At 36.3% G+C, this 127550-nt stretch overlaps 1 protein-coding gene across 1 annotated transcript; it reads right to left on the reverse strand.

Moving 5' to 3' along the window:
* Nucleotides 1-39155: 39155 nt before the first annotated feature.
* Nucleotides 39156-120935, reverse strand: FRMD3 (FERM domain containing 3). Its single transcript, XM_070935626.1, is given in 15 exon segments — nucleotides 39156-39749; nucleotides 47563-47592; nucleotides 56027-56132; nucleotides 57792-57860; nucleotides 59388-59462; nucleotides 59834-59922; nucleotides 61298-61361; nucleotides 62093-62181; nucleotides 62801-62888; nucleotides 67937-68060; nucleotides 70113-70210; nucleotides 76196-76274; nucleotides 85382-85424; nucleotides 93651-93755; nucleotides 120786-120935. Coding segments are annotated over 15 exon segments (1800 nt in total). The 3' UTR covers nucleotides 39156-39158.
* Nucleotides 120936-127550: the final 6615 nt, after the last annotated feature.

The following is a 127550-nucleotide window of genomic DNA, read 5'->3' on the forward strand; positions in this document are numbered from 1 at the left end:
TGCTCCTCAAAGTGAGATCTACTCCCACCCTCTTCTCCTTTTGAAAGACCCTCAAACTGGCTCTGCTGATTGGTCTGGGCTCCTGATGAGAGCATCCCACATTGGAATTCATTAGTAGACTACAGAGAAGTTCCCACTCCCTACCCCATTGCATTCCAGTTTCTAACTCATCGAATTTATGTTAATTTTAATATTTAATATTTAATATTTTGCTTTTATGATGTTGTAAGCCATCCAAAGTCACTTGACAGTAAGATGGGCGGCATATAAATTTAACAAATGAATAAATATAGTGGCAGGTTGGCCTCCTCTGCATCCAGTCTGTGTTTTAGCATCAGAAGAGGGGATACCAGGCTGGGAGAAAACTCATTTAGGACTTAAAAAAAAAAATCATTAGTATATTTTAGTCAATAAGCCTATTAAGTGTAAAAGATTTATTTCTTCCAGGGATTACTGAAGCTTCCCCTAAAGAAGGAAGTTTGAAAGTGGAAAATAATTGCCTAAGACTGTGGGGCCCAAGAATGACTTTTTAATTTCAGTGTATGAATTATAACATGTTTATACACAATTTGCACCTATTTCCATAATATTTTGTGAATAGTATGAATATTCACTTTAGTGTTCAGTTTCCAAACTTATATCCAGAAGACTGATTTATTTTTTTAAAAAAGCAACATAAAATCTCAGTATTTTTCTACACTGAGAAACCTATAAAGCCTTCAGTGGTTTACATTTTTAAGTTGTCAACCTTTGACATATGATAAATTGAACACAAGCAAAAAAGAAATAATTAACAGAGGGAAATGGGTGAAATAAATAAACAACTCTTACCATTTCAAGGCCTGTAACATTGAGGCTAGTAAGCTTTTGCAATGAATTTACCATTTGCACTAAACAGTCCTGCGAGATTCTATGAACTCTGCCAATATTCAGAACCTCTAGACCTGGACATTTAGTAGAAATTGATTTCAAGCATTTGTCCGTAATGGCTTGACAGCCAAACATTTCCAGTTTCTTAAGGCTAGAAAAGAACATAAGGAAGTTAGTTAATATCCTTCAAATTAGCCATTCAAGTGTCATTCATTTTTTTTTAAGATAAGTGCTTATAGATAACATCACTCCCCAATTTTAACATGAGAAGCATATGAAAACGAAATATGAAATTACTGATATTATAATATCTTGGTCTAAGTCTGAACATGTTATTGATAAATTAATTGATAAATTAAGCATGTAGGATTAACTATATTTTTGTATTGTAGCTGATTTCAGAAAGCACACGCTTCTTATATGATTTGATATAGCACACATGGGATTATTTATTTGGCAATTTGAAATTACCTACATGAAAAGAAAATAAGAACATATGTAAGAATTCTAGTAAATTGCAGGAATCCTGTTAACCACAAACAATTCATAAAAATGCCCTCCCCTTCAAAATAGGCCTCTCTGTGGAATTTCTCCAGTGAGTGATAAAAGTTGAATTGGCCATATCCAACAGACAAAATGAGACAGAAAAAAAGAACAATTTTGCAGTCTTTGGTTAGGTGATACATTTAACATAGAAAATAAATAGTTTTTAGGGCCTTGAAGCATCAGCATATAATTGTTGAAATCTTGGGCTTGGCACAAGATAAAGCCAGCGTCATTCGATCAAGGAACAAAAAAGTGGCTTGCCAGGATATTCTTGGGCTAAAATAAACCGCAAGTGACAAATTAGCCTTAGAAATTTGGGAACTGTTATTCAACTCAGACCCATTAAATAGCCTCAGCCTAGTAACTGTCTCTCAGCCTCAGTTCATTTTCCTGCCAGATCATATATTGATCTATCTTACAAGGTTGCACAGTAAGTTCTAAGAAACACCTAGGAAAAATGATACAGACACTTTTCTACCATTATTAAAAATTCTCCCCTGTGTTTTCAGCCCAGATGCTAGTTATTCCTGCTTCTTCTCTTCACTGTTTTTTAGAGCTTTCAACAGACATTTATTCTGCTCAAAGGTGGGCTCTGAACAGTATGAAGAGTTGTCCACTAGAGAAGAATAAAAAAAAATTCTAAAGGGCAGTTCATCATAACTAGAAAAGAAAAAAAGATTGTATACAGTTTGTAGGAAACGAAAAGTCATATTGGGAGACTCTGGTTACAATCTGTTAGGTAACCAAATGGAAATATAAACATTTGGTAAAGTTTGCACTGTATTTGGTTTTATATAAATATTTTTATTCAAGTAGATAACATATTATATAGTTCAAATTAACCATAAAGACTAACTGTAATTAAATGTTTTGTTTGTTTGTGTGTAGATAAAGATAACTTGTACAGGGCGAAAGAAGTTAACTGTCTATCTCAGGCAAAGATGCAAATCTTATGTAGGTGAATACACATGAAAATAAATAATGAAATAACATACAGTCATTTGCCTTCAGCTTCATAAAGTTTAAATCAAGAATGAGATATGATTTTGTTTTCAAAAATAATAAACCAGAGTCTATATATCAACAAGTTATCACATCAACTTGTGATTTGTTCCAAAAAACAAACTATAATTTTAATCTTGAAGTGAATATGCGTACAGTACTATGTTAAGACAAGAAATCAAGGAGAAGGAATTGTGGCCTTTTTTTTTTTTTTGGTGAACCCTGCATATCTGTTGTACTTATTACAAGACCTAAATTCTTAAGGCATTCCGCGATAAAAATGCAAAATAATAAATAAGGCATTCATAAGGTTTTGTTTTCTCTTCTGAGACCAGAATTTATTTAAAGTACTGCAAGCTACAACCTTTTCTTACAGTATATTAAACAATATAATACATTACAAACAATATAATACATTACACAGAAATACTTGCGGGACCGCCTACTACCACCAATAGCCTCCCACCGGCCGGTACGCTCCCATAGAGAGGGGCTCCTCCGGGTGCCGTCAGCCAAACAATGCCGACTGGCGGCCCCCAGGGGGAGAGCCTTCTCTGTGGGGGCACCTACTATCTGGAACGAGCTCCCCCCAGAGATACGGAGGATCCCGGATCTGCGCACCTTCCGCCGCGCCTTAAAGACCTTACTATTTCACCAGGCCGGCCTGGCCTAAATTTCCCCCTCTTTTATAAAAGATTTTTAAAATTTTAAATATCTTTTAGTATTTATATATTCAATTTTAAATTGGTTTTAAAAGTTTGGGGTTTTAAATTTGTCGGGGCCAAAATTATTTAATTTGATTTTATTCTATTTTTAAATTTTGTATTGTATGTGTTTTTATTGTTTGGCTGTGCACCGCCCTGAGTCCTTCGGGAGTAGGGCGGTATAGAAATCTAATAAAATGAAATGAAATGAAATGAAAAATAATGTAGTATTGAAGCTTTTTTTGTCATTAAGCAGGCCAAACAACCAATACATACAAGTTCAAATTACTACAAAGTGCTTGAATGATGGCAACATGATTAACTTAAAATAAGATTTCCAACATTTGCCATCATTACTTGTAGTGTTTGTGGCATATTTATATTTCTTCCTGGAAAACAATTTGCAGTATGCAAATGTTAGTGGTATACAGCTAAAAAGTGAGATGACTGGAGCAATCATTGGTTGTACATCAGCTGATGACAGCAGTGAAGATGTTTATGATTAAATGAAAGAAGGGCTTACCAAAGTTGCTGACAATGGAGGCAACTATCTACAAAGAAGACAATTAAAAATGCAGGAGAGAATCAGAAACAAAAGACAGGACATTCTCTATTGTTGGAGCTCAGATAAAGCTTTCTGAGAAGATTCTACATCTGAGCCTTCAAGAAAAGAGGCACTGTAGAACAAAAGATAGGATATAGATTTTTGAAAGGCAGAGAGGATGCAGTAGCACTTCTCAAGAAAATAAGGAAAAAAACTGATGGTGTTACCTGGTTGGATAAGGAAATATCTTCAAGAAAACAAACGAGCTTTAGAGAGCACCAGGGACCCCACAGTTCAACCCTGAGTTACAAGTACTCTTCTACCATAAAAAGCATTCTTCTATCATAGAAAAAAGTTATAACTGATCTGTTGTTATAAAGAACTGAAACAAGCATACTATATGTTAACAGGATCAGTGAGCTTGTGAAGTACTGTATGTTAAGTACCAGGAGTAAGAATCAGGAATCTGAAAGAACTTCCGAGATTTAGCGAGTTCACAAACAATTGTTATTTCTCCCAAGCTGTACATACAGGGACATTTGTACAGCTATAATCGTATCATAATTTAAAAGATAAGGAAGGGATTTCAGTAATCTAGTCTTTTCATTTATTCATTTATATCCTTATTTATTCAAAAGGAATCCACAGAAAACACTTCAAAAAAGATATGTGAATGACATGGTGTCCAAGAGAGAAAGGTTTGTGGGATCACCATCTGAATTATCTAGATAATGGACTATTGAAACACTATGCACTGTTATCCACAAAGATTAATAAAAGTAGTTTAAGCATAGTAAGCTATGTTTTTCTGTTGCAATAGCAGGGCCTTTGAAACTACTTAATAAAAAAATCAGAAAGTTGTTTTATAAAATTTGTGACCTAGGTCTAAGCACTAATGTTCAGATTACGGGAAATAAAATAAGATGAATGTAGTAAAAGAAAGCATAGTAAGAATAACTGAAACTTGGGTCATATGACTTCTATAACTAGAACAGAACTGAAAAACATAATTTATTCAAAAGGAATTAATAGAAATATTAAAAGACAGTTGTAGGTTAAAAAATCCATATCTCCTCAGAAACCCAAGGAGTGAATTTAGTGATACTACCCTATACTGGATTAAAATATATGGAGGAATGAACAAAAGTAATACTATTACTGATGATCACTATCACAACACAAGCACAACGAAAAGATGTCTGTGATATAAAAATAAACTCTAGAATTTTCAAAGATACATAGAATAATTGTGATGGGGGATTTTTAATTACCCTAATTTATGCTGGTCAAACATGGTCTACAAAATTTGTAACTGACCTTGTTGACGATTTAATTATTAAAAGCTGGGAATAGGCACAAAAGCACAGTATTGGGTATTCTTGATACTTAGCCATGACAGGATTTCTTTGCTTGGATGTATTAAAACGAAAGCTAACCAGTCATTGGTCAAGGATGGTTTTCTTTAGCATCCTGCAAAAGTCTGGACTCAATTAGAAAGATCTGTGTGTTCTGGGTTTAAATTCATGGATTTGACTTTTGTCCTACAGTACAATTGCCAAGCATAGTTAACCACGGCCACACATTGGAAAAGGTTATTTTTATAATTATTGTGGTTTTGGCAGCAAAAATATAAGTCCAATTTTATAGAAATTAGGAAATGTCTTGTGCACCCTTCTAAATGAAAGCAATGATGATGCAACCACCTTGTACTGAATTTTGATTCACAATTTTAGTTGGCATATACCTTACCTTTTTCCATGCTTTCCAATCAAGGCCATTACTGATTCATTCGTAATCTGGCATCCATTAGCAGAAAAACACTGTAAACTAAAGGAACAGTAGCAATTGCAATTGCAAGCAATTACTTGCATTTATAATATATTAAAGTATTGTACAATTTAGTTGATTTGAGCCTGCTTCTTATATTGCAGATGTTGACTTTCTGATGTGCAGGAAAAGCTGAGGAGCAAATTTCACACATCTATCTATATATAAGAATTATTTTCCTGTCAATCCTCTTAACTCTCTTTAGTTACTTTTATACAAGTATCTTCTTCTATAACGTATCAGATTTTCTTACAATGAGTATGTTCTGATTAGGAAACTATAATATAAGATGTGGTTTTAAATATAGGCTCCTGTACTGATCTCATTTATTTTTCATAGTAAATGAAACAATATGAATACTGACCTTAGAATATTGCAGATATTCATCATGCTAAATTATAATGTGACTTGTTTTCATCTTAGCAGATTTAGGGAATCATACATTACAATTTTATACCATGTGTGAATCAAGCCAAATAACTTTTCAAAAAGCAGGATTTTTAAAAATCTTGGCTTAAAGACCAATACATGAATTCAGTCAAGTTGAACCAAAATTTAGTTTCTATAAAATTAACCATGATGCAAGTATATCTAGTTAAAAGTCAGTCCCACCTTAATCAATAAGCTTCCTCTGAAGTAGATACTACAAGTAGCACAGCTTAAAATTCCATAATTTGATATTGTGCTTTAATGAAAAATAAACAATTATCTTTTACTGGATTAACTACATTTAGGAAAATCAGTATGGATGCTTGTAATTTTTGCCAAACCTATTAACATTAGAGACTAAACACCTTTCAATTTAAATCCTAACTTTCCCTCATTTCAGATGATGAATGCCAATGGAGAGATGTCCAACATTGGATATTGAAGGGGGAGGGGAAAGGAAGCTTGCACCAACAGATATTTTTATTGTTGTTTATTTATTGCATTCCTGGTTATAAATAAATACAAATCAAAACAATTTTAAAATGGCAGACCACATTGAGGAGTAAAGATGGCAAAAATGACCAAAAGAAGAAAAAACCCTGGCAGGAACAGGAAGAAATAAATTGCCAAAGGGGACTTCGCTCATCTTTGCAAAAGATCAGGGCAGAGACAGGTTTTTAAGGCCTTTCGAAACACCAGCTAAGTGGGGCTGTCCAGAATTTGGGAATGACCTCATCCCAAAGGGCAGGCACTGAGAAACCACATTTATAGGGTTTCAATACATAGTATGGTTTAACTTAAGGAGTGTGCCAATCCTGCCAGATCAAATTGGCGAAGCAGATAATGTGGAAGACAAGTGGCCCCTCAAGTAACCAAGCCCTATTTCATGTCAGCTTTTATAGGTAATAACTAGCACTTGGAAACAAACTGGCTTGTACAGCTCACAAAACAGATATGTTAAGATATGCCCAATTCTGCCTGCCCTGCTGCATTTTAGACCATCTTAAGCTTCCTGATGTCTTCAAGAGAAGATCTCATGCAGAGAGTGTTGCAGTAGTCAAGCCATGAGGTCATCATGACATGAGTGAATGGAATCCTCAGGGAAAACACCCCAATTAACAGAAATAATAAAAGGGCAAGGAAAAACAGAGGAAAATTGAAACAACAATAAATTGCCATAAATTACTAATGTCTTATGGAGAGAACAGAACAATGTGATGAGTGAAGCAGAAGTATTCTAATAAAAAGCAGGGCAGGGCATTCCAAACTGCAAGAAAATCCTATGTAATCTTAGATATGTAATTGGCCTTTCCCATTGTTTTACAACTGATTGTACAAAATGGTGGTAAAAGTATTTGGAGACAAAGACATTTTCAGGAATTTATTTTTTTAGGTACCTTCTAGAACCTTTGACTAGGGCATTGAGTCCAAAATCAGTAGCTCCTGTCCAACTTATATCTATAATTGCCAAGTTATGGCAAAAGGTGCTTGCATGAAGCAGAATCCTGTCCCCTTTATATCCAGAACCACTGCAGTTTTTTATATTCAGTTCCTAAGTACAAAACAAGAGGGGGAGGGGGGGAAGAAATTGCAATGAATTGAATGAAACAATAATTTTTATTAGTATTCCTTATACATCAATCAGAATCATTTATTGTTTATTTTAGGGCAGTGCCACACTTCAGTTGTAAAGCAAAAAGGGTACTTGGCAGTTGTAAGCTTAAAGCAGCTGCTTCTTTTCCTGGAATCTTACAACTGTAATGTGACCCTGGGAAAAATGTGTTTGGTTTAAGAAATTGCTGTAAGATGCTCCATGCAAACCTATGTATTCTCTAAATCATCCCTTGAATCTAAAACATCCACCCAATCCCTATTGTTTATGTTTACAACAGGTTAGAAAAAAACAATGTTTATTATAATAAGCTTCCTTTCAAATTAAATTCTAGACAGTTTTTTGTAATAATCAAATCAAAGAATTGAAAATTCATAAAGATTATTCAGATTACATTACTATTGCTTTAACTTCATGTTCTGTGTCTTACGGCAACATTTCAACTCTACATAGTTTATGAGAGACAAAAAGAAAGGAGGGAAAGGTGGGACAGATACTGTATCTGCAGTTTTTAATATGTTTTTGTTCTTTCCATTTTTTCTGTCAGCTTCCATCATCATTTCTCAGAATGTTTCTACTGCAGGGATAAACAAAAGCCCCCTCTTGATCTCAGTAGCGCTATCAATATATAATTTTGGAATGAGTCAGGAAGACACTGTCTTGCAAAAATTTAACAATAAACCAAACATTGCTTTTCTTTTCTTTTTAATTTGTATTTATTCTATTTATAATGTTATTAATTTCTAAGCTTCCATTTTGCAGTTTGATAAATGTACCGTCTGTTATAATCTTTTAATAAGAAAATAGCCTCTCCTGGACTTTTCTCATCTTAAAATGCCATCTGAACATTAACAAATCTGACTGGGATACTGATACTAGATGGGAGATGACAAATGACTCATGTAAAAAAACATTTCTTGAAATAGAAACAGGGTTAACATCTTGGATTGATTGGATTTCATTTTCCAATCTCAAAGAAAAAAACTCTATTTTTTGGATAGGTACCACCACTACCTGCTAGATCTTTCCAATTCTGGATCAGGCAGTGGGGCATGTTAGAAGAACTACATGTTGTACTACCAACATACTTCCAGCATGAAGATAAAATAAGGTCATACCTGGAGATAATTAAATTAATTTACTCTTTTTGCAAGAGAAAAGCATGGAGAAAGAACAAATACTGCCTTACTCCATATACATGACCTCTTGGGATGACCTCAACAGAAAATTAGGTCAACATCTAGCTCTCATTTCTAATACCACATTCTAAAATTATATTGCTTATAGCAGACAGCCAGTTTGTTATCATAACATCCTGAATTACAATTTTTACAAGTAGGTTACTCATTATTGTTCAGGATCTACAGTCATAAAAATTGAAATCAGCCGTTCTGGTCTTATTGTGAAATATCGAAGCGTTACTACAAGCGTTACTACAGAATTACCTTTTTATCTATCAAGATGTCTTATGAGCTTGTCATAGATGTCCTTTTGTTTTTAATTTGATTTTGGAACCATTTGTTTGCCTTATTAAACAAAGGGAAGATATGCTCAGTATAACAAGTGGACTGAATGCAAGCTGTTATTAATGCAGATGGCATACTATGTCTTATTGATAATTACACTGTACATTGTACAAAAATTACTTATATTATACAATGCTAGTAATTTATCAGGTTATTCAATACACTGGGAGAAATTTCATATCTCCTATGGGCAGTATGTGTATGAAAATTTGTAAAAAGTAGAGTTCTTGCTTTTTGCTTGAGTATTTTAAACCTCTGGGAATAATAATTCCAAGGAACTTGTAGAAGAGCAGGTAGAACTGGGGCAGAGTTAAGCACATCATCCGCTTAGAGTCACTGCGTTCCCACAAGCGCTCTAAGTCCAACCGCTCTCAAATTCCATTGATCTTTATCTGGCACCAATTTAGAGTGGAACTTTAGTTGACCAGATTAATGTCAGGAGCAAAGAATCGGGACCATTCACAAGGTTGCAGCACAGAAGATGTATTCAAGGCTATACACAAGAATCTGGTGTGGTCAGCTTTATATTTAGGTCAAATCTAACATGTATGAGTGAACTTCTGTGCATATTTCGCTCTTCCTTATAGTCCTTGGAGCTTTAAAATTTTTACATAAGGTACACTGTAGTACCTCTTTGAGAACTTAAGAATTAAATAAGATCTCATCCCCAGCTCTTGAATGGAAGAGATTCTATAAGAGGAGAAACCAAGTGCATAAAAATATCCAATTTACTCTTATTCATGTTGCATTGAGCCTTGGTGGTGCAGTACTGCAGGCTATTTAGAGTGCAGTACTGCAGGCTACTTCTGCTGACTGCCAGCTGTCTGCAATTTGGCAGTTCAAATCTCACCAGGCTCAAGGTTGACTCAGCCTTTCATCCTTCCGAGGTCAGTAATATGAGGAGCCAGATAGTTGGGGGTAATATGCTGACTCTGTAAACCACTTAGAGTAAAGCACTGTGAAGCGGTATATGTCCAAGTGCTATTGCAAATCAGAATTAATATAAATATGGAAACCATACTGAAATGAGTAGAGCTTGGTTTTCAATAGAATATATTTTTAATTTTGTGAAATCAATATTACTTATATGATATTAAACTAGAATGAATATGGCCCACTGTAAGCATCAGGATCGAGTAGTGTGTATAGAAATTTTATTTCTTTATATTATACTATGTTCACATACCGTGTTTCCCCGAAAATAAGACCCTGTCTTATATTTTTTGAACCCTGAAATAAGCGCTTGGCCTTATTGCCATGCGCTCAAGAGTCCGATTGGGCTTATTATCAGAGGATGTCTTATTTTGGGGAAAACAGGATAGAATCGTATAATTTAAAATCTACATAAATTATAATGAAAATTAATAAATATTTCCCAACCTGCTATAATTACAAAAACAAAACCAAGCTTTATATTTAAAGTGGACATTACCTTGAGATATCCTTCACAGTACTGGAAGAATTGTTTAAGCCCAACTTCAGAAATTCTCTGATCTTTATCATGGCAATGATCAAGAGTGAAACGCTCAGGGTGGTGTTTTCCTAAACCAATCAACCAATCATCATTTAAGCAGTGGCAATCTTTAAGCTGAATCTTCTTCCCTGGAGAAAAATAACCTAGTTTATTGATGCAGGAGGATGTTTATTCATTAACTAAAGACTTTTTACAATATTTCTTTTACAATGAAAATAAAACATTACTATTAATAGAATAGAATTCCTCATTGGCCAAGTGTGGTTGGACACACAAGGAATTTGTCTCCGGTGCATAAGCTCTCAATGTATATACAAACAACAAAGTGATAAGCCATAGATCATAAATCATAAGATACAACAATTGATAAATCATAATATACCAATAGGAGAAGGTAGTAGTAAAGATGAGTGGTGAGAAAGATGAGAGGGACAAGATGACAAGGATAATAGCAACACAGCCTACTACATGGGTAAATATCTTTGGGTAGAAGACAGTGCTGTAGGAGTTAGGTATTTAGCTGAGTGATGGCATGGGGGAAGAAGCTGTCTTTGTGTTTAGTTCTTTTGGCATGCAATGCTCTATAGTGGCATCTTGAAGGGAGAAGTTGAAACAGTTTATGTCCATTTATTAAGGCAAAATGTATGATTTTCTTTTCCTTGGAGATGTATTGTGGCAATTGCTCACCACAATCATTCACTGAATCTGAACAAGTAAAGATTTGAAATTAGATTTTCTCAAGCCCCATTTTACATTACAACCACTATATCTGATATTTCAATAGCATGGAAGAAGACTCGGGATACCAAGAACAAAAGCTGCAGTGTTAATTGGGTGACCCAGGGAAACGTCAGTGTTAATTGTAATAAAAATTTTCATGCTAGCCAGGGCTTATTAGTATATTACTCTGACTACTGTACAGCCATCTAGAGAAAGCAAACCACCTTGGGTGCGCTAATGGAAAAATACATAATGTCACGGGAGTCACATTTTAGGAGTCAATCTGCTGAGGCAGTCTCTAATGATAATTATTCATTTACTGAATAAATACTAAAGATTCCAATGACTGAGGCACTTAGCCTCCTCTAAAATAGCTCTTTGGATCACAAACTTTATGTATCAAATAAACACTAGACGATATCAAAGCAAGCAAATTAAATGGTATGAACTAGAACTGAAAAGTACCTCTCCTAATTCAATTAAACTCTTTGTTATAGAATAATGAGGGGAAAAGGAAATAACTGTTTTTCTTAAAATTGTGTGCAATTTCTTCCAGAGGCAATGACAACTGTTTTGAGAACAAAGGTGCGCTGATTCTTAAAAGTGTTTGAAAAGCAGAGCTGGCTGATTTCTTCTATTAATGATTCTTCAGATCCAGTCTTATATTTTCCATTATGCCTCACAAATTATTAGTTCATGCATGTTTACACAGGTGCAAACTCTAGCAGAATTAGTGAAGTTTATTCCACTTGAAGAATACGATATGAAGGACTGACTACAGCTATAAAATAAATGATATAATATTCATCACATAGAACTATTATAAAAAATATCATTGTAATCTTGAAATATAGACCAGAGTAATGAAAGTGGCATTTGACCAAATTGAGAACTCAAGGTATTTGTAATTTGCCAGCAGTTGCTATTTATAAATTGGCAATTATCTAAAGCGAGATAATAACCAAGGAGTCTAGGGCAAGCAGTGTACAAGACTGAAGCACAAATCAGAATCAGAAGTTAAAAGCTAAAAGCTAAAAGGCAATAATGAGAAACAAACTGTAAATCACAGCAAATTTGAGAAAAACCATAAACCTCACAAGGGCCTTGATATTCAAACAAGGCTCAACTCAGACAGGAAGTAGCATTGCAATGCTTTCCAAGAGGATCCAGTACAGATAGTCTTTGATTTACAACTCCAATTGGGACTAAAATTTCTATTGCTAAGCAATGCGGTTGTAAAGTGAGATGCCATTTAAATAATAAATAAATAAATAATTTTATTTCTATACCGCCCTTCTCCTGAAGGACTCAGGGCGGTGTACAGCCTATTTAAAAACACAGAAACAAAACAATAATTAAAATTTAAAAACATTAAATAGTTAGGCTCCAATTAAAAATCCCAGAAATTTAAAATACCCCAATTTAAAACGTTATGTTAATAGCCCGGCCTGGCGGAACAACAGGGTCTTCAGAGCGCAGCGAAACACCCGGAGGTCGGAGATCTTACGTATACTTCATATCTTACGTATATGATCACATCACTTAGCAACCGCAATCTTGGTGATCCCCGTTGCTTTCTTTATGTGCCCCTGCCTTGAGGAACATCAAGAAGCCCCCAAACTGTGCAGCTCTGTGGCTGCTTGGCATGATATGGCAAGCCAGTTTGACATAGAAGAAAGAATAAGAGGTTGGTTTCATATATTTGATTTTCAGATGTCCCAACAGGAGCCTTGAACTTTGCTCTTGAGCCCCACCCAAGAAATCCACAATGCATCCAAGCCAGTTTAACACACTTTATTTGCAACTGAAGTACAGGTAATCCTCACTTGACAATGGTAATGGGACCAACAACACAACTACAGTGTGGTTGTAAAGTGCACTGTTACATAACCATGCTGACTTACATTGACAGTTGCAGCAGTCCCAGTTGCCAAAGTTCAGAAAATTCTGTGTGGTCATAGCATCCCATTAGTCAAGGAGGACTAACTGAAATACATAGCACCATCTAAACAGATTCCTCTTGAATCTAATATGTTTAGAGCTTAACTTTATCTTATCCCTGTCCAAGAGCTGGGCAGAACTTCACTATAAACTGTTTCCAACTCTAGAAGTCTCAGTAACTCTTTTCTCACTCTATTTCTCACACCAACCTACCTTCTATATATTCATACTTCTCTAAACAACTTAATTTAAATACAGAAGAGAGCAATTAGCTTGGCCCAAAGAGAATGAATTACAAAATATCAGAGAACTAGCTAAATTTGTTTTCTACAGTGAACAATAAATATACCCACTTAACATAATAATATAAATAATTTTTAAAGAAATATTTTTTAAAGAAAAACCACCTCCAAAATATAAAGCATTCATAACATTACATTCATAAGAATCAGAGCAGAGGTGGCATTCAGCAGTTCTGACCAGTTCTGGAGAACCGGTAGCGGAAATTTTGATTACTTCGGAGAACCGGTAAATACCACCTCTGACTGGCCCAGCCCACATCTACTCTCTGCCTCCTGAATCCCACCTGATAGGGAAGAAATGGGGATTTTGCAGTAACCTTTCCCTGGAATGGGATGGGAATAGAGATTTTACAGTATCCTTCCCTTGCCATGCCCACCAAGCCATGCCCAAGCCATGCCACGCCACGCCCACCAACCCACGCCCACAGAAGCGGTAGTAATTTTTTTTTTAATCCCACCACTGAATCAGAGCTATTTTTATAGCTAAAATTATAATTTGTTATCTCTTTGCATTTAAAATGTTAGATTTGGTGGAGTTTTGCTTGGTATTAAGTGCTCAAAGCTCAAATGTTCTTACAGAACACAATTGCCTGATAATGCTATGCAAGAAAATTGTTACTAACTTAATCTTTAACTTTTTCCAAATAAGCCTACTCCACCCAACCCACCCCCAACACATAAACTTTTTTTTAAAAAAAAGATGCTTGGAGGGAGATGTTATCTGCAGACAGCTTTGCAAGTTTACATATTTATTATTGCACTTCTGAGAAAGAATGTTCACATATGTCAATATCAGGGTTTTTTTACTTGTGCCAATTATATTATTGATCAATAATCACTTTCTTGTGAAATTTTAGAACATTCAAGTTTACATCACATGTGAAGAAAGCATTTGCTTTTTTAAAAAGTCAAAATTGCTCTAAAAGAATGAGAACAGAAAAGATGTCTTCTAACCTAAATCTAAAGGTCCAGTAAACCAAACTCATTCAGAACTATTTAATTAGTAGACTTCTTACATCCTTGACTCCACAGGTGCAACTTATACTGAAACTTTTGATAAAGTGTATTTCTCCTTGTCTTTTAGCGAAGTATTTCAGCCACTTTTTTGAGGGATGGGGGAGGGGGGAGTGTTATGATGCAAAGATCATGCACCTTACAAAAGCAAGCCTAAAATATATACACAACTTACGGAACATATACACATTATTAAAAGACAGATCTTGGCTGCATCTAATTGGTTGTCTTTCTTTATTAAAGGTGCCAAGTGTTTGCTTTGGAATTTACTGTGGGAACTAACACAAGCCTAGAACTACTAACATAGAGCAAATGACCTTCAATTTGTTTTCTTTTATAGCAATTATCCGAAGCATTTTCCATTTCTTAGAAGTTTATCAGCAAATCTTGTGTTGCACAACTCAGTTTTCTTTAATAATATCTAAGATAGACGAAAAATGTTGGAAATATCATGAAACAGGAATGTTTTCTCATATGTGGTGGACATTTTTTTAAAAAACCAAATTATTGGAAAGATACATAGCACAATGCAGAAATTCTTGCAGTTTAAATCTGAAATGAAGCCACAATTTTTCCTACAAGGCAAAATTTCAGAAAAAAAACAATAACCATTGTAATTTAATGAGATATACGCTTACTTCAATGAGAAGAAATTTTGTTCAACATTGGAAGAAAGACACAACGTTGACTGCATCTGATTGGGAACTTAAAACTTGGAGAATATGCAATGATGGTAAAACTAGCAGTATATATACACAACAGAAATTTAACTAAATGTAAGCAAGAATTGTTCCCATAGATATAATGCATAGCAAATATAATCATTTACATTCTGGCTTCTTGGGGTGGGGGAGTAAATATCTACAAATATTGCAAATCAGATGTCTATGGCAATAGCACTTAGATTTATATACCGCTTCACAGTGCTTTACAGCACTGTCTAAGCGGTTTACAGAGTCAGCATATTGCCCCCAACAATCTGGGTCCTCAGTTTAGCAACCTCGGAAGGCTGAGTCAACCTGGAGCCTGGTGAGATCCGAATTGCCAAATTTCAGGCAGCTGGCAGTCAGCAGAAGTAGCCCAACGACTGCACCACCACAGCTCATGGGGGCTCTCTATAAATGAGGGACCCAACAGTTCTTTTTATTATGTTCCTTTTTCTTCCTTTTCTTTAGTTATTCTCATTAAATTTGCTTTATCTTTTCCTTTTATTAGTAGGTATTACACATGTACCTACCAGTGGTGGGTTGCTATTGGTTCTCCACGGTTTGGGAGAACCGGTAGCAGTGGGAGACTCTGCCCACCCACCCGGACGTCATCAAATACGCTCTGCACATGCGCAGAAGCAGTGCGTGAGTGAGAGAAGTGAGCGCACCAGGGGTGAGTTCTACTTACCTTTACTACCGGTTCACAGTGCAGCTGCTTGCGCGCGTGCTGTTCTGCACATGCGCAGAAGCGTTTTGATGACATTGGGGTCGGTGGGCAGAGCCTCTCGCTGGTTTTACTACCGGTTCTATAGAACCGGTGCAAACTGGGGGCAACCCACCACTGGAGCACACACACGCAAGGGAACCAGTAGCAAAGGTAAGTGAAACCCACCATAGATACCTACTAAGCAACAATACAAGGGGGACTTTAATAAGTGGTCAAATTAACATTGAAACCTTAATATATAACAATTATTTTTATATGAGTTGTAATGTTGTTTTTCAATGTTATGCTCAACTTTGGATGAAAAAGCTACATTTTATTCATATAATGTTGCTCTTAAACTAATTTAGATTGATGGAATTTTTTTCTTTTCTATACTCAATATTCTAAGCTGTTTACGTAATAAAATGTTAATAATTTTCAATATATTATATAAACATCAAAGTATCAACACAACGTACTAAAATTTACAATGTAATGAAAGTGAGGGGAAAACCTAGTTTGTCAGGTACTCCAGTACATTCCTAACCATTTTTTTAATTGGATGTAAATTTAAAAAAAAATAAAATGACCACCTCAGGCTTTCTTTTACTACGTTCATCTCTCCCTCTCTTCCCCCCTACCCCCCCACTCATTCTCTCTGCCATACCCATGCTCTGAATCAGCCCTATTTACTTTTTACAGGGTTTGTTGGCTGTATTATATAACTATCCGTGAATCATATCACGAGCAAATATATTGACAATATCCTACTTTAACAAATAGACTGACAGGAGTCAGCTCATGCCAGGCTTGGCAGATATTGATATGATTAAAGCTGCCATACAGTATCTAGATTGCAAAATTTAGATACCCACTAAATGGCAGCAAAAAGGTGCAGAAATCTATGACTGCTTGCTACCACCAAATGGTTATCTGAAATGCAGGCCTAATTTGGTAGTCATGATGATACTTACTGTCACTATTGTTACTACATTGCTCCTAACATAAATGCTGCTAACATAAATATTGGTGATCCATAGCTGATCAGAAGTCTCTTCTATGCTTGCCTATGAGTAGTGTATAGTCATCAGTATGTCTACTTATGTAAGATTCGCCTGACAAAAATTTCTTCTTCTTGTGCCATATCTGTCATCGGACGTTGGCGATCATTTTGGCGATCATGTTTTTATCAGCAGGCGCACGAAAAAGTGCTGCTGAGTTTTTTCCAAACCAGTCTCTTAGATTTTGAAGCCATGATGTTCTTCTTCTGCCTGGACCTTGTTTGCCTTCAATTTTCCCTGGAGGATTAAGTGAAGTATGCCGTATTTTTCCGGGTGTCGCATCACATGTCTAAAATATTCTAACTTTCGCTTTTTTATAGTTGACAAACAATTAGGAAAAATAAGACATTTCATTCTTTACCTCAGGCAGAAAAATGTCACGAGACAGCACAAAAGAGAGAAGTTAAGTCCTTGCTTCTACAGCTAACTTTCATCAAATGTTTCCTGAATAGGTTTCCACATACATGTAGTTCTGCCATTAGAATTAATACTCAAAGTCTGTTTACTATGGCATAGAGGTATAGTGTACAACTTATTATGAACCTCCCAGCTACTATCAGTCCAGGAGTGAAATCCAACAGGTTCTGACAGGTTCTGGAGAACCGGTGGCGGAAATTTTGAGTAGTTCAGAGAATCGGCATATACCACCTCTGGCTGGTCCCAGAGTGGGATGGGAATGGAGATTTTGCAATATCCTTCCCCCAGGAGTGGGGAGGAAATGGGGATTTTGCAGTATCCTTCCCCTGGAGTGGGGTCGGAATGGAGATTTTGCAGTAACCTTCCCCTGCCATGCCCACCAAGCCACACCATGCCCACCAAGCCACGCCCACAGAACCAGTAGTAAAAAAAATTTGATTTCACCACTGTATCAGTCTCATCATGTTTCAAAAGGATTGTTTTGCAGCACAGATGTGCAACACAGGAAAAGTGAAATGATGTTCTGTTGGTGCATTCTGAAGATAATGTTCAATCAAGTTCAAACCCTGATGATTACATTTGTGATATTAAGCCTCCATGGCTCATCCCAGTTACTCATCTGTCCGTGGCCCAGAAGAGTGAACCGCATCATTCAGCTAATCCTGACCAAGCATTTCCTTGAAATTCACTATTTTGCATTTAGGAAAAACATTCTGCCATTAAAAATATGCAAAAACCTTTTGGCGTAATTCAGTAGTGCATTCTTTAAAAATTACAAACTAGATAATAACCAGACAAAAGTGAAGCAAAGAACGTTTACAGCATGCACAAGTACTGTAAACAAGAAATACAAAAGCAGAATTAAAATCCAAAAGATTTCCAATGTCTGCATAAATGTGCAAACAAACATATATCTAAGTTATTTTAATTTAATGTCAGGGCATGAAAACTTGGCTCCAGTTGTCTCAACTAGATATAAATGTGCATACCTGTATGTGTTTAAACTTACAGGATTTTAAAATAACCATACAGGACTTTTATATTACTCCAACTTCTTAATATTTATTCATTTTAATGTACTTACAAAAGGACTTATCTCCAGCTAGTTGATAAAAGTGACGACAGACCTGGGAAATCCGGGAAATATCTTTATGAGTCAGCAAGGAAAAGATACAAAGCCACAATTCATCAGGAAGAAGCAGCCACAGTGTGGGACTGCAGTCACTTTTCTAAACAAAATGAAACAAGAAAGCAACTGAATCCCAAAACAACAACAGTAACAAGCATGGAAGTCAGATCAATACTGAATAAATGAGACACATGTGAGCAAGGCAGTAGCAGATCAAGGTTATGATTTAATTCACAAATTGTTATTTGTGTACTTTGCTCTCAGCTGGAAGATACCTTCTAGCTGGAAGATTCTTCTAACAATCTGGATGCTTTAAAAATATTGAATGCTTAAACTAAATTATTACTGTATTTTTTTTATAAAACAACAAAGGGCTACAGAATGGAACATGATTCCTATTATATACATACATATAACATACCGTGCATGTTCGTGAGACTGAAAGATAGACAACCACTACAATGACTCATTTAATACAAAAAGTTAATTTTGTTTGCAGTTTTAATGGGTAAAACCAAACAATCATAACTTAGAAAAATGTGTATAATCAAAGATAATAAAATCATTGCTCGTAAGTACAACACTGGAAAAAGATATGACCATTTTTCAGTTACAACCTTTGTAGCATCCCCATGATCATGTGATCAAAATTCAGTTGCTTGGCAACTGGTTCATTCTTATGACCATTGCTGTGTCCCAAGATCATTTTGCTACCTTCTGACATGCAAAGTCAATGGGAAGCCAGATTCACTTAACAATCATGTTACTAATTTAACATCTGCAGTGGTTCACTTAACAATTATGTTAAGAAAAGTCATAAAATGGGGCAAAACTCACTTAACAAATGTTCTCACTTAAAATTTGGGCTCAATTGTGGTTGTAAGTTGAGGCCTACCGGTACTAGACGAAATTTTAATTGAGTAGTCCATGATTTATTGTGTTGTGTAACTGCTAGTAATCAAATTAATTTAGTAAACTAAGGTTCGATTAAACATAGATTAGCATGTTATAGAAAGTGTCATAGTCATGACCTCCATTTTTTCTTACATACAATAAGTACAGTTATAGAACACAAAACCATACAATAGATAGCAATCATCATGAGGGTGGGTACTTTTAAAAGATTATTTTAATTAAAAGATTTGAAGGGAAGGGCTCCAGCTTCAAGATGCACTGTGTTTCCAACCATGTCACCCTGGCATTCTTAGAAAATAAACTTATGGTGGCTGCAACCCATGGCCACTAGTGAATATACACAGATAGTCCTCAATCTACAACTATAATGAAGCCTGCCCATGATGGTTGCAAGTCATGACAGTCATAAAGCAGATCACCATGTGACCAGAACATGTTTTTACTACCCTTTTTTGAGGGCATCATTAAACAGATGTCACAATCGTAAAGTGAATATTTTCTACGGGATGTTTTTCTGAAGACCAGAAGTAAATGCTGGTTTTCAGTAAAAACATTATAAAACACAGTTACATGGCGATGGGATGCTGCAAACAGACCAGGCCAGCTGCTTAAGTGTCCATGCAGCCACATAATTGTGGGGAGGAAACCATCAGAATTTCAAAACCAGGTCATAAACTACTTTGGGGGGGAGGGTCTGTTGGAACTTAAAATAATCTTTAATAAATGGTCGTAAATTGAGCACTACCTTTATTTCCTTGGGCACTTTAGCCCCAATTGCCTGTGGCTATTTAAATCAGATACTATCTTCAATGCTGGCAGATTAATATACCAGCCGGACATAGATTCTCAGGGTACCAATACTGATGATATCAGCATAAGCTTACAAAAAATCAAGGAAGGAATTTCTGACCAACAATCTGAGCCAGTTATGGTCTGGTTGATCATGAAAAGTTGGAATTGAGTGAACAACAACTACACCTATATTGAAAGAACTGTTACAATTAAATGGGACACTTAACAACATAGAAGCCTGTTTTGAACAGGTGCATTTCTTCTGAATATCCATTCAACAAATTAGATTAAAATGCTCGACAAGAATGTTGCTTACATAATGATTATTACAAGAAGCAGAGAACATCTTTTACCATACTGTGATATTTCTATGCAGTAATCCTTAAGAATTGTGCAAACATAACATAACCATCATCAACTGTATCAACTGTATCCCACAGACCCAGAAAACTATTTCAAAATCAGCCAATTTCGAAAGTCCCTCTGGTGAAGGGAAAACACCAGTGTCCTCATCCACAACTCCTGACTCTAATGGCCTGCAAGCTGAGGGCTGGCCAAGTTTAAAGGCTGCTTTGCCAAAAGGGGAGGTGGGGGCGGGGCGGGGAGGGAATTGGAGAAAAGTGTGGAGGAAGTCAGCAGATACCAGAGTATGACAACCAAGATAAGCCTGCAGATAAAGTGCTGGAAAATCCCTTATCATGGCCTATATAAACATACTCTCCCATCTGTCTATGCTGCCTGATTGGGACCCAGATCATTTGTCAGGTAATAAATAGATGTGCTTCCTCTATTGGAATTCTTTATGTAAAGAAAGTTAAGGGCCAGATTGTTCACAAGAAGTCATCGCCTGTTTGTGTAGCTGGGGCACCCTCCGTGTCTGCTGGTGTGAAGGATATCATTTCTCAAACTATTGCTGCCTATCCCATTCGATGTGTCCTTTGATTTGTGTATTTTGTTTGAGAAATTTTCTTTTGCATGCTTGGACTGCCGACACTGTTTCGTTTTCAATTCCTGACCCTGAATGCTTAAGGATATGAGAAGAATAAACTGCAACAGGTTTTCTACATCTTTGGAGTCCAGTGTTTGCTGCTAATCAAGAATCAGTTATGTAACTACAAGGAACTTTGCCACGGTCCTTTTAAAAAATGCTTTCTATATTGTGTCCAATTATGGCTGTTAGAGGTTTCAAAAATAATTCTCAAGTATTTCAGACTTCTCATGAACACAATATCTCACTTCTATTAAAGCAGTCCATCTTTTTTTTCACACTTCTGCACAAGCCTGAAAAAAAATATGGTGGCTTTAATAATCATATTAACTGTAATAAGTCAGTTCCTTAAAATAACTTCTCACCCAGAAGATTGGAAAAGGATTTGATTTATAACATCATCAAAGTTCTAAACCTTAACTATATAATGGTATACATACATTCTCCAAATGCTTCTGATGCTACTGTATATATATATAACTGTATAACTTAGAAGACAAACATATGCTTACCATGTTTAATTTGTTATAATCCTGAGAAGCGTTTTCATACTGCAGCCTACATTGTGTCCCTAGAAAAGAAATATGAACTATGAGTTTCCCAAATATGCAGTTATTTGGGACAATACAGCAAGCTTTTCAGAATCGTAGAAATTGACAATATTCATTGAAATTCCACTGCAGCTCAATATACATTCATCTTGAATATGTGTCAAACAATTTGAAATTTCATTGGCTCATACCAATTTCCTTTCATTGTAACTCAAGTTGCACAGCTATTGCACTAAAATATTAAAGTACTCTTTTTTTTACAAGAGTGTTTTGGAGTTTTTTGCTTGGCAGATGTGAGAATGGAAAAAATAATATATTTTGACATGCTGAATGCTAAAGTTATCATAGCTGGGTTGCAAAAGCTCAGACAGTCACAAGATCACAGCAAAGTGATATTTGCTCATATCTGTCTGCATTTTTCCAGCCCAAGCTTAGGAGTTCTGCTGAAGGGAGGTAATGCAAACAGTATCTTCTTCTACCAAGCAAAATGTATTCTGGCACAACTATAGTGCAGTTCAAATTGTGAAACCACCACTTGAATTCAGAGCTTTCTGGTGGCTAAATTTTCAACAAAATTTACTCTGATTGTCCCAGTCAGTTTCCTAGTGCCTTTTAAAAATGCCAATTATGATGTTCTGTGTTGTAAATGCAATGCATAAACAAATTCTTGCCTCGTTTTACCTTTCACACTTTGGGATCAAGGAAGCTTTCCTACGCATCCATATGTGCAGATGCTCTACATTACAATGTGATTCCAGCTGCTGGAAGAAGTCCCTGGCTACAAACCTATGACATCATGCATTTTCACAGATTTCTGTGGAATTTATATACAGAAAGAATATTTTGTTGCCCAGAAAATGTTCTCCAGATCAAATATTTTTTAGGAAATGGCCAAAGTCACATGGCCTGGCCTAAATATTCTCCCCTTTTAAATTTAAATTTTAAATACAAATTTTAATCTTTTAATTATGGGGTATTTTAAAATTCAGCCAAATTATTTAATTCGTTTTAATCTATTTTAAATTTTGTATCTCTGTGTTTTATCTTCTGGCTGTTCACCACCCTGAGTCCTTCAGGAGAAGGGCGGTATAGAAATTTAATAAAATAAAATAAATAAAATAAATAAATAAAAGATGGTGACAGTAGCAAATTATTTTTCTATTTCTATGTAGAGGGCAGGTATGCAGAATTTAGTTATTGTGAGAAAATGCTGTAATTCAGGAGCCAGGGCACCAACTTAATGTTAAATTCTGCATATTGTTGGTTAATGAAAAGAAGCACTGACTTCTGCCACAGATCAATAGAAGCGAGTGTGAACACATGGTTGTCTGCCAACACTTTGCAGGAATGAAACACTGTCAAACAGAAGAGCCAGCAGCAAATGATGGTTTCAAACTGTGTTTTATTTTTCTCTAAAACAAATAGTTGGGTCCATCACTCTTTTGGTAAATGATGTTAATTAAAAGACTGATGAGCCATTGGGTCAAGTCCGCCATAGTTTTAAGCAACCCTGTAGATATAGTTCCAATTTCAGAAACCAATTTTGTTGTGAATAAACCAAGAACCAGTCTCTGATTACTAGGATAGATGGATGGATAAATAATTCGTTTGCTTCTTTGTTTTTTAGAATACTTATATGGCCATCCTACTCCAATAACATGACAGCATACAAATCACTAAACAAAATACAAAAGGAAAACAGCCACTAAATGGTACTAAAACAAAACAAAGCATTTAAATGGCATTTAAAGCATTTAAATTTGTTGTATCCCATTAAATAGGAATTTTGATTGTCCTGACCTAAAAATCCAAGGAAAAATCTAATTTGAATCATGAAGAAGCAATGATGAGCTATCTGTCATAGCAATATTTAATTCAAGCATCTGAATGAATGCTAGAAATGTCCTAGGGGGAACACCGAAGGTGTAATACAAAGTTTTCTGTTTCAGTGAAGGTATATGTAAATTTCTTAGAGGAAAAAAAGGGTTAGTTTGCACATAAGAAAGAGTTCAGGAAGCATCAAAGTCATGAACGCACTGGTCTCTGGGCTGCTATTGGATAAAATAAAAAAAGAAGTGGAAATTTTCAAAATATTCCAAAAAGAATTGAGTGATACAAAGCTCCCACCTTTCAAAATGGAGACTCATCTTATTCAACTGGTTCCCAGAGAGGTTGATTCTTGTTTTAATTTAAACAATCTGCATTGATCTGTTCAGTGCAGATAACCCCATGACTGATAGCAGAGCCCCCACAAAAAATTAACATGGCAAAAAAAATATTGTGATGAAACAGGTTCCTTATGAAAACATGCTAATCTGATTTTAAAAGCTATTTTAGACAGAAGTGGACAATCCCTGCTCCACCCCATACAATTAGGTTAATTTTATTACTAAAATTACTACTGAAAAACAAGATCTGTTAGAAAAACAACATTTTAATATGTTTTATTTCTCATGAATTTAATTATAGTGGCAATGGGTACTTGCCACTGTCCTGAAGCAGTGGGTTGGGGACAGATTATCCTGGATCAAGAAATAGAAAGAAAAGAGAACAGAGTCCTTGAGGTGACAAGGATGTCACCTCAAATTCTACAAACCTGAAGATGGGCGGCTCTGACTGCTCTTCCTTATTAACTTATTGCCTGTTGCAGGTCTTTGGACACATCGTGATCTACTGCAGAGAAAAACATAGTGCAACATTAATAAAAACAATTACACAAGATGTTATGTGGACCAATATTTAGAATATCTGATTTACATGTGAAGAAAGTCAGCACCCACCCCTCCTAGAAGAATAAAATATTCTAGGAAATATTAAAAAGGCAGAATATTATATTTCCCTGGATGAGAAAAGGAGAAACATGGTTTTTAAAGACAAAGTAGCTCCCTGCAGCTCCCTCCCCCAGCAGATATTTGGTGCCCATTGAGAACTGGGCCAGCCTATTTACAAAACAAAAGCCCTCAGCTCCAGGGTGATGGGATTAAGACTTGACCCTCCAGGACATAATAGGTTTATCTAGCTCACCACATGGCACAACCAAGCCCCTTCATTATATCACCCAGCAAGGTTCAACCAAACTCGATTCAGACAAACATGACTCCACATGGGAGTCTGTAACCAATAGGATACATGCCCTTGCCACAGGAACCGGAAGCTCAAGGTCAAAGCCCAAGAGTGTATAAATAACACTCACTCTCCACTCCATGTGGTCAGCTACCCAGGACTTCAAAACCATGTGGTCCTGTTCACCATTAAACCATCCTTCCAAGCAGACTCCATGTTTCCAATGTCTTTCTCCCCACTTGGAACCGAACCCAGATGGACATTTCTTCCAACACATGTATAGTTCACATTTTTCTCAGCCTCAAAATCACTGGGCCAGTTGTTATCCATTCCACACTTTCACTTCATGATTAATATGAAGGAAAAATATGCATGTAGCAGAGGCAAGTGGGGTGGTACTGGATGACAGCACTCAAATTTCTTCTGCTTACATAGCTTAGCTTGTGTTGTTTTGCCGTCTTTAAGGGGAAAAATGGCCACCAGAGCTAATCCTCCTCCATATCTGAGCTGCTGTGATAAGTAAACAGATTGTTAGACTTTCTGGAGAATCAAGCATAGTACTAACCTGCCCATAAATAAACAGATTACAATTTTCTCCAAATAGTCAAAAGATGAAGGAATTTAAAAATCAAAATAAGCAAGAAGCAATTAAATTTGTTTTGCTTTTGTGCCTTTGAGTCAATTTTGACTTCTGGCAACTGCCTGGACTAGTTCCTGAAGTTTTGTTGGCAAGGTTTTTGCAAGTGGTTTGCCATTTCCTTCTTCCTAGGGCAGTGTGACCAGATCAGGGCTTTTGGTGCCTCCGGGTTTCTAGTCTAACACTTAACCACTACACCAAACAAGCTCTCTAATTTTAGTCTTAAAAAGTGCAAAGATCACCACTCTCATGAAATTCATGCATTTTGGTGATAACAAAGTCTATGCCAAGACCTATTGTTTTTATTTAGATCATTATACTCATGCATGCACTTCAATGTTATTCCCTTTATGGTAAGCAAAACTATGCAAAGCACAGAAGAATGTAAACGATGTTGAGAAAAAGAAACTGGAGACGATAAAAGGTAACATAACTAAATCAACTTTATACTAACAAGATTTACCATACTTCTATGTACTGTCTACTACCGCAGCCTGTCTTTGTTTTCATCTATGAATACACTGAAGATATTACTATAGAAATGTACACATAGGTGTAGAATATTACTTGTATTAGACTCAATATAATCCATCTCAAATTAGTATTTCATAATTAAATGAAAATAGTTGTGCAGGGAAAACATTAACAGAGGAAGCCAGTATTCTCTTTAAAATAGTAAAAGAGATAATACATAATAGTGTGATTGTAAAAGAACAGTGTTGATATCATGAGATATTTATAAAGTATAAAGCAATCTACCGGGAACCATTATAAATTCTGGGTTTAAAAAATAGAAACCAGAGCACAGAGGAGATATGCCTTTTGTAAATGCACTGCTTTGTTCACACAGTTGTATTAAATATTAAATAAGCAAACCTTGGCTTCAGTTCTCTCTGTGTGTAAGATGAGCATGAAATGTTGGCTCTTTCCCAATGTTTCTTAGGACTAGCCTGTTTGGGGCTTGATTTCCTGCTTTCAAAAACTTCCTGGTCTATAAAAAAATGATCCGCAGAATATATTAGCTGCAGTCATAGTTAATTCCAACAAGCAGTTAAAGAAGCTCCAGGGAATGACATAAACATCTAAAACACATCCTAGGCATTCATAAGGCATATTAATAGAATATAATGAGTCCAAAACCAGAAACAACAAATGGAGTCTGATTGGATTTCCCACTTTAATTACATTTGGATATAGAAGAGAAACTCTGAATATCAGCTGTGGAAATGTTGGTTTCAGTGGCCACAGAGATGCTGGACCAAATTACAACTTTTCTGCACCTGCTGAGAAGGAAAGGGAGAGATGTTGCCAGTAATTAATAGAATATACGTATAACAGAAGAATAAGCCTATTCCCAGAGGAATCACAGGAGCTAATGTTTTTGTTAAAATATTGGCAGTGAGGTTGCATCATTGTGCTGAAAACATTGCCTTTTTCTTATGTGCATGTGACATCACACATGGCTACCTCCAGGAGTTTGCCCTGCCCCAGTAGTGCTTGCACTATTACAGCAATGCCAAAAATGTCACTTCACGAGAGGGCAAAGACCAGCTCACACCTTTGATTTACTAAATCACTATGAAGTGGATTATTCTTGTTGCTAGAACTAAACAATCCTACCCTACTTGGGAGCAATCTCTTTCTGTTTTATGTAAAATGTACTTTGGAGATTTATCTCATTTATGTGGAGCAATAAAACCAAGAGCATACATAGCAGCTTTCTTCTTTAAGACCCAGTCTTAAAAAAATAAATACTATACCAAGGACTGGACATATCGTGAGATCAGAACACAGAAAAAACTTTGGATATACAGTATGAAAAGTCTCAAATGGAAGGTATGTTTATTCATAATTTCATGTATTTCTAAGTCTATTCTGAAAAATACCAACATTTATTAGTAAATAATGAAAATGAAGATAAAACTTAGGGGTCTCTGAAAACAGCTGGCTGTGGAGAAGGAAGTTGAGATGGAATAACAAATGCATGGACATGTTTTTAAACTGAGTAGCACCTTAACACTTCCTTTTTCTTCCAGAACTAGATATTTTCATCATGAAAGAGCCACTGCTATCACATACAAAGATTGCTGGAGAAAGGATTTATTTTTTATCACTTTCTTACCATAGCATATATTAGTTCAAAACTCTTATACATTTGTAATGGCTAGCTCTCTTTCATTATGGTGGTGGACAGGACATGTGGGAATCTAGAAGTTCCCAGCATCATTAGCACATCACACAGCACTCCAAAGGATATTTATAGCCTGCAAATTATTTTCCCCTCTCCTTAATACATAGAAGATAAATTTAAATTCTTCCTGAGTGACTGACATAAACCCTACAATGAAAGAATTAAATATGAAATCCTATAAATCCTGTTGTTTTCAAAGGAATTTATGGCTAATACAGTTCCTAGATTATGTCATTAAACCTGAGTCACTGCCATACCATGAAGTTGTAATTTTAAATTATCAATGAAGTAGGACAAGAATAAAAGAACATTTCCACTAAATATAGAAGCTTTCACTTATACTTTGTGTTTGTGAAAAAGTTACATGGGACTAGATGTCCTCCAAACAGTTTTGATTTCACCTGCTGATATTCGCAACCAAATGGCTAATATAATATAAGACATTCTGGAAACAATTGTCTAAAACATCCAAGTTTCCTACTCCTGCATGACATTTCACTAACTAGAAAACAACACTCCAGTTTTACCTTTAAAACTGCCTGTTCTCTCCATTTGTTTGGGGCCGCTGTTTGCAAACTGACGCTTCAACATCTGATCTTCAAAATGATTTTGCTGCTTGATGATCTCAATCCTTTTCTTGCCTTCAGAAGTTCCCAGATCATTGTTCAAATTTTCATCTGTCTGCTCCTCATACATGCTACCGTTCTTACAGTAGCAGGGTCCAGTATCATAATAGGCTTCTTTGAAAAAACCATGTTCTTGATAAAAAAAGAACTGATGGGCATTTTCATACTGAAGTCTTTTGGACTCATTGAGATAGTTCAAATAAAAATAATATTTAGCCAAAACGCCCTCCCTATGGCTGGAATCTAATGGGACTATATCGCTATAAAGTGGTTTCTCATGATCATCCCCTTTAACAGGTGCAGGGAGGAACTCTTTAGCACCATCTGCTGGTTTGAGATCAGTTGCAGAAATATTATAATTTATAGAGCCTTGCTCATTTTTGGAGATGATACAAGGTTTATGGATTACCTGGTCATCATCACTGATCTGGGGCGGCCCAACTAACATAACACAGTCACTATTGCTCTTATTCACGCTTTTAAGGCTGTGATTCAGAGAGTCTGAGCCCTCTTTATAAGTATTGTTTTCTGAAGGCTTCAGTAATGAACTCGCAGAACTGCTCTTAATTTGCATAACTGAAAAGTCCAATGGAGATGTTAATTCTGCACCTTTTTGATATGTATTGTTAAAATTGACATCCTGTTCTCTGATATATTTCCTCCCTTTAAAGATCTTGTCCATTTCCAGTGTTTGCTGTAATTTAGATTCATTTCTCTGATCTGAGGCTCTCTCTTGAGGTTGAATATCTGACATCTGATCCCTCAGCTTATCTTTTTCTACTGTAAACTTAGAATGAAAATGGGTATTTCCATTTTTAGAGTCTTTGTGGTTGCTTTTTATGAAATTCTGTGTTCCACTAAAATCTTTATATTTTGGGGTCTGTGTAAAATTCTTGCATTTATATTCTTGAATCTCCAAGGTTTCTATTCCTGGATTCCATGTTTCACAGCTGTCAGGCTTTATTTTGAAGCCCAATTCATCTTCCAGCATTGATGAACTGAAATATTTCATAACAGTTGGATTGTCAAAGTTAGCACTGTTACCAAGCTTTTTATAATTTTTGCTGTCCATAGTTGGCCACTTTAAATTATTTTTTGTCATATTTGTCCACTCTTCATCTGAACTGTCACTGAGTGGAGCCCAAAAATAGTTTTCATTTTTATGCTTGGCTGCCTGGATAGAATTTGAAATTATGTTTGCAGAACATAATGTATTATTATTTACCAAAGTCCCAGGAGTTTCTTGTTCAAAATTCTCTGAATTATTTTCAAAAGCTACAGAACTGTTTAAAATATTTGCATGTAATAGCTTTGGATCAAAAGTGTCAGGCTTCTTATTTATGCTATCTTTGCCCCCATTATTTTGAACCATGTTTTTAAATATGCAGTGATCCAAGACAGATTGACTACTTTCCTGAATGCTATTCCCAAAAGGCGACTGATCAAGAAACAATTCTGCCCAATTTATATCTTTGAGTTTTTGAATCTCAGGAATGCTACTTTCCCTATGTAGTTCATTATCTAATTCTGAAATACATGTATTCTTTAAGCATTTTCTTTCTTCAAGTCCAGCTGTAGCTCTTGCTGTTTCTTCTTCCTTTCGTAGAGACGTCACTTCAGAGAGCTTCCAAATGATTGAATGCTTTTTTCCATTTACTGTTTTGTTGGATTCTTCAAAGCCCATCTTACTATCAGTTGTAAAATTCAACAAACAACTTCTAGACTGTATGGAATTGTTATTATCTGCTGAATAAGGCACTATTTTTCCATAGCAAGTTATAGGAGTATATGATACAGAGTTTTCATGAAAAGTATCAGCAACAGATGGGTATAGTATCTTCTGAGGAAGATATTCCATCTGTAGAAATAAAAAAGTGCATATTAAAGCTGTTTTATCTGAAGTTGAAAACTACTGCTGAGCCTAAAGGGCTAAATGTTGGAGGTCTCATATCTTGTCTCCCATAAATCCTTGAGTTTATATACTCTGGCCTACCTCATTACCTTAGTAGCTGCTTCCTGGTTATTGTTACTACTACTTTTCTTCCAAAGAATGCTTTTGCTTGGGATCCTATCCCTACTGCTGATGTATAAAAAGGGGGGGGGGGGGAGGGGGGGACTTTCACAGCCTAGATGCTTTACCAGCAAATAAGTTAAAAAAATGAAAATAATGAATTAAATTCTCTAATTCCTCTTTCTGACAATTTGAGTTTTAAATGATTAGGGAAAACAAGGCCCTGTCTTGGAAGTTAAATTGATATGTTATAATTAAATCACACTTTATTAAGAAAGGAAAAAAGAACAAGCAAAATTTTATTATTTATTTTAGGTAGTCATATGTACAAAATCAAATGTTTCAGGAAATCAAAAAAAAATAGTGCTGTTAAATCCACAAATGGTACTTAAAGGAATCTGCTATAAAAAATTATGAAGGAGAAGATAATCTTGTGATAGATCACAAGTTGACCTGCTGGTCGCAGATCTCAAGAGGCATCAAGTATACAACAGCTGAGTTTGCATAGTTCTTTTCGATTCAACTTTACTTGGACTTACTTTTTGGCTTTCTGGAAATTCCAAGATAAATTTAGCAGCTGAAGAAAAATTTCAACCTTCTGCTTCCTTTCACTCACAAAACAGCATTAACTCTTTTTCTGTCATAGAAATATTTATTGCCATCTCATGCAAAGATAAGCAATTATTTCTCCCCAGGAGTGAAGAAGTTGAGGATTTGACTCAGTGCTGTATATGACAAACTACAAGTCACCTCAATGTTGGCAGAAACTGACAGAGTGCCTGTCATTTACATCACTCAGTATCCAAAGTCACCTCAATGTTGCAGAAATTGACAGAGTGCCTGTCACTTACATCATTCAGTATCCGAGAGGGAGATAAATGACAAAACATGTCACACTGTGATGTAAACTTCACTGATTTTGTACTTGTGTTGTGACATTGCACACACAAATACCTAAGGGTCACAGTTTGTGTTGTAATGTCAGGATACACATTTTGTCATGTTGAAGAAACCTCCAGATGCTGTAGACCCCTATAAATATGGGACTGAGGTTTTGCTTGCACATTCACAGCAGGTATAGATACTGATATTTCACATAATTATATTAAATTCAAACTAATAAGGCTGCACCTCTCAGAAGTTAAAATAGCAAAAAATACTCTATTATAATTTCTGCAAAATACTATAAATCCTCATCTTATTTACATAAAACAATGAACTTCATCTTCCTGAACCAATGGACACATATGGAATAAGTATTTTAAAAGTTCTTACAAAATAATGCAAATAGATGTGGCCAGTTATGCATTTTGAAAAAGTGGGATGGAGAAACTTGCCTAACAGCAAATTGAGGTCAAGTCTTCAAAAATCATTCAAAATAATTTAGCCAACAAGTGCAGGACACAGATTTCCAGTCACAAAGTTGCTGAAACAAAGCACAACAAAATATAAAATTTAAATTGCTAAGTTTTTTTTTTTAGAGAAATAGGATTAATAAACGACAAAGCAATAGCCAAGCTGACTAAGGATTAAAAGAGCAAAATTCTAGCTAGAAGCATCTGTAGGAGGAGAACAAATAAATTAAAGATGGCAGTCACACCTGTGTGATTAAAACTTCAAGTTTTTTGTGTGTGGCATATCTGACTGAATCAATAGAACACCCTGTTGTCACACATGAAATCAATTCACCATCATTCAACAAGCCAGAACCAATGGTATCTGAACAAGCCCTGATGACACAAAAATGACAAACATGTGGCGATATCATGATGCAAATATTGAACTTATATACACGCACCCTTGTCCTCCTTTCTGCTCCTTTTCCACCAGCAGCTGTAGAGGCAAGATAGGGGTAAGCAGTGGAAAAGCCACACTTTCTGCTCTATTCTCTGTCAGCTCCCATATGGAATGATAGTTTTGGAGGTTGAAGCATTCAGGATGCACATGTGAATATTCCTAAAACCAGGATCCTGACTTGAGCAATGAGTAGTTTTTATAATGATTTGGGACAGAACATAAAACATACTAACCTTCCTGATTTAAAGTTTCCATTTTATATGAGAGAGAAGATCTGGGTGTTATGAAAGACCCAAATCTTATTTCTCCGACTCACAGAAAGTGTGATAACACAGCATTCTTATATCATGCCAGCTCCTTCTAATTTACCAGAAAAAAATAGAGGGTACAAGGCTTGAGATGTCAGTTTGATCTAGACCCAGCTTGGTCAAGTCGTTAAGGCACCTAGCTAGAAAGTAGGAGACCATGAGTTCGTTTTGCCTTAGCCACGAAAGCCAGCTTGGGTGGTTTGAGGCCAGTCTCCCCCTCTCAGCCCAGCCCAGCCCAGCTCAGCCCACCTCACAGGGTTATTGTTGCGAGGAAAATTGGTAGGTGTGTTGGATACGTTCTCAGCCTTGAGTTATTTTTTTTAAGGCGTATAAATAAAATAAATGTCTCTCTGGATTTTTTTCTTTATGCAAGACTTGAAGTGGGGGGGAGAATTTCATTCATTCAGAATAACAGGGTTGGAAGGGAGCTTGTAGGTCATCTAGTCCAACCCCACCGCCCTTTCCAGGCGGAAACCCTACTACACCATTTCTGACAGATAACACTGGGCAGCCTAGTTCTGATTTCGGCCCGACAACCTCAACAAACCTCTCTCTCTCCAACCACGAGCCTGAGCTACGGGTAGTAAAACCCACCTCCTCCGTCGCTACGTAGCATCTCCCTAACCAAGTTCCGAAAGCAAGGAAACTGCGAGCCTCCCTTGCGCGGCAGCGGGAAAAGTTTTGCTTGCGCGGCTTGGTTGCAGTTTTCGCGGCGCCCTCAAGGAGATTCCAAGTTAGGCCGACCTCTTTCTCTTTCTCTTTTTCTCTCTCTCTTTGGAAGAAAAGGGTCGAGAGGAGGCGCCGAAGATGAAGGAGCCGCTGGGAAGTTCTCTCTTAACCCCAGCCGTGGGAAATGTGTACTCCGCCATCCCCGTGGCAACCGAGGACCGAGGGTGGAGCCAGCTGCTGGGGGAGAAGGGTGGAGATGCCGGCTCCGTTCTCCTTGCTGAGAGTGTCTGAACCGTATATTTTTTATTCAGCTGTCCCCGCCCGCCTTTTCCCTCCTCCTCTTTCCGAACCCGCTGGAAATCCAACTCCTGAGCCCGCCAAACGACCTAGATTGGTGGTTGTAATTCAACACATTAACCAGTCCCGATATATCTGACTTTATCCTATGACAGCAATAAGCCTATCTGATGAATTTTGAGCCTGTGTTTCAAGAGGCTTTCGGCTGCCGTGTGCATCTCCTTATCTACTTACTCCAAGGTTAACTTCAGACCAACAATCAAGTAAACAATTCTCCAATCGAGAAACTGCCAAAATGCCATTAGTAAACAACCCATGCAAAGAAACCCGCACCCACACAGACAGGCAAATCACCAGAATATGAACTGACAGCAAACAGCTCATTCCTTACCAGCGCTGATGTTACCTAGTTTGGGTAATGAAACGTTTGCAAGAAAACAAGCACGCTTAGGGAGCACCAAGGACCCCCGCTTCCTTTTTCCAAGTCCTGGAAACTTTATTCAAAATAAATGGGCTCCAGCTGCTCTAGGGACAAGCAAAACTTTCCTTGCGTGAGCAAAGGGTTGCACTAGGGGGCGCTGTCGGATTCCGAGAAAGAAAGAAAAGAAAGTCCTTTTTCTGACCGCGGGAAAGTTCTAAAGAAATTGCACTGCGTTCTCTCCCTTGTCGCGCCTCCTGCGCAAGCTTGGCTTCGAATGGCGGAACGTGCGCAGTTTGCGCAGAGAAGCTTCCCTGCGCCTGCAGTTTTAGAGTTTGGAAACCCAAGAAGGAGCGTGATTGAAACTCCGTGCAAGATTGGAATTTGATTCTCGTTTCCCTCCGTTGACTCTTTGCTGCCCCAGAATGATAATGTCATAAATGCCATTTGGAGATGGGGGGGGGGTGATTGGAGTTTTTATTGATTAAAAGTAGATTGTATCAACTGTCATTATATAAATTTAGTGCAGGTGCCAAGCTATATAAAAATGTATTAGCCTGGGGTATTTGTCTGCCTGGTTATGAAGAAAAGGTCAGCAAAGCGGTCATTTTAGGTTTCCTTTTTTATTTACTAAAATTAGGCCAAAATGAGGAAAGGGAGGTTGAGGTGTGGAGACCCTAAACAGTTGCCTAAAGGTACTACTGTTCCCTGTCATCTCCAGATAGAAGAATCTTGCAAGTAAAACAAACACTTAATTCTCATGTCTTCTTAATGGAGGCAAAAATATTTCTCCCATAAGGTGGCTTTTTGCCTTTTGTTTCCAATTAAAATTCCCTTCCGTTGCCCTGCTTACTCTGAAACTGCCTCTTTTAACAAGGTTTGTCAAGTTTCTTTTTGTACTTCAGTTTTGTAAACTATTAAAAATAAATCTCTTTAACAGACCTTTGATTTCCTCAGTAAGTTTGCTTTTGACTACTATAAGAGTTTAAAGAGACTGTTTTAATGTTCTATTAGTGTTTATTATAAACTGCTTAATGTTTGTTAGATTCATAATATAGAAATATTATCCTTAAACAGAACTACTCCTTCCTCTTGCTTTCCAAATAAACTGCATACTAGGCTGCAGAAAACTGACATCCTTTGAACAAGATAGTTTATACATTCTTAAGTGTCCAGTACAAGCTTTGATAATGTCACATTTGTCACATGGATTGCACATTATGTGTACAGGTAGTCCTGAACTTACAACAATTGAGTTCAAAATTTCTGTTGTTCAGTGAGACATTTGTTAAGTGAGTTTTGCCCCATTTTATGACCTTTCTTGCCACAGCTGTTAAGTGAATCACTGCAGTTAAGTTAATAACCTGGTTGTTAAGTGAATCTGACTTTCCCATTAACTTTGCTTATCAGAAGTTGCTGAGTCCGAAGGTTATGTGATCACCGCAAAAGGTAATCACATAACCTTTGGACACAGCAATTGTCACAAATATGAACCAGTTGCCAAGCAACTACATTTTTATCACATGATCATGGGGATGCTGCAAAGGTCATAACTCTGAAAAACTGTTGTCACATTTTTCAGTGCCATAGTAACGGAACGGTCACTAAATGAACTGTATGTTGAGTACCTATATAAAGCACAAAATAATTATATCACTTGTTACCCTTCACACTCTCGTAAACACATCGGATGTAAAGATTATATCACTGATTTGTATTTACCAAGTAGATAAGAATTCCAATGTGATATCATGTTTGAAGTCTTGAATAAGGCTAGAGTGGCCCAGGTTCAAGTCTTACCTAGTTTGGGTGGATTCCAACACTGGAACTTCATTGGATTATCTTGGACCATTCAGTATATCTCAGTCCAAACTTTATCATAGGCTCATTGTTATGGGTATAAAAATGGGGAACTGTCATGTGTGTAGTCCTCACTTATCAGCCACAATAGAGAATAGAAACTTGCTACATGGTTCAGTCATAAAGTGAAACATCATGGGACCATGCCTGGCTTACAATATTGTTCATCAGTTCTGGCTGTGGTTGTTAAATAAGTCACTGTGGGCCTTATGTGTGTTGTCATATGATTGCAGAACACTGACATCCCAGTTGCCAAATACCCAAATCGTGATCATGAGATGGTGGAAATTGGGCTGCATTGGCCGCAACTCTGAGGACCGGTCATAAGTCTCCTTTTTCATATTTAAACAGGAGTCTATCAGCCCATGGTAGCTTTTTTCAATATATATTTTATTAGGGAGTCTTCTCATTACATTAACATATAAAACAATCAAGATGTGGACATAGAAATGTTAAATTCACTTTACAAAGATAAGGCTCAAGTTTACAGGTACATTTCCCGCCCTACCCATGCCAGGAATTCTTGCCCATTTGCATTTCAGAGAAATAATCTCTATTTAATTCTTCCCAGAGTTTGTGTTTATAAATATTAAACAAATCACAAAATATATGTCAAGTACAGAATGTTCTATAATATAGTCCAAGCACTAACAGAAATACACAATACTGCACCTACGAACTCTTCATATGCCATCTCTGGTACTTCCAGTTCTAGAGACAAGACTCTTCTGGTTTATGTACATATTCTTCAGTCTTTTCTCATTTCTGTGTCTAGAATCTAGAAAAAAGCCCTCACAATTTGATCGATATATCTCTATCCCTTCATGTACATGCACGTGCCATTCACTGTATACATATCCTTATTGCACAGTTTATTCTCTGAGGTAATTAGTTCCTCAAGCAATTCAATCTTTCCCAGATCAAATTAACTAATACTAACAAAGGTTTCTGATGATTTTGGAGCAATAGTACATGGACAAGACTACATTTTAGAATCCAGGATCTATAATTAAAGAGCTTAGTATTTTATAAATACCCAGAGGACCAAGACAAGGGTTTGGATTTATTGCTATTATAATATTTGCAATATCTATATAGTCTACTTTTATAACTATATCTCTAAGATTACTGTCATTTTGGTTTTGGAAAACAACAGATGCCTCCTGACTGGATTCTTGATTCAGCTCAAAGTTGCAAAAAGGGTTAAATATGCACCAAATAATAGATTTATTTTTTTTTGCAATGGAGTAATTAAGGAAAGGAAGAGCGCAAAAATACATTGAAGATAAAATGGTTTCAGTCACAAAAACATTTCATATATTTACTTATAGTTGAAAAGATTGCCCTAAAAAAACTACAAGTATTTTATATTTACTTTTTAGATGATGTAATACATGCAAGGGAAATTACCCAAGCTTTTCAACTAGTCAATTATATTAAAAAAGGTATCTAGTTTAAAACTTGTGCCCTGATCCAGTTGCACTTAGCAACTTTTCTAAATCAGGAGCTCATAATTTCTTCTACAATGCATACATCTTTTTATACAAATTTACAAACACAATCTGATTTTTAATTAAGCACATGGGAATTACATGGGCGTTACTGTAGTTAGAAAGGTTTATATATTAGAAGGTAGATGAAATATGGATTCGGTTTGTTGCACTATGGAAATGTAAATAAAAAAATATTTTAAAAGTTTTTAACTAAGTTTAAAATGTACTTTAAGTACTTCAAACATTTACTTGATTATTTAAAAAAATAATAATTTATTAGTTTGTAATAATAGATAGCAATTCTAAAACTTTAATAGAACAAGAAAAAAAAGGCTTTAATCTTATACTCATTAATCTGGAACTCGGATCTAAACAACATATTCCAAAGGAAACAGGTATAGGACTGTAGGTAAATATCCTATTGCTGGTGTAGTTCGGAAAGGGGAAGAGTGAATTTTGTGTTATGAAATCCAGATTGGCTATTCAGTTTAGTTAGTTCTTCTGCTTCTACTTCCTTACATTTGAAAACTGGGTATGTGGAAATGTTGATCTTCTCTAAATAGAAGAGATTTTAGTCATATCCTCTTAAGAGCTTGGAGTTACACAGGCACAAAATCTCCATCAAGACAACAAAGATAACAACACGCCACTGTCAAAAGGACACTTTTTATAAATAAATCATGTGCATCCATTGTTAATTACATCTGGTAAGAAAGCATGCTTAAAAATAATGCATGAAATTGTAACTCTGGGATTTATCGTAATGAAAAATAATGAATATAATTAGAAACTAACTTTTTCAGGTGTCTGAAATTCACAGGTTTCCACAGAAATTTCCTCTATCTTTGGAAACAGGTTAATTTTTTTAATTGTGTATTTTAGTAAACTTAGCTTTATTTATTTTTTTAAAAAAATTACCATTTCTCTGTAACTTACAATCACGTACACTTAAAACAAAATCTCTAAATCTCCTGAAAAACTATACTTCCACTACTCTGCAAAGAACTTTCATGAGTGTATCAAAGTAAAATCCAAATTGCCATCTTGAAAAAATTATATCCCACTCTTTAGTTTCAGAACAGCTTCTATAATGTGGTATTACACATTATATTGATCATGTATCTGCTTTTTAATATTAATGCAGAGATCTGAGGAATATGCAGGACAGGTTCAATAGACAGAAGAATATGCTTAACCATTTCTGCATCCACTGACTCTTTTCTGAAAATATCCTTCCAACTATTCTATTCTGATTGTACATACAGAAAAAAAAAACAATGTAGAAAGAAAGGAATAAATATCTTCTCCTCTCATGGAATTCTCACCTGTAAATCATGGTTACACTGATTTGTCCTAATGTATAGTTCCTCTGAAACTTGTTAATTGAAAAATTAGTCTTTCACTTCCATATATCAGACATGTCTATCTTCTATTCCAATTATTCATCTTGTGCATATCTTGAACATTAGTGTTTTTTAAAAATGCTTTAAAAATTCATGATATGTCCTTGTGCATTTATTCATCTGTACACTTAAATATTTTCAGAAATTGCATTTGCTAAAAATTTACCAAAATTTTGTAAAGACATAAAAATATTTTTAAATGAAAAAATCAAACAAACAAAATAATAATAAAACCCGAGCAATATAGGCATTGGTTAGTAGATATTGTTTTACTAAGGAATATATTCAAAAGCGTCCTCTTCTATTTGTAGTTAATGCTTAAAATTAGGACATCATGGCTTGATATGATAGAAATGATAGCTTTCTCTTCAGTAATTACTGATAAAAACAGGAAAGCAAATAAAACAAAGACTGCTTTTTGGTTACTTAAAGGCCACTACTACATCAATTATTCAATTATGAAAAGGAAATATAAGAATTTTGAAGTTATTGTCTATCAAAATAAAGAACCAATTGAAGATAACCTGCAGGATGTTTATGAGCACCTAAATATTGACTAAAATTCACTAGTTTTGAATATAGCCCTTAGTTTTGCACATTTTTTATGTTTAAGAGCTGACAAACAAATGGCTAATGAAGTCTACTTTGCAGGCTATCCACTGTCTGAGAGGACAGTAATATTCAATGTGAAACTGCTGAAATTCTGGTGTTTGGCGGATTTCGTGGAGGAAGGAGATGTCAAGATCTGATTCCAGAAGGACAAGTAGTAGTGGGAAAACCACAAGCAACACCCCAAGCCCAACAAAAAGAAGTCTGGAAAAACTCTTCACAGCAGAGTTTATCTTCAAGTTACCCATCAAAAAGTCATAGCTCCACCTAAGTGCTTTTCGAGCTTCCTTCAACTCTTCCTCCTCTGCAACCAAAAATGCATTTTCATCCGCCTCCAGTTCCTCAAATGAATCTGTATCTTCTTTCCCATTTTCTACCCTTGGAGAAGTTTGAAAGAGAAGGTCTATCTCCTCATCATTAACAGGAGTTGGGAGCAAGCTGGTACTTGGATTGTACATCAATTCTGAGATTGTTAAAGGCTCCTCTTTGATTTTCTCACCCTCCTCAACCGAAAGATCTGAACCATCATCTGTTTCTTTAGTAGGAGAGCTTGATATCACAGGGAGCGAAATATCATCTTCCTTCGGCAGCTGGATTCCTGTAAAATAGCACTTTTAGATTCTCAAACTTACATTTCAAGGAGATAAACCTATAGACATAATAACTGCTTGCAATTTAATCATTAACTGATTTATATTAAGTGAAGGATAATTCTTCATAATTCAGCAAGTTAAATATAACTTGATACCGTTACTCATTTTACTAAAAATATCCATTTTTATTTTTTAAAATAAAAATCTACATTTTGTACACCTGTAATGAAAATCTTCAGTTATTTCATTGTACGGAACGATATTCCATGACTCTGAAATCATGATAAATACTGTACTTGCATTATCTGACACATGTATAATGTGTGTTTGCAAAAGGATACATCATAATCTAACATCCATTAATAGATTATCAATAGCAGTAAATGAGAAAGTACAGATTGATGGGAAATAGTGGTTATTGTGTGACTCTATTTCTCAAGATACAATATTAATCAATATTAGAAGGATGTCATAAGTGACAAAATGAATTATAGTATGTAAGACAGTTTGACTGAATGAACTAACTGGGGCAAAAGGTTTTCATTAATCCTAATATGGTTAAACTACAAACTACAAACTGCATCATTTGTATCATCTTTGTGTAATGATGCCAATATATATATCCGTGATGGCGAACCTATGGCACACATGCCACAGGTGGCACTCAGCGCCCTCTCCGTGGGCATGTGAGCCATCGCATGCACCTCCCATTGGCCAGCTGGTCATCGGGTCTCAATCACGCATGCGCAGGAGGCGGGAGGCGTGCATTGCATTTTGGGGGTTCAGGGGTGCATGCAAGTATTCGCAGGCACGCACGAGCACTATGGGCACTCGGTCCGGAAAAGGTTAGCCTATACTATCATCTGTATGATATAAATCATGCAGATGATAGTATAATTTGAATCAATTTGTGTAAACCACAGTGTGCAAATAGTATAAATAGTGTAAATCACAAATGATATTAACTAATTGAATACAAAGTGATTATCCATACAAATTTGTATCTAATGATAATCTGTGAAATTGATGTTTTGCTGTCTTAACATTTATGCTTATGCCATTTAGCGTCAAAGTTAGCAGACTTTGAGAACTTAAAAGAGTTATCTAAGCAAATGTGCAACAAAGACTAGTTTTTTCTACAGTTGTCTAAAATTATACGACTCCATTTAGAGTCCAGTTTTATTTAATTACTTTTTTATGTGGGTGAACTGAAATGAGGTTTATTTTTCAATGCAAAGAACAGATAGGAATGAATGTAAGCCTAAACTCTTAGAATTTAAAGGTACTGTGCACAGAAACTTCCCTAATTCTATCCCCATAGCAACAATCTTGTAAAATAGTTTGGGCTAAGAAACAGCAACAGACCCAATGAGTTCAATGATCAGATGTATTTGTTTATTCAAGATATCAACAATGTCAACATCTTTGAAAATCTGTTTTTAATTTAGTATTTTCCCTTGAATATAAATTGTAAGACTGTTCACCCTGGATTAGATTTAGCCTAATTTTTGTACATCTATTCAAAATAAACTAAAACGGCATGTAATTCAACCGAGTTAAAGACAATCTTGATTTTATTTATGGCTTCAAAATCCGCTTTAACTGTTGTAACCCTAGATCATTCTGTTATCTTCAATAATTTATATAGCTTCTCATTCATAGCATCAAGCTTCTTAAAGAAGTGGTAGGATATTTACTTCAGGGCTGAAATAGGCAATAGCCTCCTCTGATGCTTGACTCATTAGCAGTACTGTTTGTGGATCCTGCCACACATAATTTGACATTAATTCTCATTTCTTCATGTTAAGATTCATAACACAAAGCGACACTGGAGTTAAGAGCTTAGAAGAGGGCTTAACGGTATTTATTTACTTAGGCCTTTTAATTATTTCAAATTCTGATTTATTTATTTTTTTAAAAAGGTTATATGGTTTCAATAAAGTGTTAAGGTTTGTGTTAATTCTGTTTGTTATTTTAATTGCATTTTTCTAAGCCATCCTGGCTCCTATAATAAATACAATCAATCAAAGACAAGACAAGAGAGAAAAACAACAACCTGGGGAAAAACTGAAGCCCAAATGATAGAGGACATTTTTACTATTTGAAGGTGATAGAGAATAATTCACAAAAAAGTGTGTCATATAAAATAAAACAAGTGCTACCACAAGTCATTTAGCAAATACAATTTACAACACCTCATCCACTCACACCTCCCAATAAATATTTGCAAGATCAATGATACTGGCTATCACACAGTATCTGATTACTGTATGAAATAAATTAAATAGTTTTTATGTAGATTACTCTGATTTAAAGCTGTCAGTTATTTACTGAATCAACACTCCTGATGTTGGGGGCATATCTGTCATGGACTATCAGGATAGGAAAATAATCAGTTCAGACCTACCAGCTCTGCCCTGGAAAATGAAATTTTACTTCAAATAATCTCCTGATAACTTCAACTGAATCTGATCCTAACATATAGCAAGAAGAAGATAGAAAAAGTTCCAGTTTTATAGTCAGTAGAATCTTTTAGAACAGGTTATATAATTGTAGAATGAATGGAAACTTGTTATATACTAATAGGAAGAAAATCTAAAATTATTTGCAAAGTCACTGAATGTTACCTATATTAATTAAGAAATAAGAGACTATATAATGTTGTTTCAATTTCTTCAAAAATTAGATTTTAATTTAATAAGAATGGAGAACTAATCATTTAAAAAAATTAATCTCAAATAACATAGCCACACATTTAACTATCTATCCTAAACTCAGATTAGGCAATATTCCTACAGTCTTTAGTAATTACTATTTCTGAACTATTAACATTAAGATTAAAAATATGACCCTTATAAAAACATAAATTATGATTGTGTCAGATCTAGTATTTAGTTTTTAGTTGCTCAGTTTTATTCTTTTTTACTTCATACCATGTTTCCCCGAAAATAAGAGGGTCTTATTTTCTTTTGACCCCCGCAAATAAGGGCTTGGCCTTATTATCGGGGGAGTCTTATTATTTTGGGGATGCAGGAGATGGCGAGCATGGGACTGGATGTCCCGTCGCTGCCGTTGCCTCCCCTCCCTGTTCTTTGCACCAGCCGCTGCCCTGATGTGTCCCACCGCCGCCACTTCCTCATGGAGCAGGACTTTGCAAGGCTCGTGCCATTGCACACGCAAACTGCAGCACCGCCACTCGCTTCATCATACCGGCACAGCTGACGTCCTGCCGTTCGCAGCTGCACCGGGATGTCGAACCTTGCGGCAGTGCTGCCATTCGTGCATGCAAATGGCACAAGCCTAGCAGAGTGCTGCTCTATGAGGCAGCAGTGCGACAAGTTTCACAAAGACTCATTTCTGGCAGGTGGGGTGGGGGAGAAGCGAGACGCATGGACAAGACATGGCTTCCCTTGCCATCTCTTCTCCCCCCTGCCGGGCATTACAGGTCTCCTGCCCCTCGCTTAGCCACCCGCCCCCTTTACGGGTGCAATTTGGGGGTGGCAAGTGGGGCGGGCGAGAAGCGGGACGCACGTCTTACCTTTCCAGCACCGTCGCATACCTCGCCGTTGTATCCAGGGAAACACGTTGTAAAAGAAAACCTCACAAATTTGAGGAGTTTGATTGAACTCACAAGGGTTTTTTTCCCTTTCCTTTTCTTTCTTTTCTTTCCTTTCTCTCTCCCCGTTCTCTCTTTTTCCTCTCCCTCTCCCTTTCTTTCCTTTCCCTCTCCCCATTCTCTCTTTTTCCTCTCTCTCCTCTCCCCCTCTCTCTTTTCTTTCCTTTCTCTCTTCTCATTCTCTCTTTTTCCTCTCCCTCTCCCTCTTCCTTTCCTTTTTTTTCTTTCCTTTCTCTCTGTCCATTCTCTCTCTCATTTTTGCTGGAGGCTGTGGTAGGTACTGGTAAGGAGTGGGGCACGAGGCGCAGTGCTGGCCTGCCGCTCTTTTTGCAGTGGCCATCAACTTGGCACTAAAGAGTGGGGCGTGAGGTGCTGCGCTGGCCTCTTTTTGCCGCGGCCATCAGCATTACCAGTAGGTATGGTAAGGGCTTGTGGGGTGAGTGGGGCATCTTCTCCCCCTTTCCCCCCTCCAGCCTCGCTGCCTCGCCGCCTCACCTCATGTTGTCTGCGCGGCAAACAACTGGAGGAAATGGCGGGACCGGTTGCGCATGAATGTAAGTAGTTGTTGGGGGGGCTTATTTTGCGTGGGTGGCTTATATTATCGCATGCGCTGAAAAGTCCAATTGGGCTTATTATCCGGACATGTCTTATTTTCAGGGAAACACGATGCATTCATCGTGTGAATGTGTATTGAATAGAATTTGATAAAATAGAAAATTGGGCAGCTTATTACCTACTGGAGAAAACTACATTTTAAAAGGTTATATCAGAATATTCTCTCATTTCATGTTACGTTCATTGCCATCATACAAAATTGACATTTTTTTTGACTTTAGCTACATCATCGCAATAATGGTGATGATGATGATGATGATAAAGGCAAAGGATTAAAAGTATAATTCATACAGAGCACATTAATACAACATAGTACAAAATTAAAATGGAACAAGACCACTTTTTCAGTATGGACATGATTTTAAAACATGATGTAAATTCATTTAAATTGCATTTTCGTCATACACAAATATGGAGGACAAAAGCTCAAAATGTTTTCAAAGGGCCCTTTAATAAAGTTTAGTAAAAATGGTCTCAAAATGGCTGCAGGCCTAAATTTAATTTCTCTGCATGCACATGCTCACAGAAAATTTTGCATACATACATACCCATCACACTATTCTCTTTTGGGTTAAGCAATGTTTTGAAAAATGCAGAAAAAGAATAAGAGATAGTAAGCAAAATAAATTATATATAGGAGATAAGAGAAAAAAAGAAATCTGATTTATACCATTATCATTCATTATACTTTTTCTTATCCCAGCAAACAATCCTTATATCCACAATGTCCATGCATTGCATCAAATACTATATTTATTTCTTATACTATAATATCTCACCTCTGACTTTTTTTAAGATTTTTATCAATTCCATCTATTCAGATTTTTTCTCTCAATCCAGTTGTCCGTAATATATTTCTTTTGGAATTCAATCTTCAATCATTCTAACTACAGCATGGATGTCAAACTCGTGGTGTTGATGCTGTCACATGACGTATTGCAACATTTTTTTCCCCTTCATAGAGCTGGGGTTGGCGTGGCTTGTGTGTGATGCATCCAGCCCATGGGCCGCCAATTTGACACCCCTGATCTACAGGACCAAAACTTCTCAAAATATTTCCTTCATATTGGTGATTCACCATTCAGCATGTGTGTATTTTTTACCCTATTCTTGTTTTATAATACATACAATACTTAAGTTACTTGTTTCTACTGCATGTAATTTACTTTTATATTTCTCTTATGATACTCTCTTATTTATATAGAACAAATTGTACTGTAGCTGTATTAACTTCTTTTGTCATTTGTTCTGCACAAGAAATTTTTTACTACTTGTTCTTATTTTTTTACTGTTTTAATTCTTTCCTTGTCTTTAGTAAAAAGTCTGCTAAGGTACATGTTCATCCATGTGTCCCATTGCCCTTTTTTTCTATGCATAACTTTAATTCATTTAATTTTGTCAAATTCAATTACCCTAGCCTTTGATATATTAAGTTCCAGATCCATTACTTTGGTTCACTTTAGCTAACATTTACAGCACATCATCAGCTGCATTCAAATAGCAATAGCACCTAAACTTATATACTGTTTCACAGTGCTTTACATCCCTCTCTAAGCGGTTTACAGAGTCAGCATATTTCCCCTAACAACAATCTGGGTCCTCATTTTACCGATCTCCGAAGGATGGAAGGTTGAATCAACCTTGAACCAGTGAGATTCGAACTGCCGAACTGCTGGCTGCAGTACTGCATTCTAACCGCTGCGCTACCATGGCTCAAATGCAACATTCATGTTTCCATTCAACATATCTCTAATATTACAAGCATTTATTATACATTTATCCATAAATGCATTGAACAATCAAAAGGATATTATACATTTCGCCTTATTCATTATTCAATGTTGAACCATTCACTAGTGTTTCATTTATTCTCATATTTGTTTCACTTCCACCATTTACTGTTCTTATCACATGCATCAACCAATATTCAGTTCAATATTTCTGCAAGATATCTCATAATTCTAGGCTGATGACTTTCTCATAGGTTTTTCTAAATCAACAAAATTCTGTAAGCTTGGTCACAATGCATACATTTTTCAGTATTTTGTTAAATTGCATAAATCAATCTTCACATCTTATTCCAGGCACAAAGCCTCATTGCCCTTCCCAAACTTTGTGTGCGTGGCTGAGTGTACCCAGGTAGTTTGTAGCATCTCTGTAAACAAGATCATTCAGCAACCATGCATAAATATTGCTAATAATGTTGAAGCTGAAATCTTACATCACTATGTTGCACATATTAATAAGGTAATTCTATGAAAGTAATGCACGGTGTGCCATATCTTGATGTGGTAAGTCTCACCCACCTTATTTCTGTATTCAGATATTGTAGTGAAATGAATGGGATGTTACTACAGAGAAGCAGCTCTCAAGTAATTAGGAGTATGCCATAAAACTTGACAATCAAGATTCTAAAAAGAGGGAGTTTCTAAAGGAAACTCAAATAATGTAGTCCTTCAAATGACCCATGGGTATTAGATAATTTTGTGATACTATTCCCTGCAGGTTATATTTAGCCTCTATCAGCTCCTTCGTCATCTCGACATAGGAATATTGGGTCCTGGATACATGTCAGAATGTCTTCCCATGTATTCGTCCCCAACACTTAGCTTGGTATTTGAGAATCTATTTCAAATGTTTATGCTGGCTGAAGAACAGAAATTCTGTAAAGAGAACAGAACCTCTTCAATGCTGGCAAGTGATCTATGGAATATCATTCCAACAGAACCAGCACTGAATGCCTACAGACATTTGGAAAGGACTAAGAATTGCTTTTCTGCAATGTCTGTTGTCTGCCTTTATAATTGGTTGTTACAATGTACTTTATCTATGTTGTATGATTACAGGGCTGGTGGATTTATTTTTTATTAACTTTACTTTATTACTATAAAATTAATTTATAGTAAAGTGGTCTGATTTCCTACTTTAAAACATGCTTAAAATATTTACATTGTTGATGCTTCGGACAGTATTAAAATGATAGTTGTTAATGTAATTTAATTTTACTGAAGTGAAAACATTTTTGCAGAAATACCTTCATTCTTAGCATTATGAATTCTATTTGCAAAAGAAGACTAATAAAGCAGGGGTTCTCAAATTTTGAAGAACCACTGTGCCTTAAAATGATATATTAACTTGTGTGCAATAGCACCCTTGCCATGAATAAAATGTATTTATTTATTTGGTTGTTTGGTTTATTTTATTAATCAGTTTTAGACGATAATACATCTCACCAAAGGGCAGCATATAATAATCCAAACATCACATACGGTATATAAAAACAATCATATAAACTAAATATGTAAAAATACATGCTCAGAATTAAAATGAAAATAAAATATATAAATCCCAAGCACGGAGAGAATGAGTATATCCAACCCACTAGAGCAGCCTATTGACATAACCAGGTCTTGAACAATTTACAGAACATCAAAAGGAATGGAGCCAACTTAACCTTGGACGGAGGGAATGTTCTACAAGGCATTGCCACAATAGACAAGCAGGACCTGCCTCCTGGGACGCATCAAATCTAAGTCCCTTGTAGATGGTAACCATAGCATGCCTTTTTGCCAGATCTACTGGGATGGGCTAGTCTGAGAGAGGCAATTCCTCAGATAACCTGATCCCATGCAATGAAGGGCATTAAATGTTAAAACCAGTACCCTGAATTGGATCCAGAAGCAAACTGGCAAGCAGTGCATCTTGCAGAGCAGAGGTGTGAGATGTGATGTTCTGTTGTTGTTGTTAGTTGCGAAGTCATGTCCGACCCACCGCAACCCCATGGACAATGTTCCTCCAGGCCTTCCTGTCCTCTACCATCCTCTGGAGTCCATTTAACCTCATGCCTATTGCATCAGTGACGCCATCCATCCACCTCATTCTCTGTCGTCCCCTTCTTCTTTTGCCCTCAATCTTTTCCAGCATTAGACTCTTTTCCAGTGAGTCCTTCCTTCTCATTAGGTCTGTGATGTTCTAGAAACACATATAACTGACTGTGGTGCCTCATTCTGAACCAGTTGATAAATGCTTTTACTGGGATTATAGATGAACAATAAATAAATATACCATTTACTTTTAATAATTAAAATTTTCCACTAATCTAAATCTGTGAGGTAGCACAGCCACCCACTTTGTGCTTCCAGAAGCAAAATGAGAAGCATGGTTCTACCAAGGTTTTGACCACACACTCCCACTTTCCACAACTCTGGTCAGGTTTTAAAAGTATTTGAGATCTTAAATACTCTGTTTGAAAACTGTTTGTGACTCAACAGGATCCTGAGCCACAGTTTGAGGACCACTGTCGCAGAGATTTAAAATCACTTTCCTGAAAGAAAGATGTCCTAAAATTTATTTCACAAAGCTGCACTATCAGTAATAAAATAGGCCATAATATTTCTGAGAATAATCCCTTTGGTCTTCCTCATCTGAAGTATCCTTTTTTCCCCCAATTTAACATGGTTTTCTGATGAGGGTACTTGGGTATAATGGTTCCCTAAGGATATCTATAAGTTTTAAGTGTCATGGAATTGTACTATCTATAATTCATAGATTCATGCATGCCATGCATTTACTTCAAACATACTGAAAACTAAATGTACATTTTCCTCAGTGTATTAAATACTTGGCTAAAATAATAACTTAATATACAATTGAACTTCATCTGTTAGAAGGACATTCCTCACTGAATGCTTTGCTTTTCCTACATTATCCTAGCCTTCACCAGCTGTTCTTTGTTTGCTCTTTTAGATAAAGGGAAAAGCATTCAAATCCCAATGCTATAATTTACTACTCCCTGTTTTGACCCTTATTATTATTCAAAAATATCAGGGGAAAAGGGGGCATCGTCTTTAAAAAATATTTAAATAAAACCAGGCAAAAATGAACTTACCAGCACTTTTAGCTGTGATCTTTGACCCATGCCTCAGCAGACGAATGCACACATCTTTACTACAGTGGTTAACCATTCGCAAATGGATACTCCTCCGGGTTTGGATTTTTACTAGGCATTTCACCATATTGACTAAAAGCTATATTTTCTATTTCAGCTTTAATGAACTAGCCACCCATACCAGCTGTGACCTTTACCAAGTTTCCACTGTGTCCAGCTTGGAAGAGTCCAGCTGAATGAATCAAATAACAGCTTCTAATTCGGCCAATAGAAATAGCCTACTAGAGCACAGAGTGAGTACCTATTTTTAAACCCTTCCAACTGGCTCATAATACACAAAGTAATTAACAGCAAATACCAACCGTTCCCTTAACAGTTGTTAATTAACAGCTGCACTATATATACTAGTCTAAGCACTTGAACTGTTTACTGCATTGTAACGCAGACTACTGAAGCAACAGACATAAAAGTTCACACACACGTGTATGTGTATGTGTATGTGTATGTGTATGTATATGTACATGTACATGTACATGTATGTGTATATCTATATGTAAAAAAAGAAGCAGACATACTGCGAACTCCGGAAATTAAGATTTTAAAATTTTAAAAGAATTAAAATTTTATTATACTAAGCTTTCATCAGCCATCTGCTGACATCGTCAGAGTATTAAACTACCATTAGAGATCTCTGCCTTTATATGCCATTAATCAATTTAGCCCTTGTGCGTGTAATAGGCCCTTTCAGCCATCTCCCACTTGTAATCAGCTGTGTTGTTTTTGCTGTCGTCATGCTGGATGATGGAGGCTTGATTCCTACTGTTTTCTCCCTCCTAGCTTGCTTATCAGTTGGGGGTGATGTTAGCCTGTCAGCTATTGCGATTTGCTGCCTTGTCTGTGACCTCGTGGTCAGCCAAGTTTGTTTCCCATTAATCCTATCTGTTGCAGTTTGAGACAGTCCTGCCGGGTTGCTCTGTGTTTGGTCAGGACTAACTGTGCCTTCACAGGCTCAGTCAGCATGCCCAGAGGTGGGGGGTGGCTGCCTTTGGTCTCTGTTCACTGATGGAAATCCATCTCTGCTCCTCCTGCAGGGTCTTTCCTGGTGTCTCAAAGCCTGGTAGGCTGGTGGCAGTTTGATATACCTGTTGATAGAATTGTTATTGGAGAACCAGGCTTCTTTTAGTAGGTGTCCTCCTTTAGTCTTATCATGGGCAATAACCTCAGCCTCTTGAAAATCAAATGTGTGGTTGTGCTCCTTCATATGTGTCCAGATCTGGGAGCGCTGTTCCTTGCGTCGGACAGCCAGTTCGTGTTCATGTAGTCTGGTATGTAACCGCTTGGCCGTTTCCCCTATGTAATTGCTTGCACAATTACTACAGTTGACAGGCTAACATCACCCTCCCACTGATAAGCAAGCTAGGAGGGAGGAAACAGTAGGAATCAAGCCTCCATCATCCAGCATGACGACAGCAAAAACAACACAGTTGATTACAAGTGGGAGACGACTGGAAGGGCCTATTACACGCGCAAGGGCTAAATTGATTAATGGCATATAAAGGCAGAGATCTCTGTAATGGTAGTTTAATACTCTGACGATGTCAACAGATGGCTGACGAAAGCTTAGTATAATAAAATTTTAATTCTTTTAAAATTTTAAAATCTTAAGTTCCGGAGTTCGCAGTATGTCTGCTTCTTTTTTTACTAATATACCTGGAACTCGTATTTTTAGAATAGTTTGTAATATGTATATGTATATGTATATGTATATGTATGTGTATGTGTATGTGTATGTGTATGTGTATGTGTATGTGTATGTGTATGTGTATATGTATATGTATATGTATATGTATATGTATATGTATATGTATATGTATATGTATATGTATTAGAGCCAAACTAAGTCATTATGATTGTTATATCGGGATTTATTTTGTTTTTTAAATTTGAACCTACATTTTTAATTATCTGTCAAGGTAATCCTGTTAATTCAGTTTAATGGTTGTAAAAGTTGAAGGTATAAATACTGTATTGAGGTTGGCAGGATGGGTTCTAGTGTTTTCCAGACCTGAAAGCCATTTTGTTTTAGTCCCAAGGCTATCACACAATCCCATTGAGTTTTCATTCATAAAAGTGGAAAGAAGAAACCTAGATTTTAAATCCTAGAGCACAGATATAGAAAGCCTCTGACCTCTTTGCACTGGGGTGAATAATAATGCAATGTAGCCAAATAGTGGCTAGGAACCTTCTCCCAAATGTAAAAAAGACTTTAATTCAGAACCAAATGACTGCAAATCTAAGATTTACTGGCAAGCCTGGACACGAAGCCTAGCTCTGATGTTGCTGCTTCTGTATTTGCTATTGTAGGAAAATCTTGCACACATCTAGGAGTCATGAAGTAGAAACAGAAGTAGTGTTTTTGCTACTGGCAATTGATGTTGAGCTGCACTATTCTAAGTATACAGTAGACCGTAATCATTTGGACCAACAGTTGGTCTTCTGGTATTGTCCCCAAGGTTAACTGACCAAAAAGAGTGATTTATGACTAGTTCTCGCACTTATGAGTGCTGTAGTGTCCCCATAGCAATGTGAACACACTCCAAGCACTTGGCAACCAGCTTGCTTTTACAACAGTTGCAGCATCCGGGGGCGGGGGGGTGTCACGTGATCAACATTTGTGACATTCCCAACCAGCTTCTGACAAGCAAAGTCAATGGGGGAATTCATATTCACTTAACAACTGTGGCAAAAATGGTTGTAAAATCAGGCATGATTCACTTAACTATATTGTTTAAGGATGGAGGTTCCGGTCCCAATTGTGGTTTTAAGTCAAGGACTACTTGTGTTTCTGTTACAACATGACAATTCCAGTGTACCTACAAAATCAGAAATGATCTAAGGAGAAAAGTGCTCTAACACACTGCTATATAAATCCAAAGGAGTGTGTTTGTTAAGTCCTCTCCACAGAAAAATTATTTTATAAGAAACATGGGATCAGAGCGATCCAAGGCGATTCCAAGAGATATATGATGGCAATATTCACAGGAATTCTCTTGGTTCAAAGTTTTGAAAGCAAGAGGCCCTACATAAATCTCATGACGAGGAGAAAAGGTATTGGCAATTAAGACACAATTTAATACTCAAGATTGCAGAAATAAATACAACTGCAGAATTGCATCACGACAAGATCAAACTAAACAAAATACACAGAGTATTCCTAAAATACCACATCAGTTTTATTTTCTAAAGCCATTCAAATCCAAGAAGGAAGAAAGCCTTTATAAAATGTTTGATAATTTGGACAAGCACAGTCTATATTGCTCTAGTCTGATGCAATAATTTTATGTTTCATATCTCCAAAGGTTACAAAAACATGGCAGTAATGTACAGGTAGTCCTCAACTTATAACAATTCATTTAGTGACTGTTCAAAGTTACAACGGCACTGAAAAATGACTTAGGATCATTTTTCACACTTACGACCGTTGCAGCATCCCCATGGTCACATGATCAGATACTTGGCAACTGGTTCATATTTTTGACAGTTGCAGGGTCCTGAGGACATGATCCGCGTTTGTGACCTAACAAGCAAAGTCAATGGGGAAGCCAGATTCACTTAACAATAAATTTGTTACTAACTTAACAAATGCATGTTGATTGTTGATTGTTGATTGTTGATTGTTAATGATTCACTTAACAATGGTGGCAAGAAAAGTCGAAAAATGGGGCCAACTCACTTAACAAATGTTTCCCTTAGCAACATAAATTTTGGGCTCAATTGTGGTCGTAACTCGAGGACTACCTGTAATGTCTTCACCAGGGCTGAAATGTGTGGCCTTCTGAAGGTTGTCAGATGTAGACTAGATCTGGAAACAGACTCCACAAGAAATATTGGAAATCAGTTCTATTGATATAGATTATAGGATTATTATAATCTTGAAAGTGTTTTTACTTTCCTCCACATTATACAAAGAGCATCAGGATGGAGGCACTTTAATGTCTTCTTTCTATTCTGGACTTATTTTTTGCTAAATCTTGCATTTCTTTTCCAAGGTTATCTTTGTGGTTCTCTTCACAGGGCAGTATTTTTTTTGGGGGGGGGAGAGATACAGGATGGTTGATTTAAGGCAAAATAGGCATATGAAGAAGTGATATGAACGGGTGAACTCGCCACATTACTCTTTCCCTTCTAGGATCCTAAGCTATGGGGATGCCTGGGAAAGAAAGTTAAAACAGCCCCACTTTCTTCTTAACTGAAGAGCTTGTCCCATAAAATGGACCAGAAATCAAGTACTGCATGGGTATAGGTTGGTGAAAAAGGAGTCAAGCCAAAAGACAGGAGAGAAGTGAGCAAGGAGCCTCCAACATAAAAGCAAGAAGCAGGGGTGGGAGAAGAGCATAACTAGGGTTTGCAAAAGAAGCCACCCAAACAAACAGCCCAGGCACAGAACACAAACCAATCCAGGAAGATGCCCTGTGAATGTGGGGCGGGGAGGAGGAAAAAGCCCCATTCATTAGTCTATAAAGGAATGAAAAAGGTTTTCATGCAAATAGCTTAGCTGGCTACAAGAGATGAAGACCTGGGGAACAAGGAAACGCTCAAAGAGCTAGGAAAAAGTTGAGAGGAACACAGTGCTACAAACATATAGACATGGAGACAGAAATTCAAAGATTAAGGAAGATAGAAATAGTTGTAAACTTGTACCAGGGATGAAATGCTCCCGGTTCGGACCGGATCGCCCGATCCGGTAGCGATGGCGGCGGGTGGTTCGGAGAACCGGTAGCAAAAATTCCTGCGCCCCCCCATGCTCAGCTGAGCCGCATGATCATCAGAGGCTTTTTTTTTTTTTTACTTTTCAAAGCATTTTTTCTACAACCTCTTCCGATGAAAAAATGCTTTTAAAAGTAAAAAAAAAAGACCTCTGATGATTGCGCAGCTCAGCTGGGATCATCAGAGGCTTTTCAAAGCATTTTTTTCTGCAACCTCTTGGCTGAAGAGTTGGTAAACAAAATGCTTTGAAAAGTCTCTGACAATCCCAGCTGAGTTCCCTGATCGGAAGAGAGGGTTTTCAAAGCATTAGAAAAAATGCTTTGAAAAGTTTTTAAAAAAAAAAAGTTGGCCACACCTACCCAGTCACATTACCCCCCACCAAGCCACGCCCACAGAACCGGTAGTAACAAATTTTTCATTTTACCCCGACTTGTACTAATGAGAAAACTAATGGGAAAAGGATAGGTAGGAAGAATTTAAGTATGAAATTAGAACCAAGCATAGAATTAACATTAAAATTAGGAATAGAAAGAACTAATTTTATATAATAAAACAACTTTTATGAGTAAAAAAATCCAAAATGTAGCATTTGTAATTGTGCCAGATTAAGAAAATCCCTAAGAGATTATTAGAAGTGGAATGTGATACAGTAACCAGACATAAATAAAAGACCTGCATGAAAAAGAAAACATTTTTTAAAAAACTTAAGTCTGAACCTTAATCATCTTCATGTGAGAAGGATGGTTTATAAAAGGAAGGTTGACAAAAGATGAAGATTGTGTGAATATATTCACACAATCTTCATCTTTTGTCAACCTTCCTTTTTCCACTAACATACTTAAATAGTACATGTTCATACATACATAGATGCTGCAATTAACTATTGTCACAGAGAGGTTGTTTCCCATGTTGGGGACAGTGCTCTGTCTATTTATATTGTCAGAATGTTGACAATATAAGGATACTTCCAAACTTGGAGAGTAACAAAGGAAAACCTGGTCTTGGATTGACAAAATAAAAATGCAGGGAATAGATAGAATTATTTGAATATGTAAGTATATAATTCTGTACTGTTAATGAGAGTTGACCAACTGGAAGCTATTCTGCTTGCAATAGAATTTAGCAATAGAATTTAGAATTGTTATTTGAGAAGTCAGTAGCAACTGAGTTCCTAAATAGGAAAGCTTAACAGCCACACCCTACCACATGGACAGACACACATACACAATATCAATACTCACCAAGAGATCTGGGGGCACGAATACGGGGAGGAGTTTCACGTGGAATGGTGAAAGAGCCAGATTTCCAAGTTGTAAGGCTTCCAGGAAGGAGTACAGGGATAGGATCATGCTGTACCAGGTGGGGACTGATAGCAGGATCTTCCCCTGACAGGATATAAAAATAGCAACAGCAGTTAAGAGAAAAGATGCTACATTAAGAGCTTCTCAGTCACACTGCCAAAGAAACCCAATATAATGTAATGAAAAATTTTAAAAAATGTAGCTAAGGAGGACTTCCCAGGTGCAATATTGAGTGGACACAATTCAGTTACGTGAACTTCTATCTAAAAGTGTTCCTTGACTACTTGAGATAGAGGGCTATTTGTATATTTTGTACTTAGAAATGATAGAATAGGTTGTGACTTAGTCCCATTCCATGGCAGTATTTCCTTAAATGTTTTAAGGAAAAAATTGAACAACAATAATCTATCCTAAAATGACTTAGATCAGGGATGTCAAACTGGATTTCTTTGAGGGACAAATCAACATTGTATTTCCCCGCAGGCTGATGTGGGGAGGCGAGGAGCAGGGTGGAGATGGGACGGATACCTCCTGCAGCACCCCTCCCAGCCCATTTTTGGCCAGCAGAATGCTGTAGGTGGCCATGGGGGCAGCTGCTCACAGGCTGGTCCTTTGATATTTACAGGCCAGCCCTGCGGGCCAGATTTAAGCACCCCAAGTGCCAGATTTGGCCGTGGGCCTTGAGTTTAACACCCCTGACTTAGATGATACTGAGTAGATCAACAGCTCCAGGCAATGAGAAGTTGTGAAAAATTGATGTCTCAGAATGAGCCCCCATTTATTAAATGAAAGATCTAATTGATGATCAAGATGAATCAGTTTCCACTCTTTTCATTAAAGATCTAATATTCTATAACCTAAATAATATTTTGCAATAATTTAAAACTGCCCCAGATGCATTTTCATAAGCAACATATCAACGAATTGTCCAGCAATTTTCTTAGTTACATGAAAATAACTTTTCAAACATATAAATGCAATAGGTGTGTTTTGAACAATTGATTGCTGTTGAACTTTATTGATGTGCTTTATAAAAATAAAAACAGAAGGAGCTTCTTAGCTTAGACTTGCCTTCATCAGAAAGAACCTCTTCCTGGTCATCTGGTGACGGATGTAGAGGTTGCAGAGGTTCCATGTTTATTATGAGTTGTTTGCTTAAAGAATAAGAGCTACGACTTTGAGTAATGTTGGTTCTGTGAAGAAAGGGGATAAATTATCCTACTGACTATATAATAAATTACAGTAGGTTGTAAGTATGTATGTAAATACATACATGAAGATACTTATGTGGCATATAAAAAAAGAAAAAGAATCTTTTTGCTAATATTTATTTGTACAAAACATGTTGCAGGACAGTTTGAAGTTATTTACTTTTGTTTCTTGTAGCCAATGCCTAGTGAAACCTGAATCAGTGAAATAGAAATATGCAATTATTACAAGCAGTCCTTGAATTACAACCATTCATTTAGTGACTGACATTACAATGGCACTGTAAAAGACTTATGATCATTTTTCACACTTACAACTGCTGTAGCATCCCTATAGTCACGTAATCAAAATTATTATTATTATTATTATTATTATTATTATTATTAATAATAATAATAATAATAATAATAATAATAATAATAATAATAATAATAATAACTTTATTGTCATTGTACGTGTATACACAGTATACCCATACAACGAAATTCATTTAACCAAAGACCAAGTCCAACACACATAACAATCCCCAAACACACTCCCACTCACCACAATTCTCCACCCCTAAACCACCCAAACATCCACACAACAAACCAAGTAATACTGTCCAACAGTTCACTGATGGTGGCCCTTTAGTTCATTGTTGAGTGCAATTATAGCTCTGGGATAAAAACTATTCAGAAAACGTGTGATCCGAGTTTTAATTATTCTGTATCTTCTGCCAGAAGGCAACAGTCCAAAAAGATTGTAAGCAGGATGGGAAGAGTCTCTGAGAATGTTATGCAACTTTCTCAAACAGCGAGATTCAAAGATGTCGTCCAGGGCTGGTAGTTGGAGTCCGATGATATTCTGGGCAGTTTTAATGATTCAAATGATCCAAATTTGGATGCTTAGCAATTGGTTCATATTAATGACAGTGGCATTGAACCAGGGAAAGAGCCCTGGTGGTGCAGTGGTTAAAATGCACTATTGCAGGCTAACTTTGCTCATAGTCTGGAGTTTGATCTGATGGGCTCAAGGTTGACCTAGCCTTCCATCCTTCCAAAGTTGGTAAAATGGGGACCCAGATTGTTAGGGGCAATATGCTGACATTTTAAACCGCTCAGAGAGTGCTATGACACACTATGGAGCAGTATATAAGAGTCTAAGTGCTATTGCTATGTGATCATCAGCAAATTGACAAGCAAAGTCAATGGAGAAGACAGATTCACTTAACAACCATGTTACTAATTTAACAACTGCAGCGATTCACTGAACAACTGTGGCAAGAAATGTTGTAAAATGGGGCAAAACTCACTTAACAACTGTCTTGTTTAAGAACAAAAATTTTGGGCTCAGTTGTGGTCATAAGTCGAGGACTACCTGTATACCAAAATGATTTGAGAACATTTGGATTTTCCTGATCTGATGAATTGGGATTTGAATTAAAAGGTTGCCCCTTACTGTAGGGAATAAGTCGCGAAACACTAAAAAAAATCCTATAATGTAAATGATTATAAATCCTTCAGCTCCTGTTACAAATTAAAAGCCAATAGCAATGTATTATTGCTGGGAGAACAGTAATTAAATGTATGTTATGTAACTTTTCAATTTGTAATATAGGTCAATGTTAGAAGATTCTTTAAATGTTTTAGATCAGAAAGTACCTGTGCACTTCTGGAGGCTCCCTCTGGATCTTTGAACTTGCTTCAACAACTTCTTTTGCAACTTTTCCACTGTCACAAAATATACATGTTAAGAACTAAACTTTGTACGATAAAAAAATTATTTGTTGTGCGGTAACCAAATCCTTAAAGCAATTCATATATTAAGAACTAAAGCACTGTTATTAACATCTGCTGCTTGCAATTACTGCAACTTCAATTCTCACCAGGCTCAAGGTTGACTCAGCCTTCCATCCTTTCAAAGGTAGGTAAAATAAGGACCCAGATTGTGGGGGCAATAAGCTGACTTTGTATAAATATACAAAAGTATGAAGGCTATTGCTTAACTCATTGTAAGCTGCCCTGAGTCTCCGGAGAAGGGCGGCATATAAATTAAAGCAAAAAAAAAAAAAGATACCAGACAATGGAAAACCTTTGTCTTTAGATGTCTATGGAGATTCTCAGTCATCCGGGTCATGGTTGTCCCAAAGGTGCTTTTTCAAAAGATGTTTCATTTCTCATTCAAGAAGCTTCTTGGATGAGAAGTGAAAGGTCTTCAAAGAAAAACAAGGAAGTCCAGTTGCCTCTCGAACAAGCACCTTTGGGACTTTGTCTTTAGAAACAGAGTTGAATATTCAAAAAGTATTTTTGTGGAATGTTGGAACTATATCCTTAGAGAGCTGGCATTTTAATTATGGCAACATCCTTCTAACAAGGGCTGCAGTTATTTACTTTACTTATTTACTTATTTAAGCTAACCTTTTGGTGATATCACCAGAGAGCTAATGCTGAAATTTTTCTTCTATATGTGTGCGTCGGTTTGATCAGACAGTTTTAAAGGCAGAAAAAATCATTAAGCCCAAGAGAGGCATAACATCCATTTTATCACATCTTTTTTTAAATATATTTTTAAAAATCATACTGAAAAAAATTGGTGGTTTTCTATCTGATTATAACATTGTGATTTTGAGAATCTGAATTCATATACAAATTGAGCTGGGGCTTATATTGGACCACAGCTCATTCAGTCCCAATTTACAAGAACAATTCTGCTCAAATTGATAGCAATAAGGTGTCTAATGTACTGTCTACCAAACACCACCTGTTATTATCTATTCATAGATATTTCATATGCATAATTCTAGATATATTTAATCACACATAAATTCCCATTATAATCATTGGTGCTTATTTTCAAGTCCATGTGAATAGGATGGCCCATATACTCTCCATATTTATTTATTTTTATATTTCCAGAGCAGTTTACGAAAATGTTAATATAATCAAAAGCAAGTACTTAAAAAAACAGTCTGGACCTTTTCATAGGCTAAAATTATATAGTATTCATATTTGTACACATAGACCTACCACTTTCATTGAGGTTTACATTGTATGTAAGCTTGCAATCTTAAGGAACGAGTTTTTATTGAATTTATGTCTGTCTGTCTGTCTGTCTGTCTGCCTGCCTGCCTGCCTGCCTGCCTGCCTGCCTGCCTGCCTATCTATCTATCTATCTATCTATCTATCTATCTATCTATCTATCTATCATCCAATGCAATCTGTATAATTCCCTCCTGTTGGAATAAAAATAATATTTACCTGTATCTAAATCTGCTGCCTTTAAAAAATATTTTGCTGCTGGACATGGTTTTGATTTGGCTTGATTTTGCATACCTTCAGAGGAAAAAACAGAGAGTAAAAGTAATTACATTTTCAAGAAAGAAAGTCTACCAACAGACAGACATACCTATGTACTCTATTTCTCTATCTGTCTATATTGTTTATCATTCTCAGTATAATATCATTAATCTTGTAATTTGGATTATTCAAAAGTATTCGTCATAATTACCTACTTCAAAAACTACTCAATTCTTTAACATTAATTTCATATTAGAACTTTCAATATATAATCTGCAGATAAATCAAAGGCCATTTTCTCTTTATAACATGCGGATTTAACTTGATATTCTTTGCTCATCTACACATTTGTATTATATTACTGAAATGAATTTATACTATTGGATGATAGGAATAATTCTGCTTACTTGTAAAATGCCTGATTCTCCACACCACATTTCCAGAGATGCTTACAAGCTGCTGGTGTAGAAGTATGGAATGATAACATAGCCTTTTTCTAAGCATTTTGAGGAAAATATAAACAAAAGAAAATAAAAATTTACTTATTTAACAATGTTAGTCTAAAGGCAAGATTTTCACTTAATGTTATACCTTCTTCACATTAAGCAGTGAACTTCTCTGCAGTACTTGATTAAGAACTGGCAACCATTTTTGGTTGAGTCCCCAATAGCTGACAAAGCAACTTCAGATTTGTTTTATTTCTGAAGTACACTTTTCCATATTATATTACCTTAAGACTCCTATCTTTTTAAATAGAAGAGAAAGGAAGACCCCTTAAATGGAATCAATGCTTATCATGCTCTCAAATACCTTATAAAGCTAACTTTTGCCATGAGTTCTGTATATGACTAGGATGCTTTTTTCTTATCCTGAACTCCTTACTTTCCCCTCTTCTTTAAAAAGAACTTCTTCAACAAATACACCATTTTATTGTTTTTTTTCAAGTAACATGAGGTAGAAACACACTGTTCAGCTTAAATGTTAAAAGTGGATTTGCCCTCAGAAAGGACAGAGCTGATCAGCACTTTTCCAAAGTCCAACATTTAAAGCAGGATTCCTGCTCTCCCAATGAAGAGCATATTCACCCAATATCCAACTTTTGATTTTTGAATGATTTCTTTTGGAAGCAGATGGTCCTTCCATTACTTATTGAATGGGCCATCAATCTTCAATTAGCTATTGAAAAAACATGAATGAATTACTGAGATAACCCTCACTGAGTTTCCCCAATTCCACAGGATCATTTGCCAGGAAGGTATGAAAAGGAAAATTGCAAAATTGCTCTTGAAGAGACCATCATTAGTCTAATAACTTAGCAATACATTGTATAAAGTTTATTTTAGATGTTAAAAAACTTTAGATGTTAAAACTATTAATCATCCTAGGTAGCTTGGAATAGAGGCAGCATGTAAACTCATTATATTATATAATTGAAGAATCCTAGTTTAAAAGCAAATAAACAAAAACAAATTTGCACAATTAATATTTGTAGCATGACTTCAGTTCTGGAAATTTGTCTCCAATTTTTTTCAATTTAGAGTGAAAACTAAATAAAACTAAATAAAAATATTAGCATGGTAAATTATGTTAACTATATATAACTTTTCATTTATACAAACCTTTCTTATTATACACAGGCATCCATCTATCTGACTATAATATCTATGTCACATGCATTTTTTACCAGGACTCATCTGTCAAAAAAATGGCTATTATTTTGAGGAAAGTTTTCATTCATTTAGTGCCATAACTAGTCTATTCCAATAGAAAATTATTTTGTAAGAGCAAGATTTTTATAAGTATTTAATTTTATGAGGAATACTTAATTTTAAAGTAAAAGTTTTCAGAATGTAAGAAACAAAATTTCTAACCTCTTTCTGAACTGCAATCACATAAAATGTCTTCCCTTCAAACTTTAGTTTACAGACATCAGACCTATTAAAAGAAAGCTTTTTAAATTAGGAAAACAAACTGTAGTTGACACTTCTATGTAAATATATCCAAGACAAAAACACTAAAAGGAAGCTGCTAAAAATCACTTATTCATTTCTTAACGATATGACTTCAGTTTGGATCTTTGTACCTACAATTCACTTTGTGGCAAACTTATCCAATTGTTCCCAAAGGTGACATTTGTAGCTGGAGAAAAATTTCTATTAAAAAAAAAACCTCCACCAATTTCAAATTTCTTATTCCCGACTAGTTTCCAAAACATTTGAATGACAAACCATTGGATACAGACGAGGAAGTTTAATGTTTCAATATTTAATACTGCCAATATTTAAGACCCAGCAATAAGATAACTTTGGGGTAGGTTTTTTTGGCTGTATTTACACAACACAAATGACCATTCATCCTCTCTTCCTAATCAAGGACTCATTTTTGTTTTCTGTCACAAGATGGCTGAATCTAGCACATTATAGTCAGATTTAAATAATTGACCAGGGGAATTTAATTTCAGACAAACCTGGAGCTGTTTAAGAATAAATCAAAGGATTAATTAAATAAGACATTATGAGAGGTAGTGAATTTGCCCAACATGCTCTCAAGCTACCCCACTCCCTTGTCAAGTGTATTTTCAAACAGAACCACAGTGTCTCAAATAAAGTTTTCTCTATATTCTACAACCTTGATTTTCCTACAAAAAACAACGTTCAGGTTCTTACCATTTTAGCAAATGTATCCTTTTATTTCCCTGGAATACCACAAAACCTGTAGCTGTGAATCCTAAAAATGTTGTAGTCCCAGTTGAATCCTTGTAAGGAAAAAAAAGAGTATTAATTAGAACTATGGGAAAATGCAAACATTCCAGAAATGTATACTTTTACAATACGGTACCTCCTTCCATGAAGGCATTTCCACTTACAAAGCCAAACATGACAGAAGATTTTTAAATAATCAAAGAGATATTTGCAGGGGATTCATTGGCATGAAAGCAGTTAGATATATCTAACACATCTGGTGCTATATTATTGGAATGAGATCAACTTAGCATTGAAATCAGATATGCCAATTTCTGATACAGAACTAACTTTATGTCTCACAATTGCTTTTGAACAGAACCAAATATGTACTTTACAGCAAAACTGCTTTTAAGTTTGCCTTTAAAAGCAATTTAAATGCTTAAAAAAATGTAAACTTATAAACGAAATCTTCCTACATATTTTATTTTATTGTTTTATTAAATGTATATATCCAGCTTCTTGTAGTTATAAAAATTGCACAATCCACCCCACTAGAAGTGTCTGTCTGTCTGTCTTGTCTATCCTGAATAAACAATATAAACTGTATAAGCTAAAGCATGTGGGAGAAAGATTTACCCAATGCTGAAAACAAAAAATACATTTTAAAAAAAAGTCTAGATGTTTTTTTACCTTGCAAGGATGAGGATCAACACCGTAGGTTTCTAAAGAATGCGCTCTTAATAATAAATTAAATTCAGCAACAGCTGGACTCTGACTCCTAGAAATCATGAAAATAGAAATAGTTTTGGGATAAATTATGAACAGTTTTAGGCAATAATATTGTCTAAATAGGAAATAAGAAACTTTATATGTGATTCTGCTGCTATTCTGCCACAGAAACAAATTCCTTTGGATTAAGCCTAGCTCCTGTTGACATATTTTAGGGCTCCAGTGAGCTGTGCAGTTAATCAGGGGCTATCAAGTATCATTCAAATATTTTCTATCTTTTAATATACATAAGCAGTTGGAACATAATAAGGGACAAGTGTCAATCTTGATTTTGTTTACAGTACTTCCTAAATTCCTTGAGAATAATTGCTCAGATTAAGTTAATCTTTTCCTGTTCTTGAAATAAATAGGAGACTATGAAAAGACATTTAGTTTATGTTTGACTATAATACGTTAATATTTTAATGGCCCACCTCACTTTCATATCTGCCTACCTACCTACCTACGCATGTGTGTACTCACACAAGCACATACCCTGTAAACTACCTGGACAAGTAAACTAATATGGCGACACTTCTGGAGGCTAACTTCAAGAATGTAATCTCTCAATTCCAACAGTACATTTTCTGTGTAAGAACTGTACTTCTCATTTTCTGGTGTTAGCCCTGGATATGGCTCAGAACAAAAGAAACTCAACTGAACAGCCCTTGAAGAGGGAATAGCAGGCCAAATATGTGGCAAATCCATTCATCAGAGCATTCCACAGTTTATGTCAGCCTTATAATTCATCTTGGCTTGAGTATTGATGAAAGATTCATAAAACTGAGGCACCGTATGGGTAGTACAACAGACAACGTTGTCCTCTTTTGCTCCTTCCTTTACCCACATATCCAAAATTTAAATCTGTGCAACCAGAAGCAAATATCACTTTGTTATCAACTTGTACCGATGTATAAAAAATAAATTGTGAAAAACCTGGCTACTGAGCACACAACTGCCTACTAAAGCTGCACCTCCTTTCCTAAGGATCAACCAAGTGTGGTCTAAGTAAGAAAAAGGAGCATTTTGCAAGCAGATATATTAATCATCCAAGATCTGGCTTGTTGGCAAATAAGGCAGTCCCAGCCCTAAGGATTCAAAAGCTGGACCAACCAGAAATTAAGTTCATCTACTATCAGCATTTAATTATTCCTGTTATCCTGCAGATGCAGACAATTTTTGAACGACAGCTGCAAGTTTATGTACATTCTGGCAACACAAGCAACATCACACACTCAGCTGTTCCAAACATCTACTGATGCATACAAAGTAAATTGTGAAAAGGGTACTGATATCAGAATTAATCTCTTTTGCTCAGGGACAATCTCCACTATTGCCGGTCACCAGTAGTCCCTATATCTTTACTTCATCTCCACATTTTTTAATAATTTTGTGAATAGTCACAGATTAATAAAGCACATAGTGTCGAGCCGAGACATAGTGTGGTATCGCATTTGATTTCCTGAGGGCAAAACGTACTGTACTGTACATTGTTGAAAGGTATTCAGATGGATCCAATTAAGGTAAGGGGCCACATCGTGTTGTGGGGGCACGTGCCCGCTGTCTTCAAGTGGTGATGTGCTCCGGCCCCCAATGCTCACTTCAATCCCTGGGTTGTCCAGTCTCAGAGCCCTGGTCTTAGGCTGATGCTGTGCAACACCAGGTCCGTGGTCAACAAAGCCCCCCTCATCTGTGAGCTGATTCAAGAGGGGGGGGGCGGACCTGGCGGGTATTACAGAGACCTGGTTAGGCCAGGAGGGGGGGTCCCCCTCGTTGAGATGTGCCCACCAGGTTTCCACACATTTAATCAGCCAAGGGTAGGGGTGGGGGAGTGGCGGTTATTGTAAAGGAAGGCCTCGATCCTAGGGAGGCCACTGTACCTCAGATAGCCGGATGTGAGTCTCTCCTTGTGAAGTGGGGCCATAGGATGCAGGTGGGCTTGCTGATTGCGTACCTGGCTCCCTGCTACATGGCAGCAGCCCTGCCCGAGCTCCTCAATGTCATAGCCGGGGGTGGCGGTCGATACCCCCAGGCTTTTGGTCATGGGGGATTTCAACCTGCCGTCCATCGGTGAAACGTAGGAGGTGGCTCAGGAGTTCATGGCTTCCATGACAGCCATGGACCTGACCCAGTTAATTCATGGCCCTACTCACACAGGAGGACACACTCTGGACTTGGTTTTTGTCTCTGGTCAGTTGTTGAATGGTCTAGATACAGGGAATATAGTCATCGAACCCTTGTCATGGTCAGACCATTCTCTCCTTAGACTTGACTTCCTGACCACTACACCCCGCCGCAGGGAGGCAGAACCGACTAGGTGATTCCGCCCCAGGCGCCTGATGGATCCTGATAGGTTCCAAATGGAGCTTGGGCCATTCCGTGAGACTCTGGCTCACGACTCGACGGAAGACCTGGCGGCCGCCTGGGATAGGACAGCTGCTGGTGCTTTAGATCGGGTCGTGCCTTTACAGCCTCTGACCTGGCGCCGAATCAGCCCAGCTCCTTGGTTCTCTGAGGAGCTGAGAGAGATGAAGCACCGGAAAAGACGTCTAGAGAGTAGTTGGAGGGCTAGTCGTTCTGGATATGACCGAGCACTAGTGAGGTCTTATATCAAGACCTACTTAGTGGCGATAAAAGCGGCAAAGTGTAACTACTTTTCCGCTCTTATCGCGTCGGCAGATAATCGCCCAGCTGCCCTGTTTAGGGTGACTCGCTCCCTTCTCCACCTGGGAGCGCGGGAAGTCCCCTTGCAAGGGCATGCTGAGGATTTTGTGCATTATCTGCACGATAAAATCGCTCAAATTCAGGACGGCCTGGACTCTGACTGGGTGGGTTCAGGCCAGGTGTCCGAGGCGGGTCTTGAGAATGTTATCTGGGAGGAGTTTGATCCTGTGACTCCCAAAGACGTGGACAGGATGCTGGGGAGGTTGAATGCAACCACATGTTTATTGGACCCGCGTCCCTCCTGGCTGGTGCTGGCTATCCGGGAGGTTACACGAGACTGGCTCCAGAGGATTATATACGCTTCTTTGAGTGAAGGTTTTTACCTCCCGCCTTGAAAGAGGCGGTGGTGAGGCCCCTCCTCAAGAAGCCTTCTCTGGATCCAGCTGTTTTGGCAAATTACCGGCCTGTCTCCAATCTTCGCTTTGTGGTGAAGGTTGTTGAGAGTGTGGTTGCGCGACAGCTCCCACAGTACCTGGATGAAACTGTCTATCTGGATCCGTTCCAGTCCGGCTTCAGGCCTGGGTACAGCACGGAAACGGCATTGGTCGCGTTGGTTGATGATCTCTAGAGGGCTCGGGACAGGGGATGTTCCTCTGTTCTGGTCCTATTAGATCTCTCAGCGGCTTTTGATACCATCGACCATAGTATCATGCTGCGCCGGCTGGAGGGGTTGGGAGTGGGAGGTACCATCCTATCTCTCTGACCAGTCGCAGTTTGTGTTGGCTAGGGGACAGAGGTCGACCTCAAGGCACCTTGTTTGTGGGGTGCCACAAGGGTCGGTCCTCTCGCCTCTCCTGTTCAACATTTATGTGAAGTTGCTGGGTGAGATCATCCATGGATTTGGGGTGCGGTGCCATCTGTACGCTGATGACACTCAGCTGTACATCTCCACCCCAGACCACCCCAACGATGCCCTTGAAGTGATGTCCTGGTTCCTGGAGGCCGTGCGGGTCTGGATGGAGAGGAACAGGCTCCGACTCAACCCCTCCAAAACCGAGTGACTGTGGCTGCCGGCATCCCGATATAGCCAGCTGGTGCCATCGCTGGCTATTGGGGGCGAGTCATTGGAGAGGGCCTATGGAGAGGGCTTGTAACTTGGACGTCCTCCTGGATGCATGGCTGTCTTTAGAAGAGCATATGACGGCCGTGGCCAGGGGGGATTTTTATCAGGTTCGCCTGATACGCCAGTTGCATCCCTTTCTGGATCGGGACTCCTTGTGCACGGTCACTCACTCCCTCGTCACCTCTCGCCTGGACTACTGCAATGCTCTCTACATGGGGCTCCCTTTGAGGAGCACCCGGAGGCTCCAGCTGGTCCAGAATGCAGCCGCGCGGGTAATTATGGGGGCGACATGGCGCTTCCATGTAACACCTGCGCGAGCTGCACTGGCTCCCGGTGGTCTTCCGGGTGCACTTCAAGGTATTGGTTCTCATCTTTAAAGTGCTCTTAGGGCCCGGGTATTTACGAGACCACCTTCTGCCACTGATAACCTCCCACCGGCCAATCCGCTCCCACAGAGAGGGTCTCCTCAGGGTGCTGTCGGTCAAGCAATGTCGGCTGACGACCCCCAGGAGGAGAGCCTTCTCTGTGGGGGCACCTGCCCTCTGGAACGAGCTACCCCCAGGAATACGATTGATCCCGGACCTCCGTCATGTGACTGCAATTCAGGTGCTTGGCAAACAGCTCACTATTACAACATTGCAAGAGTCACCTAATTGTCATTGGGACCTTCATTGCCAGCTTCCGGCAAAGTCAATGGGAATAGGGAGTGATCAATGGTGATCACGTGACCTTGGGAAACTGCAACCAGGTGGGATTTGCCTAATGACAGCAACTAAGACTGCCCTACTGTTTGATACACAGCACTTTTTGCTATGGAGGAGAAATGCTTCACCGTTGCAGATAAAATTCAAAAAAAAAAATCCAGATGTAAAAGCATTAGCAATATCAGAATAGTCATCCAGAGCACATAGATAGGGGTACAGAATTAGCAGTACCTGAATTACAGTTCCCAGCAATACCCATTTATCATCACCAAGGTGAGGGAACCTGAAGTTATAATTCAACAACATCTGGAAAGCAACAGACTCCCAAGTCTACTGAAACTAATGAGTTTGGATAACCTTACCTTTGTATTGTATCATGTCTATAATGTAGTAGTCGTTCAGTAATTTTAGAGATCTACTTTTTAAAATATCATACTATACTTTCTCCTATTAACCTCTTGACTGTATTAATTATACTGCACCTATATGTAAGTCAAAAGTCCAAGGGAAAGTAACAGATTCACTAAAAATAACTAAGTAAATTCGGTAAATGGCAATCTCAGTTACCTGAATTCATTTTTATGTATTTCGCCAATTTTTCTTTCCAGCTTTTGAGATTGTTTAGGGAAGATCTTAAATTCACTGACGTAATTATCCACATGTTCATCAGAATCATAATCACCTAGTTCAGCTGTATAGGAAAAAGAAAATCAGAGAGGAAAAACCAAATCATTCTTATTAAATGAGAAGTTCAACACTGGAAATGCACTATTTACAGTTCGCATATTAATGAGTTTCACTGCATAATCCCAAAGTTCTGATACTTATCTTTAAAGACTTTATATTCATCTTTTGGATGTGGATTTATGAAATATCATTTTTTCCCAACTGAAAGATATTTATATAGAAAAGTCAATTTTGTAATCCTTCTCCAGGTTCCCCTATTTTAGCTATGCCAGTGGCCTTTAAGGAAAAGGATCCATGATTGTAGGCTCTCATCTTTAAAATACTTTCCTCAGGTTTTTAACTATATTCAGTATCAAGCAAACACTTTTCTCAATCTATTCTGTTGCAATACGTTTATAATTTATAGGGTTTTTTCTCCTTACTGGTTTGGCATTGTTATTTTCCCCTATTGTCTCAAGCTGTGGTAACTGCTGCAGGACATTTACATTTTAAAAATAAAGCAAACATTAATTAGTCAAATTTTATAGTAAAGCACAGCAAGGAAACAACAAGGAACCATATTCTATTCGTTATTAAATAACAGGCACGCCATTCAGATTTTAACAAGAAGTTTATTTTATTTAAGACTCTATTCAATTTTATGTAATTATATATCATTGTGGTTTCCTAATTTAAAACACACAACGATAAAACTATAGTTCTTTTACACGCTTAAGGAAACAGAAAAATGGGGTCAAAAGTTTCATTTCTCAACAAGAAAAAAATCCAATCACATCCAATACTAACTAAATAAAATATCAATAAACCAATGACCAATAAACATATAGATAATATAATCATCACAAAAGTGACCACCTATCACGTCTCTGCAATGTATTGAAATGAGGTGCTCCACAACATGCAAGGTCTTAGAATTAGATGAATAATGAAAGTAATAGCCTCCTCAAAGGATTTTTTTAACTCTTTCCCCATGCATGTACGTGCATAGCCACTTTGCTTCACTTTCTTCTCAAAGTGTACCTACCTACCAAATATCTAGTTTTTGGAACTACCACACAGGCCTTACAAAAGACATGGCTGTTAACAATTCAAAAAGAGGAACTGCTCTGTATACCCCTACAATAATGATATATGATATATGATATATGATATATGATATATGATATATATGATATATGATATATGATATATGATATATGATATATGATATATGATATATGATATATGATATATGATATATGATATATGATATATGATATATGATATATGATATATGGTATGGTATGGTATGGTATGGTATGGTATGGTATGGTATGGTATGGTATGGTAGGTATATGAGATGATATGAGATATGATATGATATATATGATATGATAGATGAGATGAGATGTATGATATGATATATGATATAATAAGATACGATATATGAATATAGCTTTTTACTGAGGCAGCATGAAAGCATCAGCAGCATTACCTCTGTCAACAATATAATTCTCCTATAAGGTGAAGAAAAAAATATGTTTTCATCCTTTATTTCAAAATACTGTGGGAATGTGGATGGAAGGCAGGAATATGCAACTGTAGAAGCAGTGGAAAGCCACAGCCTACTGTCTAATTTACATACCTACTTATAAGTGGACAGGATCCAGACCAGTGGTGGGTTTCAAAATTTTTTACTACCGGTTCTGTGGGCGTGGCTTGGTAGGCATGGCATGGCATGGCTTGGTGGGCGTGACAGGGGAAGGATATTGTAAAATCTCTAGTCCCACCCCATTCCAGGGAAGGTTACTGCAAAATCCCCATTATCCTCCCAATCAGCTGGGACCCGGGAGGCAGAGAATAGATGTGGGCAGGGCCAGTCAGAGGTGTTATTTACCGGTTCTCTGAACTACTCAAAATTTCTGCTACCGGTTCTCTAGAACTGGTCAGAATCCGTTGAATACCACCTCTGATCCAGATTAAAGTGTACCTCATTTATCTTGGATATAACTCTATTAATTTTAAAATTGTGTTATTACAGTGCCCTGAAGTATCAGAATGCAGTCATTTCACTTACCTTGAATAATGCATGCTCCCAGGTAAGCAGCATCAGAAAACCCACACAGCAAACGGCCATGGAAAATATCTCTTTTTATTTGGAGGTATAAAAGGTACCTGCATTTTGTAAAGAAAAAGATTTCTATTTTTATTTTCTCTCCTCCTCTCTTAATAATTCTAGTTTACTCATTATCATATATTGGATGAAAACACCACAATGAGAACAGCAACATATCTAGAAGGCACTTTATTAGAAAAGTCTGAACTTTCCTAATAAATCCTAATAAATCCTGAAATTTAGTGAAGGAAGGAACGGAGGGAGGGAGGGAGGGAGGGAGGGAGGGGAGGGGGGAGGGAGGGAGGGAAGGAAAGAAGGAAAGAAGGAAGAAAGGATCACTTCTCTACTTACCATACTATATTTCCAATAAAGAAAAAAAAATAGTATTAGAAGCATTACATTGAGTTAAAATGACTGGCTTATAACATGTCTATTACAATTTATTCTTTTTTTAAAAAAATCATATACAGTATGGTACTGTTATTATGGGAAAACACTACGGAATGTATACCTTCTACTTCTGTCTACGCATTCAAATTGTGTTTTCTATTTTAAATAGACACGTATTATGCAGTTCAAAATAACCGAGAAACTTGCAGAAGAAAGAGTCATATGGTTGCTCAAAATGTCCTTAAAGCACAAGCAGTTATAGAGGCCTGATATTTTGAATAGAGGGATAGTGAGAAAAGGACTGCTTATCCTTTCTCCCTTAGGCTACTATTTGAAACCAGAAGAGAAATTATGTGAGTATTTTGCCTCTGGCAGTTAGAAAAAGCAGTTGGAGACAAGATCATTTATGTAGTAGTGACAAGGAAAAGGATTAAGCATAGCTTGTTTAACAACCACAACTGGAAATATAATCTCAGTCATTGAACAAAGCAGGAGTTAAACTAGACATCAGGTGACTGCTTCATCCAATGATCATGATCCCAGCATTCCCAGTTACGGTCATTAAGCAATCTTACAGATTGTTAAGCAAATGCACCGACCTCAAATCCTTCTGTCCCTGCCTCTGTGCCTGCAGAGCCTCAAGACACAGAGAAGCAAGGAGATAAGGCATGGAGAGGCAGTGGACAAGTATTTTAGCATGCTACATTTGGTCCAGTGGTTAAGGCCCTGGGCTAGAAAGCAGGAGACGGTAAATTCTGGTCCCATTTTAGGCATGAGTGGCCTTGGGTCAATTATTCTCTCTTAGCCCAACTCACCTCTCAGGATTGTTGTTGTGAGGAAAATATGAGAAGGAACATATGTTGGATATGTTCGCTACCTTACTTGTAAAAATAATAAAGGTGGTGTACAGATAAATAAATAAACCCTTTTCTCCCTTCCTCTCCATGTCTTTTCTCCCTATGAGGGAGTCCACCCAGCGAGTGACAGCAGCTTGTAATTTTCTTTGCTGACTTCCCCACTGATTTTCTAGGCAAACCAGCAAAATAAATTACAAATGGAAATCACATGATTGCGGGGCATTTTAATTTCCTGTTAGTGCCAACAGATTGTCAAGCACTCAGACTGCGATAACATGTCCGTGGGAGCATGTGAGTTTTGCAATGGTCAGGAGTGCTTTACAAACCATAAATCATTCTTTACAAGGCTGTTGTTCATTCAAAAGGTTGTTAAGCAACCAGTCACTAAACAAGGTCTATCTGTATTCTGTCCATTAGGATTATCTGTTCAAGGGCACATATTTCTATGGTTGCTTTGAGATAAATTGCTAGTGTTCAACTGGTCAACATACTGTATGCCCACTTCCTAATAACAAGAGCAGTTTGACTGTGGAAACAGTGAATTAGAGACACAGTGAACTTCCCTTTATTGAATGTGCTATCTTTAGAACACCTTTGGAAAGCTAGTACAGTGTTATGAAGACAGCACAGCTTTACAAAGACTCGGGGAGTCATGTGTACTGTCAGAAACATCCTCCAGAGAAGCTGGGTCAGGAAAGGAAACAGGTGAAAAAGGTGAAAAGTCTGTGCAAGGAATTGGGAGACAAGACAGCTGGACAAACAAATACTTGGTAGTGCTTGCTGGTGAATTGGGCTGGCCTGGGGAGCAAGTGAATACTTGTTGATATTTACTAAGCATGGGGAGCCACATGGTTCTGGAGAGAGAAGGCAGTTGGACGAATGATTGTTGGCGCTTGTTGGGATGGGCTAGGGTGGTTGAGGTTTGCCAGACAGTGGCAGTGTAGCTCCAGAGCCGCACAAGGCAGGGTGCATGGTGGCCAAAAGGGTATAGATGGGGAGGGTGGGGGAGATAGGTGGGAGGAGGGAATTGAAGACAGTCTCTTACTTTAATGAGATTTGGGGAGGAACCAAATCTGGAACTGGGATGGTTACTCACTTAATGATCCATGATTCTCAGGTGATAATTGCAATGGAGAGCACCAGGATTGCTGTTGTAAATCAGTACAGTTCCTTGCTTTAAGACAGCACTGAGTTACAACTGCAATCCCAGTCCCAATTGTGGTTGTAAGTCAAGTATAACCTATAAATGGTAGAGGACTAGATAAATTAACTCTACTATATAATTAGTCATACTTGGATTTTCTCACAAAAAAGTGAATGATCATCCAGATCAGAAGTATTCGCCAAGCTTAACACTCTGATGAGTGTATGTGCTCAGTTTTTCAGGATTCCCTCAGTTTTGTGCACATTCTAAAACCCTTTAAAAATACTAATTTTAAAAATGCAGACCAATTTTTAATTTTCATAAAAGAAAAAAATTATTTGAGTTAGAATAATAATTACTTAAATCCATTAAATATACATTTTTTCTCTTCAGTCTCAATCAATCAATAAATGTTATTACAGCCTAAGTCCTGATTCAATCAAAATATCTAATATAGAAGTAATTTATATGTCTGTCTGTCTATCTAGCATCTGATAAACAATAAGTATAATAGGATCTAAAAATATATCAGAGCAGAAAAACTAAAATCAAAATACTATTATAAGAAGTAACAGACCTAACTATGGCATATTATGCATAAGATAGCACAAAACTGGGTAACTTTGGAGGATATTTTTTAGTCTCTTCACTCTAAAATTAGTTTTCAAGCAAATCTATTAAGATTACTATGGTAGAAGAAAGTAATTCCTCATCTATATGCTTCAACCTAAATACAAATATAGTATATGAACAACAAATTCCCTGAATTATTCTAGCTTTGGGTGGAAATAAAATACATATACTAGTAAATTTATGTGGCTTATTTGTCAGCAGTTGTGGAATTAACACTTTCAGATTGGTTTTGCCAACTTACATCTCAACCTAGCACAACAAAATAAAATAAAAATGGTCAATAAAGAATTATTATACAAACATTAAATCTCCCAAAAATAATAACTGAAACCAGAATTTACTTTTTCCTATCGATTCTAAATGCAAATGTAATTTAAAGTGAGTAAACATATGCATTGTGACTTGATGATTTATTTTCATCAAATGTATTAAATTATGTCTGTGAAAGTTCTTTACAAAACCATAGAAGGAAATACTTTCTTAGCACTGTCTATGAACAGCATGAATTATTTATTCACAATTTGCTGTCAAAATAAAGTAACATGCTTTTGACAGAGATTGTCTTTGGGGATGTCAAAGTATTTTTTTTTTCAAACAAAAGAGAATGGAAACAGCAACAACTCCTTTGAAGTTATAGTGTTGCTTGTTTGAAGAAACTGTTTCCATGTTCGAAGAACTTTTTACATTTTCATTTAAAGATAATTTCAAAAACTGTATGTATTTACAGTATTCATGACTTTTTGGGTTGAATCATTGATTGGCATTGCAATACATTACACTGCATTCTTGCCAACTGAAAAATTTGAAAATCAGGTGTCAAAAGTTAATGGAGAGAAGAGATGAAAATAATAAGACAAGAAATTTTTCATTCATATCTAATGCCCGCTTGATATTCTGACACAATAACCAACTCATAATCCCCACTTCCATCCTCAGCTTAGAAAGCAAAATTTATAGATGAAGAAGACTTACTTTTTACAAAATGCAACATGCATGTTTTTTTTCAAATGAGATTTTTAAAATTTGCTGTTACTATTGGTACCCAGAGAGAAGGATCAAAACAGTGGTGATAAAGCAGTTTTTATTGATCTCATAGGACCTTTTATTTATAGCAAATCACTTTTGGTACCCATTCTACATTAATTTAAAAACTTTCAGAATAATTTCCGGAATCTCTGAAAAAGTTATATCAGAATTCCCCAGTTTATATCTATTTGGTATTAAAGTACAGATCAAAACTGTCATACTAATTTAACCCTTCAAGATTGATCTAGGATTTCTGGTTTAAAATGATCTAAAAAGCACTATTTAAAAAGATCAGTCTTTTTAAAAGTTTCTAAGTCTTGTGAAAAGCTGACAAAGTTCTACCTTCCTAAACAGAGAAGTTGCCTTTTAAATACAATTATTCTGTCCATCTCCCTGAAATTTGGCAGATATGATGTCTGTAGGACACCATCTAAAACCTGTAAATTTAATGATTAGGATTTAAAATGTCATGTTTCCTGTAGCAAATAAATTGTAGTTCAAATTGCTGTTAAAATGTTAGAGAAATAAATAAATAAATAATTTTTTTCCTAGCATATAGAACGATTGATGATCAGATTATGTATATCTCCTTTGGGATCTTATATTGTCCTACTTCTAAACCACTATGAAATAATTTATCATAGAATTATATATGGAACCTATGTAATTTAGGTTCCATGGGGATGGGATAGTAGCTATGATTACATTGTTTCATAACATATTATTTTTATTTTTTATTTCCCCAAAATATGAAAACAGTTTATATTTCATTTCTTTAATGCAGATCAGTATTTCTTAGCGCAATGCATTTCTTTAGAACCTATTGTTAATTTCTCCTTATCTAAATGCCATTTTCCACATCTGCTTCTGTTCAGAGCAAATACTTTGCTGGTTTAATTATTTGTTCACATAGTTCTAATATTGCTATTGTACAAAATTAGGAAAGTTCAGGATTTTTTAAATGTGTGACTAGTTCATGAGATCATTCATCTAAAATAGCAAACTATCTCATTATGGGATGAGATGCTACAACCTCTACTGCCCTTGTTAAAGAGTTTTAAGCATTAATTCAAGGCATTTTGAAACCAGGTTTCCTGCCATGAGCTTTGGCCCCCAGAAACACAGCCTTTTCAGTGGAATTGTCAGTCTGGGCAAAATGTCCCTTCTCAAAGTGCTAAAATTGTTCCCAGTTGTCTATCTATGCAGGTATATAAACAGATATAATTTCAAGCTTGCTTGTTTTCTTGCAGACGTTTGATTATCTAAATTAGGTAACATCATCAGTGCTAGTGTTACCTAGTTTGGGTAATGAGAGCACCAAGGACCCGTCATGTCAACCCTGAGCTACAAATATTCTCCTTTATTAGATAACGCTTCTTCCAAGACTACCAGCAAGATGAAATGGTTGTGCATGCACACATTTGAACAGAAAGCTAGGAACAGCCTTTGAACCAGTTGCACAAGCCTTCCAAAGGATGTAGCTGCTTTAATACTTTAAGGAAGACTACTTCTTTCACACCCATAAACTTTGCAAAGCCCTCTTTCTAATATTTTGCACAGTTCTACATATGTAATGCTTAATGTCAGCACTTTTACAGTTCTATTACTCTTTGTTAATACAGCAGCCATCAAATTTCCTTCCATTTAGTTTTTTCACCAAATATCAAGTAATATGCATATTCCATCTAAAAATAAAGGCAATAACAGCTTTGTTTATATCTTACCTGATGGAACAAACTGAGTAACTCAAAAGTTTGCAGACTGTCTTTTAAACTTGAATGTGCCTAATATAGGCATTGATAATTATATTATTATCTTAATATATATTTTAATGTAGCTCTAATAGCTAACATGTCTATGTGTGACACATATATGATTAATTCAAAAAATCTCATAAACTGTTCTTTAAATCCTAGAAAATATGTATAAAATTAAAAGCCAGAAAAAGCACAGACGTTTACTAAAGCACTAAATGCATGGACAGGACAAAATACCTGGTGAGCTCTTCCTTAATCTTCAGGGGTTCATGCGGGTAGAATTTCACTCTAAAGCACATGGTATATGGTGGGTGAGCTGAAATATTATATAAAAAAAGCATGAGCACAGCTATATAAAACATGACTTCTTGTGAGATGCAACTTGTGAGATGCAGTGCATTAAATTAAGAAGAAAAAAAGCAAATGATAAATAACAAAGCTCCAAGTATGGCACAAAGTTCAAAGCATAAGGAAGCTAAAGCTTGTTAATGCAGAGATTTATATCACATTGTAATTTTTATTTGACTGGTTTATATAAAAATCCTCCTAATTATTCTGTCTGTCTGGATTGAATACAAAAACCAGAGTTGGACAATGGAATTATCAACCCAGAATCCTGCATCCTAAACTTAAACAGGAATGCAACAGGGAAAGATTTCTGCAACAAGGAAAGACACTGACTTTGCCACTAAAGAAAATTCAGGTAACTTTCTAAGTAATTTAATATTTGTTGCAGCTGTTATTAAAACTATTAATTTCATATACTTTATCAATTACAGAATAGCAATTGATTTACCATATCTGTTGATCAGTATCATTTTGAAAGTAGAAAAGTGTGTCTTATGAAATATTATTTGTATTATTTATTAACATGGTTACTGCTATTTTATAACAATTTACAGATTGTTTATTCAATGGGAAAATACATAACACTGTCTCAATGATAATACAACCAATAGTTTGCAACTTATTGATAATGCAGTACTATGCATGTTTACTGAAAAATAATCTCAATCTTCCATATAGTTCAACCTTTATAAGTGTTACTAAAATCTTTACCACGTTCGTTTTTATATGAGAGTTGTACACTAGAAGTAGTCCTCATTTAGCAACCACAGTTGGGACTGGCAACCTGGTTGTTAAAATAATTGGTCACTAAGTAAAACCGTGACTGTGCTTATGATCTTACTTCAGCTTTACTTTGCTGTATAGATCTGTGAAGATCATAAATGTGAGGGCTGGTAATAAAGTTACCTTTTCATCACTGTTGCAACTGCAAACAGTTGCTAAACACAGCAGTCATTAAATGAGGACAACCTGTACTAACTTTTGTGTTTAATTAAGAAATAGTTAATCAGCTTTATGATAGATAAACATTTTTGCATTATTATTCATCAACATTTTACTGTATTATTGCCATGCTACTCTTTTTTTATCAAAATGAGACATAGTACCCTGACTCTATTTACATGCCAAGGCCTGGTCTTCTTTGCATGGGGAAAAATATGTTGCCTTATGCATGGCTCTCAACAGAGGGACAAAAAGGGACAAGTGATGTCATCATCATGTCACCTTGCAAATACAGGAAGTCCTCGACTTAGAACAGTTCATTTAGTGACCATTTGAAGTTACAACAGCACTGAAAAAAGGGACTTATGACCATTTTTCACATTTATGACTGTTGTAGCATCCTCATGGTCACATGATCAAAATTCAGACACTTAGAAACTGACTCATATTTATGATGGTTGCAGTATCCCGGGGTCATCTGATCCCCTTTTGCGATCTTCTGACAAGTCAATGGGGAAACCAGATTCACTTAACAACTGTGTTACTAACTTACAACCACAGTGATTCACTTAACAACTGTGGCAAGAAAGGTCATAAAATGGGGCAAAGTTCACTTGACAAATGTCCCACTTAGCAACAGAAATGTTGAGCTCAATTGAGAGCATAAGTCGAGGACTACCTATATATAATTTGGGTGGTGATGTGATGACACACAGGACATATCACAGCTTGTACCATACACTATGAACTTACATTTCATACAAATCCAAGTGTACAGCTCTTGTTTTTTTTTGATATAGTTTTTTCCCTATACTTTCAGATAACAACTAAACAAGACCGAGATTTCAATCTCTCTACAACTGTAGACTTATTAACAAAGCAAATAAGAATCCTATGTGTAAAATGTCTTAGGCAGCTACTAAAGGTTATGCAGCTGAAAAAATTGTTTCTAGTAGATGCTTTCATTTTCATCGTGTATCATATTGCTTCCTATTCACCATATATTGCTTTTCCTTCCTTCCTTCCTTCCTTCCTTCCTTCCTTCCTTCCTCCCTTCCTCCCTCCCTCCCTCCCTCCCTCCCTCCCTTCCTTCTGATTGTGTTTCCATGTATGCATTCATATTTTTGGTCTAATAAACATTATTCAAAACTTGCTTCTTTATTGATGCTTCCTCAGGTTTTTTTAATATTTAAGACCCCCTTGAATGCTGGATAGTTCTAAACCAAACAAAAGCCAGTATGAAAACACAGTTTCGTAGAAACTTGCCTTGTATTATTTGCGTTAATTGCTCTCCAGGGATTTAGGCAGTGTTTTATACTGTGGTTCTATACACCAGGAATAGAACTTGGGTTTTATTCAAGATATCTTGGATTCTTTAACTGAATTACATTTTTCCTTTTCTACACTTTGATACATAGTATAAGGTTTGCAAGAACTGAACTTTAAGCCAATTAAAATGAGAAATGAACAAACTAATATTGAATAGACTGGAAAATTACAAGATAGATATTCTGAAAATTTTATTTATGCAGTTGTATTCAAGACTTTTAAGTTTTAGCTGTTCACGTATTACAATAACTTGTAATATTTGTATAATTTTTTTTCTAAGATAAAAAGAATAAGAAATGAAAGCCCAAGAGTAAAGTCAAGGATCACTAATGCAGCTGCAATGGCTCCAAGTTAGCAATAATCTTGAGCATTTTTTGAACAACAGACAGGAATGATAAATGAATCTGGTTATTCCACACTCCAGTTTCTATTCAGGTGGCTATTGTAAAACTATTGCAGGAACTAAGTATGCCTAGTTTAATGAAAAGAAGGACTAGGGGAGATATGATAGCAGTGTTCCAATATCTCAGGGGCTGCCACAAAGAAGAGGGAGTCAAGGTATTCTCCAAAGCACCTGAGGGCAGGACAAGAAGCGATGGGTGGAAACTAATCAAGGAGAGAAGCAACCTAGAACTAAGGAGAAATTTCCTGGCAGTTAGAACAATTAATCAGTGGAACAACTTGCCTCCAGAAGTTGTGAATGCTCCAGCACTGGAAGTTTTTAAGAAGATACTGGATAACCATTTGTCTGACCATTTGTAGTGTAGGAATTCCTGCCTAAGAAGGGGGTTGGACTAGAAGACCTCCAAGGTCCCTTCCAACTCTGTTATTCTGTTTACCAGAAACTTCATGCACATGTGTGAACAGCCTGCCAGAAGACTTTGCATCCCAGAAAAGCACATGTTCACTGATTATATATGTACAGTTGTAGATATAGATAGATACATTAATTTCAGATTTTAAAATGAAAAATAGTTCAGAGCAAGGAGATATTATACTGATGTGTATAATTTTACATCATTAATTTTTAAACATTATCAATGCTATGTAACAGTGACATAGCAAAGGACTGTGACCACCATGAAACACTAGTGGGTAGGATGACCAAATATATGACAATTATTATAGGTATTATTTTTATAAGGTTTTTTTCCAAATGGAAAAAAAGAGACAGATTAAATCAAATAGTCTGAATAATTCTTTAAGCTGCCACAAGTTGCACTTTTTAATTTTTTTTTCACATCCAGTTTTATAGTAAAGAGACAGAACAATGATATTTTGATGTCATAATAGTAGATGGTCCAGGTTTATAGGCACTGTTTTAGGGGGATTATAGTTTTTTTTTTAATTACACCATTTTTTCTTCTGTATTTTATGTTGAATAAGCAGGTAAAGGCCAACTCAACTATGTACAGCATCCAAATCTTAGCAGCAGCACAAGCTAGGATTATAAAGAAAAGGATTTAGGACCACTGTAGCATGCAATCTTTAATATATACTTCTCTATGTTAAATGTCCCTATTACTACTAATACAATGTGATATTCCTAATCTATATCCATTTGTACTTGCTCTAAGTCACGGGTGTCACGTTGCTGTGTCACGTTGCCGTCACGTGATATTTCACGATGTTTTTCCCATTTGTGGAGCTGGGGTGGGCGTGGCCTGCATGTGATGCATCGGGCCTGCGGCCGGCCAGTTTGACAACCCTGCTCTAAACAATCCTTTAAACCTGCAAAAAAAAATTACCTCATTTTGTTTCTACCTCCACCTCTTCCCAAGGGCTCTGAATTCTTAGATGAATGTGTTTCAAGGTCTATTTGCTGAAATTACTTGTGATAGGATTGCCGCCTGAATCTAAATTGTTCTGTTGTTTGTCTGAACTGTCAACATTGTCAGAGAATGACTTCCTCCTTTCCTGAACCATCAGTTCTGATCTTTGTGTCTTCTCCCACCAGGCTTTTCTGACTGGAAAGATCCGACATCCTCAGATCTATTACATTCTTCAGCCAGCCATTAGCTGTCATCAGCTTACTTCTCCGCATTCTGAACTCTTAATTTAAAGCAACCATATGTGCTTTCTTTAAAGTCACTGTCAGTGAAAGCCTACTAGAGTTACTCAGTCAGGCTTCTGGTCTAGTTATAATCAAAAACCTAATCAAAAATATAAAAACTATCAAACATAAGTATATGATTTTTCACATCTTTTATATTATACGGATAAGAAAATTAAAGACTAACCTTAACTGCTACTTTATTCACAGAAATCATCAGCCTGATAATTAATAATTCCTTTCACCTTTCCCCCTTTAGAAAGATTCAAGGACAGAATCTAACTGTAAAAAGAATTCCAGCTACTGTACAAAAAGAGAGCTTAACAGACAAGAGAAGAGTCAAGTTATAAAAATAAACTCAGCTTCTTATTCCTCCCAGTCTTCCAAAAAATTGGGATAGGAACCTATTGAAGAAATACAATAAATTACATCTTGGTGGTGTCAGCTACCACATTTTATACTCTTTTAAAGTAAGTGCTAAAGATGATAAAAAGAGAAACATTAGCAACTCTTTGGGAAAAAACTGCACTGGGTCAGTTAAATATGTATTTATCATGCAACAGACCCATTGAGTAGTAGTCTGTCAACAAGCTACAAGTATAAATGTGAACAGTCAAAAAAAGATACTATATAATTTTTGCAAAACTATTCCCAAGCAAAAAATAAGGTGCATCATAATCAAATTATATACATTATAGTAGCAGAATGGACTTTTATGTCAAAGGAAGCCCAGCTGTCATACTGAAAGCCCCAATGCTCTGCCAATCTTTCCTGTAATTTGAGCCAGAGTAATTTGCCAGAATAGATTCAAGATCTTAACTATTTTTTAAAAAAAAGTTATAGTACTCTATTCAATACAGGTACAGCTATGCTAATAACTTAATAATTTACAAAACAATATTTAAGTATAAAGGAAAGGGAAAGAAAAAAATCTTCCTTATACAAATGTGAATGTGTAACACATGCAATGACACCATGCAGCAGAGACCAGGTTCAATAAAGATACTACTGAATTTGAAGAGAATCCTCAGATATAATCAGAACTAATTTCAGCTAATTTATACATATTTTAAATATCACCCAACACTGAACAAGAAAGGAAGACATGGGGGGGGGGGAGACTTTCTAGAATATACTTATTAATTAATTTCACATTTTTGTACCCTGTCCCAATCCAGCAATATGGATAGAAACAATATCCTAAAAATACTGAATAAAAACAAAATGAAATGTGTAGAATTAACAGAAAACCACTAGATGGTCATCCAAAGAGTATGAAGTGTTGTTTTAATAGTTTTATAAAATGTTAGGAAAGAAGGAATTGCTTATCCATCAAAAGGGAAGAAGCTACAGAGCCACAATAATGAAAATCTATTTTGGTCTGTGTTCCATTCAACTCACACTAAGTGGGGATTCTGAAGAGGTCTTTTTTGTGATATTTTTATTGATAGTTAGATTCAGTCTTGGCAAGGCAGTGCCTGATGTAATCCAGTGTCCCACTGTAAATAGTTTTGTACGTTCTCACCAGCATTTTGAACTGGACCTAAAAATCTACCAGTATCCACTTGCAATATTACCTCAGTAACACCATTATTCTAATATGAGAGATTGCAAGACAAAGCCAACTATAAGAGGATAATTTTTCAGCTTTTTCCACTGAACCAATGTCATTGTACTTCAACAATTTATTTATTAAACAAATATATATAGCTGCCCAATTCATACACAGTGACTCCATACATACGGCATAGAGCATTAAAATTTCAGCTTAAAAACCCACAATTTAAACCCCATCCCACCCCAATGAGACAAGCCATTTGATCTGTTCCCAAGCTGGCTGACAAAACCAGGTCTTCAAAGGCCTTGTAGAAAGGCAACAAGATTGGGTAATCTTATCTCTGGGGGAATGTTCCATAGGAAGTTACCACAGAAAGGTCTACGACAACTCACCACTGTGAGCTCACTGCAGCTAACTTACTGTGGCCAACTTGACTTGGCCAACTCACCATGGGGACAACTCGTTATGGCCAACTTGCCACAGCGCAATTCGCCATGGGGCAAGAATTACACTAATATCAAACAAAATGAAATACAAATGACAAAATTTAAAATAACTTTTAATAATTAAATTGAATTGTTGAATTGTCCTGCGGTAAGTTGTCCCATGGTGAGTTGGTCAAAGTGAGTTGTTCCGCAGTGAACTGGTCACGTGAACTGGCCATGGCGAGTTGACTGTGGCAAGTTGGTTGGAGCAAGTTGTCCCATTCCACCACAGAGAAGGCCTTTTTCCTAAGCTCCATCAGACATACTTCCTTGATAGTTGGGACCCACAACATGCACTACCTTCCTGCTCTGGTGGGTTGGATAGATGTAATTGGGGAGACACAGTCTGTCAAACAACTTGGCTCCAAGCCATGTCTGGCTTATCAAAGTACATAATTTTATATATATATTGTACATATATATACATATATATATATATCATGCATAATTATACAATATATAATTGCTTCCCTACTTTATTTTTTCTAGATATCATGCATTTCAATATTTGATTGTATAATTAATTTGATTCTATAATTTTCTTTGTTAAGATAAAATATATTTATGTACTCAGCTCTTATTTTACAAAACTCTATTCAAATAGATTTAGAAAGAGGTGTGAGTGTGAGTGAGAGTGAGAGTGAGAGTGAAAGAGAGGGGGATTTACTGGACTCTTATGTGGACCCTGAGCAAAGATACAATAATATGAAACGAAGGACAAATTTCAGCATCTGTACACCATGCATTGGGAATTGAAGATACATGCAGAAGAGCCTGCATCTGCTTGAATTTTCTGAATGTTAGTAAGTCTGAGTGTTTTATCTAATCTTATTACACTACCATTTGAAGCAACACATTAAAATATGAGATTCTCCCTGAAGGTATGGGAAAAAAGATGAAATGATTGGTTCTTAAAGGCTTTATGGATATTTAAACTTAAACAATCCTAAAATAAGTATCACATCTTCACTTTAAAAGGCTAAGAAATTAAAATATTATTAAAATTTTTGAAAGATCATTATAGAAAATAGTAGATCAATATAAAAATTGTAAAAGCAACAATAAAACAGTAAAACTTACAAATCACTACAAACTGATTGCCTTCCTAAAAACAGAAGTCTCATATTTCAATGGAAGGCCATCAGTAAATATAATGTAGGTTAGCATTAGGGAATAAGGAATTCCCAAGCATATTCAGTACTTCTTGTAATATATAATTGATGTGTTAATGCATTCCATCTCCCTTTGAAACTTACTTTAAATGATATTATTTATTCTAAAGATTAAAAAATACTTGCAACAGCTAAAACTGCAGCACAATGCTATACATATTTAAACAGAAGATGTTCCATTGATTCAATGGCCATTAGTGGAATATGTGAGTATACAATTTGAGCCCTAATTATATCCATTTATGCATATTGATCTTTCTTCTGTAATACAATGCTAAACAATAAAGCACTAATGCCTTTGTTGAAAATTGCAATTCTACTGAGAGTATGTGGATAAAACTTCTCTTTTTGTCATAGAATAAGTAAAGCATATGTCAATAGATCAAGCTGTAGACCTCACTGTCTAAAATTAAGGATTTACGGACTGAAAACAGCTTTCTTTGAAGACTTAGGATGCAATCCCTAGTAAATCATAGTAGTTGTGCCTACAGATCAGACAGCCATTCCACAAGAAGTAACCACAGCATGACAGCTTAAATGAAATTAAACTTTATCCCTTAGAACAGAGGACACTCTAAATGAGTTTTTGGGAGGTGGGCAGGCGAAAATGTAGGACTCCTATTTCCCACTCTTTCTAACATAAATCCGTATCCCCTCAAGGGACTGATAGTTCAAATCCCCATTTGTTCCCTGAGCAGGATCTGTAAAAGAAGAAAATGCCTATGATTTCTGTCTAGAGGGTTGGTTCTGGGCACAGGAATGATATATTTTAAACCAAGAGCCCATTAATCAATCCAGTCATCCAAACAGCCTATGAATGGCCTTAAGTCAGTTACTGTTCTTGCATACTGGATTTTGAATGGCATTGCAAGTTACATACAGTATAATGTATATTTAGATACTTCATACTGTAACTTAATAGAATATTTGATTTTGATTCAGTTATTGATAGGTAAGTCTCTGGAAAAGCTAAGTTGTTTTTATTTTATTTTTTAATCAGCAATGATGTGGGTGGGAGAGAGGAATAAAACAGTTCTCATCATCCCTAATGCAATGTGGAGCTTGGAACTATAAAGTTTCCAGCTGGAGAACTTTGTAGAGGAATGTGTTTGGAGCTATGTCACAGATTAGATATTACTGAAAAGCTGGACAAAATCGTCCAATGAAGTCTAAAGGGACAAATTCATAGAGAATACTAACTTTAAAATGAAATGAAGAATATATCTTTAGATCCACCCCAACCCTACTTAGCTGCTTCCCAAGTTCCTTTCTCAGATTGCTAGCCTTTCTCAATCAGTTTTTTCCTATGTATGTTAGGCTTCAAATCCCATCATCTATTAAATCCTGATAGTATATGAAAGCACATTTGATTGAGGAAGGCTGTTCTAGATTATTTTTTTTAAAAGAGCTCAATGCCTATAACCATAATACATTAAAGTTATTTATTAAAGTTATTTTTAAATACCGAAAATTATTGCAAAACATTGGCATTTTAAAATAATAGGTCAATGTATGAAATGAGCTTCTAACACTTACATTTCATTTGCTTGAAGATAGATTTATTGGGCTCAAGCCAATGCTGTAAAAAGAGATAGAAGCCAACAGTCAAAAGTATTGCAAAATACATCATTTTCTTACAAGCACAAGAGTGTAATAAATTGATAGCAGTGTTCTCCTAGCTGTGATTTATATCATGTTTCTGTTAACAGCTTCAAAAAGAGGGACATAGAAGTATGATGAAAGACAGAAAGTAGCATCTGTAAGTGAACAGCACAGCTAATGTGATCACAAATACATAATAGTTATGTTTAAGTTTATTCAAAAGTGAACAGGAAGGGAAAGAATGACAGATTTTAGATTAAGTCTTATACAGTTTCCATGAAGAGGTACAAATATATTAATAGTTTCCTAATTTTATAAAAAGATCCTTACTTTGTCTTGCTACATTTTTATTTAGTTTTTTTTCCCTCCAAGGCAGTCTGGAAGTCATATAAGATCCCATTCTTTTTTTATATATATACAATTTATCCACAAAACAACACTGCGAGATGAAATTAAACAAAATCTTTGCATATTAAAGCAGTTCACTCTTCAGAAACTATTTAAATAACTGTTTGGAAATTGTATGAAATAGCATCTCTTTGCTATTCATTAAGTCAACCTTGTCTTCTTTTAAAAAGATGTTACAGTTTTTGTTAAGTTGGATGATTGAGGACGCAGCAAGCCAGGCAGTGAATGACAACAGCTCTTTATTGTAGGGTGAGAACCCAGCAACTGACCAGGGGAAACAGCTCCCTTTATATACCTTGCAGCTGTGGTGGTCAGCCAATCAGCTGACGGTCAGTTAATTCAAACTGCCCACCCAAAATCTACATACATAACACTCCTCCCCTCCCAGAAGTCACTTGGGGTAGACATTAGCATACAAAGTCTCTCAGGTGACCAGGGCGTGTCCGCACCATATTTGACCTGCGCAGTTCAGTCGGAGGTGTGGCGTCGAGCAGGTCGGAGGAACTCCCTGTTTCTCCCTGCTCTGCCAATGGAACTTCCGAGACTTCGTTGTGGGCGGCGACTTCTGCGGCTGGTTGATCTTCCTCGATGGGGCAGCGCTGGATCTCGGGGCCGTCAGCTAAATCCTCCGCTAGACTCGGGTTTGAGTCAGTTCGAAAGTCCTGTTGGTAGCTAGGGAGCGGTTCATCGAATGCGTCTTCTGTGTCGGCGGCCCAACGCTTCCATAGCTGGTCAATGTGTTGGCGCCAAATCCTCCCATCTCCCATGTCTACCCTATACGACTTGGGCCCTGTTACCTCCATGATTTTCCCAGTTTCCCAGAGGGGCCCGTTCCCGTAATTTCTAGCGAAGACTGGCATCCCTATTGTGAACTCCCTCAGCCTTTTTTCTGCCCCTCTGAAACTGTCAGGGGAATAACTGGGGTGTAGCCTGTCTAGGACTCCTCGGAGCTTCCTCCCCATCAGGAGTTCCGCCAGGCTCCTGCCTGTGGTGGTGCATGGTTGGCGTGTTGGGCCATTAAGAATTTATCTATCCTCTCCTACCAGCCCCCGGGGCCTAGGCGTGAGATGGCTTCCTTAGCCGTTCTCACAAATTTCTCCGCCAATCCATTACTAGCCGGATGAAAAAGGGTGGAGAGGACGTGTCTGATCCCCAACTCTGCTAGGTACCCCTCAAACTGCGTGGCCGTGAACTGGGGCCCGTTATCTAAGACTAAGGTGTCTGGTAGGCTATGGGTGGCGAACAACTGCCTTAGCTCCCTAATGACGGCGTCGGTGGTAGTAGTTTTCATGAGTCTGATCTCCAACCACTTCGAGAAGGCATCCACTACTACCATAAATACCTGCCCATGGAATGGGCCAGTGAAGTCTATGTGGATCCTGGACCACGGACCCTGGGGCCGTTCCCATTCCCTGACCGGTACTGTGGGGGGGTCTGGCCTAGACTCTTGGCAGGATTGGCATTTCCCCACCCACTCAGTGATGTCTTTATCCATTAGGGGCCACCATACGTAACTCCTAGCTAACTTGCAGCTCACTTGTCGGCTCGTGGCTTCAGCTCTTTCCGTGGCTTCTGGCCTCAAAATCCCATCCTCGTCGCCAATGTTAAGTTGGGTGAATGAGGACGCAGCAAGCCAGGCAGTGAGTGACAACAGCTCTTTATTGTAGGGTGAGAACCCAGCAACTGACCAGGGGAAACAATTCCCTTTATATACCTTGCAGCTGTGGTGGTCAGCCAATCAGCTGACAGTCAGTTAATTCAAACTGCCCGCCCAAAATCTACATACATAACAGTTTTAATGAGCTGAATCATTTCTCAAGCTTGTATGGAAATTTAAACAAAATGTTGTATACACATGCTTTAATGATGAACAGAGAGCTCTAGTGGACACGATATCTAAATATTTCACCCGGATTATTTTTAAGTGGGTACAGTCCTATTCCATGTATTAGGGTATATTTCTAGAAAGTTTGTTCAGTTTGAATTGAATCTGATTTTGAGTTTGATAGCAGAGGAAGCTTGTGAAGAAACAAGACTGCTGATTTGATTATATGCTTAGCAACCACGTAAATTTGTTTTCTCCTAGTGCAAGTCAATAAAAAATAAAATGCATACATAAGCAAATTAAATTGCTACAAACTATCACAGTCAAGAAATTTAAGTACAGAATTAAACTGACAAGTATTAAAATAGATACATCTACACCGGTTCATATTGTATAGATATTCACTGACCATTTCATAAATGTATAGTTCATTTATGTAAACCAGTATTTCGTATCATTCATGGAATTAATTGAATTGGTTAGTGTTTAAAACTTATATGTCTTAAAATGACAAACTGAAGACTTTTAGGGAACTTTTTTTTTATTATGAGGGCAAAGGGTTATTAGTATACACCTTTACTAGGACACAGTTGCACCTGCAGGATTTTTTCTTATTGCTTGCTTTTTTGAGAAGTACATTGTGCCACACTTTCTAAACATCATCTCTAATCAGCATTTTAATATCCAGCAGTAGCTACTAGCTATTTACCATGGCAGGTGTCCTTGCAATTATTCACACTGCTGAACAGACTTATTTCTTATGTATGCCTCCACAGCACAAAGCCTCAACATGGGAAAGGTTATTTCATTGGAATTTACAAGGGTCTTTTTAAAAAAAAGATTTAAAAATATTAAATGCCGATTTTCCTCTATGTGCCTATTATTCCTACATCTATGAAAGCATTGAGTGGAAGAAACAAAATATTATTTTTCTTATATCTGTGAGACACTCACAGAGGTGCTAAGTGTTCTGATTTAAAGTAGTCCAATATTCATTTCTGATAAGGAGATGATGCCAATATGTTTACTTTACACTGTAAGATGTGTGTATGGTCAAAGCATTTCTAGATCTAGGTTTAAGATCTATCAATGAGCCTTGATGGTACAGTGGTTTAATGCACCCTGTTATTAACACAGCTGCCTGCAATTTCTGCTGGTTCGAATCTCTCCAAGGCTCAGCCTTCCATCCTTTCTAAGGTAGGTGAAATGAGGACCCAGTTTGTGGGGGCAATAAGCTGACTTTGTATAAAATATACAAAAGAATGAAGGCTATTGCTTAACGCATTGTAAGCCGCCCTGAGTCTCCGGAGAAGGGCGGCATATAAATCAAATTAAAAAAAACAAAAAAAAAAAACAAAAACAAATGAAATGGGTGTCCTTGATGGGTAGGACAGCGAAATTAATGTTGACTCCAATCTAGCCTTTTGCTATCTTGTCAGCAGGTTTGGAAAAAAAACCTTTTGCAGGTTTTCAGTCTGTCTGAGAATTTGAAATTATTTGGGAAAAAATGTGTCTTATCTGCAAATTCAACAACCTCACTAATTATATATTTCTCTAGAGAACTATTTATCAACTTCAGCAAATTTAAGAAGTGTGCACTTCAACTTCCAGAAATTCCCCAGCAAGCATGCTGCCTGTGGAATTCTGGAAGTTGAAATCCACACATCTTAAAATAGCCAAAGCTGAGAAACACCATTCACTTTTGAGTGTCATGTAGGTTGCATACAGTTAATTAAATATATATGTCTACTGTTATTATTTTTATGCAGGCACAGACTTATTAATTACTTTATATTTGAAATAATATCATAGTGTCAACTGTATAAAGAGTGTCAGAGTTGTCAGAAAATAACATCTCTCGGAATCCCTCTGTGGATAGTTAAGAAGTTTGATTTACCCTATTTCCCCCAAAATAAGACATCCCCTGATAATAAGACCAATCGGGCTTTTGAGCGCATGCTTATTTCAGGGTTCAAAAAATATAAGACAGGGTCTTATTTTCAAGGAAACATGGTATAAATGAATAAAATAAATAAACATAAATATTAAGGGAAGGAAAGTTGTTTTCAGAGTCCAAAGCCTTCATTAAAACTCTGCCCTTTAGAGTTTGTGTGCAACATCATGACACACTTACAAAATGGACAGAACTTTGGATTGTAATAGTGTAGCACTGCTTTCATCGTTTATACTCCTTAGTCTCTTGCACTTGCCTCTAAAGAAAAGAACAACATTGATGAATGAGCATGATTAGTGGCTATGGAATGTTATTGATTTACTGGAATAGAGGAGACAAAAAACAAGAGCAATGGAGGAAAATTGTGAAAGAAAATACATGACTGGTTGGGAAATCAATGGTTCTTTGGAAGCACTATTAGCTTTAACTTACTTTCTCAGTTAATACAAAATAGAAAGAGAATCAATGATGATAAAAATTAAGGCACTTATTTTAGGATTCAACTGTAAGGAATTTTGCTGTTGTGAAAATTTTAATAGAAAAAGAAATCCCAACGTGTAAATACTAAATCTCATTAATTTTGAACAATTTTCCACTGGGACATTCTGACCTCACATAATATTAAACCAATTTTAATTACACTTCGGCTTATTTGGCACTTTGACTATAGTTTCAAAGTAAAGTAGATTTTAATTCCGTTTAGTTTTTATTAGTCTAAGGGCTAGTGTCATGGCCCATTTGTCTAACTATTCTGAAATCAGGGTTAATACCTATAGAGTTCAGCCACTGGCATCAAAATTCAAGGACTTCCCATGGTGCAATATTTATTCTGTATATCTTTTCTATTTCTATTAGAAAAATGAATAAGATATCAGCATGAGTTGCCAGTTATGTTAAGACAATAATAGCCTATCCATGAAGGAAGTTTGATCTTACCTTGAGGTAAGATGGGTGGCCTATACAATAGATAGATAGATAGATAGATAGATAGATAGATAGATAGATAGATAGATAGATAGATAGATAGATAGATAGATAGATAGATAAATAGATGGATGGATGGATGGATGGATGGATGGATGGATGGATGGATGGATGGGTGGAAGCTGAATCTGTGGCTAGGAAAAAAAAGGAAACTAATGATCTGCTAATCACCGTCACCTTCATGTGGAATATGTCATTCATACATAAATCACATATATACAAAACTGACAGGAGGCAAAAATTAGAGCAGCCTTTAAAAATGCAGTAACAAAATCGTAGTGTTTACAATTCCATCTTCAATCTTACCCCCAAAGGCATGTGTCACAACAGCTGAAATAAAATGCTATGTGAAAGAAGCTGGGGGGAAAGCCTACAATCTATATTCAACTTGTCCTTACAAGCAAGACTAGCTCTTAATTAGTGCAAATTAAGCCAATATTAAGACTTGTCAAAATATTCTGTTAGCTTTAAAATCATAGGAATTGGGCTTTACCTTTCTATCCTCCTCTACTACAGAATTATTTAATTATCTAAATAAAAGTTTCTGCAAGAGCTACATTTTTAAATATTGATTCTATTCTGTAATAGATATACCCACTTCCAAATAACAGCAAAAGTGGAAATGCATCCTTCTGCATCAGCAAGAAGCCTAAAGCTATTTTTATTTTCTGAACTGCTATATAGATATCAGCAAAGTATGAGATTAGTCTTAGGAACACCAACAACACTTCTCCAGAATATCTGACAATTTTATTTTAAGCCTATGCATGGATTAGAATGCATTTTATAACGGAGGATCTGAAAGAGATCCTGAGAGAGATCAAATTCTAACACAGAACAATTTCAAAGGATAAATATTGCTACCGTTATAAAAACACTGAGCTATTGCTACCCAGCTGCCTGTGTGCATTATTTCTTCCATCAAAAGTCCTATCATTTTGTGCAATTCAGCAATGGATTAACACACTCATAAATCTGATGAATCCTTCAATATAAGCAATAAATCTCAGTTGAGCTGTAGGGTTCTAGAAATGCACATTCTGTAATTAAACAACCTTTATTGTATTTGAAAGTCAAGCCGCACAATTCATACATACTGGGATTCTATAAACTAACAATATTCTGATTTAACAGTTTTTATTACTTTTATATTTTATTTGTGCATCAAAATATAAAAATTGATTTCATTTCCTACCCACCTGAAAAGCATCATATTCTTTTTGTACTAATTACACAAAAGCAATAGTTTTAGTGATTCTACTATATGAAGCACAACACTAAATGGTTGTATATTATGTAAACCTATAGAAAGACAAAGCATTTGAAAAGTGTGTTGGCACAAGGAAACAAAGCGCTCACACTCTTCATTAAAGTCTCCTGTGGCTGTTTCAAAAGTTAATTCTAGTTGTCTCCATGTATGCATACACACAACTTACTTTTCCAGCAAAACACCGAAGCTATATATGTACAATTGCAAACAGCCGAACCGTAAATTTTTGGGAAGGGATGGTGCATTCATAAAATACAAATTTTGTGAGGCACCTCTTGCAAATACTTTTAATAGATAAATAAGATTCATTGCATCTTACAGATATATTGCTTCACTGAAGTTTTGTTTCTTGATGAGAAAGATATTTAAATAAGGCTATTGCACAAAATCTAGGTGAAAAAATCCAGAAATCCATTAGATGGCAGCAAAGATATACAGCAATGCTAACTCTCTGCCATCTTTTGATTATGTGAATTTCTGCAACAGTAGCTCCCAAAGGTGTGTTTTCAAAAGGCAAGTGGACTTTATTTTTTTCCTTGAAGATGTTTCGTTTCTCATTCAAGAAGCTTCTTCAATTCTGACTGAATGCTGGCAGATGACTGCAAAGAATATAAATCTTTCCTCTCTACACCATTCAATCAGAACTAAAGAAGCTTCTTGAATAGGAAGCAAAATGTCATCAAGGAAAAAGCAACGTCCAGTTGCCTTTTGAAAAAACACCTTTGGGACAACCATGACCTGGGTGACTGAGAATCTCCATAGACAGATCTGGTAGCTCTAATTTTAAAAGTCTAGGAAGTCATTTAAAGATTTTTACTAGTTGCAAGCTGAAAACTTTCAACAGCTGATTTCAGAATAAGTTTTTGCACCTTGATTTTATTTTCAATAAAAAAATGTTACACTACATTGCCTAACTCACTGTTTGCATATTTTATTGTTTGCCTATACGAGAAAAGATTAGCTGGCCAGATTTGATTTCAAGTAAATTAAATCCAATCATATTAGCCAGGTTGAAACATTCTGCTTACAGTAGTATAGGAGAAAGTCAATTTTTAAATATATTATCTCAGTTAAGCAGGTCAAAGTCATGCCTGTGAAGGTAGAATCAAGATATAGATTATCACTCAGTCAAGATATGCCACTGGTATAGTCATGAAAAATACCAGTAATCAGAATCCAGTACATTCTAAGATGAAGAATGTCTTCTTAAAATCATGAATCACCTGAAGCCCTAATTAAACTAAAAAAGGCTTTACCTGAGACTGGCTCTATAGCAGTGGTGGGTTGCTACTGGTTTGCCCCAGTTCAGGCGAACTGGTAACAGCAGTGGCAGGAGGCTCCGCCCACCCGTCTGGATGTCATCAAATATGCTCTGCGCATGCGCAAAAGCTTCTGCACATGCGCAGAAGAGGTGCATATGTGCGTGAGCAAGCAAACCGATAGCAAAGGTAAGTGAAACCCACCATTGCTATATAGTAATTCTTAGAACGACGTTCCTAAGAAACCCCATTTCAAATGTATTGAAATAGCCATTATCGAGAAAGTGACACAATAATAAGCACACAATTACCTTCACATTATATCCTTGATTAGCTGCTGATTCTCTGACAATAAAATGTATTTTGGCTAAGAGAAATGAACACTTACTCATCTCTTCAGACATCACTAAAGCATTTATGCCAGGGAATGAAAGCATACTAGCTAGCAGTTTCCCTGAAATAACATCACTTAAAATAAATTAAGAGAGAATTTGTATACATACCCTCTGTTTTTCAGAATCCACGTAGCGAATGCCAAAATAGTCTTTTTCTAGCAAACAGTAGTGATTGCAAACATGATCTATGAGAAACTGGCCTTTGGTCTCTCTCTGAAAAAGAAAAGGCAATACAAATAGGTAGAACATGTAGGTGTATGCATATATAACTAACCTGTGTATTATATATTTCAATCAGAAATATAGGTTGTATTTTGTCTTAATTGTACATTGAATAAGAGCACAGATTAAACATAACTAAGTTTGATTGATTTCAGTGAATCCACCTAAAATTAATTCAGGTTTCAATTCTATCTTCTCTTTCAATCAAATACAAAAACTTATTTATTGAAGATTCTGTATGTATCTCAGATCAGCAAAATACCTTACTGCACTCCACGTGGTTTACTTGCCCTATTGAATAGGGCTTTACAAATTTGTCCATATCTTCAAGAATTTACACAATTTTACTGGATTATGAATCTTCCAATTTCCAGAATATTTGAGTTAACAGAATAAATTCAAAAACAATTTGAAACTTTTAAAAAGAAACTAACAATTGCTTTTTTACTGAAGAAAATTGTATACTTCAGGTACCTATATATGTCTATGTATGTAAGTGTTGTGTATATACGTACAAACATATATGTATATCATTTTAGCCATTGTCTATCCACTGCAGGATGAAGGCCTTTTCCACATGTTTTCAACCAATATGTGTGTATTGGCATGTGGAAGGAATAGACCATAATTTGCCATGCTGGCCCAATGCAGGTTGGCAGATATAATTGGTGTTAGTCTGGGGTATCCATCATAGCCTGTTTGCCTTGGGAGAGACCCTTCTGGACATCTACAAGTCTGGCGACATAGCCCACAATTTCATTTACCCACACAAGCCTCTTTACCTCGTCAAGGCCCCCGATCATAGAAAGAGTACATATACTATATGTACATATCAGGGGTGAAATCCAGCAGGTTCTGACAGGTTCTGGAGAACTGGTAGCAGAAATTTTGAGCAGTTCGGAGAACCAGTAACAAACATTTTGAGTAGTTTGGAGAACCGGCAAATACCACCTCTGGCTGGCCCCAGAGTAAGGTGGAAATGGAGATTTTGCAATTTTGTTCTCCCAGGAGTGGGGAGGGAATAGGGATTTTGCAGTATCCTTCCCCTAGAGTGGGGTGGGAATGGAGATTTTGCAGTATCCTTCCCCTGCCACACCCAAACCACGCCCACCAAACCACACCATACCCACCAAGCCACGCCCACAGAACCAGTAGTAAAAAAATTTGGATTTCACCACTGGTACATATATACACATACTTGAAGAAAGGATGCTTCATCTGAGTTACATCTGAGAAAGGAAAAAAAATGTGCTCTATAACTGAAATTACCTTATGCTAATGTAAATGGTAAATATTTCCAGTTTAATCTTGAAGCATGCTTGTTACACGTATAGCATGTAGAGTTCACTGATGATTAGTTTTGAGATAAGGGTTTAGGATTGCTCATGATATAAACTTTGGGGGTGGGGGAGAAGGAGCATACAGTACCTGACAAAATAGATTCCAAATAATTATTGTGACATGAAGCTGGTTCTTATGCAGACTATTTCCATATTTTTAAAACCTATGCTTAATTACTAATTGCTGCTCCATGAAAACTTATTGGGGCACTTCATAAAAAAGCTGAGGAACCCATTCTAAATTAAACACATTTAGGAAGGGAGAGCCCGCTTAGAAATCTTTTTCCTATTTTAACTCTATTCTGTGGTGTTATGTGGTGATAGAATATCACCAATAGAACCAGTCATCATATCAAACTTTCATACCAAATTTCTGTGCAAATCCAAGATACGTTTTTGCAAATACAAGCATTTTAAGCTTTTTAACTTTCCATGAGCTGTTTTTCTCACTGCCCTTATAAAGGTAGTCCTCGAGTTACGACCACAATTGAATCCAAAATTTATGTTGCTAGGTGAAACATTTGTTAAATGAGTTTGCCCCATTTTACGACTTTTCTTGCCACGTTTGTTAAGTGAATCACTGCAGTTGTTAAGTTAGTAACACGGTTGTTAAGTGAATCTGGATTCCCCATTGACTTTGTTTGTCAGAAGGTCACAAAAGGAGATCATATGACTCCGGGACACTGTAACCAGTGTTAAATATGAACTAGTTGTCAAGCATATGAATTTTGATTATGTGACCATGGGGATACTGCAATGGTCGTAAATGTGAAAAATGGTTATAATAATTCACTTTTTTCAGTGCCGTTGGAACTGCGAACAGTTCCATGAAGCTTCATTAAATGAAGAATTGTTGTACATCGAGGTTCTAAAATTTGCAAAACATGGCTTTTCACTGAAGCATTGTAAAGACTAGCTAAGTAGCAATAACTAGCCAACCTTGGCTGATCTCATAAAGCTAAAGAGGACTAGATCTGATTAGTTCTGGGACAGGAGATTAAAAAGAAGGATTTAGACTGCAAACTGGATTGAAATGTTGAAAAATTATAGAATGTAATAGAAAACCACTTTTGTATTGGTGCCATGAAAGCTACATGGATGAGTCCCCAAAGTAACCAGGAATAAAGATTGATCAAGAGTATTTCCTTTTTGTATGAATATCCACCTTGATGTTCTTAACTTTGCTCTTAACCAAACAGAACTATGCCAGGAATACTACACAATCCCAGAAAAGGTGAGGCTGCTTTAAGGAGTTGCAGACTGTTAAGTCCATGCATTGTGAAAATACCTTTTTTGGAATCAAACCTAAAACATAGTACAGTCGTAACAGATTTTGCCTCTCTTCCTTGCAGCCATTTGGTCATCTCTTCTCTTTCCTGAGAGCCCAGAAGCCTTTGGCTTTTGCTGTTTTTTTTTTCAAAATAAAATGGATAATTTAGTTAAAATTCAGTTCAATGCCAATATACTACATGAGTACAGAGATCAAGATACTTGCAATGCAAGACAAAAAAATAAAATGAGAATCTAATAAACTAGCCTAGTCATAGTTTATTATGCATCAGGAATCCTTTACAGTCAAATGCAAGCATTTTGAGAAATAGTGGGAGATACTCCCTGGTAATTTTTATAGAATTAATCTCCAAACCAAACAATAGCATTGTGCCATTTTGGAACATGGACTGAAGTCTTGCATGGTATGTATTGTAGACTCAGTTTGGAGCAGGGGTGGAATCTACTTACCTTCCCAACTGGTTTGGAAGTACACACACCGCGTGCGCCTGCTTCACACACATGTGCACATCACATGCACATGCAGACCCTCTGGGCATGCGCAAACCCTTCTGCGCATGCGCAGAGGGTAAAAAACAGGTTACTTTCTGGTTAAAACCAGGAAGTAACGACGACTGGGTGGGTGGGCGGAGCCTTGCACCACCATCACTACCGGATCTCCGAACCACCGGCCGCCATCGTTACTGGTTCAGTCAAACCGGTCCAAACCAAGAACATTTCACCCCTGGTTTGGAGGCTGAAGGAATTTTTTTCTCTATCTTTTCTACAACTGATTTGAAACAAGAGCAAAGATTCTTCTGCTTTGCTTCCTTCACAATAATGCAGCATTTCTCAGTAGCAATTTATTCCCATCTGGCTTCTGGTCCCAAAGCAATTTCCTTTCCCAAGAACTGCAGCATCTTATTTGTTTACACTGTATCTCCTTCTTTTCACCATTACAGCTGGCAAGAAAACATACAATTATGGTTTTATTTATTTCCTTAATTTGATTTATCTCTGCCCACTACTCTTAGGAGTTTGCAATAAAAAAAAACCATTTAAAATCATGATAATAAAAGATTGTTAAGATAGCAAGCAAAAAAAGTAAACAAATAATTAAAATTAAAATTAAAATTAACAAAAACAACAACTAGAAGCCTATACAGAATGATGCATTTTAAGGATCTTTTAGAAAAGAAAATAGATGTTAGAATTCCTGAACTCTACAGGGAGTATGTTCCAAAGGCCTACTGACAACAGAAAAGGCTTAGTAAGCATGGAGACTTTTATAGAAAGAATATTATCTTAAGAAGCCTTATGCGCCATGTGAGGTTTTAAATATTTTAAAGTATTCTTTTTCTCAGGAACAGAATCAGTTTGATGTAGTGATCAAGGCACCAGAGTAGAATCCAGGAGATTGTGAGTTCTGCTCTCACCTTAAACATGAAGTCAGCTGACTGACCTTGAGCCAACCACTCTCCCTCAGTCCTAGAAAGGAGGCAATGGCAAGCCATTCCCCCCTCCCCCCAAAAAACCCACCTTGCCAAGAAAAACTACAGGGGCTACAAGTAATTCCTGCATCACCCATAATAAAAAATGCACACATGCATGCAAGTCTGCACACGACACCCAGAAACAAAAAACCCAACACATTTTATATGGTCTCATCACATTCTTCACAAGGCCAACTTTGCTACTGAGTTTTGAACAACTTAAGTATTTACACTGGATATAAGCGTAACCCCATCTAGAGCACATTATTATGGTTAAGCTAGAGGTTTCCAGAATATGCATAATATTAAGATCATTATCTTTCAGAAAGGAATGCAGCTGGCATATCAAAGTTCTCATTTCTAAAAACCTGAATATGACTTACCAGATAGAGTGAAGGAACATAAAAAACTCCAATAACTACTTAGATCAGTTGATATTAATCTCATCCATAAAACAAAATTATGTATTAACTACATTTTTGTTCTAAGTTAACACATAACCTAGAGTCACAGAATAGAATTGATGTAGAGAGATATAATTCAAACTTGATTTTCCAGTCTTGGGCCTGGAAAGTGAAATAATCGAAGTACAGCATTTTTCTAACCTTCAGAACAATATGTATGCTAAATTAAGGATAAATCACTTACACAATTGCAAATTTCAATATATCCAACACATATACTATATACCTAATAAATGAAGCCAAAAGTAATCTAATGTAAGAATGTCCATGATGAACAATTCAGTCAATGTAATATTTTCATAAAGCAGAGCTGCTTTTGTTTCCGATATAAAATATTTTAAATATACAGAATAATAGTGTCACTAGCAGTCAAAACAATGCTAGTGAAACAAATTCTCCCCCTCCACTCCCCGAATTAGTATGAAATTTGCTCTGTAAAGTTACAAAATCTTCTGAATGAAATCTGGAAGCACAAGACTGCAGGAACAAGGAGAAAAGAGAGATGATTTATTCATACATTAGATGGAACCCTCCAGTGCTTCCTAAATAGAATATGCAAGAGTTCATTTTATTAATCATAGATTACTGAATAAACAACTGACTAGAGTAATACATATGCTAAGCTATACACTACCGTTTGCAAAGCAGCATAATTATTATTATAATTACTAATAATTCTATTTTATCTTCCTTTCTTCTTGAAGACACTCAAAATAGCTAAACACATACAATATGCTAATCCATAACCAGACAAACCACATTAGGGCTTAGCAAAATATGCTGCGCTAGTCATGCACACACACATTACTTATGAAATAGCAATCAAAGAAGTAATCTGAGGAACGAAAAAAGGAATAAATAGCTGCAAATTGTAGAAGCTGAATGTCATATCAATCATATCAAAGAAGCTTGTAAAGTGGAAGAAATAAAAGCAAGCTATAAAGCAGAGACTCATATCACACTAGAAGATGTGTTCTGTATTTTAAATGCACAAGTGAACTAGGATAAATTCTTAGTTGGATCATATGTTCACTATGCATTTATTAAATAAAAATAAAATAAAAATATGCATTATGCCAAAAACACTTTGTTTGTAGAACTAAGAGTTTCCAGATCTTTCAATGCTCCTTTATACTGTATGTTACAATTCTAGGTTGCTTTATAATGTTACAATTTTACATAATTCCTCATGTTGAGACATATTTGATGGATAAATGTTGCCTTTCTTTTATACCACTCCTTCTATCACATGCACAAAAAAATGTTTGCATGAAATTGTGTGCATTCTTTGAAATATACTAAGCATTTAGTTCCAGTCACAAAATTGCTTAATGTAAATGCCATTCTATCTTAAAACAAAATACCATTCTGTTTCAACTTATTGACGTCAGAGAGAGTCACAAATATTTCCAGTCCATTAACGGAGCATAAAAATAATGCAAAACTCTTATTCAATCATCCAAATTCAAAACGGAAAAGGAGAACACACAAAAGACAGAATAAAAGTAGAGTTTATACTGTGATAATCATACAATACAGAGTCAAACTACAGTAAATACAATTATAAATCTGTGATTGCTGCCAAAAATTATTATCTCATCACACCATTCATTTTTCTTTTTAATCTGCTGAAATATACATTGTGATCTGAGATCTTAACATTCAGCATTTTCCTATCACTTATTTTTCATCACTGGCTGGAAATAGCTAAGAACGTTACAGCATCACAACATGAGACAAATCCCCATAGATGCTTTAAATAGGAGAATAAAAACTAAAAGTACAGCAAGTGTATTTTAGTGACTATTGTTCATATACCATAACATTAGTTTCACTCTTAATATTTTTTCTATAAATGTCCACACATTTTTGGAAATTAATTTGTCTTGAACAAATTAATATGCTTGAACAAATCAACCCACTCAAGGAACGAATGACCACTCATTTTATCCTACTTTGGATACATTATGTGAAGACCTAGCTCTCAGGAGAAGGCTCTGATGCTGGAAAAGGTAGAAAGAAGAAGAGGACAACCAGCAGCAAAGTGGGTAAACTCACTTACAGTGGCATAAATGGGGGGGAAGGGGGCTGTCCAAACTTTGAATCTGGATCAGAAGTACCTTTATATGGTACTATAACTTTGAGTGGTCGCTAAGCAACCAGTTGTAAGTCAAGGACTCCTTATAATGGTGTTTATGATGTGGCTAGATTAAAGCTTTTCAAACATCTACAGTAGTTGCTGATGTTGCCATTCAGGAAAAGTAAACCCAAAGCTGCACAATGGGAACACAGAAGGTAAAAAGTAGGAACATAGGAAAACCAAAACAACAAAAACAGAAGTATGTGACCTTGTTTGCTCAACACAGTCTGACTCAATATCATTTTCACTCTTTCCACTTTAAAATGTCTTTAAGTATCTCCACTGCTTGCATTTTGCAATGTATTTTACAACACTCCACATACGCAGCAAAGTTGAAAACAATGTCAACAAATATCTCTTCAAAAAGAAATTTTTAAGAAGCTGAGCTTTAGAATGAAGAGCTTCTGTCCATGTGGAAAATGATTCTCAAATACTGAGAGTGGTTTCCAATCACTAACATTAGCATTGGCAGAATCTGGCAATAGATTGCAGGGAACACTGATTCTCAAGTCTCTAACTTTCCATGCCACCCAACAATGTATTACAGATTGTCATCTAAGAATGATTAAATTAAAACACAATTTAGCAGCAGCCTTAACTAAATTATTGAAAAATGGTTATTTTTCAATAAAGTTGGATAGAAAGTAACAGTGAAGTCTTTACTAAAAGTATCCATATTTTTTTAGTCTTTACTAAAGGTATCTATATTTTTTTAGGTAGATGTAAATCATAGTACTTTTAGCTACTTTGATTTGATGGGAGTGGTGGGCCAAAGGTTGGTGGACAATGCTCCTTTAAATGTGCATAATCAACATATTTACCTAATGGCACATAGAGAGAGAGACAGACAAGAGCCTTTTCAGGCTCTCTTGGCCATTTTGGTTTTAGAGATCAGTCAATAAAGCTATTGGATGTATTGCAAATAAGACAAGTGTTTTCACAATTCATGAATGCCAGATTAAATACACTACATAATGCGTATTTCATAATATCCCAGAGCAGGATGTTAACAGTACATACAAAGGCAACAAATGATATTTTGATGACTGGGTTTCAGTCTGGTAACATTTTTGTTCTTTTAATCACATTAAAGTAATGTTTTAAAAATCAACTCTGAAATGTTTATTAGAAAAGTAAGTACAATTTATTTACAGTTAGTGGTCAGCCACAAATAGAATTTCAAAATACAACATCAAATATCAAATATCAAAAATAAAATAAAAATAAGTAATAAATAAATAAGTAAATAAGTAATAAAACAACAAATAACTAAAAAAAAGAGAGAGTATTTAGTCTATCCTTTGGTCTAGTGGCTGTCATTCAATATGGTTGGACAAATTTTGGTTCTTGAGCCTCTAGTTCTTGAATTCAGACCTTTTATCTTAGTCCTGTGGCAGCATTATAGTTTTTAAACTGAATAATTTTAAATATTTGGTGGACACACCGTTGTATCTTTGCTGTATTTGCAAAGATTTACATAAAGGCCTTCCTAACCTCTGACCTCATGACATTGCTATATCTCTGCCAGCAAGAGGAAAAACAGCATATGCAGCTCGTTTTCTCTAGTAAATAGCTCTTTTAGCACAGGAAAGCTGAAGGAGGATTCTAGCTCACTAGAAACAATTACAATATTATAAAACATGACCTACATCCTCAATTGCCTAATATCTACAGGGCAGAATCAATCAGAAAAGGGCATCTTAAGGTATCTGCCATCCAGTATGGCTGAAGGTAATATGCCAAGCCTAGCTACAGTAAGTGCTCTGTGATGTCTAAAATTTGTCTGAAGGGTTAGTACTACACAGAAGCCTCCGTGCCTTAAAGACATCTGAGGACCATATAAATTTCTTGCTGCTTCTCTATGCCCAATAGCCTTTGTTTCATAATCTTTTTGGCTTGGTTACAGAGCCTTTCAAGTGAAGCCATAAAAGGCCATTTGCAATGTAATGGGGAGCAAAACCTGTCCTTTATTATCACTGTTTTATTATCTAATCACAGTTTGTGGTTAAATATGACTTTCAGCCAATAACTACAAATAGTGATTCAGATCCAAGCCTCTACTCTTGAGAGTCCCAATTCCAATCTTAGAGCCAGATTAGAAGGACATTTAGGGACTTGCAAAATCCATCTCAGGAATGATGACACCACAAAAGGATGCTAGAAGTTCCTACAAGGGAAAAAGATGAAATGATTTATTGGATGCCCCCAGGAGGGAGTTAGGAAAATCTGCCCAGAGATTATAAAAAAAAAAGCCTGCCAAAAAATAAGATGTGTGGTGAGCAAATTTAGTGAGCCAATCAGAATTGCAGATGTAATGTATCAACTTGCTGTGAGATGAAGTGTGCTTGTTTTGAGATGTTTGTCCCAAGTGTAAATTCTTTACATCTGTACAGAAATAACGTTTTTAAAATGTTCTCACCTACCTTTGTGTGATTATTGCTTAACTCGCACCAGTGAAAAAAACCACCCAGCTTTGGGCTGGAGCAGCAGAAATATTATTAGATATCTCTGCTAAAACAGAGTTAGGGCATGTTTGGATATCATATAGTATGGTATCTCCCCCCTCCCCCCACTTTAATCTTTTAATGGTAATTTTTACCATAACTATGATTATTGTTATTACGGTTTTATCTTTTTAATGTTTCTGGTATTTTTGTAAGCTACCAGAGTTGCCGCCGGACAAAATGGGTGGCACATAAATCTAATCAATTGATCAATCAAAGTGGCCTTTAGAAAAACATTTGTTTCCTTTTGGTTAAAAAATCAAATACAATTTAATAAAATGGAACAAGTTACACATGAAGCATCAAAATCATTTTTTAAATCTCCAAATGGTATTTAATTTCCTTGTGAACTAGTCTTATTTCAGAAACAGTTGATTATTTAAAACAATGAGATATTTTTAAAAAGAAAGTATTCGAACACAGGGAAAGCTATGTTTTAAGCTGAAAAATTCACCTATGTTTTCTCTGTTTTATTTGCCCTACAGTTGAATTGCAAATAAGCTAATTCAAATGCAAAAAAGTCTTCCATAGTTGTCAATCAAACTGCATTTGTAGTGCCAGAAATCAGGTTTTCATATATCTAGCAACAAATTGGGCAATGACAACTATATAAAGTATTAGGATATACATATATACTAGCAGATCTCAATTAGTGTGGTTATGGAAAATATGACAAATGGTTGCAATTGAATGGAAACAGGCAATGAAAACCTTTAGCATAAATTCTATATGTATATTAATGAAATATTACAGTAAAATATTAAAATAATATACCTATAATTTATATTTATAGTTAACAAATTCATAGTATATCGTTTTCCCCAAAATAAGACATCCCCTGATAATAAGCCCAATCGGGCTTTCGAGCGCATGACAATAAGGCCAAGTGCTTATTTCAGGGTTCAGAAAAATATAAGACAGGGTCTTATTTTCGGGGAAACACAGTAATTATGGCAAGCATATCTGGTATAAATTTACAGTTAATACTAAATTGAACATCGCGTTATTATAACCTGTATTAATTGCAATCTACTTGAATCTCGTTTTTATCAGAAATACATATAATTTTCAAAATTACATGTCAATTATTCCAATTATCTGCTCATTATTTTTGTAAGCCACTCGGGATCACTGAGCATGACTTGGGCAGTCATATAAGTAAAATAATTATCTTAAGAAGCCTGGATATGTCCCATGTGAGGTTTAAAAATATTTTAATGTATTATTTGCCCAGTGTAAAACAAATAAATAAATACAAATTTTAAAATAATTTAATTAAAACACCATAGCCTTAGTGTTAAGTCCTCACAGATACGACGTCTCTGGAGCCTGCGGGAAACGCGCAGCTTTCTGATTGGGTTGTTCTGTCTGACAGCTTGCTATTTAAGCAGCTGTCAGACGGCTTCAGTTGTCTTTGTTGCACACACTCGGTTGCCTTGTTTATTACTGTTAGCTTGTTAGAAATAAAGTGTTAGTTCAAGCCTAGCCTCTGTGTCCATGCCTTGTTCTCCGAATAGAGCACTTAGATATATTGGACTTGTGGGATGAGAGTTGTTTAAATTTTCTGGTGGCCGCATCAGAATGAAGAGCACCCAATTGGGGAAGGTTAATCTAAGGCAGAATATGTTCAATGTAAACAGTAAGTCCTGAAAGCCATGGTTATAGTCCATACAGACTTCCAAAATTTGGACTTCATTGCCCAATGTTGATTCTTAGATGTGATAAAATGGATAATTTTTTAAATAAATATGGAAAACTAATCGTATTAATTTAAATATTAAAGTAGATGCCACTGAAATGACATCAGAATAAAGACATGTCCATATAGGCCACGGCCCTGTTTCAGAATGAGGCCTGCACCTGAGTTTGGCAGCCAAGCTTTTTTATTTCTAGCTCAATTGCAATTTATTAGAAGCTGCAAGGAAACTAATATTTTCCTTTCAATGCAGCAACTCTGCATTTTCAGGAAGTCTTGATTCACCAGGGCTGCCATCTTCCATGTTTTTAGACTAGATGAAATAAAAGTGGCCGTAGACAGATAATATTAAGCCAGTTGGTGTTAAAAAGAAATCATGAACTCTCAGCAAAATCTAACTGAAATCTCATGAAGTCTCTGCACGTTAGTCAATATATAACTGCCAACAGCAGCTGAGCTTGCACCTGAAATACATTAAATATAAAATGCCAGAGCTTAAATTTGCTCCCCTTTAAATAAAAAGCAATATGCAATTCTACGGACTGTTGAATTCTGTGCCTCTGGCTTGCCCTGATTCTTAGTCAATCCGTATTAAATATCAGTTACATTGCTAGGAAGTAAGCCAATCACATGAGTGAGAGGTTTAGTTTTTTTCTTCTTCTACCTTATACAGCTACAAAATCTGATTTTTTTATATTTATTGCATACACCAATACTTAATCCTTTACTGCTGTAATCCTCCCCATGAATGCATGGAGCTATAGGCTTTGAATGCAATACCATGTATGACATATATTACTAATATTTGCATACGTCATGCATGGGATTATGTATGCGAATATTTGCATGCTTGTGTGCACAAAAGAGAATTCTTGTGACATATGTGGATCACTGGGAGGGTAAATTATGAGAATTTGTAGGAATAGTGGGAAGGGCGACAGCCAGAGGAATGAGAGTCTTGGTCCAACATCTGCTGGGCCCAAGCCATAAAACTTATTCTTTCTCTACCATAATAATTCGCAGATGATTGTCCATTCTCATATGATGCTCAGGGAGACAAAAGAGTTGCCAAAATTCTTGGAACAGTTCCAGTTTACCCATTATATGAATGAAACTATAAATAGCTTACCTCCAGGAATGTCTAGACAGTGTAAATTCTGTGAGCCATATCCAGGTCACAATTTACCGTACACTGCTCTGCAAACAGTCTATTAAATACTTTGCTATAATTGCAGGATATCATCCCTTATGGAGATCTCAACTGTGCAGGCTTCTTTAACTTTAGGGCCCCATGAATATGTTTGGACTGCACTCATTGTAATTTGGAAGACATCAAATTTAAAAAGATGTCCTTTCTATGCCAGAGTTATATATTTTGCTATAGCTTTTGCCTTAGCATGGTTTTCTTGGAAATGTTTCTAATATTATTTGTTTTTCATCTCGTTGTGTTCAATTGTTGTGTTTTATTCTACTGGATTCATACATGATTTAAAATTGCCACTCTTTGGTGACCTGCCGAGGCAACATTTTTCATCTGAAACATAATATAAATATGTGATCCCACACATGCCAGTACAGCCAAAATCTTGTATTTTGAATGTAGTAATACATAGGAGGCAATATTTATTCTGGCATACAGTATATGTTTTAGTTGAGCATGAAATATTTTAAAAACAAATTCAGATATTTTCAAGGTAGCTGTCCTTTACATATTTGTGTTACAGTGAAAAATTCTGAACAATGTGAAATTGTGTCCTATTTTAGCAATATTATCTCCCAAAGAACTTTGCAATTAAATAATATTTATCTGAAAAGAACATTTTGTGCATTTATACAAAGCAGAAGAACCTCTTCGATATTAGGGTATTTGCCAGATGTTATAATAAGTTCCTTTCTCTAAATGTGAATGTGCAGTCATTATTATTTATGATAATAAATAATTTATGATAGTAAGTGCTTAAAAGCAATCACAGAAAGACATCCATCAATAATGAGACACTCTACAAAAGATTCTATTTCATTGTTCCTCCAAGGAATTCAAACTCTTAACGCTATGGCAATGTCACTAAGTGGAAAATGAAACCTACGCCAGGAAAGAATCTAGTTCTATTATCTGATGGAAATAATGAATTATTTTGTCTTACATATTAGATGTTGGTTCTAAGAAAATTTCCAAATTCTATAGTTGGGATCTATCTTGATTATTCTAATTTTAGAAGTTCATAAAAATAGACCAAAACCTTTTAACGAAAAAGATTTTTGGAAAACTTGAAAACCTGCATCATGCCTATTTGTGTGCTTACATAACTTTTGAGTTCTAGAATTTAGCTCACATTTCTAATATATATATATATATATATATATATATATATATATATATATATATATATATATATATGGAAACTAAATAATTAATTTTAACAGTGATTTAACATGATAGTGAACTGAAAAAAGCTTATATGATCCTCATAAATATAAAAATGATATTTTAAGTATTTAAAACAACAGTAAACATTCTCTTTCTATGATCCCTGGATAAGGAGACACATTAAATTATGTATTTCAAAGTATGTATGTATGTATGTATATATGTGTGTGTGTGTGTGTGTGTGTGTTTATTTATTTATTATTTATTTATTATTTATTATTTGTTTGTTTGTTTGTTTGTTTGTTTGTTTGTTTGTTTGTGGTCACAGACCAAAATACAAATATAATTACAAAAGAACATGGGAAAAATAACATCATAAACAATTGGCCACTAGAAGCCTTGGCTGAGAGGAATTACAGCGTTCTCCTCTAATAGTTACAGCTCTTTAAAAAAATGTAGAAACCTGAAAAGTAATATGCGAGGAGCCATCCCCTAAACAATATAAGGTCAAATTACTAGCATTGGATCCAGAGAGATCTGTGTATTTCAAAGTATAAAATAATATAAAACATGCTAATCATAAATGCAGCCTAAATAATAGTAGAGAGCAGAAAAGGTGAAGAAAGAAGTAGAGGGGTTATAATTGTGGCTGCACAAGACCAAGCTTTAAGAACAAATGCATACAAACCCAGAATTGCCTTTGCAAAGAAGCTGAAGAAACATGGACCGCCAGGTTAGATGCTGCAAAAAGATTGCACAGACTGACTACAAACAATGGTATGACGAAGTCGCAACAACGCTGCATTGTAAGATCTACAAGAAATATCATTTGCCTGCAAGCAAGAACATGTAGGACCATAAAATAGAAAAAGTCATATGAAATGAAGAAGTTAAATTGCTCTGGGACTTTAGAATTCAAACAGACAGGCACCTGCCACATAACATTCTAGATTTATCAATTGTTGATAAGAAAGACAAAAAAATTTGGATAGTGGACATTGCAGTATGTAGAGACAGCAAGATTGATAAAGAACTGGAGATGATAAAATACAAAGACCTGCAAATACAAATATAACGACTGTGGCAAAAGAAAGCAAAGATAGTACCAATAGTAATAGGCATCCCAAAACAACTGGAACACCACTTGAATACCATTGGCATTGACAAAATCACCATCAATCAATTGAAAAAGGCAGCTTAATTTGGAACAGTTTGCATCCTGCAACGATGCCTTTAACACCATTAAACATTCACTTCCACTTATTCCAGGTCCTTAGGAAGGACTCCATAGGTAAATAAAAATGCAAATGCTGTCTGAACATCTGGTTGACTTTGCAGCAAATCATAATAATGTATAGTTTTAAAGCCAAATAAGAATCTACATACTTTCTGTTCTTACTTATCATTGTCACTACGGCATATTTCTTAACAATCTTAAAGATTTGTATCTGAGTATTTTAGAATGTTAAATATTAGATTATTATTCATTGGGAAGTGAAATGAGGATTTGACTAACAAACGTAAGCCATAAGAATGTATGTTTATTCATGCAGTATGTTATGGTGCTGCAACCCTATCTGAAGTGGCAATTTCATTTCTTTGCAAATGCAAAGTAATATTCGAATTTTTATTGAGCAACTATAAAGGTGGCCCAGATATGCTCTAAAACTCACTTCTAATCATTGCAAAAGCTACAGAGAAATTCTTGGACAGAAACAAGCTAAAAAACAGTCATAGGTTTGGTAGTTCTCAATGTTCTAACAAATAGCTATTTGTCTCATATCAATAAAAAAGACTCTGTAAAATATTTTTTAAAACAAATGTTAACTACAACATTGAAGCCTGACATCTACAAGTATCCAGCAATCACACACTGTAAAATTATTGGCAACCATTTTCATAATTTGTGTAGTGCTGCCTAGCATGAACTTGCTCATCAAAAAGACATATTGCAACACTTTGCATTAGAATTGCAACAGTCTGTAATGTTCCCATCCATCAGATGGCATTTTAAAATTTGATGTTCTTCCCTTTGAAGCAAATCAAGACATGGAAGATTATTTGTAACCAAATTGGGCTGCTTTCTAAAATATGGTAGGGTAGTTTTATTATTTCTTAAAATTTCTTGAAATAATGTTAATTTCTTCACCTTATGTCTTCACCAAAGTATACTGACATTTTACCACATGTAATGCTTGTTAGAGCATCATAATCTCTTCGCATACACAAATATACAGGGAAGCTGCCTTAGGCAAAGGCTGGGAACTTGTTGAAGCCAATGTCCAAAAGGACACATTAGAAAAAAAGAAGCTAGAGGGCTTGAGTTGTGCTGCACTTAAATGCAAGTGAGAAAAGGGACTCAAGATGTGCAAATGTGTTGTATGTCAAGGTATCAGGAAAAGAAACCTCAGCAGATAGTTCTAGAAATAGATTGGGAAATTATACAACATGTACACATTAGGAAATTGGGAACATGTACACATTGAAAATTTGGGAAATTATACAACATGTACACATTCCAAAATAATGGCAACATAAAATGAAATAGTATGTTTTTGTTGGACTCTCAGGGTCCAACAAAACTGATAACCCTATTGGTTTTCAAGGAAAGAAGTGTAAGTACCTAGTTATCCAAGAACAGACAAAAATATCATTGTAAAACATTTTCAAAGAATTCACAAGTTGGGGATTGGACCATAGAGCAAAGGTACTAGATATTTCCAGTACTTTCATGTTAGGATGGAGGGCAAGTGTCCCCTTTACAGCCCTGAAAAGAATCTGTCTCCATCTGTACTTTCTAAGTGCTCTATTTAAGATCTGGAGCAGGAGCTGAACCAGTTTATATAAATCAGCTACTACATTCTCCATCTTGGTCCAGCCTCCTTTCTGTTTGGAATTTGGGAGCCTACAGATTGTTGCTGTATGCAGCCCTCCACCTCCTTCTCTGTTTTATATTAGGAATGTGACTATTCTGGTTTTGTTTTGGGATTTGTTTTACATTTTTACAAGTTCATCAAAACTGAAAAGAGACACTTTAATTGCTCAAATACCTCCAGAATGTACAACATGCTTAACAAGCTTCTTTAAAAAAATATGTAATATTTATGCGACACATGGGTTGTGTCTGATTTAGACAAAATGCTGAGGTTTCTCAGGGTACCAGAATTATATGATATATGATTTTCTTTCCCAAAAGGAAGAGACTGGTGTTCTACATTTTGTTGAAATCATTCTACAATCATCAGAATATTACCAACTTTAATAATTTTGTAAACTAGTTTATTTTGATGCCAACATAGCATGCAACATCATCTATGACAATTACTCATGAATGTTAAAGAAAATTGGGAAAAAACATTGTTTTGTGTAAAGGTAACTAATTATAATTACCTTTAACTATCAGACTGCAGTGAAATTCACCAAATATGATTTATATTTTTTGTCATACACTACTATGCATTCACACTATAAAATGCCAAACTGGGAAAAGGAAAAGGTGGAAAAGGTAGACTGATGCAAATAAAGGCCTGCTTTTATTTGAATTATTGATGTACTTTGCAGTGGTAATTTGATTCAGAAAAAAGGAAGAACTCTACCCACACAAACGTCTGTTGAATTGCCTGAGAAACATCACATTCAATTTGATACTCCAAATCCATTAGATACAGATATAGATATAGATACACATGTACACTTCATCCTTTTTCCTTATCCACTAGTATCTGAGAGCAATTATTTACTTCATTTAACTTTTATTCTTGCTTGTTATACAACCTTTTTCCATACAATTAATTTTCAAAAAGCTTATCTCCTTTGCTCAAACATTCATAAAGCTTCATTTAAAAGAAAACTGTTTACAGAGGGCATTATGAAAAAAGTTTTTAAAAATAAATTTATCTTTTGAAAAGATCTGCCTGGCATTGCACATCTCTCCTAAATGTATTTTTGAAATACTTCCCAACCTCTAATGTTCTAGGGCAAATACCAAGAATAAGAAAATCAATCAATTATTGACTACTAGAATAGAAAATTAAAATAGAAACAGTACAATCAAGAGTAGAATACCGGTAAATGTGAACAATATCCTGCCATGAACTTACCCTTGAAATCAGGGACACAGAGAATACGATAAGTATTTTTCCATTAGAAACACAAGAACACTATGAAAAGCATATCAGGTAAAAATGCAACATTTGATGCTACAATGTAATAAAATCAAACCTTTTATCTCCAAATTGTTGTACGAAAAGTATAAATCAACCAAAATGACAATGGAAACTAATGATAAAACACTAATACAAAATAGCTTCTTTATCAGAGTTTAAGCCACCAGTTTGCGTTCCTAATTAGTCTTCCCTCAGGAATAGAAGTTTCCACAGGAAGGAAGTTTCTTCCATTTCTTCACTCACCTTTCCTAGAGACAGTAGCAACACAAATGCCTTCTCTTGGGATTTAATTGAAACATGGGAAAGCTTGTTAGGGAAGCTGCTGTGCCCTGCAAAAATTATAATACAATAAAATAAATGATATTCACAAACAACCCTTGACCACCTTTTTTCTAAACTGATGCAAAACCATAACTTTATATTTTTATTATATATTACAAATGAGAGTCATGAGATTTGGATAGTATGCAAACAATTATAATTAAATAATGAAATATATTTTAAATTAAATGATTTTTAGTTAAGACTATATTAATCTGATTGAAGTAGCTCAGTAGATTATTCTTTTTATTAAGTGAGGAAACAGGATCTTTTTTGTATTTTTTTAATTAGTACTTAGAGCCTGGTGAATTATTTCTCTCTTTCTATAAAGGAAAGCGTGAAAGCCAGACAAGAGAAGCTGATATCATGGACTACACCTGTTACATATTCAGCTCTAAATATTTACTAACCTGTAAATTCACTTTGATCACCAATGATCAAATAACTGGCACATATTTGTTTCATAATACTAAGTATGCAATGAAGAAAAACACATCAGAATCAAACTAAATAAATGTTCAGTTGATTGTAATATAAAGGACTTACTCATGAACTGAAAATAACTGTGGAATGTAACTGAATTTTTATTATAAGGAAGTAGATATTTCTACCTGAAAATGTTGAGCAGAATTGATACTAGTTTCCAACACATTTATCAGAAGAAATTAAATAAAGTCCAAGGTGACTGCTACTCGATAGCTAAATAAAAAATGCACAAGCGTGATTCCAGAGCACTAAGACTCTCCCTTCATTCAAAAAATACAATTACAGGTAGTCCTCAACTTACAACAGTTTATTTAGTGATATTCCAAGTTACAACATCACAGAAAATAGTGACTTATGACCATTTTTCACACTTATGATTGTTGCAGCATCCTCATGGTCATGTGTTCAAAATTCAGACACTTGACAACTGGCTCACATTTATGACCTTTGCAGTGTCCTCGGATCATGTGATCATCTTTTTGCAACCTTCTGACAAGCAAAGTTAATGGGGAAGCCAGATTCACTTAACAACTGTGCTATTAACTTAACAATTACAGTGATTCACTTAACAACTGTGGCAAGAAAGGTCGTAAAATGGGGAAAGCTCACTTAACAACATAAATTTTGGGCTTAATGGCAGTCGTAAATTAAGGATTACCTGTATATTACCAATATGGTTTTAAGAAATAAAAGACATTTTTTTTTACATTACAGAGAACATCATACACTTTCTTCAATAATTCTTACTATAATACCTGCATTTTTAATTAAGCATATACATCCAGTCTATATTATGAGAAAGACATGGAAATAAGTTTGAAACATTATCCATTTAACAATAACTTTAGCAAATAAGGAACTATTTCTTTTGGCAAGAATTGTCCAGAGTGACTGAGAGTTGAGCAACATATAAATTTACGAAACTATCATTGTTATTAAGTTGCATGACCTGCTGTATAGATGTCCTGTCCTAAGACAGAAGTTTTAATTATTATAAGGAATGATAAGGGTTTTTTTAAAAGGAAGGAAATGATTTTAATAAAAACTGTAAATTCATTCCAATAACTAAATCTATGTCTGCATAATATTTGCACAATGTGAAATAATTCTATTTTTAAAATTTCAATGCAAAAGTGTCTGCAGAATCCAACAATTTCATCAAAATGAAGCCTTACCCCTTTCATACATGCATGTGAAAGCACGACACTCACACAAAAGGGATGGAGTTGCATCATAATGGCATAATGTCATTTGTCCCCCTTGTTTTTCCCACCCAGACTCTTCTGCATCAGTGAGATATAAAGAAAATCAAAGTAATCCCAAGGTCTGTGCTTGGGCAGAGAGTTCAACCATATCTTACAAGAGATCTTCCTGTTACATACAGACTGTTTCCAATTTTTATTTTAGTTTTTAGTTTTAGTTTTATTCTTTTAGTCATCATCTCTGCTATGTCATTCGGCTTTATTCAGTTATACCATCTCAAAGAGACTTAAGAAATAAATGCTTATGGGATTCTTGGAAATAGAGTCATTAAAAAAAATACATAAAATTTTTGCTCATCGTCTCGATTCTTTTCAACTCCAACGACAACATTCACTTAAAAGTTTCATCAACTATTTATTTATTATTTATTTATTAATCAAATTTCTATACCGCCCTACTCCCGAAGGACTCAGGGCGGTGAACAGCCAAGATAAAATACAGATAATACAAATATTAAAAAGTCCCTTAAAATTATTAAATATTTTGGCCAAAACACAAATTAAAACACCCAATTTATAAAATCACGAATTAAAAAATTTAAAAGAGGAGAGTTAGGCCAGGCCAGCCTGCTGAAATAGAAAAGTTTTGAGAGCTAGTTCTATGGATGAACAAGCAATTTGAACTTTGGGTGAATGCCTAACCTAAAGTTGTCTGATGGCACTATGCCCTTGCCTATTAAGCAGCTGGGTAGAATCCCCAATTACATGACTCATCTGACTCAACCTACGGAACAATTCTACCCAGCAACCACTATTGTTTCTTTCTAGGTATCTGGAAACATTGGAATTCACACTAAATTTAATAGCTGATTTTAGTTCCACAGGAAGACTATAAAATTTGCAACATGAATGACAAGAATCTATATATTCTCAAAAAGAATAAAAATAAAAATAAAAGCATGCATTATTCCACAGAACTTCTTCCTAAAGCAGCTCCCTCACAAATAAATGTTTAGCGGTTAATGGAGGTAAATTCCTAAATAGCGAACAAATGTGAAAGGATGCCCTGAAAAAGAATTCTTTGTGGTGTTTCTGGAACTGGTTAATCAAAGTTTAAAAGAAAAGTGTTTCCTGACATTGTTGCTAACTAACATGAAGCTACTGCAGATCATTTTAATGGCATACCAATGAAACATCTTCAGCAGGCCCACAGAATACAATGTAATATAATATCAGATTTTTAATCAGTTTATGGGACTATAAATAGTCTATGTTTATATTCAACAGTAGACAAATTAAGTGAGATATATTAGAAAGTCAATTAACAAGATTTTGCCAATAAGCAAATAAATTTGTACTCCTATATAAATCCATTCATTTGCAGCTTTAGTAGATTAAATCCGCAAATCTGTGCTCATGTCAATCAGTATGAATCTGCCCACAACCTAATTTGCTTTGTCAAACTTGCTTATCTGATAATCTAGTTTTGAATCTGATATTTAGGATCTATGAATTTCCAGTCATACTTCATTAACCGCAATATAAAGGATATTTATGATCACATGTTCATTTAAGCTATAAAATTATTATTAATCTATTGTGGAATAATTATTGATAAACATCATTTTAGAAAATTACATGTATTTATTTATTTATTAAACTTTCATATCATTATAATCCACTGACAGTTAATAGCTCTGGTATAGTTTATCAGAAAATCAACCACAGTAAACAAATAAAACAAATTGAAACATCCACCTTAATAAAAAATAAATTAGATCACTAATAAAATGAAATAAAAATAAATGATACAAGCAATTACAGCCTAACACTATTCAACATGCAGGTAGTCCTCAATTTACAACAGCTCATTTAGTGACCATTTGAATTTACAACAGCACTAAAAAAGGGGGACTTATGACTTTTTTTCACACTTATGACCATTGTATCATCCCCCATGATCGCATGATCAGAATTCAGATGTTTGGCAACTGGTTCATATTTATGATGATTGCTGTATCATGTTTTGCTGCCTTCTGACATCCTGCAGTTATCCTGAAGTACAGATAGCACAAGTCTGCGATACACCTACAGACATACACATATCCACATAAACCTCAGAATACGTTTTAAGAAAAGTTATGTTATCTTGACTGCATGCATTCAATGTGAAAATGGTGGAAATCTGCATAGACTATTGTAATACAGAACACTGTTATGATTGCCAAGCTCTTGTCATAAGAAAAAATAGGGGTTCCAATTCAAGCCAGAGTTGCACAAGAATAAATAAAAATGAGATCCAGACAGCTGTGAAGAAAGAAGAAATATGTATTCCAAAAAGCAAAACAGTTTGCTTTTAGGGGCAGCTGCAGAAAAATGGGCTACAGCAGAAGATATTTATAGGGGGGAGTTTGTCCTGTGCTAATGCTAAGGGGTGTGTGTGTGTGTGTGTGTGTGTGTGTGTGTGTAGATATGTTTATTCTTGTGAACATGTAGTTTCTCTGGGAGACCTAAGTTAATTAACTCTGTGTTTACAGACCTTATCCTTTAATATTTGAATTAGGTCTGGGTAACTTATTTGAGGAAATTTGCTAATTTTAATTGATTACCGTATTTTTCACTCCATAAGACACACCTGACCATAAGACACATCTAGGTTTAGAGGAGGAAAACAAGAAAAAAAATATCAGGCGGAGCCTGAGAGGACCACAGATAGGTGTCTTCTCATGTGCCAGCTCTGCCTATTGACTCCTGCACTGCGAAAAAGAGAAAGAAGAGGCGGGCAATGACAAAGACAGAAGAGGCAGGGTTCAGCACTGTAAAAGGACCCCGCCACCACAGCCCGGCTATTCACCAAAGGATCGGCACTGTTTCCACCTACTTTTGGGGGGGCAAAAAGTGCGTCTTATGGAGCAAAAAATACGGTAACTTACTCACAGCTTGACTATCAGTTATCTAGTGGAGACACTGATTCTCAGACCACTGTGGATTCTGTTGAAGTTTTAAGAGGAAGATGGAAACAGTATAAAGGATAAAATATACTTTGATAAAAAACTTCTCACACTCTGATGTACAGATAGCCTTTGATTTACAACCAGTCATTTAGTGACCATTCTGTTACAACAGTACTGAAAAAAGTACCTTTGACCATTTTTCACACTTATAACCGTTGCAGCATCCCCGTGGTCACATGATCAAAATTTGGAAGCTTGGCAACTGGCATGTATTTATGATGGTTGCAGTGTCCCAGGATCCAGTGATCACCTTTTGAGACCTTCTGACGAGTAAAGTCAACGGGGAAGACAGATTCACTTGATAACTGTGTTTCTAATTTAACAACTGTGGCAAGACAGGTTGTAAAATGGGGCAAAATTCACTTAACAACTATCTTGCCTAACGACAGAAATGTTGGGCTCAATTGTGGTCGTAAATTGAGGACTACCTGTAATATGTTATAGGAAAGTATAGAAATCACTTGAAAAATAGTGTTCTTCTGTTTTCTGTTCTTTCTAAAGAAATTAAAGACACTAAAATAATATTTAAAAAACTGATAGATGCACTTAACTTCTACATTAGATGGAGATCAGGCTTTGCAACACTATCTGTATGACTCTGCTCAGTTCATCTACCTTGCATCCTATGGGAACACAGCGCATATGGCTGCTCCAACTGAGCACCAAAATGAAGTGCAGAAGCAGAACCTAATTGGATGCAGAATTGATTGATTCTGAATTGGAATGATCTCAAATGGAATGAATGGGATAAAGTAAGCTTTTTACTGTATTTATCAGCGTAATTGTAGAAATGTACAGACTCTATACAGCAGTTGGCTCCTGGAACCAAAAAGGTTGCCAAATTCTGATGTAATGTGTTGTAGGAAATCAAACTACTATTCAGAATTGCCTATTCTTTCAATTCTGTTTTAAGAACAATTACATATACAGTAGCTTAATTTTCCATATACTAACCAAAGTTAGTTAATTACAATACACTGCTTAATCTATTTAATAACTTCTGAGACCATGAGAAGAACAGCTGTTTCTATTAAACTATCCTTTTATAAAGATGCTAGGTTTTGTCAGCATAGTCTCTAATATCTGCTTAGCCTAAGCAATCTTAAACATCATCTTATATTACCTATTCTACTTAAAACATTAACCATTGCCTTAATGATTTCAGATATGTTTCATTTGGACATCTACTAAATCATCACAGACAGCATATTTTTATTTGCATACAACATAGCTTAATTTCTTGGAGAAAGCCATAACTTTCCCAGCTAGCCAAAAGAATTTATTTATCCCCGATTGAATGAAATTTGCTACAAAAATCTTCACAATGAAAGTCATTGGTCACAGAATCACAGATTTGGAGGCGGCAAATAACAATTAAATCAAGCATCCTGTTCAGAACACACATTCAAATTACAGATAGTCCTCATTTAGCAACCATAATTGGGCCTGGCAACTCAGCTGTTAAGCAAAGTGGTTGCTAAGATTGTAACTGTGAGGGTTGGTTGTCCCAAAGGGTAAGAGTTGGGTAACTATGAGGGTTGGTTGTAAATTGTTATAACTGCAAAAATTCATTGAAAGTAAAACTCGTAATGCTTTTCACAAAAGATGACTGTCAAACCTCTGCACACATCCTCTGGAGTCCACTATCTCTGTATATCAGTATCAAATTGCTCTTACATTATATTTCTTAATAATGAACTAAAACCAACCTCCCCATAACTTAAATGGATTTTCCTGTATGCCGAGGTGACAAAGAATAAGCCTTGGCCTTCTTATCTATGACATTTTTATAAAGTATCTGAAGATTGCTATCATATCTATTCTTAGTTTTCTCTTTAAAACTAAATTCTTCAATTATTTCTATACCCTTGATCATGATTTTCTGAAACTTTTTTTTTTTGTCTCAATCCTTCTTGAAACATGAATTTCACAACTGCACACTGTCCATAGTTGGGTCTAACTAACACAAAATAAAGAGAAAACATTCCTGGGATTTGATAAAAATACTCCGTAGATACTGTCTAAAAACTATATTTCCTTGTGTTGCAACCATGTTAAGAGTATACAATATTTTGGAACAAAAGTCCTGACAATTAAGTAAAGAGAAACAGCTTAATATATTCTAAGTTTTAGTGCCCATATCTACATGATTTGAAAAAGAATTTAAAAATAATTAATTTAAAAACTTTTAAATAGAAACTTTATAAAGTCAATAGTTGTAAGCTCTTTAATTGGAAGAGAAATCAGTTAGAGGTTTTATTCATCAAAGACATAAGGGCTTTTTAAAATGTGTTTAATATTTTCATGTTGTTATGGTGTGGTTAATGAAAGAAAAAATTAAAATATTAAAAATGGACATTCATTTTTCACTCTGAATAATGTGTTCTTTTTTCAAAAATAAACATATTTTATTTGAAAAAATATGCACAAAGCATTGCAATATAATTAATTTTGTTATGAAACCTGTCCTTGATTACAGATTTTAACTCATAATTATGATTATTTCTTTTGCTTAAAGCATATGATATAGATCATTTAAAGTGTTGATGATGGAAGAAAGATAAAGCATCTGTAATAATCTCTTTCTCCCCCTTTTCTCCCCTCAATATTGTTTAGCTTCTTAGATGTTTTTAACTTACAATTCAAATGTTGGATAGTAAATTGGTCTAAGATTCCATAACAGAAATAACACAGAAATATGGAAAACATTCAATTAAATGTCAACTGTCTTGATGTAGCAGTGCAAAATTAAAATACAACTAATGTCTTACAGGACAAGAAAGCTGAGTGTGCTAAAGATACCAGATGAAATCATACAGGGGGGGGGAAGCCCTTTTACCTGAATCCTCCTGTGTAGTGCCTAGCCATCTCACTCTTCCTTCCGGCAGAATGAGATTGGTTACAATTAAATACCTTCAAATGCAGCAGCTCCCATCCCCTTACACACACACACACACACACACACACACACACACACACACAAATATTGCAGATTTCTTTGCCCCTCGAGAAAGATACTTCAAGCACCTCTTGGTTCCATCTCCCGAATCACTTCAAAGATTGTTCTGAATAATGAATGAAAAAAGAAAGAGTAGTTTGTCTAAATACAATCCAAAATACAACTGCTAATCATATAATTGTATTAGCGCAACTCCTGATTCTTTCCATATGTTGTTTACTGCCCCCTCCCTTCTTTGAAAAAACTGAGTGATTATGTTTTTGAGCTTACAGTGGAGATATACTCATTCATATATTTAAATCAAGAGGTCTTGAGCTCTCAGGCCCTGAGGTACAGTAATCAGCATCGTTAAAATGGACCAGGAGATTACTTCCTCACTGTAAGTGTGACAGTTTCTTGTCTTTTTTACATTAAATAAACGGAAAGCCTGTGCAGAAGGTGAGATATGTTTTTTGTCCACTGGCACTGTTCACTTCAGCCAAATTCCAGAAAGCACTCCCAGTTACAAAGGCCGTTCCTCTAGAGAAGGAAAGCAGCAACTTCACCATTTCAACTCTGGGAAAATATGGGGATTCTAAGACAGGCAACACCGGTTTCGTTCCCTTGTAACTCCCCTATTTTCCTCCAATTACTGCCTGTTCACACAAATATCTGTTAGAAAAGCATGGCAAGATACCTAATAGGACGCTTTTTCATTGAAACCCCAATGAACCCACTTTTGGGGAGCCCACTCCCCACCTCGGGAAAATGCCAGCTGGATTTCACACACAACTTATGCTCACAGCTGTGCAGCTGTTGAGTAAGCCCGTTGGAGGAGAATGTTCTGGGGACTTCAATACAGGTAGTCCTCGACTTAGAACAATTCATTTAATGACCATTCGAAGTTACAACGACCCTGAAAAAAGTGACTTATGACCATTTTTCACACTTACGACCACTGTAGCATCTCCGTGGTCAGGTGATCTTACATTCGGATGCTTTGACAACTGACTCACATTTATGACGGTTGCAGTGTCCCAGAGTCACGTGATCCCCGCTTGAGACCTTCTGACACACAAAGTCAATGGGGAAGCCAGATTCATTTAACAACCGTGTTACTCATTTAACAACTGCCCTTAACCAATGTCGCAAGAAAGGTGGCAAAATGGGGCAAAACTCGCTTAACAACTGTCTCACCTAACAACATAAACGTTGGGCCCAACTGTGGTCGCAAGGTGAGGACTACCTGTACCCGTGGGTTCCACACCAGCTCTGTCGACCCTTCCACCGCCCGGCCACGACCTTATGGTGACCAACCAGCCCTGCCTCGGTTCACGCTTTGCTTGTAAACAACTTCTCACCACCCCGTGCCTGGACGCTCGAGGGATGGGGAGAGAGGGAGAGATGGAAAGAGAGAGAGAGAGATGGGCGGACGGGCACAGGCGAGCGGGAAGCAGGTGACACAGCAAGGATGCCGCTGAAACGGAGCGGGGGGCAGGCAACGCCAGCCAGCTTTCCTTTTGCGAAGAGGGGAAGTGGGGGGGGGCATGCGTGAGGGTGAGCCCCCCCCCCCACACACACACACAGAGTCCGGAGTTGCCCACCCGCTTCCCGAGTCACCTGGATGTGGCAGGAGATCTCCGAGTCGTCCAACAGACGGATTGTGCATTTCATCTCCTGGCTCAACGACCTGATGCTCGAGCTCCGGAACCGGATCATTTTCATGGTCCTTCTGCCCCCTCGCCTCACGCACTCGCAGGGAGCGAACATGCACCGCAATCCCGAACTGGGGGCCGGAGACCAGCCCTGCCGCTGCTTCGGCCCCTCCTGGCCGGGAGGGAAACCCCGAAAAAGGGAACGACCCAACGCCCGCCTCGTGGGCCGGCGGGCAACTCAGCCCCGAGGAGGCGGCGTCGGCTCCCGCTGCTGCTGCTGCTGCTGTTGCTGGGCGAACATCCTGGGGAGGGAGGGAGGAGGAGGAGGAGGAGGAGGAAGGGGCTGCTTCGCTTGCTTCGCCGAAGGCGGCGGGTCCACCTCTCGCGCTACGGAGGGCCGCCACCGTAAAACTGCCGGGGAAGGCGCGTGGCCGCGGCACGCGCAAGCTCTGGCGGTGGTGTTGAGGGGGGTGGGGGGAAGGCTGTGCCTTGGGGGCGCGAGAGGCGACGGGCTGGCGAGGCTCCTGCTGGCTGCGCGGCTGCGTCAGGCTCCGCGCTGCTCTCCTCTCCCGCCTCAGCAGCAGCAGCAGCAGCATCCTCAGCTCGTCGCTGCCCCTCCCGCAGTCGCATTCCCTCCCGCCTTCTCGCGAACCTCCGGCGCTTTTCCCCTGCTTGCTTGCCTGCTTTCCCCACTCTCTTCCCCCTTTGCCTTTTTTTCCCCATGCGCCCTTAGCCGTCTTCTTTTCCATTCACCCACCCGGTTGTCCGGGCTGCTTTCCAACGAAGCTTCGTTCAGGAAAGGTTGGGGGGGTCCAAACAGCCCTGCCCTGCCATTAGTAACCAGTGTTTTCCCACGCGTCTTGCCTCTTTTATCTTTGTGTGGTAAAAAAATCGGGGTGCGATGGAGGGAACAAGTCCGCCGTCGTTATAATAGATGACCTCTTAAAAAAAAAAAACTCTTGATCATCTTTCTTCTATTCTCTCCCTGGCCTCAAGAGTGCTTTTCTTCTCCTTTTCTATCACACAAATATCCTTCATTTTCCCTTTCTTTCTTCTTTCCAGTTCCTCTTTCCGCCCCATTTGCTTCTCACTTCGGTGCTTCCAAAGAAGAGTATTATTGTGCGGTTGCCGTGACTTAATTTAATTTCACAATGCCTTCTGCTTATTTATTTATTGGTTCGATTTATATGCCGCCCTTCTCCGGAGACTCAGGGCGGCTTACAATGCGTTAAGCAATAGCCTTCATACTTTTGTATATACCTGCTTACTAGGGCTTCCTCCTTTTCCACCACATCCTCTCGTCATGATTTTATGAGATGATGAAGATCATTACTTATTATTTTCCATCTTGGCATTTGTCAATTTTTCCTACAGTTTTTATGTAGGGCAATAATGCCAAATGGAGCAGGGTGCATCATAAGAAGGCTAGGGCCTGGAGTTTCTTAGGGGGGGGGAATGGGGAGGTCATTACTCTGATTAACAGTTGAGGCATTTCTGCACTGCTGAAATAAAGAGCTGTCAATCTATCGATCCAGGTCCATTTATGAATTAGCACTGAAGTATACATGTGGCTCAGTGACTAAGACATTGAGCTTTTCAATCGAAAGGTCGGCAGTTCAGCGGTTTGAATCGGGTGGGATCTACTTACCTTTACTACTGGTTCGCAATGGGGCCATGTGTGCGAGTCAAGTTTGATGACGTTGGGGTCAGTGGGCGGAGCTTCCCTCCGGTTTTACTACCGATTCTATAGAACCGATCCGAACCAGGGGCAACCCACCACTGATTTGAATCCCTAGTGCCACGTAACGGGATGAGCTCCCGTTACTTGTCCCAGCTTCTGCCAACCTAGCAGTTCAAAAGCACATAAAAAATGCAAGTAGAAAAATGGGGACTTTGGCAGGAAGGTAACAGCGTTCCGTGCCCCTTTGGTGTTTAGTCACATGACCACAGACACATCTTCGGACAGCGCTGGCTCTTTGGCTTTGAAATGGAGATGAGCACCACCCCCTAGAGTCAGGAACAACTAGCACATATGTGCGAGAGGAACCTTTACCTTATGTATGCCACATGACTTTGCTGGGCCACGATTGATCTTTATCGTACCTTTATTGCCTCTTGGATTATTGAAATCTTCCAACCTCTTTCAGAGGTATTGGGGTAATAAATGTATGCCTTGAGGCATACATTGAATAGTGTCGGAATAAGGGAGAAAATACTCCTAGGGTCTTAGTGAAGATGAGAATGTTGTCCAAATATACTAGAACCCCCTTATACAGATGATCATGCAATTTATTAACTGCATGAAATCGTTTATTAACTGCATGAAACCACTCCCTGCAGTCTGAAAAGCCTGGCTGCCTCATGGAATGGACATGAAATGAAGGCAACATCCTGAGAACAAAGCTGAAAAGTGTTACCAGATAATGTTTATGCCTTAGTTAGGAACAATGAGAATTGGGCCTTGGAGAAAATATAGCCTCTTTGCTAAATTTCTTCAATTATCACTAGTTTAGAAGATTCTGGAGAAACATAGTGTAGTGAAAACTGGGAAAGTTAGTTGGTGTTGTTTGTGAAATACTTTAAGCCCCTTCTCCAGCTTTTATTCAAAATGTGGGTATTGTTCCTCTTACTTTGCTCATTTATCCTTTATGTTCCAAAAATTTTTATTTCCTCCAGGCCTTTAATTTTTGATATTATTTCCCTCTTGCAGAATAGTTTTTAACCCTTTTATTGATTTTAATTTCATATTAAAAGAAAAGGGTTGTTGCAATTTATTGGAGGACAATTTAACATTGACTTTTTAAAACATTTTTTTATTGTCCTTGCCTTCTTTGTTCTTCATTTTTTTCTGTTTTTCTCTCATCTTTACTGTTACCCATTGCCCTATGTATCCAAGAAGCAGCTTAACAGATATCACATACAATACACTTGGCAGCTGTCAGGGTCAAGCTTTTCCCAGTTCCTAAAAATGTCTTGTTCTGCCAAGTGGAGGATGTAAATCTTGATAATATTAGCTTCTTGGCGCCTTTTTTTGGCACCCAAATCAGGCTTCAGTGAATGGGGTCAAAGCATTCTATTGTGAATACTCAGCTGTTACCTTACCAACCTATGGCAAAGGGTTAGAATATAAAGAATAGATGAAGAATTGTGCTAGTTCAGTGCACTTTCTTTCATCTTATAGGCAGAAAAAATATATGCTAAATAATTAAGCCCTTCCATAAACATTCAGTATTCACACAGCTGTAAATCAATCAAGTTCTAAATATCCCTGACAAATGCACAACAAAAGTATAAGAGAACAGTGGGATAAGTAAAAATTAATACCTTCTCCTTGTATAACTTATTTATAGCAGCGCTAGTTTTAAAATACATTATTTCAAACATATGTGAGACTTACGGTACTTTTGCACTGACTCTGAAAAAGCAATTTAAGATTTTTCACCTAAAATACCAGGAAGATCATTGTGTTGCATGCTTTAAAATGTTTCTGTGGATGTCTCTATATTTTGTGTTCAATCATGTATATTCAATATTTATTCAAACACAATCTGTACCATAAATAAATAAAGAAGAACCACTTTTGATGGTGTTGGTATTTGTACAAGTTTCTAGAGGGGTATTGTTGGCGTGTTATTCTGCAGCAAAAAAGTCTTAAAAGACTCACATTTATTATCCTGGAAGTTTTTGTGGATCACAGGCTACTTCATCAAATGAATGTAATGACAATGTTAACACAGTAATTTGAAAGCTGTGACACTCATACTATTCCAGTCTCATATAATTGCACAATTATGTTATTCTGGTAACAAATTAATAGCTGAAAAGGTGAGTGCTTTTACACCTCATCTAAGGTGCTTCCTTTTGGTTGTACCCAGTAGATATAAAAGTGAAGCATGCCTCATAGAAACAATTTAATATTTTTATAGGAATAGGAAAAATAGTGGTTTTTCCTTCAAGATATTTTAAACATTGTTTTAAAACTATTTTATTCTCTCTTCTCTATTTTTAAAACTGGCTTTATTGTTTATTAACGCTATTTTATGATGATTGTTTAAAAATATTTCATTTATTGATCAAGGCATTTTATTTTATACATTTAGAATTTGTATTTTATTTTAAAATTTCAAATTAATGAATAAGATTTACAAATAAAAGTTTTAAAAAGTTGATTTTATCTATTATGTTCATATTTTAAAAAAATAAAAGGAATTATCAGAACCAAATATGCTAAAGTCAGTTATCGCATATAAGACACTAAAGCAGAGTCATTTTAAGGATCAGATACCATACATTATACTAGAACAATTGGCAGAAGCAATACAAACTGCAATTTCAGTTAGATCCCTCATGTAAAAATCTGAATGACCATTCAATTTCAGAATAGAATAGAATAGAATAGAATAGAATAGAATAGAATAGAATAGAATAGAATAGAATTCTTTCAGCAAAGAGATACAGAAAATATTAATTCCCAAGTGCTGTGTACTCTTCATCCAGTTTTTTTGTGGTGCAGTAGAACTAATTTCTAACAGTTCTAGTCTCACATTTTGTACTATGATATATTTAGGCTGCAGAAATCCACACTGTTACTAGATGGCAATATTTTTGCCATTATCCTCATTTTTGCAATAAAAATCTAGTAGTCCTAGCATATAAAAGATTGGCAGTGATATTCTAGGAAAGTTGAGTTTTTTCAAATATTATCCAGTGTTATTGATTTTCTAAATGAGGAAAAACACCCAGAAGGAAACAACAGCTAAGCATCCAGTAGCACCAACTTTGAGAAAAGTGAAAACAACAATTTTATAGCCTTAACCTTATCCCCATTCCCAAATGGGACATTTAGAAAAGCAGAATGTAAATAATGTTTATGAATAAAATGAATTTGCCTAAAGGATTTATTTCCATATAAAATGTGCCATGGGATTCTCCGTAGCCTGTAAACTTCATTCATTTTGACTGATTTGAAGTTCTGTTTCAGCTGAATATAGATAAAATACAAGGTAATATAGGGTCTCATTTGCACAGCTTACATATTTATAAACAACTTGCCAGCAACTGTTTTTCATCATTGGTAATCATAGCCATGATGGCGCTTGGGGATAGGGTATTTTGTGATGTGTTCATGCAACGTAGCAAATGAACATATGCACAGGAAGAGCTAAGTTGTATAAATTTCCACTGCAGTAACATTTTACAATATATTTTAATGGAAAATACTGGGAAATTTTCCTGGCTGGAAGTATTTTTCCATGGAGATCATTATTTTCTCACAAGTGTAGGCTAAAAATTATGTTCAGAATAAAACAGAAGTTTCTCCTGCAAAAAAAAAAAAAAAAGCACTGCAGAATTTATCTTTGTAGCTGGCACTATACATAAATTATCAGTACTGGTTGTGACTTCATTGGCTAGGTACTCTGAAAGGTGATAGTCAGCTTGTTTCTCACATATTAGTGCCTGAACATTTTGTCTTATATCTTATTTTCCACCAGGTGAAAAGATCTGTGTCCTCTTTGTCCCTTGTTTAATTGATGGTTAATTAGAGGCAGTAGCCCCTTCATATAATGCTCAATATAGAATTATCAGAAAGAAACACAATAAGAGGATGGGAAAAACTTCTTCTTTATTGTCATTGGTCGAGCAAATAGAGAAATAAAAACAATGCAATCATATTAGATGATGGTTCTCTAAAGATGGCTCCCTAGTTGAGCTAGAATTATTCTTGCCACCAAAATGTTAATTCTTTTTAGTATCTTGAACTCACTAGATTAATTGGAAATTGCAGGCCCAATAAATAAGGAACATACAAAGTGGAGGAGGAATTCTGTCTTAAATTGATTTGATTGGGGTCACAGGCCAGGCAGCCCCAGTCAAATGGATTGCAACTTCCAAATGAAATACTGTTTTATTTATTTATTTATTTATTTATTTATTTATTTATTTATTTATTTATTTATTTATTTATTTATTTATTTATTTATTTATTTATTTATTATTTATTTATTTATTTATTTATTTATTTATTTATTTATTTATTTATTTATTTATTTATTGTATTTATGTCTCCTTAGATGCCAGAACAAAACAGTATCTCCTTTATATAGCTTCCCTGTATGATAATGTGATGGGAAAATACAAACACCAATCTAACATTAGTGTAAAAAGGTCATGAAGAGGTGTGGCTGAAAATGATTCACTGATCTAATCTAAATTAGTATGCTATTATGAAAGTATATGAACCAAGTGAATGCAAATAACAGGTTAGTTCTGAGAACTACTTCTTATGGTATATTTAGATATTTATCTTGTGCATATTATTTACCTATGGAATATATTTTTTAAATTAGAGTTACTATCTTTAATTTAATCACTGTGAAGATATGTACATAATATTCAGTTCTGTCTCAATTTTACCTTGCTAAGATAGTGTACCTTTCACTGGGATAAATAGCATGTTATTTATGTACATTTTTACTTCAAAAGGATACAAGGATAGAACTTAACTGCCTAACAAAGTCAATGGTATATCATGTCTAAATCAAGATCAGTTTGAATTTTTTTAATCAACTCCAACACATGGTTGTAATTCTAATCAAATCTTCAATAATTTATCCTGGAGAAAGTACATTTTTGTAAAATCTCTGTGGTAAGCAGGGATTTGGACTAAATCTCCCCTTCTAACTGTATTATTTGTTTATTTGTTTATTTGTTTATATTGTTTATTTATTTA

Source organism: Pituophis catenifer, unplaced genomic scaffold (assembly GCF_029215685.1).
Source record: "Pituophis catenifer annectens isolate HBS135680 unplaced genomic scaffold, rPitCat1.0.hap2 SCAF_2, whole genome shotgun sequence".
Taxonomy (NCBI): Eukaryota; Metazoa; Chordata; class Lepidosauria; order Squamata; family Colubridae; genus Pituophis; species Pituophis catenifer.